General features: G+C 40.7%; 4 protein-coding genes and 1 pseudogene across 8 annotated transcripts; 4 read left to right on the top strand and 1 right to left on the bottom strand.

Moving 5' to 3' along the window:
* Positions 1 to 5,915: 5,915 nt before the first annotated feature.
* Positions 5,916 to 8,968, top strand: LOC146542351 (uncharacterized; annotated as a pseudogene). Its single transcript, XR_014880663.1, has 2 exons — positions 5,916 to 6,048; positions 7,419 to 8,968. The product of XR_014880663.1 is annotated as an uncharacterized LOC146542351 (transcript).
* Positions 8,969 to 14,511: 5,543 nt separating this feature from the next.
* SMC2 (structural maintenance of chromosomes 2) lies at positions 14,512 to 36,583 on the top strand. Its single transcript, XM_085214258.1, is given in 26 exon segments — positions 14,512 to 14,663; positions 15,186 to 15,433; positions 16,356 to 16,505; positions 17,161 to 17,283; positions 18,204 to 18,242; positions 18,387 to 18,497; positions 18,702 to 18,746; positions 19,214 to 19,447; positions 20,212 to 20,361; positions 20,981 to 21,214; positions 23,707 to 23,866; positions 24,400 to 24,517; positions 25,260 to 25,398; positions 25,583 to 25,702; positions 25,980 to 26,184; positions 26,719 to 26,854; positions 28,862 to 28,986; positions 29,793 to 29,986; positions 30,259 to 30,402; positions 30,658 to 30,852; positions 31,415 to 31,615; positions 32,378 to 32,494; positions 33,512 to 33,672; positions 35,006 to 35,153; positions 36,024 to 36,128; positions 36,130 to 36,583. Coding segments are annotated over 25 exon segments (3,570 nt in total). The 5' UTR covers positions 14,512 to 14,663; positions 15,186 to 15,265; the 3' UTR covers positions 36,178 to 36,583.
* A 1,179-nt stretch (positions 36,584 to 37,762) lies between these two features.
* On the bottom strand, positions 37,763 to 97,530 carry ECPAS (Ecm29 proteasome adaptor and scaffold). Of its 4 annotated transcripts, none has more exons than XM_085214254.1 (49): positions 97,377 to 97,530; positions 88,351 to 88,481; positions 84,467 to 84,583; positions 82,001 to 82,119; positions 81,001 to 81,153; positions 78,672 to 78,840; positions 78,001 to 78,140; positions 75,793 to 75,874; positions 75,414 to 75,533; positions 75,195 to 75,280; positions 74,828 to 74,906; positions 73,737 to 73,786; positions 73,123 to 73,189; positions 72,894 to 73,016; positions 71,863 to 71,966; positions 70,482 to 70,605; positions 68,967 to 69,047; positions 68,038 to 68,266; positions 67,460 to 67,551; positions 65,546 to 65,680; positions 63,822 to 63,987; positions 63,259 to 63,431; positions 62,661 to 62,762; positions 61,098 to 61,221; positions 60,281 to 60,426; positions 59,239 to 59,293; positions 58,394 to 58,508; positions 57,348 to 57,413; positions 57,111 to 57,228; positions 55,211 to 55,378; positions 54,264 to 54,343; positions 53,402 to 53,507; positions 52,379 to 52,426; positions 51,264 to 51,385; positions 49,881 to 50,031; positions 48,919 to 48,984; positions 47,075 to 47,164; positions 46,905 to 46,971; positions 46,069 to 46,160; positions 45,902 to 45,968; positions 45,486 to 45,677; positions 44,382 to 44,590; positions 43,794 to 43,837; positions 43,076 to 43,268; positions 42,332 to 42,476; positions 41,838 to 41,943; positions 41,601 to 41,689; positions 40,932 to 41,003; positions 37,763 to 40,576 (listed from the first exon to the last, which is right to left on the bottom strand). In XM_085214254.1, exons 1-49 carry the CDS (start codon positions 97,396 to 97,398, stop codon positions 40,437 to 40,439), a joined length of 5,535 nt encoding a protein of 1,844 aa, XP_085070380.1. In that variant the 5' UTR covers positions 97,399 to 97,530; the 3' UTR covers positions 37,763 to 40,436. The 4 variants fall into 4 exon arrangements, with proteins under 4 accessions (XP_085070380.1, XP_085070382.1, XP_085070383.1 ...); XM_085214256.1 differs by lacking the exon at positions 97,377 to 97,530 and adding an exon at positions 97,071 to 97,271; XM_085214257.1 differs by lacking the exon at positions 97,377 to 97,530 and adding an exon at positions 96,663 to 96,684.
* A 641-nt stretch (positions 97,531 to 98,171) lies between these two features.
* On the top strand, positions 98,172 to 105,767 carry DNAJC25 (DnaJ heat shock protein family (Hsp40) member C25). The gene is made up of 4 exons (XM_085214259.1): positions 98,172 to 98,527; positions 99,675 to 99,827; positions 101,798 to 102,268; positions 104,805 to 105,767. Exons 1-4 carry the CDS (start codon positions 98,234 to 98,236, stop codon positions 104,925 to 104,927), a joined length of 1,041 nt encoding a protein of 346 aa, XP_085070385.1. The 5' UTR covers positions 98,172 to 98,233; the 3' UTR covers positions 104,928 to 105,767.
* A 3,447-nt stretch (positions 105,768 to 109,214) lies between these two features.
* On the top strand, positions 109,215 to 115,067 carry GNG10 (G protein subunit gamma 10). Its single transcript, XM_085214263.1, has 3 exons — positions 109,215 to 109,413; positions 112,405 to 112,536; positions 114,199 to 115,067. The coding sequence occupies exons 1-2, from the start codon at positions 109,333 to 109,335 to the stop codon at positions 112,528 to 112,530; spliced, it is 207 nt and encodes a 68-aa protein (XP_085070389.1). The 5' UTR covers positions 109,215 to 109,332; the 3' UTR covers positions 112,531 to 112,536; positions 114,199 to 115,067.
* The last annotated feature ends 3,353 nt before the right edge of the window (positions 115,068 to 118,420 follow it).

The raw sequence follows: 118,420 nt of genomic DNA, 5'->3' as shown, positions 1-118,420 counted from the left end.
CTCCTGGAAGCTAAGTCAAATAATAAAACAAAGCTACAGTAAAGCTAACTAATTTTCTTTAAGTAATCTCAAATAATATTTGTATCTTGCATGTTACAGTATGTTTTTCCAGCCTGGGTTTGCCCATGTCTAATGTTGGGTACCCCATTTTTAAGAAGCCTGTCAGAAAGAAGTAAATTCAATGCAAATTTGGGGTTAAGCTAGCAGTCTTGCTGCAGTCACAAATAGTTTGCAGACAGGGCTGTGGTAGTTATTTCCTTTTATTTCCACTTTTAAGTAGGGATAGCTACATTACAGTTTCAGCTGAGACAGAATTGTCCTCTTTAGAATGTCAGTGTTTTGGTTCTAGCAGAAGAAGAGTGTTAAGACTAGACTGTTTCTATTTGCCTCCTAAGCAATGTTAAACTGAGCCAAGACCATTTGCAGTGAAGAGCTAGGAGGTGGGAGGGAACAGAATTGGGACAACAGACTTAAATTGGACAGAGAGATCTTCTATACTATACCACATGTCATCAATCAGTAGAGAGTGGGAGTTCATCTGGCTCTCAGTTGCGCAGAAGTGAGCTGGGCATTTGTGGAGGAGTGGTGAGCAGTTCCTTCTGCATCACTTGTTATATTCCTGTATGTATATGTTTTTATTCTTTTCCTTTTCTCTGTCTTAGTAAACCATTCTGTCCCAACTCATGAGTTCTACTTTGTGTTTTGTTGTTTTTTCGATTCCCTTCTCCATCCCACTGGGAAGCTGGGAAGCTAGGAAGCAAGTGAATGACACTGTAGTGCTGAGCCACCTGCAGGGTTAAATCACAGCAGCTACACTGCAAGACAAGGATATGCTAAAAAGCTGAGTAGACTACCTCCCTTAGAAACACTGCCTAGGTAAATGCTGAAAAGAAAGCACCAAATCACCACCACAGTAGAGTTATTAGGGAAAACAGGATCTGATCCAGTCCCCTTTCCAGATCCAATTTAGGCAGTTTTCTGCAGCATTTCAAAGGCACTGATATAAAAAGCTTCCTAAATATTTGAATATATATTTCTCCTCAGAAGGACTTACTGGCAGTAAATTCTTGCAAGTAGAGACTGCCAAGTTAGTTATGTATCAGAAGTTACCTCAGCATACCCTACATGTTACAGGACTTCCAATTACCTGGAATTGAATATAGACTGATGTTGTAAGTGCCAACAGGTCATATCTTGCCTGTTCTTTTTCTCTGGCCTAGCTATTACAATGCTTTCTTAGAAAATACATTTGTTTGTTTTTTCTGTGGTAAAAAAAAAAAAGGTAAAGGCAAGCCACTCCCATGCTACATTTGACAGATATTGCACTGCAATTATCTGAGTAAGCATGACGCTGCATTATGAAACAATAAAGCTTTGGCTTCACTTCTTCATGCAAAGCTGTCGAACCCCAGAAGAAGGTAAAAGGTTGAATATGAGAAGTCATTTCACAGTAAAAAGACAATGTCACATGCACTTTGTTGTCATTCTGAGGTGTTCAGCTGCTCTGCTGAAGAAGCGTGCACAGGAATGGGTAAAGGGAACTAAAAACCTGCAGAGAAATACTTCAGCTGCCCTTCACTTTTCAGAAATCAAACATAAAATTAAAATCCTAATAACTGTTTATGTTAAGAAAGAATAATTTTAAGCCTATAGATTAGAATCAAACTTGGACAATGAAAAGCTACGCCAAAATTTCTTGAAGGACATGTTGTGATTTCTTGGTACACAGAAGACACTCTAGAGCTTTTGATCACATTTTCTACTCTCCTTACTTAAAAATTGAAACAGTCCAAACACATGCTGCAGCATCATGAATTGCAAAATTTCATCAGAGCTGTTGAGACATACTGCAGCACAAGTCCATCAGTAGTTTCACTTCCTTCACTTGCAGGAACATGTTTGTTACTGCCTCACAAAGAAGTATTTCCTTTGCTTTATTTTACAGTTGTCAAAATATATATATATTTTAAGATACATTAAGCTTAGTTTTCAGCATGACTCCACTTAATTTAAACCCTAAACTTGACGACATCAAGCAAGTTACTCTGTTTCAGAGGAAAGTGAGGCTAGCACCTGATGTTGTAAAACTACTACTGAAGCAAGAACTTCAGGGCTTACTAAGCCTGCCAGTTGGCTGTTCCTTCCCTTATTTCTATTGCTCATTATCTACTTCTACAAAAAATAAGCACCCTAGTCCACTGTAGAACTATGTGGAGGATTGGCTGAAGAATGGTGGTCATGTTTTCCTGTCCTTGGACTGCTGCGAGCAAAACAGCGCGTGGGCTCAAGGACGGAGCCTCTGATCAAGCCAAACTGAGGAAGTCGACCACCAGGGCAGGAACATGGTAGTGTTTGTTCCGGAATGGCATCTGGAAAACCTCTTGTGAGTGTAACCATGGGAACGCGTCCACAAGCACCGCTACTGCTAGCGTGTATAAAAACACACTGACCTAACAATAAACGAATCATTCTGCATGTTAACCATATTGGTGTATGGCATGATTTCTAAGTGCGCCGGGAAACTCCAGAGAAACTCTCCACAATTGGTGCCCAATGTGGGGCCCTCGTGGGACTGCTAGGAGAGCAGAGAGGACCCGGCAGTCACTACAGATGGTTGGCACCAAGCACCGGAGTCGTAAGTGTTGAGGTAGCTGGAAGCGGGGTCGCAACCCGCCCTCTGTGACCACCATGGAGTGGAAGCTGGGGAGAAGTTGCTGCTTAGTATCCTCTCTAAGAGAGAGCAGCAATCATCTCCAAAAGGCCTGACGGAGCTCATAAGATGGGCTCGGAAAAATGGACACCTATCAGAGGTGGCACTAATATTTAGCGTAGCAGAATGGCGGGACATTGGTGATCATATGTGGGAAGCAATGATCACTGATAAGAGGGAGGAGAAGGTGGTGAAGCCCCTAGGTGTATTATGGTGAACAATTACAAATGCGCTAAAAACTATGCAAGCCGAGCACCAAGTGGCTGCAGCCGCTGTGCAGGCTTGTCCGGAGTTAGTGCTCCATCACCGGAATTTAATATGCCACCTCGGGGGGAATCTTACCCTGTGTGCACCTCGGCGGAGCAGCTACGAGCTTCTGTGGCAGCTCGCGCGAATGGTTCAGTGTCTCAACCGAACCAGAGCCCAAGCGATGACAATAACGAGGGCAGAAGTGCCTCGGACAATGAGGAAGAGTCACCAGAGGAGAGTAAGTTGGAGTCTGACATCCAGGCATTAACAGAGAAGTTGCAGAGCTTAGAAGTTCAGAGAAAGAAATCCCCGAGTGCTCCAGTGTCCTTAACCCCAGCGCGCTGCCTATGCCTGTGCCTTCACATCTAGTCAGACTTTGCAGGGCCGTCCCTCTCGCTGGTCCGGAGTTATCCGTGATGCTATTTTGGATGGGCAGTGGGAGGCGGCAGCACAATTAACTTGTCCAGTGGTATATAACCAACAAAATGGGGCCCATCAGGAGGCGCATGACTGGAAGCTTTTGCAGCAGGTGCGGAAAACGGTGTCAGACTACGGGCTGAAAGCAGAAGCTTCAAAGCAGATAATTCAGTGGATATTCACTGCAGATGTCAACATGCCCGTAGATATCCGTAATTTAGCACACTTGTTATTAACACCCTTAGAAAATTTGTTGTTTTTGCAAGAATGGTCTGATCATGTCCACAGAGAAACGTCAATAACACGACAACAAAACGACCCATTCTGCAGGGTCACGCACAGATGCTGCTGGGCACAGGCCCCTATACGGCTTCTGATGTTCAGATTACATTCCTGCTGCTATCCATAAACTCTCTGCACAACGAGCTTTGGAAGCCTTATTCGCGATTCCGGCTGGTAAAAAGGAGCCAGCCTTCGCCACAGGGAGGCAGGGTGTCACGGAACCTTTCACACATTTTGTCAATCATATGTGGGTGGCCATTTGGGACAGTGACCTCCCAGAAGAGACTAAACAACAGCTTTTTTGCGTTATGGTTCATGACAATGCCAATCAAGCTACAAGGTTAATTCTGGCAACCCTGCCACAGGGGTCTTCAGTAGAAATCATGTTACAATGGGTAGCTAGAGCAGAACAGGGGCGGCAAGCGTCTCAGATAGCTGCTGCTGTTCAGGCAGCCACTGGGAAATCTAATCACATGAATGACAAAAAAGGAGAATCCCCCCGATGTTATTGATGTGGGTTAACAGGACATTTGCACCGTAATTGCATGGAGAAGGCGTGGTGTGATTCTTGTCAACAATCTACACACACCAATTGGGCTTGTCGAAAGTTGGGAAACAGTCAGTGGAACATGAAGGACCAGCGCACCCCAATACAAGTACCGGCCAAGGCTACCTTGACTGTTACCAACCCCAAGCCCAAGGAAGCCTTGGAATGGATGTGGCAAAGCAGTAGATATTCATCTTACTGTTTCAAAAATTGTAAAAGTGCAGTTGGCGGCAGAAGATCCCCTATCACAGTAGGGAAAATGCATGCTGTGCTCATGGGTCGATCATCGCTTGGATTAGCGAATATAATTATGATTCCGGGAGTAATTGATTCTGATTATGTTGGACCTATTTATGCCATGCTTTATGCAGTCAATCCACCAGTATTCATATGTAAAGGTACCCAGATCGGCCAACTTATACCTATACCGGACTCCAACAATTTGTCAGCAGGTGCAATCCGGCAGGGTGGGTTTGGCTCTACAGGATCACTTACTTGTCTGGTGACCAACCTTGGTGATTGGCCCATGATAACAGTATCCTTATACTTACAACATAAACAAATCACGGTTACTGCACTCCTTGATTCTGGGGCAGACCTTAGTGGTCCCTGAGGCGCCGCCACCAATACCTATTACTTGGAAAACAGATGAGCCTATTTGGGTGGAGCAGTGGCCACTAACGAAGGGTTGCCTCGAAGTAGCACACACCTTGGTTAAGGAGCAACTTGAAGCTGGTCACATTCGTCCCTCAACTAGCCCTTGGGATACTTCTATTTTTGTAATCCCCAAAATCAGGAAAGTGGCGTTTATTGCATGACTTGCAAAGGATTAATGAACAAATGGAACCAATGGGGATATTACTACCAGGAATGCCCTCACCTGCTATGTTGCCACGACACTGGCATCTCTTGGTAGTAGATCTTAAGGATTGTTTTTTCACAATTCCTATAGCTGAACAGGATTATAAACATTTTGCCTTTTTCGTACCCTTGATAAACAAGGCTGAGCTGACTAGTAGGTATGAACGGGTGGTGTTGCCTCAAGGCATGAAAAACTCACCCACAATGTGCCAACTTTTTGTGGCAGCTGCGTTAAGTCCAATACGTCGAGCATGGCCGAACGTAATTATTTACCATTACATGGACGAAATCTTATTCTGTCAAAAGGAACCATTTGCTCAAAATTGGGAAAAGAATTTGACTACTCATTTTTCCTTGTATGGTTTGAAGGTAGCTCCAGAAAAGGTACAGCGTGTTAGTCCTTATTTGTATTTAGGATGGAAACTGTCAGATGCCACGATCCAGCCACAGAAGGTGGAAATACCAAATAAAATAGAGACAGTAACGGATGTCCAGACACTACTAGGTCATATTCAGTGGCTTAGACCTATGGTGGGTATTACAAATGAACAGCTGGAGCCTCTGACCCAGCTGTTGCGAGCGGTCAAGGCAGAACAAAGAATAAACCCTACACACGAAGCTGTTATTGCATTACGAGAAATTGGTAACTGCAAACACATGGCGGTGAATTATCGGAGATCTTTGGATCTTGGCATCTCCTTAATTGTGTATGTACAAACTCAGCATGCGTTTACCCTCATTTGTCAGTGGCAAAAGAAAAAGGAGGAGGGAGAACGGGGAAGTGATTGGCTCCCACGCAGAATGCCACTGACAAATGAGGAGAAACAGAGCATGATTTCCAAATTCCTTTCTCCCTCTAAGTCCCATAATCCACAGCAATTTTTCTTTTGGAATGGCTTTTCCCGTCTGTGCAACCACACTCTTCGGTCCTCACCGTACAGACGATGCCGCGGAGCTTGTAAAGATGGGAAGAGATCGCATCGTGAGTATATCCCGATTGGAACCAGAGGACATCAGCCTTCCTTTTACAGCTGTTTGGTTAGAGTGGACATTGCGGCATTCAGATTCTCTACAGGCCGCACTGGAAGGTTATTCTGGGGTTGTACACAATACGCGACCGACACATAAACTGGCACAGTTCATAGAACGAACGGAGTGGGTTGCAGTGCCTATGCACTCGACACCACCAGTAGTAGGGAGAAATGTATGTACAGCCACCGGGAAAAGGACACGCAAAGCTGTGTGTGTCTGTGGCAGGATGGCAGCATGAGTTTGTCACAGTAACAGCTAAGGACTCTTTGCAAACGCTGGAACTTGGAGCTGTTTTGTGGGCCTTTATGAGGTGGGCTAATGAGCCCTTGAATGTCACTACAGATTCCTTGTATGTCGTCGGAATTTGCAATAGAATTGAAGATGCTTATATACGATCTAGTAAGAATGAATTACTAACAGAGTATTTCTAGGGTTAAGAGAACTGCTGAGAAGTCAGAACCATCCCTATTGTGTCATCCATATTAGAAGTCATGTATCTACTCTGGGCCTAGGAGAAGGGAGCGATATTGCAGATAAGTTGGTAACCGCAGTGCCCATTAATATGTTTGAAGCGGCTGGGGCATCCCATGAGATATCTCATCAAAATGCCAGAGGTTTGCAGCATCAGTTTAAAATAAGTGCCAATGATGCAGAACTCCTTGTTCAAACGTGTCCTCAGTGCAGTCATCATGGCCAGGGTTTAGGTCTGGGTACTAACCCACGTGGGCTACAACTGTTGGAACTATGGCAAACAGATGTCACTCATATTCCAGAATTAGGGCGTCTAAAATATGTGCATGTCAGCATTGATACATTTTCTGGGTTTATATGGGCAATCCCGCTAGCAGGAGAAACTGCCAGGCATGCAGTGAAACACTGGCGGGCGAGTTTTGCCGTAATGGGGTGCCAAAGCAAATCAAAACTGATAATGGATCAGGATATCGCTCACAAGTGGTGAACAAGAGTTTGTTCAGCAATGGGTGTGCAACACATATCCCACAGGCTATAATAGAACGGCACATTCAACCCATCAGGCTATAATAAAACGGGCACATTCAACACTTAAAAATCAATTACAAAGGATGGGGTGTGAATTAACTGATGTTCAGGATAGAATGAATCAAGCCTTATTCGTTCTTAACTTCCTCTGTGTTCGCAGTAATGCCACGATGCCTGCTGTTGTGTTACACCATGCAGGGCTGAGTTTGAGATCCATCTCAGAACCAGTGCAAATGATGTATAAAGATCCACAAACAAGGGAGTGGAAAGGTCCTGGACTTCTTGTGTTTGCAGGCCGAGGTTACTTTTGTCTTTCCACAGATCATGGTCCGTTATGGGTGTTTGTTCTCAGTGTGCGTCCTTGGCATGACCAGTGTCCTCGTGCTACACTGCATCGAGCCTCGACAGAACCTGGCGAATATCATGGGAAGGACTGATTTCTGCCTGGCGCTTGCATCTGCTACCAACCCTTTTCAGATGTGCCTAATAGGACTGCCACATTTGAATTTGGCGGACTTTAATGAGTATTCTACTGATTCGTGTAATGTCAGCAATATCCTAGTGAAATGTTCACAGAAATTAATTGCAGCATTGAATTTTACCTTACCTTACCATGGGATCCCCAAGAGCTAAATTTGTTGGGAGCCCAGGGAATTGGCAGCCTACCTGAGGGAGGGAGGCATACTTGTTTCATGTTAGGTAATTTTACTGGCAGCGTATGGATGACAGCAATAGTTCATCACTTTCTAAAGACACCGCTCCAAGGAAATCCCACGAATAATCAAACGTGGATACAGCTTACCTCAGATGGCCTCAACTATTCGGTCCAAGCTTGTTGTAGCTCTAGAGCCTTAGGTTTTCGTACTGCAGGAGTAATCGTCAGTACGAGCCACAAACCAAAAGCCCTTCTCACCAACTATTTTCTAATTTGTGGTGACAAGGCATGGCAGGGCATTCCCAGCAACGCTTATGGGGAGCCATGCTATTTGGGGAAACTAACCTTGTTCTCTCCAAACTTTCAACAGCTAAGTAATCTTACGGTTTCAGGATGCCACAAGCGATGTGCCCTATTCACTCCTGATTGTAACGATAATGTAGAACTGTTAAGTGTAGCTGCGTGAGTAGCATTATCAATTTTTATACCAGGAGCTGCTGCTGCTGCTGCTTTATGCAACCTCGAGCACTTTGCATGCTGGAGCGAAAAGCAAGCTAATGTGACTACACAGATTTTGGAAGAACTTTTATTTGACCAGAATAGCTTGCGCCACGCTTTGCTACAGGATCTTCTGCTTGCCCAGGGTCATGGGTGTGAGGATTTTGAAGGAATGTGTTGCTTTAACCTTAGTGATCATAGTGAAACCAACCATAAATCCATTAGGTACTTAAAGGATCATATGAGCAAAATTTAACATGACATCAGCCCTCTGGACAAATGGCTACAAGGGCTGGGGTTGACTGGGTGGCTGAGAGACCTCACTAAGGAAGGAATACACATTTGTTTCATGATTGTCTTTGGGATTGTAATCCTAAGTATTATGTCAGCAATAGTGAAACGCTTGCTTGCAAAATTATCTAATGCTGTTTTGCTTGTGCAAAAAGAAAAAGGGGGAATTGTGGAGGATTGGCTCAAGGATGGTGGTCATGTTTTCCTGTCCTTGGACTGCTGCGAGCAAAACAGTGGGTGGGCTCAAGGACAGTGCCTCTGATCAAGCCAAACTGAGGAAGTCGACCACCAGGGCAGGAACATGGTAGTGTTTGTTCCGGAATGGCATCTGGAAAACCTCTTGTGAGTGTAACCATGGGAACGCGTCCACAAGCACCGCTACTGCTAGCGTGTATAAAAACACACTGACCTAACAATAAACGAATCATTCTGCATGTTAACCATATTGGTGTATGGCATGATTTCTAAGAGCATCAGGAAACTCCAGAGAAACTCTCACAGAACTATAAAGAGATAACTTTGCCCCTTTCTGCTATAGAGCTTTAAGTACATGTAAGGGAATTTATACACATACTTATGTGCCTGTAACTCCTCCGAGGCCACTTCCTGAATTTATGTAATTCTATAACCGCACATTCATTGCTGAGTAAATTCTTGTTCAGGAATAAGTTCTCAAGAAGAAAACTCACTGCTCCAGGCTACGTGTGGTGCTTGAGACACATCTGCTATCTGCAGGTCTGCATATCAGAACAATTAATTAGCACTGCCAAACATGTGTAATAATTAGACTGAAGCAGATAAATGGAAAGATGAAAGGAGACAGGATAAAATAAAGGAGGGGTTATAAATGAGATTCTAAGGAATTACAATAGAACCTGTAAAAGTATAAAACAGTAACCAGTATCTGTTGTATCATTATTTACTGCACACAGCTTTAGACTGCAGACAGTACTTGACACCAAAAAAGGTTCACCCACTCTCTCAGTATACACTGAGCAGTGCAGTACATTAGTTTACTACTGTATTTTAAACAGTGAAAACAGGTGCATCCATGGTGTCGTGGTTCAACGCTGGCAGGCAGTTCAGCATCAAAGCCAATCACTTACTGTCCCAGGTAGGATGAAGAGAGTGAGAAAGGTCAAGGGGTAAGACCTTGTGGGTTGAAATTTGGACAGTTTGCTAGGTAAAGCAAAAACTGCATACACAAGCAAAGCAAACCAAGAAACCCTGAGTAACCTGTGTACAAAAAGTCTTGGGGAATTGAACCACTGCCTTCACTAGTGGATCTCAGATGCTCATGATTGGTGCAAGACAATCTATACCTGCTTTAGACTGAGAATCTTTTTTTCTTTTCATTAAGAATATTGAATCATATCAACCTATATAAGAGCAGCAAAGAATAAGAGTTAAACAGGACATTAATGCAATCTCCTGCAATATCCTAATAGCCAAATGATGAGATAAATTGGTACAAAAATGAGGTAAGGTAGAGTACCAGCTGGACTGACATACCTGAAGCACTAAGGTCAGTGGCACAAGGTCAAAAGATTCCTTACAGATCATATTTCTGGGTGTGCTGGTCAACAGCTAGCTAAACATAAGCCACCAGTGTGCTCAGGTGGCCAGTACCAATGGAATCCTATCAGAAATAGCAAAGCCAACAGGAGCAGGGAGGAGATCCCCTCTGTACTCAGTACTGGTGAGGCATCTTTATTAATGATCTGGATTGTGGAATACAGTATGCCATCAGGCAGTCTGCCTACTTAATTTCTTTGGGAGGAATAGTCAACATACCTGAGAAGAAGCATGCTACCCTGAAGGAACTTAAGAGGCTGGAAAAATAGATTAACTAGAACTTCAAGAAGGTAAAAGAAACATGAAGATGCCCTTGCAAATTACGTAGAGACTTGCAAATGAGATGCCCTTGATCACAAGTTGTTATACAGAAGCTTGCAAATTACCTTCCACTTGGTCTGTACACTCTTATCAAATAAGATTTTAGTTTCAAATGTCTATAGACAACTTGAACTTATGGACTTTGTACTTACTGCATAGGTGGAATAGGTCACATATAAGGAGGAACACATATTAGGCGGACCAGGAAGTCTGTAATCTCCTAGTATTTCAGCCAGTAAGGAAAGGAGGAATGATAATGCATTGGGAAGAAGGGTTAAGGGAAAGCTGTGATTTCTGAAGGGTTGAGAGACCTTACAGGGATATGTCCTAGTGCACTCTCTCCCTTTCTTCGAATAAAGAAAGCTAAAGACTCTCCTCTATCTCTTTTGGGGTTAAAGATAATTGAACAAGCCTATTGGAGCAGAAATTTTTTCCAGAGTTCAAAAATTATTGCAAGTTCTACACATGGGACAGAGTAACCCCAGGGAGCAATACAGGTCAGACACTGGTTGGCTAGTGAGCATGAAGGTGAGCAGCATGCCATTCAGCAAAGAAGGCTTACCACATCCTGGGACGTGTTCAGAGGTGTGCAGCCAGCAGGTCCAGGGGACAGCCCAGGCCCACCACACTGAACTTAAACTCAACTGCATCTGGAGCACACTAAGCTCAGCTTTCAGTTCCGCACTGCAATAGTCCCTAACATATTCCAGCAAGTTCATTGTAGGATCATGTGGAAAATAAAACTGATGAGGAAAAACTTGAGAAGTGATTTTGTCCACCAGAAACAAAAGTTACTGGAGTGTGGGATTTGCACATAAGGGACTAAAAAATGCAGGTCTCCTCTTACCTCAGCTTTGGGGACAGAGACCCAAAAGATCTGCATGAAAAGCAGACAAAAGGGGAGTCTTGTGGCAGGATGTTCCTGTTTTGGTTGAAGGATAAAGCAGAGAATTGTTTCAACATAGAATCTTGAAGGCTGCGGTGTCCAGAATGAGAATGTTTCATTATCTGCAAAATTAATATTGAAGTTAATTCTTTATAAATATGAATATGAGCTCTAAGGAGAACCTGACTATAATATCTGACTCTCCACCCAAGTATTGCTAAGATTAGGAAAGTATTTTAGGGAGGCACAGGGATAGGAAAGAGGAAGGGAAAAGAGAAAAGAGACTAAATGGCAGAAGCAAGAGAGACTGAAGACATGGGAAACTGTGCTCTCCCTCTTCCACCACAACAGAAATTGCCTTCCTGGTAAGCACTGTACCCTCACCTCTTGGTGAAGAACACACAGAATAGCATTTATTTCGCTAACACTGTTATCATATATAAGCACAATTGCACCTACTATATTTATCAGTGGCAGTCCTCTATCTGTGGTATCTGTCAGTTCAGCAAATTGTCTATGTTTTTTTTTAAGGTTTGTGAAACTGTCCCAGTGGGTGCTTGAGGGTGCTCTGCTCTGGCAGACAAAGTCAAAATACTCAGTGCCAAAAAGGGAGGTTTACAGCTTTCCACAGCTGCTTAGTAATGAGAGTACAGAGAAAATGGAAACCAACCCATTTGAGGGGAATGCGTAGCAGTGGAGTAAGTCTGCAAAACAGGAATTTCTAGTGAGATGCAGAAAGTTTTGTCTTTTATCCCTCAAACCACGAAGTGATTAGATATTGGAACAGATTGCCTGAAGAGATTGTACAATCTGTCTTCTGAAATGTTCGTAACTTGACAGGCTTGTGAAAAATTTGCCTTATTTGGCTTGGTTTTGACCTTGTGCTGAGGCTAGAAGACTTCCAGAAATGCCTATCAACTTAAATTATTCTATAACTGTGACATAATGGAAATTTGTACTCACAACTCGTAATTATCTCCCTGTATAACAAAGAATGCTTGCTTGGTATAAGCAACAGCAAACATTAACACAATGTGAACTAAAACAAGTCTTAGGAGCAGGAAAAGTTGTGACTTCATATTTATTTTTATTGTTTTTACTTATTAAGAGTTTCTACGGGACACTTCTCAAGTCAGCTGAAGAAACAGAAAAACTCCATGGGAGATTTACTCTAGTGGCACACAATTTAATATCTTTCATCAGAACCAAGTCCTGAAAGAAAAAGGAATAATTATCTCTTCTATTAAAACAACAGCATTATAGCACAATTTTCAAAGAAACCCCAAACCATTAAAATTACAACATTTGTCTACTGAAAAGGTTTTGTTCCATTGCACAAAAAAAAGTGTTGCAGTACCAAAATAGAACATTTTCTTCTCTGTATCTACTGTAACATGTCTTCAATTCTTACAAGATTCAACAGTGAAAAAAAAAAAAAGGAAAAGAAAAAACAGGAATCTTTCTGAATTTATCATATCACAAACTTGTGCTTTATTATCATGCATTAATTAAAATCAACTCCATTCTAAATTCCTAAAATACTCTTTTCATAAAGCAATGAAGCTACATTATGTGTTTATCTTGGCAGAATATCTACTCACATTAGTATCTGATAAAAAAAATTTTGTATAATGCACATTATGGTGTAATAAAACAAAATATGTGCCAAAATAAACAGTTTCTTTTCCTTCCTCTAACACATGCTATATTCATTTCAGCATACTAACTAGATGTTAAGTAGCTGCAATATTTTCTCCTTAAGACAGAGCGCTGTCATTAAAAGAGTACATTTTATCATGACATCAAACAAAGTACCCAAACTTTTAGGGCATATGAGATTATAAAGGTATTACAAGAACACTTAAGTAAGGATGAAGTTATCTCTCCTGCACATGTCATATGCAAATAACAAAATACATGTTTATCTTTATGGTGGAAAGCCTCTCATGCTGTTGTTTGAAATATGGATTTGTCATCTGGAGTGCAGTAAGTCTCACATTTGGAACAGACACTGCTTCTTTATTTCAGGACTGCGCAAGCCTGGGTGCTCAGTGGTTTCCACAGATTAAGCACAAGCAGGAAATTATCCGCAAAATATTTATACACAAAAGTTACAAAACCAGTAGTTTTCCAGTCTGTTCTCCTCATGATGACTTATTAGAAATTTTCATACATTTTTAACACCACTGACTCCGTGCATGCTCAGGGGAACCCCTCTGGGCAGGGGTCCTTCCGACCTATGGGCATTGGTTTCAGTATTGTAATAAAGACAGTTCAACTCAGGATTCATGGATCTTCGGTTTTCTTGCCAAGCTGGCCATCTCCCCAAAGCATACTACTGTCTCTGGGAAGTCCCTGTATAAGGACAGAAAGTACTTATTTCTCTGATGCGTAATAAAACTCAGCTTGTTTGGAATGAGCCTTCAGCAATACCAGAACTAACTGTTCCTTATTTGCATTTTTTTTTCTCCCTCTAGGTAGGATTTTCAGATCACCAAGTAAGTGCAGTAGTAAGTGTGAAAGCACAGTTGCATAATCAGTCAAATTTTTCGTGATACTTCGAAATAGTTTCTCTCAGTGTGGTGGTCAGATGTCATCAGCTGACAGGACGTGGTTCAGCACTCCCTGATTACAGGAGTGCCAGAAACAGTACCGTCAAAATAATGCTTTAAACAGACACAATGACAAAGCTAATCTACTTCCTGAAGTGATGCAAAGAGGTTTTCCTTTAAAACAGATCCGTAAGGGAGATTATTTCAAATGGTTAAAAAAACGCCCGAATAGGTAACTCAATAAATTATTTGACTACTGCAGCTCCCTCGACCTCATTAGTAATATTAAAGCCCATCAGCAACATACCAATCAACTTTTACAGCGTAACACCAGCCTCAATGAAACGCCCGGACCTAAAGAACACAGCCTAAGGCGAACACTGAAACTCCCAATTATACCCACCGCACCACCCTCAGGGGGCGGGGATCCGCCATTTTTGTGCTTTCCCGCCCAGACCTGGGAGGACCCCGCCGCGCCTTTCCGCCAGCAGGATCTCAGGGGTCCTTCTGCCTCTGGGGCTGCCCGCCACACTCGCCTGACTTTATGGAGCCTCCCGCCCAGCCAAACAGAATCTCTGCTTTCTCACTATGCTCTACTTTTATTTGGAAAGAATAAATGTGTGAATAGAATGTCTCTCTTCCCTTTACGGGGGAAGTAGGCCAGACAATCCGAGACCTCTAAATCAGGCAGAGGATTAGCAGCCATAGGCGGGCACGTCCTCCAATGTCCTTGGCTTTCTCTCGGCGCCAAAATTCAAACGTTTGTTACTGCCGCAGCACTGCTTACGGTGAGTGTGCGAGAGGGGCTCGGCGGCTGCCGGCGGATCAGCGAGGGCTCCCTTCGCTTGGTACCTGAGGGACTGCGGGGGGTTCGGTGGAGGCAAAGGGCAGTCGCGGAGCTGTGTTGGCCGAGATGCATGACAGTTTCTCCTTGGGCTGCAGTGCGGTAGGCGCAAATCTGCGGTGGCTGAGTGGGGAGACCCCGTCCTTTTGGCCCCCAAATTGTCCTGGAGTCACAGAATAACCCGAACTGGAAGGGGGATCATCGAGTCCAACTCCCGGCCCCCCACACGGGATAACAGCCGTAACGACCAGTGTCATGACAAAAGTGGGCTGTAGCCATAGCGATGAACAGTGTGTGAAGTCACGTTATTTAATAACGTACATAGGGTTCTTGGGATGCCTACTGGATCTGCGGACCTTCATGATTTTCTGTTTAAAAATGCATGCTGTTTTTGTTCTGCGTAGCTGTGCTAGGCATATAATGCAGCTTGTTTCTTTTGTATGTGTTTTTTTGTTTTTCCTTCAAGGCATGAAGAGTTAACAGTTCAATCCTTTCATTGTACTCTTTGGGGAAGCACCAACCTGGCCCCTTGACAGCTTAAAGAAGATGTACATCAAATCAATTGTACTTGAAGGATTTAAATCCTATGCTCAGAGGACAGAAATCCGTGATTTTGATCCATTATTCAATGCCATTACTGGCTTGAATGGTAGTGGCAAGTCCAACATCTTGGACTCAATCTGCTTCCTCCTGGGTATCTCCAATCTATCTCAGGTAAAGAGAGAAGGCGAATTTAAGAAACGTCTTCCTTACATCATCAACCTTTTATTTTAGTCTGATGAGAAATCTCTGGTGGAAGACCCAAAAAATGTTATTTCTGTCAAAAAATGGTTTTATTTTCTTGAATTCTTCAGTAAGTGAAACTGTGTTTCTATCGTTTTTGCTTGTTCTTATTAAGTTTAAATTAATTTAATAATCAGTACTCTGCGGTAATGCAAAGTATACCACTTAATTGAAAAATACCCACTTAACGGCAGCAGCCTGAAGCTGAAATTCTTTTGAAGCTGAAGGTTCCAATTTGTGTTCTTGTAACAAAATTCTGCACTTCTACATTGAGTCTTTGAAATTTCACCAAGGTGTTCTTCAGAGCGGGAAAAAAAAAAAAAAGAAAAAAAAAGAAAAAATCTGGTTTCTTGTAACGACTTATTATTTAAAAGATGTGCCTCATTTGCTACTTAAGAAAATAAAATAAAATTGCACGTGCTGAGACCAATTTGAACCTTTGCCTTCAGGTGATTTTCTCTCCCCTCTTCCCCCATTCTAACTCTAGGTTAATCCAACAGACCTCCAAGGAACACTTTTTAAGTGTGCTGCATTAGGAATGATAAATATTCTGTATGTGAAGATACTAGTGACTGAACTAATTATCTAACTTTTTATTTTTTTTAAACACCCACTCTGTATTTTTATCAGAAATATCGTGTGGAAACAAATGGCAAGTTCTAGCTCACTAAAACTTGAGCATTCTGCTATTGAAAGATGCACTAGTGTCTTGCAGCTCTGGTATCTCTCATTCCCCTGAATCTTCAGCATTGTAAATAAACCTCTACAGTATCCATTCTTTTTGGCAAAACAAAAGAACACAGTGGCAGTTTGATTTCTTTCAAAAGTTTATTGATCTGTTCCACACATTTAGGTGCGAGCTTCAAGCCTCCATGATTTAGTTTATAAAAATGGGCAAGCTGGAGTGAATAAGGCAACTGTGTCTATCACATTTGATAATTCTGACAAGAAACATAGTCCACTGGGATTTGAAAATAATGATGAGATCACCATCACCAGGCAGGTGAGCACTAAAATACATATTTATTTGCTCAGAAAACTACATTGATTTTTACTATACTCAACAGAGTGACTTTTCAACAGGAAAATAGAGTTTTAAAAATCTTTAAGTTTTTGCAACTGAGGCAATGATTCTTCAGTATTATTAACAAAAAGTGTAGAAGTGAAACCACTGTACTAGATTAAAAGTTGTAATTATTTGGGAAATAAGATGCAGAAATATTTAGATGCAGTATACCACTAATTTTTTCTACAGAGTTGCACAAAAGCATACTACCAGTAAAATGATGTTCCTAAATAAGTTCTAACTTTCTATCTTGTGACTTCTTCATTTCGGAGCTTCATGTTAAATTCTGTTTCCAAAACATGTAAATTTTATAAGAAAGCCTGCATAGTTTGGGAATTTCTTGTCAGTCTTGAACAAATCTTTACCCTCTGTAACTGATCTTATTTAAAGCCTCAGTTAGGACTGAAAAGATGTCTGAAATATCTGTAAGATCTATTGTTATGTTCTGTATGGTATGTGCACACAAAGCAGGAGTGTATATAATTTGCTCTGATTTTTTTTAATGTATTTAATTATTTATTTTGTCTTCTTGCATTATTTCAAGCCACTTTTAAATCATTTGAAGGTTCTTCTGTTTCTTTTCCTTGTCTAGGTTGTTGTTGGAGGTAGAAATAAGTATCTTATCAATGGTATGAATGCTTCCAACAATCGTGTTCAGGATCTCTTTTGTTCTGTTGGACTCAATGTCAATAACCCTCACTTCCTTATTATGCAGGTATTATGCATACCTTTCTAAAATTCAGAAAGCATACAAGTAGCACTAAATTTGTGGAATAACATTTTTTTCCTTATTAATTAAAAGCAACTTTCAAGTGAAAATCAAATATCTATTCAGTAGCTAAGATTTTTAGAGAAGCACAGCATAACCCCGACTGAATTTTCAGCCCTTACTTTCTTTCATCTCCTCATTTGTCTTACAGCAGGCTTTTTCTAAAACATATGCCAATTTTGTTTCCCTTTTGGTCTCCTTTATTATGTTTCCTTTATTATTATATTATGAAAAAGAGTATTTTTTCCTTATTTGCTGTATTCTTTGTTAGACAATATTTTGTATGAGTTAATATACTTGCTTTCTTAAATCCCAGTTACAAAAAGATGAGCTGACCAAATGAAAAGATCCTTGTAACCCTTAGTAGAGGGACTAAATCAACCCTTAATAGATTTGCATGGAATAGCAAAACAGTAGAATTTACTTGCTTCAAATGGAGTTGTCCTAATTATTATTATTTTTTTTAAAAAGGTCAGTTTTGCAGCCTTATTCCCTTCCTTCCCCTCTCCCTTTACAAATGAGCCAGATTACCAAGCAGCCAATCTATAATTAAGAAGTTATTTGAGCTCAGGGAGTCAGTAAGACTGCGAGAACAAAATAAACACAGTACCACTTTACTTGGATGTGAGCAAAAATGTGGAGAACGCATTTCAAGCTTGCTGCTTGAAGAAGGGACTTATTATTTGTTTGAAATGTTGAGAAGAAAGCAATTAATAAAACTAAACTATCTTTTACCAATAATAATAAAAAAAGCAGGTTAGCACTTGTAATATAGTGTATAAATAGAGCATGTGGGTTTTAATTTATTTTTTACTACAATAGCATGCTGTACAATCATAATTCTCCTTTTATCTTTCTCTAACCAGGGGCAAATTACGAAAGTTCTAAATATGAAGCCAGCAGAGGTGAGAAAACTGTGAATTTTTTTCTTTTTTTTTTTTTCTGGATAAGGAAGTGGTACAGAGAGATAATTTGTTAAACTTGCTTTGAGTTGAACCAACTTGATGTGATAAAAATCATTAACATTCTGTCAAATTATTTTATTTTAGATTCTAGCTATGATTGAAGAAGCAGCTGGTACCAGGATGTATGAATGCAAGAAAATAACTGCCCATAAAACCATAGAGAAGAAGGAAGCCAAACTGGATGAAATTCGAAGGGTTGGTACTATATGTGGGAATGGAATGTAGGCTTTATTTGCTGAAGATGCTGAATAACTGGCGCAGCGTGTTGTGTTTTGTTTTTTATTAGTAAACTATTTCATTTCTTTATGTGTTTCTGCATGTGTAGGTATTAATTGATTTAGGTATTTTAAAACATGAGTTTTAAAAATCTGAATACAAATGTTGTGGTTTGTGTTTCAGGTCATAACTGAAGAGATCAGTCCAACTATAGAGAAACTGAAAGAGGTATGGAATACTTAGAAAAGTGGTTAGAGGCCTTAAAGCACTGAAGAAATATTTTCAACTACCTTGAATTAGTATATGAAAAATAAGACATGGTATTTTCAGCCTTTTTAGAATCTTTTAGGTGATGAAAAGTTTATCATCTATCCAAATATAGATGATGTGGTTTGCAGGAATTATGAGAAATCTGGGAGAGGAATATAGGGAGAAAGAAGCAAATGAGAGAAGCAGAAAACGTAGAAGTTAAATACTTGTCTTAGTTCTTAAACTTGCCTCAAGTGGAGTTTCTGTTACACAATCAACTGCACTAGTATAGCTTTATCTAAGATTTTCTTTAGTAGGTTTGCAGTGTACAATACTGAATATTATAATCTATATATTATATGAATATTATATCCTATAACAGTACTACTTCAATTTTTTTCCACCCTATTTTAATTCATATTTTCTTTTAATCTGTATCTTTTCAGGCACGTGCATCATATCTAGAGTACCAGAAAATAACACGAGAAGTAGAGAATTTAAGACGCATCCATGTGGCTTTTCAGTATGTCCGTGCTGAAGAGACAAAGAATCTCTCTGCTAATGCTTTAAAAGAAGCACAGACAAATAAGAAGAAGATTTTGGAATCAATGGCTAAGAATGAGGAGAAGGTAAAGGAACTTGCTCAACAAATAGAAGAAACAGAGAAGAAAAACAATAAGGTAAGTGAGAACACAGATACGCTCACCTGAAGATGTTAATAGAAGGAAGTATATGAGAAGAAAATTATTTTTGTATATGATATGCACTTAAATTTTACTTTTCCAATGATGGATATTTTAGATTATACACTGCTTACTCATTCTTAGCCATTTCCTAAATGGGGTCTCTATAGTGTCTGAAATACTATATTTTCAATTGCTGTAAATCGTTAAATATCCCAAGGTGAGAGAAACTGCAAGGATCAGAGTCCTATTCAGTAAATTCCCAAATAATCTCGATAATTTTGTCAGGCACTGAAGTGAGACTGAGTAATTGAAGATGATAAAATATTTCCACTCTGTGTATTCAGTGGAAAACTTTATCTGATTTTTTTTTTTTTTTTTTTTCATTTTTTGTCTGTGTTTCAGACAAAGCCCACTTGAAGTGGGAAATACAAAAATCACTAGTGACCTCAGTTACAGAGGTAGAAAAACTGGTTGGCTATGTACGAAGTACCTCACAGCATCTTTTCGTGCACAAGCACAACTCCTACACTTCCTCTAACAGGGACAATGTCTCTCAGTAACTACAATTGGGCTCTAGCAGTGGCTTCAAATTGGTTTGAATTTCTGTGGGAAGAGATGTTCTAGCACATTTGTTTTAGAGTCTTAGAGTCTAACCATGCAATCAGACATGCATCTCCTCTAGATAGCTACAAACAGAAGATGAAAACTTAAATATTGGATAACGGTATACATTGAATTTCCATTGTTTCTGATTGTAGGAATTTGGTGCTAAGTTACATTCGCTGGAAGCTGCTTTATCAGAACTCCAAAGAATTGATACTAAAGTTCGCAGTGATCTTGATCACAGGAAGCAAAGCTTAAACAGTGAAGAGAAAAAGCATAAAGAATTGATTAAAATCATGCAGGAGGTAAACCCTTTGTTTATGATTTTCTTTCTAAGCACTGATGTAATTCAGAGTGAGTGGGGACAGCAGATTTTTATTACGTCCTCAAAGTTGATTGGAAAAAATGGCAACAGGAGGACAGAAACAAATGATAAGGATGTTACTTGATTTGCATGGCACAGGTAGTAGACTCCCACTAAAAACAAATATGATGTATTTATGAAGAAAGTCCAGCTCTACTGTTGACAACTTTGTTTTAATTTTGGGAGGAGATCCCATCTGCGTTCAGAAAACCTGCTAATCTCAAACGAAAAAAACATCTGCTTCATATTCTTGACATTTAATTAATTTCTCTTAAAATACAAACACTAAATACTTTATAGAGATCTGTTTTTCCTTGTTATGCAGTTATCATTTCTTCGTCTATGTCATTTTTCTCTGTAGATGTTGTTTTGAGTGTCCTCACTGAGCAAGTGCACACCTGAAATACATAAAAACAGATTGTGAAATCAAAAAAGCTGACAAGTTTTTCAAAACTTGGTTGGTGAAAATAATAATAGCTGTACATCATCTGATTTACTAACAAAATTTAAAGTTAATAGGACTTATTGTTTTGGTGTCTTGTTATTGTCTTTTGATAAAGGAATTTAAAGCATTCACATCAAAGGAGAAGGAACTAAAAAAGATAAAAGAAGAACTAAATAGTTTACAGGAGGAAAGTAAAAAAGATACAGAAGCTTTAGCCACAGCACAACAGCATTTTAATGCTGTATCTGCTGGCCTGTCTAGCAATGACAGTGGTCAAGGAACTTCTCTTGCTGACCAGATGATGACCTGCAAAAATGAGATTAGCAAAGCAACAACAGAGGCTAAACAGGTAAGAGTCGGAGCTCTCCTGATGCACTATTGGAAAAATTTGTAAAATATCTATGCAAAGTATTTTTGCATAGGCATTAAGGTAAGTCTTTTTTATTAAGCAGGCTCTTTAAAATAAGGAAGTCCTTGGGCCAATAAAAGGAAATGTTACAACATTGCCTTGAGGAAGTACAGAAATCAGTATGAGCCATAATACAGGTGACCGACAGTGTAGATTAAGAAGCTTAGAAAAGAAAATTAAAGTATTTCTGTATTTAATCTAGAATAATCAAATGTGTCTGAATAGAGAGTTTGGGAGGAATTTCTCTTATGGGAAAAGTAACAAAGGTGGTTCTGTCCCACAATATTTTAGTTTGTTTCTTTCTTTGATACTATGTATGTGATAATACAGTTTATTGTATCCAAGTACGTTCAGTACGTACATCTCTAAGATGCTGAAGAGCACTGGTCCCAAGATGGACTGATTGCTGAGGGCTAGGTTAGTTGGAAGGGACCTTCAAAGACCATCAAGTCCAACCTGCTCTTGGGGTTAACCATAAGTTAAAGCACAGTACTGAGCATTATAAAGCATTCTCCAAGTGCCCCTTGGCTACTGACTGGCTGGAGGAACTAAGCACCTCTCTAGAAAGTCTGTTCCAGTGTGTTCACTCATAGTAAATAAATGCTTCCAATGTCCTGTCTGAACCTCCCCTAGTGCAGCCTTGTATCATTCCTACATATCCTGTCCGTGGATGCCATGGAAAGAGACTCACTTCCCTCTCCACTTCACTTCCTCAGGGAGTTGTGGAAAGCAATGAAATAGCTTCTGAGCTTTCTCCTTCCCAGACCAGATTTCCCAAGCCTTCACTCACATACCTTCCAGCAATTTTATCAGCTTTGTTGCCCTGCTATGGACAGTTTCAAGTACTGTAACATCCTTCTTGTATGATGCAGCCCAGAACCACGCACAGTGCCTCACGGTGAGGCTGCATTACATCTAGTGAGAGAACCATGTTTTTGACTGGCTGTGGTTAAAGCATCCCACGGTGCAGTTTGCCCTCCTGGCTGCCAGGCAGATCATTGGCTGATGCTGAGCCCACTGTCTCTTTTTTCAGAGCTGCTTCCAGTTTGTGCCTGTGTTCAGCATTGCTTCATTCCAGCACCCAACATTTTCCTTAGAATGTGTGCTGTTGCTGGTTGTCCAGTGTATGTAGATTTCCCTGCAAGGCCATTTGTCCCAGTCTGCAGCTCCTCTAGTTCAGCATCACCAGCAGACTTGCTGAGACGCCTTCTGCTCTGCATGCTGATCATCGATAAAAATGCTGAACAGCACTTGCATCTTATCATTGAGCACTTTGTCCAGAAGAATACTGTGAGGAACAGTATCAAAGGCCTCACTGAAATCCAGAGAGATTACATCCACTGCCTTTCCTTTGCCCACCAAGCAGGCGATCTTATCACAGAACAAGACAGTGATAGAATATCCCAAGTGGATGGGAGCCACAAGTACTGTTGCATCCAGCTCCCTGGCTCCATGCTTTTTCTTGGTGAGCCCATGTTGACTATACATCTAGGAGGGCATCTTTCCTAGTTGGCTCACTCAGAACTTGCAAGGGGAAGTTATCTTCATCCTGCTTCCAAGCTTGCTTGTTGTGCTAGCATGATATTCCTGGATTGTGTGGGAATTTAAAGTCTCCTGTGAGGGGGTGACTGATCCTGAAGTTTCAACCAATTCTCTATAGATTAGCTGGACTAAGAGTGATCTACAGTAGACAGCTACCATGACATCTGCTTTATTGCCTGCTGCCTTAATCCTCACCTGAAAGTTCTCTGCTGTGTCATCTCTGACAGCAATGGCTGTACGGTCTAATCACTCCCATATGTAAAGCACATCATCTCCACCTTGCTGGTCCTGAACAGTCAATGGCCCTTCGTTTCAACACTCCAGTATTGGGACTCATCCCATCAAATTTCACAGATACCTATGATATCATGGATCTGGGCAAAGGTCACATATTTCCCCCTGTTTATTCCACATGCTGCCTGCATTGGTATATAGGCATTTCTTCTGTGTTCCAGAACCCACAGTGCTACTTGGAGCAGCATAGGTGTTTCCATTGGCCTTGCCACCCTCAGGTAGTGCTGCACCATCCCTTGGTGTGCCTCAGTGTTCCTAATGCAGTTTCCCTCCCTGATGTATCTTAGTTTGAAGCTCTCTCGATCAGTCACACCAGGTTAGGAGCCAAATATTTCCTCTATTGAGATAGGTGCGTCTCATCAGCACGCACAGACCAAGAGTGCAGGCACCCAGAAAAACCCCCCTCTGACACATTTTATGCTTTTGTCACCCACGTCTTTAGTTTTTAAGGGCCAAGGCTGCTGGTTTGCCATTCTTGAAAACAGAGGGAATTTTTACAAATTAAGGGAGAACCTGGTTAGTGCATATGTTCTAAATCTGTATTCAAAGATTCTCCCTTAAATACCTTCTGGCTCATGCTTTCTTATTCCTTACAGGCCCAAATGAAGTTGAAATATGCTCAGCAGGAGCTAAAAACAAAACAAGCTGAAGTTAAAAAGATGGATGGAAACTACAAGGAAGACCAGGAGGCATTTGAAGCTATCAGAAAAACAAAAGAAAAACTACAAGATCAAATGGAAAAGTTGAAATATGAAGGTTTTTGTATAGACTTTTGGTGCATAATTTTTTGGGGATGTGGAAAGGAATATAGAAGGAACAGAAAAAACAAGTATATTGTTTTCAGGCATGAATAAATTTATCTGGTGAAAGTTGCAGAAGAAGTACTTTAAAATGATTCAGTTTTAAATATTGTGAGCCAACACTTATAAAGCTCAAACTTAAACTTGAAACTTGAAAGAATGTTTCTTCCTGTTCTTCCCAGTTTAAAACTTCTTAAAGATTGTTTCCTGTTGCAGGTAATAACTGTTGCAGAAGATGCACAAAAGTGTAAATTGACAATCCTGAATTCACTTCAACCCATATTTAGGGAGTAACATTTTACTTTTTGCTCTGTGTATTTGATTTTGTTAAAGTGTTAATTTGTCTAAAATTGAAATTTTAAAATAATTTTAGAAGCTTTTCAAATAGCTGCTCCCCATGCATGTGCATAAACAGAGCACAATACTGTTTTTTAAATTACTACGTTTCTATACTCTGTATGTTTTTATGCTGTTTGTGTTCGAGTCCAGAAGCTGAACAAGAAGCCCATCTAGCAAAAAAGAAGGAATTGAGTTCTGAAATCAGTCATCTGACAGAATTGTGTGAAAGTATAACAGCACAGCATCCTCATCTACGGTTTGAATACAAGTAAGATCTCAGTGTCATCTTGAAATACATTTTAAAGTGCTGTTTGGTGCATTTTATGCATGAATTATGAGACTATAAAATTATTCCATCTATTCCTTGGCCATTGTTTTTCTTATACTGTCAGTGAATAATGATGGTCTTATCTGAGGCAAGTGAATGTGGGTTAGTGAAGTCAAGAAATACTAGCTGAATTAGTGGGCAGTCATTCTTAAAATACAACCTTATCAATGTAACGTGAATTTAGAAGTTTTGTAACATGGTGCTGCAAGCTGTAAGTCAACTTCAGTAGCTGAAACAATAGTAATCCAACAGTCTAACCTGCAAAAATGTTATTAATTTTCAGTCCTGTCTGAGGTCTGCGAGAAAACTTGCTCTGTGGAAGTCAATGTTGTGTCCATCTCCACCAAATACGTGTATCCTCAGATTTATTATGCAAAATCAACCTGAGCATATTCATGTAGCTGTGCTAGTAATAGGAAACAGACTGTAATCAACTGAGAACTGTGTGAACAAATCATACAAAAGTCAGGAAGGACACTCTTCTATTAGCTTTGTAACTGACTTTTTCCTGGAAAGTCTCTTGCCGTGAAGTAGTTAAACTAATAATTTCCTGTTTATTTTGTCCAATAGAATTAGAATTTCTTCTACCATTTTAAACAGTAGTGATTTCTAAGATAGTCTTTAAAGATGTCAGGAAAAGAACCAAACATGTAGTTATCATAACTGATTTTGTTTTTCTAAGAAATCCAGAAAAAAATTGGAATCCGAACTATGTGAAAGGCCTTGTTGTAACTCTTATCACCGTGAAAGACATAACCACATCAAAAGCCCTAGAAGCAGTAGCTGGGGGAAAACTCTATAACATTGTTGTGGACACAGAGGTAAGTGTGTCACTAAGCAAGCATGTGCTTAGTGACTTGATGCCTAAGAGGTGATTTGGTCCCGGGTACCTACTTAAATTAAGTCAGAAGTCATACGTAGATACTGTTGATGAAATGATGCTATTGAGATGCCATATTGTCTTAATATTGAATATACTCTAAAAAGTAGCTTTTCTCATTCTAGGCTACTGGCAAAAAGATTTTAGAAAAGGGTCAACTAAAGCATCGGTACACCATCATTCCACTAAGCAAAATTTCAGCCAAGTGTATTGGAGATGAGATTATCTCACTGGCCAAAAATCTGGTATGTAAATAAATACTATATTTTTACTGTATGCCTTTTTTTTTTTTTTTTTTTTTTTTAGCATAATGTCACAGCCATACTATTTCTGTAGGGTATGAGAATTTCTTAATTTTTTTCCTCTCTCTATCCCTGAGCTATCCAATATGCAGATGGATTTTAATTGCCTTTCTTTTAACTGAAATTATGTTTTAAAATGCAATGATGACTTTAAAAATTATTATTGAGATAAGATTCTTGTAACTTAAGGCATACTAATTGCATTTCACTTTATTTCCAGGTTGGTCATCATGAAGTAAATATAGCCATTTCTCTTATTGATTATAACTGTAAACTACAGAAGGCAATGGAATATGTCTTTGGGACAGCACTGGTCTGTAGCAATATGGATAATGCTAAGAAAGTGTCCTTTGACAGAAGGATAATGAGGAGAACTGTTACACTTCAAGGAGACATATTTGACCCCCAGGGAACCCTTACTGGAGGCAATTACTGTTTTTTATTCATATAATAATTGTGTTCTGGTTGATTTGTTTACTGCTTTGCATATTTTTAAAAACGGAAAGAGACATTTTTGTTTAAACTTGTGCTTGAGATAACATCATCTTTGAGAAAAGGTTTGGTGGTTGTACACTGAAGTAAGACTACAATTAGACTAGGAAAAAAACAACAAAATATTAGCATAATATAGTTCATATATTAGATACTTAAACCTTATTTGGCTATTGAATACTCTTGAAGAGGTTGGAAAGAATGCTTTAAATTCTAGCATTTTTTGGAGTATTTCATAATTAATTTGAGGTAAATTAATACATGATGTCATGTGAAGTTGGTTGATTTCACAAAATCTCTCCATTGAGAATGATTGCTTAGCTGTTTCTGCAATGAAAACAAATCATGAACTAAAACTGCATCGTAGCCAACATTTACAATTCACCATTTGCCAGAGTTGAATATAATTCCAATTAGATTGAATGTAATTCCAATTCCAACTTTGCTCTTTTTTTTTCTCTGAACAGGTGCAAGCTCAAATATTACACCTATTTTATCTAAACTTAAAACAATGAGAGAAGCTGAAGACAAAATCAAAATAAAGAAGTCTCAGCTTGAAGAAGTAGAGAAAGAGCTAGCAAACTTAAAGAATGTGGCTGAAAAGTAAGGTTTGCATTGTAAAAATCTCTTGTTATTTCTTTTATGTCACTATTAGCAGTTAGACAGATCAATACAATGGGAAAGATGTTACAACAAAGGTAACAAAGGCAATGACAGGAGGACCTGCATGGTAACCTAGGACCTAGATGTTCAGGCATGTGAGAGACATGGGAAGCCAGACTGGTAGTGAGGACTAAGGCAAAGCACTCATTGAGTACCTCAGCTTTCTCCGTGTATCTTGTTGCCAATTCTCCCTTATCATTTATTAAAAGGGGTACGCTCTCTTTGGCCTATCTCTTCTGATCAGTGTATATGTAGAATCTCTTCATGATATTTTTCACGTCCCTTGCCAGGTTTAATTTCCTCCGGATCCCATCTCTATATGTCCAGATGACATTTCTGTATTCTTCTCAGGCCACACATCCCTGCTTTCCTTTTTTTCCCTCAGTTTGACCAGCAAGCCTTTCCTCAGCCATGCTGCTTTCCTTCCTCTTCAGCTTGATCAGTTATGCTTGCAAATGGAGAGCTCTTGTTCTCTAAGAAAGTAAACCTTAAAGAGCTGCCCACTCTGATCTGTTCCTATGTCCCTAAGAACAGTTCCTCGGGTGATCTCATCCCATACTTCCTTAAACTGCTGGAAGTTAATTCTCCTGAACTTGAGTTCCAACTCTACTCTTTGCTAGATCCATACTCCTCAAGATCACAGACTTGTCTAGCAATGGTCAGCATAGCCCAGACTGGCTTTGATCTTAATCTCTCTAATGAGCTCCTCTGTGCTGATGAACCAGGTTGAGTAACTTCACCTCTGGTTGGTCTATCCAATGCCTGAAGCAGGAAGTTATTCTCAATGGATTTGAGGAATCTCCTGGGTTGTTTGCAGTCCACTGTATTTCTTTCCCAGCAGATATCTGGATGGTTAAGATCCCCATCAAAATAAGAGCCTGGGAGCACACCACTTGTGACTGAAGCAGGAAGGCTTCATTGACAGGCTCCCCTTGATCAGAGGGCTGTAATAGACCCTGACCACCAGCTGTACCTTACTGGTCTGCTCTGTAATTTTAACCCACAAGCTCTCAATCTGGTCATGGATGTTTCTTAGGCAGCTAACAGTCTATCCACTTCTTAATGTGGAGGGCAACTTTTGTCCTACCTGTCTCTCCTAAAAAGCTTGTAGCCTTCAGTTGCAATATTCCAGTTGTCGCACTATCTTTCTCTGACAGCAATTAGGTCATAGTTTTCTAACTGCACTGTGACTTCCATCTCTTCCTGTTTATTTCCCTTGTTTTGTAACACCCATCAAGAATTTCAGTTCGTGGTAGTTCTTATTATTCTCCCAAGGAAATATAAAGATCCTAAAGGAGAATGAATATTCAAGTTGATACTGCTGTAAGAATTTAAGTTAAATAATCTTAAAAGTATGTTTGAATTTTCAGCTATTTCTTCTTACTGGTTGTGCTTTTAAAAATAGAACTTTAAAGATATATTTAGTTCTAAAAAAAATCCTATGAGAAGGTAGTGTTGGGGAGTATGGTATCTGGCAGCTGGAATTATTTTTCAGATTGTTTTAAGTCATAACAGCTTTCTAAAAATATAATCAAAAGGAAGAAATGGGTTTTGCTTGTTAATGCTTAATGATTTTCTTATTTTACTGTCTGGAAAAACATGAGCTTCGATTTGTTTCCAAGCTTTGTGTTGCATTTGTTTGTTTTTAGTATATATTCTCAGGGCTTCATAACAATGAGTTAAATGCATAAGCTACTTTTCTACAGACTTCACAATTACTTTTAAGCATATTTCAATTTATATATTTACTTACCTCTGTTTTTGTAAAGCTCTATTAGTCTCCTATAAAATGTAAGCTTATTTGTTTTATAGTTGGTCATTGTTGTCTCTTATAGTTATCACTTTGGAATGGGAATATAAGCATTTCTGTATCTGCTTATTTCAACTTGAAATTGAAATGCTGGGTACCCTTCATTATATCAGTATATATCATTACTGCCTTCAAAGGTACCAGCAGCTGAAGCAGCAGTGGGAGATGAAGTCTGAAGAGGCAGAGCTACTGCAAACTAAGATTCATCAAAGTGCTTATCACAAACAACAGGAAGACCTGCTTGCTCTGAAGAAAACTATTGGTGAGACAAATGTGTTTTTTATCTTGCAGTTAAAAGCTAATTGCAGAGAAAGATATTTGACAGTTGAGAAGCAAACAGCCAAGAGAAAAAATAGCTTTGAAAATATTTGCTTTATATTTTGGAGTATGTCCTAGAATCACAGCTGGCAAACACCGGTATGGGGCTCAGATAAGGTTTTTTGTGCCCTTTTTAAGATTTTGTCCTTGTTAAGGATTCCACATACGTACTTCAGAGTAAAAGGAAAAATGGCTTTGTAGCAACATTATAAAATGCATTTAGTCCTGTATTTGTGTGATTTTTATTATTATTTTTTTCAACCAACTGTTTCAGGAGACAATGTAGGCTAGCGGTATAAATAATCTGAATGATAAAACAGTAGAAATAAGTACTATTTATGTCACTAGGGAAAAGTGTAAAAGAAATCAAATGCAGTGGTAAGGAAAACAGCGAAAGAAAAGAATGGACTGAAATAATAATGTATATTGTATATGAAGGATGAAGTTTGTCTGACTAGATAGCTGTTCCATGGTTTACTTCTTGTTCCAAAGAAGTACTACTTGTTCATCTATTTGCCCTTTTTTAATGTTAATTTTAATGATTGGTTTTCTGTTTGGTGCCCTGCAAATAACTGGTAACAGTATCTCAGCAATTACTGAAATAGCTGACTTCAGTAACTGGCAAAAAACAGCCAGCTGTTTTCTGGTTTTTTTTTGTAGTAGAGTCTGATTTTTATTCCAGAGAGAGGCCAGGATTTAAGCTTAAGGATAAGAGCACTGTTCAATCTTAGTACTGTACTTTTGATGCAGTGGAGTGTGAAGAGACATTAAAGAAAGCTGAAGAGAGCCAAAAGAAAGCTGAAGAAGATTATAAAGCATTAGAGAATAAAATGAAAAATGCAGAAGGAGAACGTGAAAAGGAAATAAAAAATGCCCAGCAGAAACTAGATAGCGCCAAGAAGAAAGCAGATGATTCAAACAGAAAAATGAAAGAAAAGCAGCAGGTAAATCTCAGCTCTATTTCTATTTTCTCAATGCTACAAGTGTTTCCAGAAGTCAGTTTTATTCTCCTGAAGTTTCAATCCCGTCAACTTCACAACTTAAATATTTCTTTGTAGTTACTGACATGTAGAAATTTGTGACACTTTTGTGGTTTTGCTCCATTCAACAGAAGAGCAAGTGTTGTATTATCTTCTACAATATTTACTCTATCAAATTAAATGTCAATTCTTTCCACTGAGCTATAACCTTAATAAATCTTAAAACATCTTTCTAGGAAGTTGAAGCATTAGTTCTGGAACTTGAACAGCTGAAACAAGAACAAGCCTCGTATAAGCAACAGATTGAGGCGGCACAACAAGCAATCGTGTCCTTCAAGGAGCAAATTGATGCTTTGGCAACTGAAGCATTTCAGACAAGGGTAAAAGGGAATAATATACTATCAGTTTTGATGTTACTGAGGATCCCTTAAAGCTTAAATTGCATTGTGTATTTTTTTTTTGCTATTTGGATTTTCTTGGCAGCGCTAAATTGTTTAGCCTTAGCCTTAGCAGGAGTTGGTTGTTTTTTTTTTTTTTGCTTTATTTTTGTGTTATGTGTTAATTTTTTCTGCTACTCCCAACTCCGTAACATCTGCTTTTGTAAGAAGTTACTAGCTGTCTGATTTTCTTAACAGGAATCTCTAAAGAACGCAGAGAATGAACTGATGAAGCAGAAGGGATTAATGGCAGAGCAAACTAAAGATATTAAAACCAAATCTGCAGAGATAGAGAAATACAGAGAGCAAAATAATGAATTGCAACTTAACATGAATGCACTAGAACATGACATCAGCAAGTATCAACAAGAGACTGCTGATGCTTCTTCCACGGTATTTCATAATTGTGTTTTTCTTTGCATCTTGTGGCCAAGTGATTATTTCCTTCACTTTGTGCAAAGGAAATGGCCTTTTTTTATTTTTATTTTTTAAATAATAAGCACTGTTTTATTTGCAACTCTTTATGTGAAAGAGGAGGAGTGGAAGCTATGAATTGTAACATATCATTATGGATTCATAGAAAATATGTCAAAGAAGGTGATCAATGGAAAAAAAAAAAAAACACAAAAAATATTCTGATGTTATGGATAATCTGGGTAACCAATTAGAGAATCTAATCCAGATACTCAGCAACAATGGCTTAGTCCAGATACAGAAAAATATGTTCCAAGTAACACGGAAGAGCATACAAGAAACTTCTCCCAAAATCTTGATCCCCCTGTAGTCTTGGATATAGCATGAAGCATGATGGAGGGATCCGCCTGCGTTATACTGGAATGAAATAACTGATGCTTTAGAGTGATTTTAGGACAGTAGCAGGTTAGGTTTTGTTGTTCTATTTTAATTCAGAATTTTAAAAATAAACTAAAACATCAGCATGTCTTCTTGTGAACAGTTGGACAAACTGCTGAAAGAGTATAAGTGGATAGCTTCAGAAAAAGAGCATTTTGGCCAGCCAGACACAAGTTATGATTTTGAAGCCAGCAATCCTAAAGAAGCAGGTCAGAAGCTGCAGAAACTGCTGACAAAAAAGGAGAAGCTGGAGAAGTCCTTGAACATGAGAGCTATGAATTTGCTTTCTGAGGCAGAGGAGAAGGTAAGCATTCCAAATTTTAACCTTTAGAAATTGAGCAGCTTTGGGTATATTGTATTTGTGATGTGACTTAATATATATTTTCATATATTCTGTTCCTAAATACACCAAAAATGAAATATAATCTTCTTGATATAGCTGCTTTTTGTTAGATCATATTAGTTTTATATTTTGAACTTCTTATTGTGTGCTAGTAAACTAAATTATATGTAACAAAGCTACAGATAATTTCATCACTTCCTACCACAGCCCTTGCTAAGCTGGCAGCAGTAGCACTGGGCAGGCTTTGTATCTGTTAGCATATCTGACTAAGTATCACATACTTTGCCAAAGGCTGCAGATCAAGAAAAAGAAGCAAAATAGCTTGAAGTTGTTCCGGGGTTGCCTTAGATTCGTGTGTATCCTGAGGATGTTCCAGTTTTGTCTTAGGACTGATTCACTGACCTAATGTTTCAAATACTGGTCTTAATTAGAATTGTCCTGTTCTTCCTGTGTGCCTTCATAAGAATCCTTTCCTGCACAGAAAGATAAATAGAGCATGATTAACTTTTAATCAAAATGCAACTTCTGGAGTAGTGCTGATTTTCACCTTTGCCAAAGGCTGAAAATTCTAATGCTTTAATTTGCAAACAACAAGATTTAAATCCAGCATATTGCTGAACAAATGCTTTGGATTTCAATCTTGTGACTAATTTTGCTGTTTCTTAATTACAATCCCACTGTTTTGTGCTTTGTTCGCTGAAATCACTTTTCATCTTACATAAGTATAACGACTTAATGAAGAAAAGGAGAATTGTGGAGAATGACAAAATAAAAATTCTTGCAACTATTGAAGAGCTTGACCGAAAGAAAAATAAAGCTTTACACATTGCTTGGGAAAAGGTATGTCACTTGAAATCTAATTTTAACACTTCAGCGTGTATTTTTTTTCTTGAGGATCAGATTCACTTTAGTTCACTGTTTGCATATTTGTATGAAAAAAACTTGTTTCTTTCTAGAATTTATCTCCTATGCCTTCTTATATATTTAAAGTATGGAGCAGAAACTTCCATTTCTTCCACTGAAGCTTACTTTTGATGGTAGGGCATGAATTCTCTGAGAACTGTGGAGACAGACTCAAATTTGCAGAACTACATTTTTCTTTTAGTGCCCACAAAAATAAAAGCTAAGCTACTGGCATGCAGATGCTGTTGCCTGGTCTCGTGTTGAATGGGGAGATTGGTGGCCCTGCATGTGGCAGGGGAGTTGGAGATTCATGATCCTTGAGGTCCCTTCCAACCCTGGCCATTCTGTGATTCTGTGATTGCCTCTTATATAGACTATATTGCACAGAATCACAGAATGGTTTGGGTCAGAATGGACCTTAAAGATCATCTAATTTCACACCATCCTGCTGTGGGTAGGGACACCCCTAGATCAGGTTGCTCAAAATCCCACCCAACCTGGCCTTGAGCACTTCCAGAGAGGAAGCATTCACAGCTTCTCTAGGCCACCTGTTCCAGTGCCTCACCAGCCTTGCTGTAAAGAACCTAACCTAATTTAAATCTCCCCTCTTTCAGTTAAAAATAAGAACTACAAAATCTATCACTCTTACTACTTTGCCCCCTGATAAAGATTCCCCTTCTACCTTTCTTGTAGGCTTCCCTGAGGTAATGAAAGGAATCACAGTTTTGTCCAACTAACTTTGTCTAAACTGTCCTATGTACTTTCCTAGACTTGCTTTGTTTTCAGTATAGCTGAAATAACTACTCACTCTATGTTCTAAGCTTTAAGACATGAGAATTTGTTGAATGAAGTTAATGAAGAAGCCTAGAGCATTGTGTTGCCCATCACTAAGTTTTTATAACTGTGCTTCTGACTCAAATCACGCTCATAGACCTTTCCTGGTGCCACTTCTAGGTGAACAAAGACTTTGGTTCCATCTTCTCGATGCTTCTACCAGGAGCCAAAGCCATGTTAGTTCCATCTAAAAAGCAAAATATCCTGGATGGTCTGGAGTTCAGGGTTGGCTTAGGAAACATCTGGAAGGAAAACTTAACAGAACTTAGTGGAGGTCAAAGGTTGGTAAACTGTGGATGTTTTTTTTGATTGTTGTCTTTTTGCCATTGCAGTTGTGGATGTAGTTGGTATGTCTAACCAATTATAACTTTATGTATAACCAGTTATACTTTAGAGCTTTTTCCACAGTCAAGTCGTAGACAGTCTTCTTCCATAGAAGATCTGGCTTCATATCTAAAAAACGATCAATTCACTTTCCCTGAAAGAGGAACCTGACATCAAAGTAGGCAGTGCTTAGCATATAGTAACAAAATTTTGTAACGCAGAGAAGTGACAAAAACGTATGATGGAAAAACTGCAGTTGCTAGGTAGTACTGAGGTACTGCTGACACAGAGTGCTCCAGCCTTTGAGTTGCAGTCAGTGGGGGAAAGTAGTAGAATACTATTGTAGGGAAGCGACGGAGCCAAATAGAGCCCGCACTTGCAGCTACACCTGGGAGAAGTGGCAAATGACTGTCATGGGTGACTCCCAACCTGATGTAATCCCGTTTACTATATAACATTTTGAAACAGATTCAAGAACTCTTAGATCCTTTGTATGATGCAGCCCAGAAATGCACACAGTGCCTTGAAGTCAGGCCACAGTACCGCTGCATCTAGTGAGAGAGCCAGTTCTGTGACTGGCTGTCACCCTACAATGCAGTTTGCCCTTGTGGCTGTCAGGCAGGATCACTGGCTGATGCTGAGCCAGTGATCACCAGCAGACTTGTTGAGATGCCTTCTGCCCCTACATCCAGATCGCTGACAAAAGTGCTGAACAGCAATTGCCTTCAAACTGAGCCATGGGGAATCTTGGCCCATGGACTTAAGAACACTGAGCTGATATAATCCCTCCTTTACAACTTCAGTCACCACAAATGGAATGTAACTGTTCCCTGAGTCATGGTCCTCCAGTTCAGAGGACAAGACAGCCCAAGATCCTTTGTTAATATTAAAAAAATGAGGCAGAAAACAAACAATAAAAAAAATCAAATGCCTCTGCCTTTTCATCTTTTCTTGGGTGACCTACTTCATCCAGTATCAGACCAATGCTTTCCTTAGAGCAACTCTTGCTGTAGAAGAGCAAAAAATGTCCTTCAGAAGAGAGATTAATTATAACCCAGCCAACTTGATCTGCCAGTTAAATAATTAATTAACAATACTGTTTCTAGCAAAAGGCTTCACATTTCTTAGTGAAAAGTTGTGGCAGCAGCTGTTCTTGTTTCTCTCTCCCCAAAACTCACAGCCTGAATCTGCTTCTCAGAGAACATTTTAAAACTACCAGATGATTGCTGTAATAAGTGGAAGTCTCTCAAACAAGAGCATAAAATATAACTTCCTTATTCCTTGTATTAGATCACTGGTGGCCTTGTCCTTGATCTTAGCCATCCTTCTCTTCAAACCTGCTCCAATTTACATCTTGGATGAAGTGGATGCTGCTCTTGACCTTTCTCATACCCAGAATATTGGACAGATGCTTGATGCTCATTTCAAACAATCCCAGGTACTCTCTTGAAACTACTGTGACTTATTTATTCAGCTTTGTTGAACTGTTTTATTTCTGAGTCATTTCAGCTGGATTTGGCTTATGGCTTGGCATATGAAACTTCTAAGTATTGCCTCTTCATATAAGCAGTTGCTGCACTGGCTAAAAAAAAACAGGTACTGATGAGGAGGATGGTCTGTGTACAGCCAATTAGAGACATAGCCCACGTACTGGGGTTTGTTTGTTTATTTTTGTTTTCTTGATAGAGTTCTTCAGTTGAAAATGAAAAATGTTGTAAAATAGTATGGATGCTTGTGGAAAGGATCTTGGGGTTACTGTGGCCTATCCACCCACAGAACTGAAGGAACATATTCTTCTGAATGAAAAGTAGTATGTTTACTTGCTGGTAAATGTGACCTTTCCAAATTATGGTAGAGAAGAGAGGAACACCTGTTGCTCATGGTACTGTAAAGCAATTTGAATTGCAGCATTAGTGCATGAATAATCCTGCATTCTTAGAAAAATTCATGGCAACATTTTCCCAATGGTCAATGGTCAAGAAAGGTCATATTTTATTGTGGTGCTACAGCAGGACAGGATGTGCCAGCCATCCTGGATTGAGTAGACCAAGCATGTAATTTATAAACATAAAAAATGATGGTGTGTATTAACCCAGCATGTTCTATGAGGCTTTCAGTGGAAAAAAAAAAATATATGTGTGTGTGTGTGTGTGTGTATATATATATACACACATATATTTATAAGAAGTATTAGTAAGATAACACCTAAGTGAATTAAAAGTAATCCTCTTTTTTGAAGTGTTTCCTATTTTTTTTTAATCTTTATTTGGACAGTAACATTTATTTCACATTTTCTGTTTCATTGTAGTTCCTTGTGGTGTCCTTGAAGGATGGAATGTTTAACAATGCCAATGTCCTCTACAGAACCAAGTTTGTTGATGGTATAAGCACAATTTCAAGACACTGTCAGTTAAAAAAAAAAGCAGCCACTGAATGAAACTAGTAATAACAAAGTTGAGTAACAAACAACACAGTAATGGTGACTCAAGCATTCTGTGCTCCTTGGTAGTAGGAAGCCTGAGAATCACCTTTTTAAAAAAAAATCATTATTTTTATCTTGATTCTATTGAATAAGTCATAGTTTTTAGCTTTTTAAATAACTCCCATTCATGGCAGCTTACTGGAGTCTTTCTGTCAGAAAGGTGTGATGAATGAAGCTTGCAGCATATATAGTTTTCAGGAAACCTACTGCAAACTAAGATACTGCATTCAGCTTTTGCTGTAAATTAAAGTGATGTATGAATATGTAAGTTAGTGTAAGCTTTAAGCTGCTTAACCTAATTATTTGTGAGAAGTACGGTGGGCAACTTTTTTAACTGCCAATTTTTAGTTGCTTGCTAATGGATTTAATAAATTTTAAACAGAAAACTTTTCCTTTCTTTTCTTCCTTATTGTTTTTCATCCAGTAAGGCACAGTTAGTTATTTAGAATTACAGTTTTAACATGCCCCATCCCTCAGTTATAGGGACAGACTCAACACATACCAACATTTTATAGTGGTCTTCCCTCTGGTGTAAAATCCCAAGACACACATCTTTGCTCACAGCACCCAGAAACAGCAGCCACTCATCACAACTCACAGACAGCAGGGATGGAAGCCGACCCTCACAAAGCAGCAAGGCTTCCTTTCTTCTTGGTGTGGGCATGCTGTCGGAAAGTAAGTTAGGATGAGGTGTTGAATTGACAGCTGCAGATTTGACCTTGCTAAGCCAGGTTCTCGCTGGTGTAAGCAGATGCTTTTCTACAGACTTAGACAATTAGTGCAGACAGCACATCACCTGTATTTTCGAAGAACAGGGTTAGCTTCCCATCTCTGGAATGTGAGACAGTAGACTAAAATGGCAAACCGTATTAACGAAGCAGCAGATTGGTGAATGGAGGCTTGGCTGATGAGATGACCAACCAGAGCCAAGCCTCCATCCTAACCCAAGTCCAAGAAAATAAGAACAACCTTCATTGGAAAGACTGCTGAGAGATAGGTGTGTGTAAAAGAGCTGAGACGGGATGAGGGAGGGGATGTCAACCATTGTGGGGACTCATTGTAATAACCCAGCCTTCTCTTGGACATCTAATGCATATGTAAGCATTTTGCTCTTTAAATATGTGTCTTTCTTGCTCTCCAGTATGCAGGCTAGGTGGAAATATCACCCCTGCATCCGGCATGTGTGCAGCACTGATTAGACATACCTGCTCTATACTATTCTGTGGTTAGAGTTTGATTTCTGCATGTCACTGTGTACATGTGGCAGAAGCTGCTTTAATCAGTTACTTGGTAGAGAAGTAGCCAGCATCCCAAAATACTGGATTTGCTCTCCTGTAGCCATCTCATGACCTGCCGTATATACATATGTAAAACACACACCCATCAGATATTAAAAAAAAAAAAAATACACATCTTTACATATGATAAACACATACACATGTGATAAACACGCTCACAGATGTAATTCATTCCAGTCCCAACCCTAAAAACTTATTTGTTTTGCATCTGGAAAAATACTGAAAAATCTCATCGGGAGAGGGGAAAAATTACCAGTTACTGCCAAGAACAGGTCATGCATCTTTTATTTAGTTTTACCTTTTTGGTAAGCAACAGGGTTTTCTTTCAGTCAGTCCCTTTACACACTTCGACAGTACAGACTGCAGTGAGTTTGATGGAGATCTTGCAACATTAGAAAACTTCTCAATATACATCCATTTAAGCAACAGCTTGTAGGTCAGAATGAGTGCTAGTGTCAAATCTGCGCACTGCACCCCAGTATACAAAGCAGCATTGCAGCAGCACAAGGATGCCCAGGCTGGGCAAAGTACAGTGTGTTTTACATAGTGCAATCACTTTTAGAGGAAAAACTCTAGGAAGGCCACATCTACATATTTTTTTAATCCTGTCACGTTTACAAATGAGGGGGGTAGAAATCAAGCCTCTGACTGAATTAACTGTTGTACAGGTAGGTTCTGTGTATAGGCACGTGCTTTAGAGAGGAGCTCTGAATCTCTTCTGTAACCACGAGAAAGACATATTGCTTTGTGATTCAGACAGTAGTAAACCATCTCTAACCTTCCTAACACTCGGCCAGAGCTGTCAAGCCAGCTGTTTTTAGAGTTCCTAGAATATGCTCTTCCCTCTAGTGTAAATCCCCAATAAACAAAGTCAGGCTGCTACTGACAATTAGTACAGTTCTCCTTACAGCCTTTCGACTACATGAGGCATTGCCTCCACATACTCCAGTCTGTAGTGAAAAAAATCAGATTACCAGAGACCTGGAGACTCTTGTTTTCTGTAACTGTCACTCCAACCAAATACGAAAAAACCCAAGTTAGACAATGAACTGCTACAGCAAAGCATCACTGGTAATTCATCTAATACAAAATAAATGAGCGCTCATGACAATACACGTCATGACAAGCAAATCTGTAAAGATACTGTAAAGTGATTTGCCCAGTAAAGTTTTAAAATATACACTGTGCTCAACAGTTCAAGCTACACGTAAACAAAGAGCAGCTCCTTGCAACAAGGTGTAAATCAAAGTGTTATAGCACCAGCTCCCAGCACCAAGAAGTTGCTTGCTGACCAGCCCTAGTGTACAATGCATTAGTGCTCGCTGAGGGTTCTGCTACACAAGAGCCACAGTGGGACAGCTCTGCCCATTTTTGCAGACATTTTCTTACCAGATGTGTAAAAACTACATACCTCCCTTCCCATGGACAAAGCCAGACAACTGGATGTTACAGCACCAGGAAATACTGAATGGGAAATGGCACCTGAGGGAAAATTAGGTACTGTACACCTGATTATGAATAAATGGACGTGGAGGAAAGGTGATGTTATCTGAACAATTTTCGTCCTAACAGATCCTCTCTGAAAGGAGCTCCACACCTTGTAAGAGAAGGAACGAGCTTTCCTGTGCTGGAAACCATAGACATGGTGGTACCCACAACAATGATTTTATTTCACCATCAGCAAAGCATTTATCCCCAAAAAACTGTACACATGCGGCTGGCCAGGTTGTGGTGCAGCGCTAACTTTATGCTATGAAAAGTCTGTTACTGTAGTGGTCAGGTTTGTCTTTCATCTGAGGAGGGCAACAAGGGACAGGCAGCATGGCCACATCATCAAATAGCAACTTTACTCCACGTTAATGCAGATATAATCTTTCTTCTTAAGTGCAAATTAAAAAGTATTTGCTAGAAACCAGCATCACTTGGGCTGCTGAGAAACAACATACAACTCAGTTCCTTACAAATACTGATAATTCTAAATCAGTACAGGTTTCCAAAGCAAGAACAGAGTTACGAACATGAAGGGGAAAAAATATTACCGCTATTTAAAAATATCATTGCAAACTTTGAACACTCTTCAAAAACACATCTAGAAAAGATTGTTTTCCCTTTTTTTTTTTTTTTCCTGCAGCTGAGGAGTGTCCATGCAAAACAATTTTGAGAAGAGCAGTGTTCTACCTGGGCACCAAAGAGGCCCAATTTTGTCCCACACAGCTCAGTAAAGTGCTCTCTTGTGCATCCTTTGAGAAAAAAAGTTCTCATTTAAAGTTTGGGAGGCCAAGGTTACAGCTGGGGAAGGCAAAGCCTCGGTCAATCCATTCTGAGGTCAGAGAAGGAGAGAAACTAACAGTACTCTGCCTTTCGTAGCTCATGGACAAGAGGCTGCAAGGGAGGAGCAAATAGGGGAAGCAGAGGTGGGTGCCAGATGAAATGCTGCCCCTGGAAGCCACAGGAGTTTAACGCAGACTTCAGGGGCAGCATTTCACTCTTTACAGGTAATGAACACTAGCCCTACTGTAGAGTCTCAACGACACCAGGTAACAGATCTCCACACATGACATAAGTGAAGCTTTTCACTTCCTGTGCTGGTGGTTTTTCAGTAATTGCTTTGAAGGACAATGGGGATCTGAGTAACATTCTTTTGCTGACTGAAAGGGAAATAAAAGCATCTTGCCCTCAACTTTTTTTTTTTTATGTTTATGCACACTTAGAAACATTCTAGGGCAGATCATTAAGAGGTATTTACTGACAAAATAGTAACTAATAATAAGCTCAAAAGAGTAAAAGTAACATTAATGGGGAACAGAACTTAAGGCATTCTTTATTTTGGCCAGGAATGATGCATGCTACAGAGTAATCTTCATCTTCCCTCTTGGTTTTCAGACCACTGCACTTTTTTTTTTTGTTTTACATGGCACTTCGTAGTTGATGTTTTTACAATTTAGTTTAGATTTTCAAGTGTTTTCTTCAATACAAATGCCTTCTCCTGTAGCTCAGGTCTGCTGTCTGATGCCATTGTAGATAACGAGTGGATGAGGTGCTCTCTGCTTTCTGGTTTCAGACTTTCCCACTGTTTAGACTCTGTATAGAAAGAGAACGACACCAGACATGAATACTGGCTGCCAAAAGTCCACACCAACAAACAGTCCACACCCCCACACAGGCTGAAGGAGCACTTGCTTACATGTCACTCATAGTGACCATGCTTGGTCCAGCCTGAACAGTCTATTTTAGATCCAAATTTATCCATAATTGCTTCAAATTGCCTTCAAGTTTTCCCAGTCAGCATTTTGCTGACTGGGAAAAATCTAAGTCCTAATACATTGCTAAATATCCCGGAACAGAAGGTAATTCTCTCTCTCCTTTTCCAGGTCACATGGCCACATGCTTTTCTTTACCCAACAGCAATTCTCCCATGTGGCAAGAACAGTCTCACCTTGCAGTCTGGTGAGCAGTAGCTGTATCACAGACAAAGCTTCTGTTCTGACGGACGTGTAGCTTTTGTTTTCTAAGGGATTTAAAAAGCAGAAACAACAACAAGACAAAAACAAGTGAACTCATAGCCAAAGGAACACCAGCTGTACACAAAGCAGTCACCACCACAGTTTGAAGACTGCTCATAGCACAGCTCATTCACGCTGCCAGACTGCAATGCTACCCTGTCAGACACCTCTGAATGGCAGAAAGTGACCAGGGAGAGGCTAACAGGTCCCCTAAGCCCTGTGTATCACCCTCCCATTAACACTGGTCTACTGCTCCTTGCACACGTTTAACAGCAGCAAGGTTCAAATATCTGCAATTTGATGATAAACAACCTCTGTGCATCACAGACTTTTCCTTTGCTAAATTTTAAGGGCTATAAATCACCCAGATTTTAACAAACAGTATTTAGTGATGGTACACAAGCACAAGAGGAACTAACTTCCCTGAGAACAGCATCTTGTATTACACCATTTTCAGCAGCTACCATAGAGCAAGGCAGGATGAGGTGCTATCTCTGGCAGCCTATGCTTATTCTGCATTTCCTCTGCTAGCCAGCGACCAAAGGAGAAATACATTAACATGCAATTCATTATCAACCTTAAGCTGTGCAACATCCACTTACCTAAAGAATGGGTGATAGATGAACAGGTTTCCAACAGTATTTCTGTCAATGCTCCAGGGTCTGCATGCTCCTCCTCAAACAGCACCAACCTGTCCAATGCAGAAGCAGTCACTCTGTATCACTAGGACAGAGATCTGCTCTACCTTCCTCTGAAAATCACTGCATGTCTTTGATAATGTAACAGTTTGAAGCAGTAAAGAAATGTAACTGAAGTGAATGGGCAGAAATGAGAATTACCTTTGAAAGTAGGCGTTCATGGCTTGCAGCACTCCAAGCTGCACTTTCCATGTGCTGAGTTTCAGATGGTCACACATTAACTTGCAAAACTCTTGGCGATAGCAGCCTACAGAAAAGTTAAGGAATTATGTTACTTTTGGTCACAACAGGGAAAGGAGAAGGAATCACTTCCTGCCCTGTCTCCTACGTATTCCTTATCCTGTACTCAAGTTACATCACCCTAGATTTGTAGCATAGGATCAAGTCAACACTGCAACAAATGGTTCCAGAAACCTTCATCCACCAAGGCAGGGCACTACATTCATTACGAAACACTGAAGAAAAGCAGCTTCTTTCTACCTCACTAACAAAAGCACCCAGTTTTTTTTTCCCCCAACATATCCACAAATCTTCTCAAAAGCTTCCCCACACCAAATACAATTTTTAGGTTCCTCACTCCTCCCCCTCTTCCTTTGAAGGAGAGGGATTTCAGAGCTCAGTGTCAGATGACTCACGCTGTGTCTCCGGGCTCCTTGGCCAGGCTTTGCCCAGGGTCTCGAAGGCACAGAGCAGGGACTCCATCTGCACCTCCCTCTCTCTTGCATCCTCATCTTCTTCGTCAAGCTTTGGTACACTTGCACTCACATTCTCAACGGAGTTCTGCAGAGGTGAGGAAGGCATGAGAGACAGGGAACAACGACAGGCTGACCACATACTTCAGTTCAACCAATTTTTTCTTACAGCCAGTGCAGCCAGTCCCTACACCCAGCCAGAATCCCCATATGACCTCCTCAGCTACTAGCGGCTCTAGAATTGCTGGCAATCTGCAGAAGTGCATGGAAAGCCTTCATGGCCTTATACCCAAACAACTCCCGGTGCTGAGAGTCTGAATCACAGGGCTGTAAAGCACTGCAAAAGCTCAAAAGAAGCACTTACAGCTTCCTAGGAGTGCCCTGCTACCTGTAGAGCAGCCAGGAAATTAATTTTTTAATGCAGTACTGATACAACGCTGGATGCCACAGGGTAGATTATGCCTAGGGGATTACTGGGCTAATTTAGAGTTTGGGGAGCACAGCTACAACCTTCTCTGGCCTCACAAACAGTCTGGTAGTCAGCCCTAACAAGGATCTAGCTGAGTGCAGTGTCCTCCTCGTACTCCATTCTCTGTAGAAATTTGGCATGCCTTTAACCTCAGCCGCCTGACCATTTGCTACTTGGTTGTTTTGAAAGACAGAAAACCCAAGAAGTTGAACCATCACCTTCTTTATCATGGGGAAGATAATATCCGCCAGCTCCTGGAACCGGTCTTCCTTCGTTGCCTGCAGCACTGCAGCCATGCAGCTTAGTGCCACCATCTTGTACTTCAGGTTCTCTTTCCGACACTCTTTCAGGACAGCCTGGACAACATCACTGACACTGGGCTGACCAGGCACTGACTTCTGCAGCTCTGCACTGCAACACCAGTGCACACAGAGATGCATATTAGCCCCAAACACAACTTTTCCCAGAGATCACAAGCAATTCCCACATTAAGGCATTGGGCATTTAGTTACCAACAGTAACTAAAACTACATTCCCACATTCTTCTTCACTGTTACCCTGCCTGAATTTCCTTCCTGCTTTTCCATACACATTTTCAATGCACTCTTCTTCCCCCTTCTTCTTCCTCTTTTTCTCTTTTCCCCTTTAAGGTGCTAATCCTTCCCTTTAGTCTCTTTTTTCTTTTTAGCAATTCTGGCCTTTCAACATCCTCCTCTTTGCCCTAAATCAACTGTGAGCTCCTTGTGAAGCACCATTTGTGCCTTTCAGCCCTCACCAGTGACAACCTACAGACAGAAACTCCCCAGATACTCATGCTGTTCAGAACTCGCAGAAGAGCAAGGAGACACAGAGTCTTCCATGAACCGCAACCCTATGTGGGAACCACCTTTTTGACATCCCAGATTCCAAAGGTACCACTTTTTTCAAGATACTCACTTGCAGGCAGAGACGACACTGGTGATAGCCTTTAACAGCTCCTCCTGCAGTGAAAAAACAGATATCACTGAGAAATACTTCACAGCCAAACAGTGCGGTCCTGCTGTGCAAGAACATCCTTTGCACTTTGCCAGAGGTACGGGGGACACACATCTGTGATTCCAGCCTAAAGAAGCAACATCTTGCACCTTACACTTCTCCTACACTGCTGTAGAGACCGCAGAGGCCCTGCACTGAACAGCAGTGTAAATGGGCCTTTCTGTACCTCTGAGCATAAGCTAGTCCCGCTTAAAAGTAGAATATGGTGCAGCAGAACTCTAAAGTCGCAAACAACAGTAAACTGGAGGAGCTGCTGACTCCCCCCACAGCTGAGAGATGTTGCAGAGATATTGATAAATGGGGGGTGCTGAGCAATCACCAACCACACGAGGATTAATAAGCGCTGGATTCTGCACTAAGTGCAGAGCAAACACTAGTCTCCCTAAACGTGATTTCCTGTATGTTGTCCTCTGTAACAAAGAACAATGAACTTCCTGCTTCAAGACCGAGTCCTGGACTAACACTTGCAAGGTGACAGTTCCTTTTTACCTTTCCAATCCATGTTCTTCCTGGCAGGCCCTGCAGCAGTGCAGACAGCACTATTCCTAGATGTGGAGGTACAAGGGAGCCGGTCTGTTTGGCAATCGATGCCATGGCAGCTGCTCCCTGAGCTTTCATCTTCCAGGACTGGGACTGCAAAGCCTTCTGTGTAATGGCTATCAGCTCCTGCATATACAGCCTGATGCCACCCTGAGTGCCTGCATAACAAAATAAAACCATAATTTAGTCAAAGAATGAACAAATATCTCACCTTAAAAAAAAAAATAAAAATAAAAATAGGGGAGTAGGCAATTAAAGATTCCTGTAGGTTTTTTCTTGTTTTGTTTTACAGAAACAGTATACTGGTACTTCAGGCAGTGCAGCAAAGAATTCTTCCCAAGGTTATTGAAGACTGGTTCCGTCTTCTCAATAAATCTTCTTGCAAACAAAATCTTTAGACTTTTGTACCTAGATAAAAATCCACGTGGCAGACACTATGCACTTGTCAGTTCATTCCACTTTATAAGAAAGGTAACTGGAAAACATTTCAACCCTTTCTTTTACTGACTAGATCTGAAATCAAGTCAGAGAAGGAACGAGCAAAAACAATTTCACCATGCATCCAGATCTTCCTCAAAAAGCATGGCAAAACAGCCATTGTGATTCTGTGGTTACATTCACTGAAGTACAACCACAGACAGCACCAGAGGACCAGACAAGATCTCCAGCACCAGAGGAAGGCTGAAGTTCACTCAAATTCAGAGTGTGCAGCAATCCCTAAAGACCATCATGGAAAGTTCCAAAGGTGTTCAGTTACTCGTAATATAAGGGCTGCATTACAGCAGCATTACGTGCCTCACGACCATAAAACGGTTCTCCTGATTGTCTCTGTGCATCATCAGCTATTGACAATACCAATTATTTCAAATAGCCACAGAGAAGTTAACCTGCCCAAGTTCTTACAGAACATCTTCAGGACAGTAGGAAACGAAAATAAGATTCCCACATATCTTACCACAAGAATTTCCTATAACCAAAATGGATTTCCAAGAAGCATAGTATTTCATGCCCCAAATCCACTAGAAAGCTTTTGTCTCTTCTAATGCAACTTACCAGGTACATTTTCCTGCCAAACTTCCGCCCACAGAGTAGAATCATCTTTTTCTCCTTTTTCTTCATCAGGAACTTCATGCATGCCAAGAAAAGCCAATGGCAACACCTGTTTGGCATGGATCTTCACTACATCCGGACTGTAGCGTCCCACAGCATGTACAGTTAAAGCACAGCCTGTTCTGTACACTGGCTCTGAAAGAGCAAAATAAGCATGTTACAACCGGGAGGCAAGTTTTTTTCAGTTTGACAGCTTGGTCAGCCTCTCAGTAAAGAGAGGAATGCAGATCACAATGCATGGAAATTATTCAAATAGTGAAGGCAAACATCACAACATAGAAATATTTATTGCTGTTTCTGTCAGCATCAAGAACTTTTTTCTATATATTCTGTAACTGAATATCCAAGAAGAAACAAACCTTCCTTTTCCATGTACCAGCTGCTGAGCTTGTGCAGTAACTTCTCCGTGCTGCTGTCCCGAGAAGTCTGTAACAGAAAAGAGACCACTCAAACAGTTGAAAAAAAAAAAAACCAAAACAATAACAAGTAAGTAAAAAGCCTAAGACTATCTCAAACCCCTACTCACCCGGACTAGATGCCCCATAGCAAAAGCAAAAGACTTCTGTATCACACTGTTGCGATCAGTCAGGCCAGCAAGTAAAGCACTCATAAGTTTGCCTGTTGGAAGAGTTCGCTTTGTTAGATGTATCATGTTTTTATTGCTTGACAAGAATTAGAACTGCCTATGTTTCATTAAATCATGTGCATTTACACATTGTCACTCTTCATGTTTGCTGAGTTATGCATCTGTTTCTTCAATGTTTACTCAAGTGCACAGTGTAATGCAGCTCTTGGTAGCAGCAAAGCTCAGCCAATGCTGATGTTTTGCGACCCTTAGCCTGCAAATCTTGACTGATAATGCTTCTCTGACACGAGCACCCTAGCTTATCAACTATTGAGTTCTTTTTCTACTTTGCAGCAAAAAGGAGTCCTTCTTCGTATTGCTAAATCACAATATATTTTCTCTTTACCTTGAGAATTAAGATCCACAGGACCTAAGTCCTTTACGGTTCTCCTGTAGCTCAAAGTGAAAAAACAAGTGCTTACTTACAGCACTACACTAACACAAACATCATTACTACGCTCCAAGAAGGCATAGAGACAAATTTCCATCTGTTCCTCCTGGGCACTGGAGAACTCTTAGCTTTTCTCTCAGCCTCCTCCTTGTTGGTGATGAATCCAACACCCCATTGATCTAATCCAGTATCCCTATCTCACACATGACAACTTCAAACAACTCTGAGGAAAATACAAAAAATGGATCCTTCTTGTGATAAAAATCAAAGGTGAATAGGGAAGAAAAGCTACCTACAAAGTAGCAATCAAAAACACTTAAAACTTGAGACTAGAAACAAACCCTACCTGAATAAGGTGTTAGGTCTTGGGGACACTGCGTAGTTAGTGAGACAATTACACTGGCACAGCCTCCCTAGAAGATTGCAGGAGAAAACAAAAGATAAGAAACTATATTAGCACCTGGTTATCGCTGTTCATACTTGCTGAGGTACATGTCTATTAAAATCCCAAAGTACCTTTGTGCCTAGGCCTACTCCACTTTTTATTAGTTCACACAGTCGAGGAATCAGCTCACCCAGGACAGAAACATCCAAGTACTGCAAGCTCTAGAAAAAGGGAAGAGAAAAAAAAAATAAAATAATGAATGTGACAGACTTCAGCTGATCTGAAGAAATCATTCTGTACCACACAGAGGATGTATTATCCTGAGCCTTTGGAGAGGTGACCCTGCTGAAATTACTGGTTACTGGAATCAATATATTCCTGCACTCAGGCTTTTTCAAAAGCTGAAAGTATTACACAAGTAAGAATTCTTTTTGGACTGGAAAAGAAGAGCAAAGGGGTGCCTATCTTAGCACAAAACCAAACATTTGTCTTGATTGCCTGAAAGCCTGAAGCAGTAACATGGCCTGACTAGACAATAAAATGGCAAAAGTCAAGCTTTTAAACAGGAGAAGGCAAACAGGTGGAAAAAGCCACAAAAGTTTGAGAGATATAATTGGTATAACTTCTAATCACTTGTACACATGATGCTTGTGAGCAAACAAGTCTCATGTTACCAGCACTGTGCAGTACTATCTGTAGAGGGGAGATTCACCCCCTAGCAAATTCAAAGATCATGCATTAACTGGAGTTAACCTTCTCTGAGCTTCTGAGTCAGGTATCCTAACAATTTTCCCTACTGTCCAGTATGCTGAAGGGAGAAAGGAATAACCCCCTATGTCACTTACAAGGAGAGAGTTCACCATCTCCCAGTGTGCCCCAGAACATACAGCAATAGAGAAGGCTGCTCACAAACCAGAACATTTTTATGGTACTCCAGGGAAGATGCACTATCCCATCCTTTCACTAACAAATCTCAAGCACCGACAAAACAATCACAACTATCCTGAAGGGGCAGAGGCATAGCCAGGAAGAGAGACAGCAGCAGCTGTTCCAGCCTGCAAGGCATCCATAAGTACACTTTTACATGGAACCTTTCATCCCCAACTACTTCACATACTATTTATAGAGAGCACTCCACCTGACACCAAAATGCAATTCCCCCTGGCACAGAGGCCCAACAGTTCCAAATGCTACATGCAGAACTGCTGTTGTTATTTTTCCACAAGTGAAGAGAACAGCTCTGCAGGTTGCACTTGTCTTAAAACTTGCTCAGTGCTTATACAACCTTGCCTGCTCTCATGTCCCAGTCTGCATGAAGTGTCCAAGCAGAAAACTTTTCTTTAGAAACAGACAGGTTGGTACCTGGAGACCAGAAAGGTCTATCAAACCCTACAGCACAGTGCCTCAGCATCAGGAACTCCTCCAGCAGCAAACTACAGCAACAAACACCAGCTACAGACAGTGCTTTCATTGACAATGGCATTATTTTAAAAATCTGCACCATCTAAAGCCCAGCCAATGTCCAGGTGAGCTTATCTAAGGCAACGACTAGACAGCATTTGTATCTGAAGAACAATGACTATTGTCAGCCTGAGGCTATATGTGCAGCTTTTTTGTTGAACTGCAGGCCAGAGATGAAAAGAAATGGCAAAAAGCAAAATGCAGAATCAGCTGAGCTCCCATCCAAGTAAAAGCATTTGTAGGAAACCCTCTTCATCAAAGAGGGCAGGTTCTCAGGTAGAAAAACATTCTCTCTGATTCCAAGTGAGAACCACAACCATTTACAACTGATGGGAAGAGCAAGCTGTGACTATAGGATAAGACAAATCAGTGTGTGAAAAAGATGAACAGACATCCACACAAGGATATAATAAAACAAAGCCTAACGTGAAATTCCATAAATGCTTCTACTTCCATTTCCAGTCTTCTTCTATCATATATCTTAAACTGGAAACTTCTCGAATCAAACAATTACCATGTTAATTGTTTCCATCATGGGAGATGACTTGACAGCACTAAGTCTGGCACTATCCATTGCAGTCTAAAGAAAAGAAAAGAACAAGAAAATGTTAATTCAACCTGAAAGGCCAACATTAGGTGTAACTCACTACCTCTTAAACTCAAGCCAAAAATCCATTTTTATGGATATGGATACATCCAGGCAAAAAATGATTACTTGTACAAACTGTGAATGTTTTCTCCTTCAGAGACAGCTGGATGTTGTAGTGGAGTACAGGAGGTGCACCATATAAGTCTGATACAATGGACAGACAAAAATGGGAAAAAAAACAGAAAAGATTTGCTCTGTCCTATTATTCACTACCTTCTAATTGACAGAAGAGCAGAATTTGTTCCCTTCCTCTTCCCACAATAAAAGTAGCTGAATTTGCTCTTGAACAGTAGGGTTCCAGTTATTTCCCCAGAAGGCTGTGACTGATTAACATGGTTCTTTGAGATAGATTAAAAGGACACTACTGAAACACCCAGCTCCAGCCTGTATTGCTACAGCATGCCTTCTAATTTACGTTACAAGAAGTCATCACACAATTAAACCCCTAGGAAAAGGAGTAGCAAAGTCTGACAGTACAGGTGCATTATTAGACTCTCTGCCTGTTTCACAGCTGTACATGGTGCTGAAGTGATGTTTAATTGCTTCTTACCAAGGTTGTTCTTCACTTTCTGAAATACATGGAAATCTAGGAACTAAAAAAATCCTAACACTTCCTTGTCCCACCAAAAACAACAACAACAACAACAAAACAACCCAAACTTGTCCATCCAGATTCCAACGATTAAATTCTTTTAGTAACCCTTTACCCATTCTGCTTCACCTCTACCTCTCAAATCTGCTACTTTCTGGTCACAAACAGAATAAATGCAATTTTTATCTTTGCTATTTCTGCTCTGTTGATAATTCCCTTTAATATTTGTACTTACTTTCTCCTGATCTGTTGCACAGAGGCTTAAGTAATTGAGGACCTGAGGCTCCAGTGCACTCAAGGCCTCCAGCAAGGCTGGGATAAGTTTTGGTGCATGAGGTTTCAGCATAGATCCAGCACTTTTACTGATCTTCACAAGAGTGTTAATGCTAGAAGAAGCAGCAAGGGAAAAAAATCAACACAGAAACAGTTTTGGTTGAAAAAAAAAAAAAAAAATCTCTGGTATACTTCAATACAATATCAAAAAATGGCCAATTAATGGTCAATTCAGATAACAGGTATGCCAACATACCTGCATCTATACATTGTTCTGATTAGGTGGTAGCACATCTTAGCCCTGAGCCTCTAAGCCATTCTATGCTCTGCATGGAGATTGTTTAGATTAGCCAGGGCATGAAAAAGGGCAAGGAGTACTACTGACAATTGTAGGAACAAATAACATGTTTCAAAAAAGGTTCTGAGAAAAGCCAGTCAAGAGAAATCAATTGCTTCTTCCTAAGAAAAGCACAATTACAATGTGTTCAGATCCCTCTGTACAGATACCATTTGTCAGTCTGAAACCTTTAGATCTCTCAGGGTGCATTTTGACAGCGTTTTCAAACCTTAAAAAGGATGAAAAAAAAATTCACTGTTTGTTTAGAGCTTTCTAACCTTCCTAGGTAATCATGATCAATAAAAGAAAATTGTTTCTCAGGAGACCAGCAATGCTGAAGTAAATGAAGAAATAAATAAGGTTCCAAAGTGACAAGCATAATAATTCCCTACATATCAAGGGACATCAAACCATTAAAATGCATAACACATATCTGAGCAATGTGAACAGATGCAGTTGCCTCTGCAATATGTGTTGTCATTACTCACATCTAGACATGAAATAAGACCTGTCTTTTCCAGGAACTATCATGGGATTTTTTTGTTTGTTTACAAGTAGATGAGATGCCACTTCTGAATAATCTTGAGCAGGAAAAAAAAACCCATGAAGATCAGCTTGCCACTTGTACCTGGACAAAAGAACTCTCTCCTAAGCAATGAATCTGCACATCTGTAGAAAGGTGAGACATTTCAAGGTCAAAGTGTATAACTCATTAATATTGTTGTCTCCATTTGTTTAAATAAGATGCTTCCAAAATACAAATATAGCTTCCTGTTAGAATTCAGTGGGTTCAATATAAAGGCTGTTTTGGGCAGAAATTTGTGACTTCAAACACAAAGAATGTTCTGCAAGTGAGGTGAATAAGCTGAGTCTGTTTGGCACAAATCATAGAATTATCAAGGCTGGTAAAGACTACTAAAATCATCTAGTCCGACCATCAATCCACTCCTACTATGCCCAAATCATGCATACCCTCAACCCAGCAAGTTTGTAGGCTGCAAAACTAACCTGAGAGACCGGACTTCAGCAACTGTGCTGACTATTCCTTTATCTAGGAGACAAGGGAGCAATACAGCTACTGTCTTCTGACCAGCAACTCCTTTGGAGGGATCACACATTTTCACACAAACCTGGAGACAGATGAGAAATGCTCTTACAAGTATGTAGAAATTTCCTGCTTGGATTTAGTCAAAGCACCTTTTGAGTCAAACAGAAGCCAAATGCAACTACACAAACTGCTTACAGTGAATCCAAAGCTCTGCCACATATTCATTCTTCTCTCCAGAAAGTACTCAGACCCTAAACCATGTTCTTAAAAGATGCTTCAGCTCCAGTCAGCTTCCAGAAAGGGCAAGTTCAAAGCCACATCTAAGAGGTGCTGATCTGCACCTGAAGGGAGATGTACTACATGATCTCTCAGCTGAGGGACAGCCCTTCTCAGCCACACAGAGTCAACCATTCCACAAAATCAGACTGCAAATCCCATGTCAGAAAAAACTCTGCAATTGTAACAGATCTGTGTTTGGACCAGATCACCACTTTTGCCATAGAAATTGCGTGCTGCATACATCACAAAAGTTATGATTTCAAACAGTTCTTATCATCTGTTACCATTTCCACTGATTTGACCTCTTAGAAGAATATCAAACAGAGCATTGATATGTGGAGTATCCCCAGCATATTTTTTCAGCAATTGCATCAAACAGTAAAGTTCAGATTGGACTATTTTGTTTCACAACAGGTTTTACTAGGCTTGGTCGGCTACATCTTGCTGCAGTTACAGAATGTTTCTTTAGACCTCGCCACGTGGGAAAAGACGACTAGGAGAAAGAACTACAGTTCAGTATCTCCCTCTTGTGGCTGTACAGAACTCAGCATTGCATTAGATTCAAACTCCAGAATTCCACCAACGTCAACAAAACTAAGTAGGAGTATGTGGCCAAGCTTATTACAATTGCCTTTTAAGATACTGTTCTGTTTATCACTCTGTCTTATACTAGACAACTATCCAAGATGACAACCTGTTGTAAAAGGCCATTTCTTGAGAGATTAAAAGGAATGATTATCGTAGACATCCAGAACATACATGCACCTGTGTACAAGTGACAAAATAAGATTTTTACCTTGCTTAAGGTTTTTAAGGCTAGTTCTGCTGCTTTTCGCACAGACTCCTAAAAAAAAGAAAACAAATAACATTTTTACTAGTTTTACAGCTTCTATATAATGATGCACACTCACTGATAAGTATAACAATAGTTCTGTTAAGAAAGTATTCATGGCTGACACTTAAACTTTCAAAGAAATTTCATAGCAGCAAGTAAACAGTCAAATCAGCACTGACCTGGTGCCACATGATACCACTAGCAGTCAGACTCTCACTTTACCTGCACTGATGAATTAACAAGTACTGAGCAAAACTCCTGCGTACTGAAACACAGTTACTGGCATTGCTAACTTCTTCAGATGTTCTCAGAATAATTCTGGCCTGTCACAAACGGACTTTCTCAAAGTTTATTTTCCAGGTAAAATTTAGGAATTGGTGTCCCATGGACCCATTCCAAAAGGCAGCATGCAGGTAGCTGATCTGTTTTGGAGGCTAGTATTTTTTATCAGCAATCAGGTAGAACATTCTGTGCCAGTTGGTTTGAGTGCCCCAGAACATTTCTGAACACAGTGAATTTACTAGTATAAGGGCAACTTCCTTGTTCACAGCACAGTTTGGGAAACAACCCAGCCCTGGTTTATCTGGAAAATCTGGATGCACAGAAAACACAGGCTCTAGCATGGGAGGACTCGAGGACTCCAACTTCCTATCTGCAAGGCATTTAAGCACACAAGCAGACCAAAAAAAAATGTTTCTATACTTTAGAATATACTTAGGAATTCTTTCATATCCAGGAAAAAATGCTGAACCTTCAAGAATAGCAGCAGGAATGAAAGCTAACACTTAAAAACATGAGGAAAAACATACATAATTCATTAGAGAGCATGGAAGTTTTAACTGCAAAGGGTCTGAACCTTTAGTCTGCTTAACACATAGCTACCATTAGCTTTAACTCAATTTCTCAAAGAATCTCTTCTAAATACCTCAAAGTTTGATCACTACTTTCCATAGAAGATTCCTGTTCAAATAACAGTTCCATTACCTTAATGTCATCTTGCACTCTAAACAGAATTTCCCAGATTTCTGGAAGCTTATCTATGATGTCATCCAAAGGCCTTCCTCTTAGTAGGTCATTCAGTGCAAGACAGCTGCAAACAAAGAATTTCATTTCCATCACATGGTATTTCTTTGATACAAGTATACACACATTTGTAAACACAAGTAAATGATTAAAAAAAAAAAAAAAAAAGAACTGTTTTACATTTCTTATTTTCCACAAAACCTAAATCTATTATAAGAATGTCTCCTTTAGCAAAAGAGACAAACACCCAGCTAGGCAGGTGAAATGTGACAGTTGACAGCAGTAAAAAAGGCTGCTGCGGTAAAAATTGCTATTGAGAACATTCTAGTTAGGATATTGTTTCAATTTTTTTTTTCTCCAAGTACAGGATAAAAAAAAGCCTCAGAACAGTCTTAAGACTGGAAATGAAATAAAATGGAAGTTTTCAAAACAGTGTAATCATAGACTGCTATAAATAAAAAACATCTATTAAAAATGCTCTTCCAAGCAGCATGCTGCTGTCAAGTATGTATATATAGACAGACTACCAATATTTTCTAGTGTTAAGCAATACTTCAGGCCCACAGATAGCCAAAAGCTTTGTATGGAAAAAGCTCCTCCTTTGTGGAATGTTGTCTAGCATTATGGCAAATTATATGCAATAAAAATTTTCAGGCTCAAAGAAGCAAATTGCTTTAAGATTTTATCACTCTTCTAGGGTGAACTCCAAGACTAGGACCTATCCTGATAGAAGGACATGCCGTCCTCCCACACAGACCTCTTCAGGTTAGCAGGTTTATTGTAAAGAAGAGTTCAAAGAAAACTGTTACTTCCCCAGCATTACCTGGATTCCCTGATTCTCCACAGACTGCTGGTTAGGTTACTGATCAAATCGTCAAGAATTTCCTTCATATACTTATCAACCTATAATTAATAAGAAAGGAATATACTTGAGACAAGCCTAGAGCATGCATCTGTCGTGCATTCTGAAGAAAGATCCTAATAGACAGAATTACATGACTTCAGTCACAGCAGATGAACCAACGCTTGCCAGAGCTGGCTCTGTGCAAGTTCATTTTGACTTTGCTTTAGAAGTGCCCTTCTTTGCACTGCTTCAGGGCTTAGAGCTGTAACAGAGACCACAACGAAAAATGAAAGTTCTTAGTCCTTTTCAACAGAACTGTTTAGATGCAGCACTAAACATGCATTGTGGCAGAAACAGCTGTATGCTACCCAAGGATCAGTCAATGATTTCACACTGAAATTAGCCATGATATGAGAAAGAATTTGCAAACCCAGCTCCAGTTCTTTCAGATCTAGAGTAAAGGCAACTTAAGAAGTTACTTATGCCTGAAACATGCCTGGGAGGAGTTAACCTCAAATTGATGGAATAATCTCTTCCCATGGGTTTTTTTCCACTCTAGAACTGAGGAACCACATTTAGATGTTCTTGCTCTAAGGGATGCATCTTCAATTATAATGACTTCTCAAGAACTTCTCGTATGCAATATTAAAGCAATATCACAGTGAGGAAAGACCCCACGTGCAGTATAAAGTCAGCTTTAACACTGGCCACACAAAGGCTATGGTGTCCTTTCACGAACAAGAGGAAGCACAAAGCCTTTGTGCATTCCTCACCTCATCCTGAGGTTCAACCATATCTTTCTTTAGGACAGTGTCTAATCCCTTTCTACACATTTCCTCATTTCTTAAGATACAGCTTTCCCATAAGGATCTTTGAAACACTCCCAGGTTAGCAGGAACCCACCACTGTTGTTTACAGCAACTCACCATTGATTTATCAGTGACCAAGGCATTCCAAATGCTGGTCATTGCTTGCCGAATGCCCACGTTGGGGTCAAACTGGTAACGGTAAAGCCGAGGAAGAAGCTGGGGCAAAAATGGAGCCAGCTGCTCTCCAGCCTTGGCAGCTATCACATTGAAACCAAAAGCTGCTCCCTGAAATGATGACAGAAGAACATTTGGTGAAACCATTTACTCACCACTCAGTTATCGCTCCTAGGCACACCATAGTCAGTGGCACAGCTGACTGACAGTCCAGATAACAAGAGAAGAAGAACAAGAGTAGTACCAGTACAAGCTCTTGCCAAAGCTACAATATCAGAAATACATCAAGCAGACAGTCACCATCAGGAGATGAGAAGATACTTCTTCTTCAGCCCTATCCACAGCACACCCTCCAACTTTTATTTCAAGGTATCATTTGACATCCTATGGCAAAGTTCTGGTGGAAGATTAGAGCTGCAAGGATTTGACTACAGTTTTCCAAAATAAGCTCTTTTTGAATGAAGGCCACTGCTTCCCTTCAACACTGCTGCATTCAGAAGACCTAGAATAATTTATGAACTGAAAAATTAACCAACACTATCTTAACCACGCAACTTACATTTCTGGGGATTACTGGTTTGCACACGGCCTTAATTATTTCAAACTCAAGCATTCTTTCATACTCTTTCTTTTTTTCCCCAATGTCAATTACGACACAGTGGAACTGATGCCCATCCATAAAGTGTCATGGAATTTCGTAAGACAGCTTGAAAAGAAACTACCCAAAGGCAGCAATGGCAGCCTCTGTGACTGCACTCAGTGACTTCCTCTACATTTCCTGATTTGATATGTCAAAAACTGCCACTTAAAACCTAAGTTGTAGAACTACTTCACAGGATAGAAAGTACTTTCTAGACTGTGACCCAGACAAGACAAACTCACAGACAGGACCACAGCTGTGATGGTGCAAGAAACCATCAAGCAAGGTCCTGCAAAGCTTGCTCCACTTCACTCTTCAGTAGAGGTGCCCCAGCATTGAGAGAGGGAAGTCTTGAAAGATGTGCTGACTTGCCAAACATTGGATGGAAGCTAATGCTGGTGCTTGATTTTTGCACTAAGTAGTATTTCTCAGAGACTCAAAACCTCAGGTGAGGAGCACAAAAGAGCATGGAAGATGAAATACAGATGTGGCCAACTTTGTATTTTCCACATAAAAGAGCATCAAAGGTGCTCTGCATACTCCCAGGGACTGAACAGCTTCCTCCTATCTTTAGGAAAAAACAGTGAAAAAGACAGTTGCCAAGCTAGAACTCTAAAAAATGTACTTAAAATTTATTATTCTACTGTCTTGCCCTACCCCCAAGAAATGGCTCCAGTGGTCTTCTGACTTTGCTAGGAGTCCCAGTAGTTTTTAAAATATTGAGGCTTTATTTTTGTTAAGTTAAAAAATGACGTTATTTTGGCAACATCGGTTAAACAGCATATTTTCAACTGAGATTCTAGTAACCAGCTGCTGACCAATTTTTGTTCTGCTTTCTTACGTAATAAAGTTCACTTCCTTTAGCATGTGAAAATTCACCCAGTTTTGAAAATATTATCATACTGTCCAAACACATCAAGATCTTGCTTCTGAAATGCAAAAATGCAAAAAAGAAAGGATCACAGCTAGTTCATAGTGGAATGCAGAATGATAAAACCTGTGATACCAACATTACGTTGTAAGAACTTTAATCTAAGTTTGTTTCTCATGCCTCTTAATTTGCGTTGAACGAGACACCAAAGCACCAACACATGGCCTTCACATGCAGTTATCTATGGATCACAGAACTGCTGTGAGAAAAATGCAGTCACTGTTTCTAGTGCTCAAAAAAGGAATGGGAGGGTTACAAAAGAAGGAAATTACCTTCCGAGAATTCCACATGGCATGATGGTTGGCCAGATTCATGAATTTATACACCAGATCAGGCTGATTGAGATCACTAGCAAGTGAACAAAGCTCCTTGTAGGTAGAAAGACCTTGACTTCGAAAAGCAAAAGAGAAATCCAGTTATTTTTAGGGAAATCATTACTTATAGCAGAAGAAATACCATAATAGTTAACAGTATATTCTGTGCTTATTGACCACTGTCAATTAACTTACCCATCTGGGGTTTTGCTCAAGCCACCCTGAAACACCACAGTTTCTCCAGTCATCTCATGTTTGGCTCTATTGGAAAAGAGGTCCAGTATTAGCTATACCAAACTCTGACCTTGAATGTACTGTTCACTACTGAGCAAGTGAATTTGTTTTTCCCTATTATTCAGTAACTTCCTATCCTCTCAATTACAGACCCACAAATAAAAATAAATAAATAAATATTAAAAAATAAAATAAAATCAACCAACCAAAGGAAAAAAAAAACAACATACAGAAGTGCAAAGCGACACTGCAAGAAATCTCATCAGCCTATGTCATGTGTAAAGTTAATGAGACATGGCAGAAAGCTAGGGCTTTGCTGTGTAGTCAGAAGCCAAGTCAAAACACTGACTGATGGCTTATTTCAGACCAGATGCAAGCTACATCAGTGGAAAGCACATCCACTTCAGAATGAAAGAAAAAACAACAAAACATTTCCACACATCTGATCTTTTCCTGTTCACCACTACTGAAACCCCCACACTTGTAGGTTAGGTTTTCGTCACCAAGTTAGAAAGAAGGCTGTAAGAGCACTTCCAACACAGATTCAACATGATTAACAGCTAGTAGGTCTGCAACACCGCTTTTTTTTTTTTGTGCTAAAGTAAACATGTGATTATTAACAATTCTCCTCAGCAAAGCGTATGCTTCAGACACAAGTAAGATTCTACTTCTACAACATTGATACTGTTCAGAATCACTGCAGGAGCTCACTGTCCTTTGCAATTACACAGTGCAGCAAGGAGGAAACCAAACCCAAACTGATTTGAACTGCTTGAATCAGGACTGAATCATTATTTGGTAGCTTTGTTAAATTCAGAACAGAACAAAACTGGAATAGCCTCACTCACAATAAACCCAGGCTGAATTAAGAAATATCCCAGTTTGACTTCCTGGCAGTTTGTGGATAGTGGTTTCCTCCAGGCACAAGGCATCTCTCTCATACAAAAGAGGCACATTTTTGTTCCCATCAGACTGCAGCTTAGAGTACTTTTTAAGACACATCGTACCTTTTCCCAGTCATAAGGGTATCAACAAGTGTGGTGACTAGCTCTTGCTGATCCTGTTCACTTCCTAGTTCATATATCAGCCCAAGACCTTTTGAAGCAACATCCTGACTAAGCTCTGCAAGAGATTGCACAAAGTGAAATTAAAGATAAGCATGTGAGTAGTAAAAAACAAATTTAAATTACAAGATCCAGCAGAAAAAATCATGATTAAGAAACAAAAGCTATGTGTTGCAGTCCACAGTTCTCCATTTCAGAGCAGATATAGTCTGGCAATGCAAGCTTTGGATTCTGAAGCAGCAACTTGCTCCTGCTCCATAAATTAAGTGACATCTTCATATTAACGTTGTCACTGCTGGCTTTGAAATAGCTGAGATCATTCAAAGAGCTGCCATTATTCAGACATGCTACAGGCCCCTGTAGTTCAGCAAATAGTCCCTTTAACTTTGGTGAGCTCTGATTAGTCCACTGGATGCCATCCTTTTCACTAGTTGCCATCGCTAGACATAAAAGTCAAACATTTTTTGTTTAAAGATAGCTTAGAGTTACTGTCCGTATAGAACTCTGTGATACTTCTGCCCAGAGCAAAGCAGAAGCAGCAGACTGAACAGATTCTGTTATTACAGCCTGCAGAAGGAAAAGCAGAAGTATATTTATACTCTCATTTCTACAAGATCTAGGAAAGAAAATTTCTGAAGAAGAAATGGTAATTTTTATTTTATTTTTTTTTACACAGACATATTTTAATGCACACTGATAGAGAGGGTGAAGGTGACTTTCTGTTTGTTGTAGATTCCCTAACTTCTTAAGGCCTCACTAAAAGACAAGACTGTTGTGGTAGTACTTACCATCATTATCTGACAGAATTGAAACGAATGCACTTTGAATATCCTTGAGGTGAGACTGAAAGATGAGAAAAAAGGATATTATTTGTATGATCTCAAGACAGTCCCTAACAGATAGACAGAGGTAAACATATGAGTATGGTCGTCTATTTGAGCTACAACTATGACACAAAAAGTGTCATTCTTTCAGACTGGTAAGCAGCTGCTCGACCTTCATTCACAGAATGTAAGTCATTTGCCCAGCACCTTTTTATAGCTACTGTGTTATTAGTAAACCACAGTTTCTTCTCCTTGTTTAATACATATCAGTAATGTGGCATAAGTGAGGCATCCTCTAGGCAAGGGACATCAAACTAGAGGATTTTGCTACTCCCACAATATGCACTGTTAGAACAGCGTAATATCATACTAGCTCTATGTAGGGAAAGGATGGTTGAGAATGCTTTTTTTTTTTTCTTTTTTCCGTTGGGAATGTTTTAAGTGCCTTCTTGTATAGCAACCTCCACACCGTGTGATTCTCATCAGAGACAAGCACTCTAAGCGCAAGATTTTTCAAACCACAACCAAAAATACCAAGTACACGAAACATAACTTCTGCTCAGTAACAAAGTTGTGATGAATTCTGTAGAACAAGGTCATGAAATTACACCTCGCTCTTCACTTTCTTCACCTCTTAAATTGCCTTTTAGTGTTTTCCAAAAATAAATCCTAATAACTATACTGATACCCATCTCTTCTTCCTAAGGAAATATGTACTGGCACTTCATCTTATAAAATGGATTTACACTGTGCATACTCTGACTTGAGTGCAAGTCAGATGTTTGGAAAGATGCTAAACAGCTTTGTTCATCTGACAGACATGATGTTCCTCCACTACAGGAAGATAAGTCATGACTCACAAGTCAGAAAGGACTGCAGCAGCCCTGGGGATAAAAAGGCAATAGAAGTGAAATAGAATTAAAGAGTAAAAAAGCGGACAGAATGGAGGCAAGCCTGCAAAAACAGGGATAAGGAGCCAGTGTCAAGAAAGGGACATATTCCTTACCTTAATTGCTTTGTGTGTACTCAGCTTCTTCACCATTGACAGAAGCCAGATGCAAGCTGCTTGCCTAACATGTGGGTTGGAGCTGATAATGTGCTTGTTCAAAATTAGGTCTAGGACCCAGGGAACCAAATCATTTACCTTCAGATCTAAATGAAAGAAAGGTAGACAGGAAGGAAGGAATTTTCAGAGTCAGACACGCATTTTTTATTTCCATACAACACGTAGCAGCAATGCAAGAGCTACTCACAAGTGAGTAAGGAGGTGAGGCCTTATCCTTTGCTTATTCAAAAAAGATGTACAGTGTAGCTTCTGGGAAACTGTTTCTCTTAAAAGAAACTCTGAAGAGAGCTCTCCTAAGCATACAATGATAGTGCTTATGGCCCAGAGAGTATGAGTACAGAAATATTCATGCTGTGTACAGTTCATTGCGCTTTTTTTTTTGTAGCGTGTGTTCAGATTCAAAAATCCTGGAGCAAATGCAGGGTTTGGTTCTGCCCCATCCTGAACATGTTCAGCTTTGTGTTCACTTGAGATCTAACACCATCTCTATCAAGAGGCAATGAATTAAATTTCATAAAAAAGCTACTTAAAAATCACATGAAATAATGTTTTCTATCTACTCTTTCATATCAACCCTTTGAGTAGTTGGATTTGAAATGGTGAAACAACTTGTTTACAACTCAGTATTGCAGAACAGAGCGAAGTGCAGCGTAAAATGTCTGTTACTTCTACTATTAATCAAACACAACAGATAATAAAGCCACAGCTGTGAGATTTCACATTTCTCAACCTACACCTTTGTATAAAGAAGACATACCTGGGGCAGGGATATATTCCTCCTCTGTGACTGTCCACACATCACGTGCAGCCACCGAGCTGGTTCCTATGGCAGCACTGGTAATAGCTTCACCCACAGTGAACTGCAGTTCTATTTGTTTGGCCTAGGAAACATAGAAGAGCCTCACTGAGTACTGACTGAATGAACACCAAAAGTTTTGGCACTTAATGCAAAAACCCACAGCCCATTACTTAGTCCCAATACTCAGCACTAATTTACAATATCACACTTTTGGTAAGCTTCTAAGTCTACCTGGTGACTTAGATCCCTTGGAGCTGATGAAAGCAGTGCTGATGTCAAGCACTCCAAAATGAATAGTAAGAGCTAAAGCAAGAATTTGCCAGTCTCTATGTAACATAAAGAACAGAAAAAAAAAAAAAAAAAAAAAAAAAAAAAAAAAAAAGGGATAGGATCAAAACAAAGTTTAAACAAGATCACCTGTCATTAACAAAAGTTACCGTGACTCTAAGAAATGAACAATCTTTTTCCCACATGAAAACATCTGAAATTTTGCTTTACTTCTCTGTCTTCCTTCCATTATTTCTTTAAGCCCTGAGGAACAGAATATGTAGAATTCTGCTAATTTTTTTATCCGTCTTTGTGGTGAATCTTTATCTCTTAAGGACTGACTACTATATCTGCTAATACCACTGCTCTCCTTACTCTCCGTAAGAACAAAACACTCATATAATCTGGACAAGCAAGCCTTTAGCTTCCTGCAATCTAAAATAAGCTGTTTTTCAGTTGTTTTTTTTCCCCCTTCAAGTAGATATTTTATAAAGGAAGTTGTAATGTCCCTGAGCAGTTCCAGGTCAGAAACACAGCACTCAAAAACATGATTTTGTAGATGTGTACACAATGTTCTTGCTATTCTTGCTTGTTTAATCACATTGGACAAAAACTCTGCAAATTCTGTCTGTTTCATACTCAATAAATGATTCTACAATGCTGAATTCTATGCCAGTATGAACAAGGAAGAAAGATAAAAACAAGCTGTAAAGAAAGATACTAAAAATCTCCCCGAGTTTTAATTTTGCAGCCTGCAGTGTGGAAATACGTATAGCAGCTCTGCAGTACCGCAAAAGAATGCGGTGCACTACTGGTGGACTTAGGCTGACAACAGATCTTCCTATAAATAAAGCTTCTAATTCAAGTGAGTTACACCAGCAGATGTACTTCTGATGAAAAAGAACATGTATTTATATTACCACCTCGTAGGATATACTGAATGCCAAAATACAGACTTATGGATTCACTACTAAAAGCTGTTAATATTTACTGTGTAAAGGTAGTCCCCTTGAACTAGGGACACATACTTCATCTCAAAGACTGGGGCACAGATCTCAGCAGGCAAGCTTTTAAACTGCGGCATAAAACATTTTAGAATTTTACATGCCCCAAACCCATCTTAGCTCTCTACTTCATTCCAGCTTTAACAAAGTTAGAAGCACTACAGATGACAGCTTCTTCGTAAAGCTGTCTCCAGAATACACAGAAAAACACTCAAACAGAAATACTGATGAAAATACGCTAGTTTCTCACCTCCACAGAATCCATTAAACCTTGCAACAGTAGCTTTTGGTGGGGAAAATCTCCATCTCCCACAGGAAAGTAACCCAATGTTTGTATTGCTCGTTCCTTCATCTTAAATACAAAGAAAACCAACAACAATTGTATTATCTTCCTGTAAGTTCAGAAAATACACTTTCAAACCTCTACTCACCTTCTTACTAAAGTTTCACTTACAGTACCTGAAGTTAGATATGCAATAGACTTATTAGCTAATTGCTGCTCCTCTCTTCCAAAACACAGTTTTCCATATGACACAGAGCAAAATAAATGTCATTGTTACGTTTGACAATTATTCTCCGGAAGACATTCCCATTTTCCCTGAATTAAAATTATCCGTTTTTATAATTTTCATTCCATAAGCTTCTGCTTGGGTATATAGAAAGCACACACAAACAACTGCTGGACAACACTAGATATTCTGAAAACACTTATTCCAAATCTAACTTGCTAAAGCCAACAACTAGTCCAAACAGGTTCAGTAGTGAATTCTTTAAAAAGCAAGGCTGAGTTGGACAGGTAATACATTCCAGAAATGAACAAGAACCATAACAATGTTATAAAATCTTGCCTTATTTGTTTCCTTGCTGGAAGGGATTCGGGCCAGTAAACTTTCAACAAGTTGCAGCTTTGTAAAGCCTGTGCCTTCACTGGGGATTGGCAAGGGGCCATTTCTGCCAATCTCTCCGAGAGCAGTGCAAGCAGCCACCACAAGGAAGGGAGAGGTGCTGTCCAGGAAAGAACCTACAGGAGAAAAACAGGATGACTTGGATCATGTTTTATTATCTAACAGAGAATAAACAAGTAGCAAGGTGCTTATTTCCTTTACAACTGGTAGGAAGCATTACGCTCCAACAAAATCAAAAGGTGAGGAGACAGTGGGAGGAATCTTGGCAGTAGCACCACTCCTCATTGGGCTTTGTTGGTCAGTGAGCAAAGAGTCCATCTAACTCATGCTGAAAAGGGTTATATCCATACACTCATCACATAGTAGTTTCATAGAATGTAAATTCTATCATACAAAGTGAACTCAGGATTAACAGCATCTACGGACCGAACATCTCAGAGAAGTCCTCAGTCTGGGGAAGTTTACAAACAACTGTTACATGCAGCAAAGTGTCAGGTGGAAGTTACCTATTGTCTCTGTTGTTGACTTTATGAGCTGCTCTTGTTCCGGCATGACTGCAGTGTTTGGCTGTTCTATGTCATGTAGCTCCATTGCTCTGATTTTCCCCTTGGCCAAGTACCTTCCTATTGTAAATCCCAAAGCCAACAAGGATCCATGTTGGACCTCCGGGCTCTACAGACAACACCAACAGTGCAAAAAATCTCATTTTCAAAGTAAGTAACACTTTCCACAAAGCGCTGATTTAAGAACACACATAGATGAGCCAGCTGGGAAGAAAGCTGAGATCTTACATACAATACAACAAGAGTTTGATATTGCTAGTGCTCTCTGATGGAGTCCTTTAGGATAAATTAACAAAACTACTAGAGACTCAGGAGGACAGACTTAGAATTTAGCATCAGAACTCACAGTCCTAAAGTCTTCCCATTGGAGGCTAGGCCAGGAAAAAAATAAAAATTAAACAAACAAACAAACAAAAAAAAAACACCATGATTTTTAAGTACAGACTTATCTAGATGGGTGCTTCTCCCCTTTATACATATACTATATATATGTAGCAAGCCACCTACACTGCAGTTCTTATTGAACCACTGAAGATCTCTGCCACTCTTACCAGCACAGATTGAACTGTTTTTGTACGTTCACAAGAAACCAGCAAAAATCTGTGCTAACATTTTGTTGTTCTAAGATTACAGTGCTCTTAATTGTAAACCACAGTCTACAGAAAATCAGCCATGGCTTCACAGCCTACTGGTAAGCAGACCACTGGGACAGAAAGGAGCCGGCTTCACTACTCCAGAACCTGCACCCTTTTACAGCTATGCAGTGATGTGGCCTTGCATCATGGCCAGACTCAAACCAGGTCTGTTAATTAATACACAAAATAACCAAAATTTCTTGTCAGCATTGGTCTGTTTCCTGAAATGTAAAATGAAGCCTCACTAACTTCTGCAGAGAAAATGAGATTAAAAGGTTTTGGGAAAATGCGACTTAGACATACTGATACTTTCCTTCACTTTCAGAATTCAAGATATGTTGGCAAAGAAATATGCCCCTTATTCATCTCTCCAGATAAGAAATTTTCTCAGCTCCTTCCCCACTCTGTAAGTGGCAAAAAAAATGGAGAAAGATATGGACAAGTGGAGAGAGATGGACAAACAGTGAAAAAAAACCCACCATGTGGATGGGAGACAGTGCTAGGGGAGGAGGAGGGCTGCTGAGCAGTCTCCTATGGGGTGAGAAGAAGCTGGGCTTCAACCAAGCTCCAAGGCAACGAGATGGTGTAGGGCCAGTGGTTAGCTAGGGAAGGGGAATGAGTAAGAAGACGAGATCTTCCTCCGTCTGTGGGTGCCTTAAATTGCCCAGAAATATGGAATTAGGAAGGTGTTGGTGATAAGAAGTTTGCTCTATTAGCAATCAGTGAGACAAGGTATATCTGAGGGAGTAAAACTCATAAGTGTGTGACTAAACTGGTTCTACTTTATGAGAAGTGTCTCAAGAAACCCTCTTATTAAACTTAACAACAGCTTCAGGTATTAATTTATTTAGAAATCTGTTCCACTCATCTACAGCAAAATTCCCTTCCAAAACCCAGCTAGAAGCCAGCTAGTTAATTTTTCACTCAGATTAAGGCTAATACATCCAGAACACACTGTAAGGGGTTCAGATTTCCCACCAGTTACATGACACTGAAAAGCCCAGCAGGAAGCAAACAAAGGAAGGTAGTTACATGATTGTCTTTTGTCATCTTGATCAGCTGCTCCACAGAGGCCCTAAGCTCATTTCCAGACATTGTAGACAGCACTACAGAATAGAACAGGGCAGCGAGCTCACGCATTTCTTCTTTGTTTGTGTTCATCAGGCCCTGCAAGAGATTTTTAGTAAGAAACAAAACATGGAATCAACTAGTGTTCATGCAGAGTTCCAACCTTACAGCTACAACAGCCGTGCACTGGCATAAACAGCATTTAATTCTTTAAACTCAGAGTATTATTATTTAGTAAGAAACAAAGCACTCACTACAAAGCATGGATTGCACATTAAACTTTAGCAGGGATATTACCAGTAGCCCCAGAAGGGGTACTCACTAACTCTCAGATAAATAGCTGATTGAATGCTTTGCTGAATTTTGTTTTCAGAGAAAAGCTTCCATATTTCACATCCACATGAAACTTAAAAAGAAATAAACAAGAAAACCCACCAAACTTGCAGAACTGCAAAAACACTTTTCCCCCCCCAGTCTACCACAGGCTTCAGTTTCTTTTTTTATTAATCAAATGGAAAAATCTGTAGAGGTCAAATCACTTAAACACAACACACAAAAAAAAAAAAAAAAAAGCACAGCATTGAGGAAATCACAGTGTAAATTTATCCATTTTGTATTAGAGATCATCTGACATTTAAAATTGTTAAAAGGTTGAATTTTTGAAGCCTCGGACCATTTGATAAGATGGAACTAATGGCAAAGGTTAGATTATGTGTATAATGCAACACACTCACATGAAAAATTCATACTTTAAGCTTTCAATGATTTAGTTCATCAGAAGTAATACAGATGTGAGCCAAGTGAAAAAAAAAAAAAACACAACAAACAAGATATGAGATCTGTCAAGCTCTTGAAATATAACTCCAATTTCAGCTGAAAACATGTATCAGATCATGTTGCTGACTTCTAACAAGCTCCTGGAACTGTTCTCTCCACTTGGCACAGTGAAATTACAAAGGATGATTTACAACTGGAAACTTGGTCATATCAGTTACCATCCCTAGAAGTTTGCAAATGGACGTGAGATCAAAGAAAGAGGTTTTCCTGCAAATGAGAAACAATAATGAAGAGGATAATGCTTTTAATCCTGTTCTTTGAGGGTGATATTTGGACTTAAATGAGGTGAAGTAAACTGCATTCAATGCAGTGCAGGTTTCAGCATGACAAGTAATTAGAACACGTTTTAAGCTTTTCTGCTGACAGATTCCCCAAAAAGAAGAAGTGGCAATCTGTAATAGTTTAGCAAATCATGGATGCTTAAACAGGATGAAAAGAAAAGAATTCAAACAAAGGTGAGTTCTCTTTGGCTTAATATGTCCGTAGGCTTCAGTTTATCAACTCTTTGTACAGAGCTAATAAAATAGCAAACAACATAAAAACAACATTCCATAGGACAGGCTCTAAAAAAATTACAGACCTACTAATCTCATTTTCTGATAAGTCTTTTGCATCTTCTAACTGGAACATTCCCATTTATATACAGTTCCTTCAAAAATTTGCAGAATTATGTTCTTGGTTTTCTTTTGCTGTTCAGCAGATTTCTGATCAAGGGAAATACTGACTGACTGTTCCAGAAGGATCACTAATATATGTTACACAGATTGCATAAGTAAATGAACAAAAACAATAACATCAAAGAATCAAAAAATACTTCTTCCTACTCTGCCCTCTATAACACTGAATGAGGTGGTGTTCAGTCCAGGTAAAAGTAACAGATTTGAAATTAAGTGTATACTTGACAAATTAAGCTCCATTTCACCATGGGAAAATGCTTGATTTTGCTAATGCCAAATGTCTCTAACATGCTCCCTCCTCACTCCCCGTGCCTTCCCCCAAAAAAGTTACAGAAAAAAATAAAATCAGCAGGTTTCAACACACCCTTATCCAATCCATTTTGTCTACAAATCTGGTGGCTAGCTTCTCTGGATACACTGAAACAACTTCCAGAAGGCAATACATGACTGGCAAACCTAAACAGGAATTAAAGAATCAGGTTATTTACAAGAATCAAACAATCCTCAATAAAAAAATGTAAAAAGTATCAGGTATTTTGAAGTACCTGCTTACAATTCACTAGGGATAACAAAAAATACATAATGTTAGGGTACTGTATTTCTTAGGGATATTAGATAAATTAATAGTAGCAAACACTGTGGTAGAAACTTCTTCTGAAGGCATTCAAATGCTTTAAGATTACAATTGTCATAGATTTTTGTTATCGGGAGGAGGAAGACAATATTCACAGGCAAGGAAACTGCTGTAGACAGTGGGTTCACAGCTTTATAACACTATGTCAGCTGCTGCTGAGACTTTACTGTCCTACTACCTCACCTACTCAGAAGCATAGAAGGGAGCATGTTTACAATGAAGAGTAGATAGTCTGTGTTGCAACTCTGCAATTCAAAGCAATGGGCACTCATTTCTAATGAATGATTTCATAAAGATGGTGCTCTTACCTCCAACACCACCTAACAGCTGCTGTAGTAGGCCAATATATATCTGTACAGGATTGGTTTCTGCACTTTTGGAAGAAGAAGTGGAAGAGGAAGATATGTGGTTGCCAGACATGAGGTTTCGTATGTAACGTCCAATGGCTGGGGCATGGTCTTGCATATCTGCCAAGCTCTGTGAGGTTGGTACCACACCTGCACTGTGAGCAAGACACATCCGCAGGTACAGGACTATCTAAGTAGAGCAGAGAAAAACAAAAGATCCTTACGAATGAATGCAAGAGCACTTTGGAAACTAAGAAGGAGACAAAAAAAGAGCAAGGAATAGACTATATTCAACATAACTGAAATAAGACAGTTAATAATTAATGAACTTAAGACAGAATAGCTAGCAATGATACAGGTGCATATACAAGGTGCAAGAAATCTTCAGATCACTTCCTTTTTTTAATTTATTTTTGTTTTTTACAAGCTGTTGCAACCTGCCTGGAGGAAGGTCAGCTTGCACCCAATACCAATCAGACAGGCATCCAAATGCAACTCAGCACATTACTAACATAGATATTGCATCACATCTGAACTTGTCTCCAGTTGAGAAGCCAGGAAATCTACTATGAAATGAATGGCCCCAAAGAACATAAAAGGGCTTAAGCAGAGGATTGCCAGTTTCTTCCTCTGAGAAGGTGCAACACTAAATATGCTTCAGAAAGCAGTCGGACAGCCCTCCTAGAAACACTTCTCCCAACCCCTTGTGACAATTCAGTTCAGACCTCTCTATTTAAGGACAGAGGGATAAGATAAAGAGAAGTTAATTGCAACAACTGATTATATGTGGAAATTTTGGAATGTGAGATTACTTTCTAACTACTAGCTTCTTATATTATTCTCTAAATAAATAACAGTAAACGTATCCAAGGAAGTAAATGCAGAATTACCTCTCCAAACATGGCAGGATTGAAAGGCAATGCTGCAGTTCCCGTCATATATTTAGCTGGAGTTTTCATTCGGTGAGAGGCCTACACAACAGAGTATATTAAGAGTGAAACATTCAGACCCAGGTACAGCAAAGATGTTGGAAAGGTCAATGAAGTTTTGCTGATGCAACTGTTTATCCTCCACTTAGCAAGTGAAAATGTACAAGAGAACAATAATGGCAGAGGAAACTTGAAAAGATGACCTGAAGTGTACTGCAGGTCCATCACTTTTACCTTCCTGACAAAACTCAAAAGTGGAAATTCTCAATTCATGAGCTGCAGGGGAGACCAGAGGAGGAACAGTACTCTTTTTTGCCCATAGAGAAGGGAGAAAAAAGAAAAAAAAAAAAAAAAAGAAAAAGCTTTAAAATTCAGAAATAGAATACCTCAAACTTCCAACCAGAAGATTACTGTGAGAAGTGTTTGTTTGTTTGTTTTTTTAAAACCAAACTCGGCAGATAAAGTCCTACTCTTTAAAATACAAAAATGCAATTTGTGAAGAGGGAGAAGAGGACAGCAACTTATGCAGGAAAGGCATTTTGCATTTTGGCCTGCTGTGCTAAGCAATTCATATAAACTCCTCAAACACCTCTAACACTCACACAGTTAATGATATGTGAAAAATTAACACTTAAAAGCCCTAACCAAAGGAATGGACCTCAAAGATATTTTTATCGTATCTTCAGGACATTGAAGGAAGACCTGAGAAGTGCTTGAAATTATTAGTTTTAAATATGCCTAGGAAAGAGGGAATCTTGTTTTCCTCTGTAGTGATTAAACTAGGTTAATCGTTAATGTCACTTAGTGACAATACAAAAGTCAAAGAAGTTAAAATAACTACATGAAACAGGCACTTATTAGTGCTAAAACTCATTTTTTGTTTCCTTTTTTAAAAATCTATTTGAACAAGAAGTGGTTTGGATATAAGTATTTACCTAAACCTTCATATACCTCTAATACCAACAAAGTATAATACTAGCAAAGCACAAAATTTCACAAAAAAGTACCTCATCTACGAGAGTTTTGTTGTCACGGATCTCATGCAAAATTATACTTCTTACATTTAGAAAAAACAATTTAAAATCTGAACCATAGATAGATAAAAAAAGAAGGTACTGTTAGAGAACTTTCACAACATTTCTACATTATTTAAGCTTATCAGAGGTACTATCCACAGAATTGTGTAACACAAACTAGATTGTCAACACCACCACAGGCAATTTCTCACGGCCAACAGTTAGGGCTAACTTATTGATGCTGTTTTTGGAGTATCATTCTGCTGGAGTTCCGAGAGGCCACAAAATAATGCTTGTATGGCCTCTGGTTTTCGTAATAGCAGTGAAGATGAACAGCTTGACCTGAACTAATTCTGACCCTTGCAGAAGATAGAGGAAATGGAGATAGGGATGGAAAAATTCACCCTTATTACATGCTTAAGTATCAGTCTTGCCATTTAGTAGAACAGGAGCACTTTACCTTCTCTTGAATATAATGAACCATTTCAGGGAAGGAAGGCATCTGCTTCGCAGAACTCTCCTTTTCATTTTTACCAGGAAACGTTCTCAGCACTCGCTGGGCTTCTCCGTGTACCTCCTCCCGCCTTTCAGGAGAAAAGATGAGAAACAGATGCTATTTGCACAGAACAAATGAACAACAGTCTTTAATGAACAATGAGATCTCAAAACTGAGCAAGAGCAATCAGTTTTAAAATAGAAATGCCTTTCTGAAATGAAGTGGAAAGAAAGTATGCACTGGAACTTTATACTGTTTATTATACAGAGGGAGAAGAAAAAATGCACTGATGAGTAGCTGCCATTAAAAAGTCTGGATCAGACAAGCTCTGCATGTCTTAGATCCTACTGATGATCACACTCAGATTCCAGTTCCCATGTCCTTGTTTGCCTATCTTCCTACTTGGACTCTAAGTGGGGGACAGGATGGAAGTCCTCATCACTTCCTATCTATAAGCTTTGGATGACACCAACCAGGTTTATTGCTCCCTATGTAGCTGAAGGTCAACACCTAAAACAGCACTGACACTGCAACAAACTGCTCTGTCGCTTTCTCTGTTGCTAAACTTTCCTTAGTTATACAACAGCTGCACGAATTAAAAAAAAAATGGAGCAATTAAGTATGCTGGAGAAAAAAAGACATTTAAGTGACAAGAACAGATAGCTGTGAATGAAATGATTACTATAATTTAACAGTTCACCTGCTCTTCAGCAGCAAATGGCAACCTGTATGAAAGCAGACTCTGTTTCAGACTCTCTACAAATCCAAGATAAAAAAATAGGTTGCCACAATTTACAAGGTAAAAAAATAATGGCAACTGTAAAGGTAACCAGAAGCACTATTACACATTTGACTTTGTGACTGCAGTTGATCATTAGCATAGAATCACAGAATGGCTTGGGTTGGGGAAGATACCTTTAAAGCCCACCCTGCTCAACCCCTGCTGTGGGCTGGTAGCTACCCACTAGATCAGCCTGCTCAGGACCCCATTCAACCTGGCTTTGAATGCTGCAGTTCACCAGAAACAAGAAAAAGAATTCAAGCCAAATACAGCATAGGAAACATAAACAGTTGTCCACAGGACTACTAAGAATGCCACTGTGTTAGAGGACAATTTTCAAGTAACTGTATTTGATTTTTAGTACATTAGTTCTCAGGCATTTATATTATCTATCTATATACACAAATACACATTTAATCCAAATACATACTTCTTTTATATATATATACATACATCTTTTATATATATATAGATTATATATATATATATATATATATTTATGGATGAATTGGATGAAAATAATTTAAACTGAAAAAAATAAGGTTAATAAGAAAAAGAACTTACGGGTCTCCTGCTGCTAACAGCAGTAAGTATCTGGAAGGGATATGATCTGGAGGAAACACTGTGCTAGCAAATTTCACAGCCACTTGACGTACTTGAACTTCAGGCTTAAAGAGAACAGATAAACATATGGCCAAGTTGTAAATGAACACCAGTGATCTGCACTCACCACTGTGTTTATCAGCAATCATCCACTCTGTCCTCTTGCACCAACTTAACACGAAAGGGTCTGTAAGTTTTTGAGACATTGCTCTTGCTAACTCTTCATATGGCAGGAAATGGAGAAAAGCTAGCTTCCCACATATGCCCAAGTGGGAAATTAAATGGTAAATTAAACACACACACAATTTTGGGAATTACAAATCAGAGTTATCACTAATTCTAACATATCTGAATCGTCTCACCAAAGCAGTTTAGAACTGAAGAATGATACATATAATCTATCCTTGAAAAAGAGAACTCTGCTCAGGAGCAACACAATCAGAAACACTGATTCAAGAAGACCACTGTCTCTGCTAGCTTCAGATTTAAAACAGATTTAAGAATGGTATTGCCTGGAGACCTAGATTGCTGGAGTACATAGGCAATCACCATGAAAACAGTCCCTTACACAGCTATTAGTGCAACAGCTGGAAATATACATACCTCAACAGTAACCCTAAGTACCCATGAACATGCAATATACAAAAGCCACTCACTAAAAATTCAGGCCCAGACCTCTGCAGAATCCTGAGGAAAATCAAGACACTTAGTGAAGTCTGGATTAGTGTCTCAAATCTCTTTAGGAGGAGACTATGAGAGAGGTACACCACAGTTGTAGATACTGTTTCTTTGTGAAACAGAACACAAACAGAAAACTGCATTAACTTTCCTCCAGCCACCACTGCAACATATTACAAACATTTCATGGCAGAATATTACATTCAGCAAGAAAACAAGGTACGTTGCAAAAGAAGTCAAGGCACAGGGTCAGGAAAAAGAAGACTGCACAGCTCTTATTTTAAGGTACTTAATTTTGACATGAATGGAAATACCTTTATTAGATAAGAAGCTACAAGAGCTTCCATCAGAGTACGCTGGGCTCCTTCCAAGTTACTGTATGCTCCAACCATCATAGACAAGGCCTCCTGAATGGCAAGCCTTGTGTCAGCATCTTCCTACAGTAGAAAACATACTTCTGTTACTTTACAGTGTACAGTGACAAGAACTAAGCAAAACCAGCATGAAATACTGATGATTTCACAAAACCCCGTCAGCACCCACCTTGCACAAAGCTTCAAAAAACTGCTGTACCAGTGCTATATCCTTGGTAAAGAGTTGAGGCATTCGGCTGAAACAAGATATTTTCATTCATGAAGGTTTGGGCTTTTTAAACTGAGTTGTTTCACTTTTTATTGATCTTTCCCTCACTCTGTATTTTAACTGTCAAACAAAACACAGCCAGTACAGATAGTCTGCTCTATCTTATCCATTTCCACCACATAGCAGAACACCCCTCATCACAGTTGGAAATCAAAATATTGTAGGGAAAAGGAACTAGATCACCAGCAAAGCACTGAACATACCACTTGTCCAGTCACATGCCTTCTAATCTTTGCTGTACATTCCTTAAATTTATGTTTCTGACAAGCCACAAAGTGGAACCATTTTATAAATTCTATACATTATTCATGAGCTGCCATTAATCACTTCTAAAGAAGCTATCAGCCAAATGCATATTTTATTTTACACCTCCATAGTTACCAAGAATGCTTTTCTCTGTGCTGTACACTCAATTGCAAAACTGGCAGGAGGTTCAGGGCTTGCTGTTGATAAAATAACACATTTCTGTAAAAAAGCTATTCAATGACCCACTACTTAAATGGCACTTCTGTTACCTGGAGAGTTTTCCAACTGCTGAATAAGCCATTGACAGCAATTTTGAATCCTTAAATGATAAAAAAAACATATATGTAACTCAGCAAAACTAGAAATACATAAAGGCATAAAATGTTCTTTAATTAAACATTTATTTTCTATCCTGTCTCCAAAGTGCTCAAGCAGGCACTTCATGGACAATGAATCCTGGAATGTAATGACATCAAAGGATAAAAACATCAGATAGGAACCAAGAGAACATGTTTTTCCAAAAGAAACAGAAAATTAGAAACAGTGACAAAATGCAAATCTTTCTTCTGGTCTCAGTTAATTGGGTTTTACTTTGAGGCTGGTAACTAAGAAGATCTGGCAAAAGTACGAAAAGTACCTGAGGAAGACTGAAACTTTCCACAGACCCTGAACACTAGCTTTATAGAAGGGAAGCTGTCTGAGCAATGAGTCTTGCACATGACCAATTCCATGTATTAAAACATGCCTTTACTCCCTCCTAATCGGTCCTTTTTCATGTCTTTCACAATGGCAGAGGAGATTCACACCTTCAAACACCAATTCAAGCCAGAGGATCACAGCCAATGGTTCAAAGGTACCAGCGAAAGGAGGAATGTTGCACAACAGAGGTCTGGGCCAGAGCAGCACTTGCAATTCTGTTTTTAACATGATTTCCATAGCAATACTCTCACTGGATAAACAGGAAAGTATTACCAGCAGTTTCACACTATAAATGCTTGGCAAAATGGAACGCGTACCTGAACTTGAGGTCTGTTTGCTTCAAAGTAACGACTAATAGGAAATGGATGCTACTCTGTTTCACTCTTTAGATTACCAACACTATTATTTCCCAAGATCTAGGAAATAGTGATCAAGCACCTATCCAGAGCAGTTAAATAAATAAAACAGTTATCTCATAATATATAACCTTTTAAAATATTTCCTTCTTCCCTTACAACTTAAGAAGTGTCCATGGAAAGCCACCTCAGGCAACTACATACAAATAAAAAGATTTATCTGTTACCACCATAAAGATATTTGTCTTTTGCTTGTATGTATATGAAGATTCGCAGTTCTATAAGAAAATAACCTTTCAGCTTACCTCTTTGTATTCATTGATCAGCTTTGTAAGTCCATTTAGAAGCATTGGGCCTAATGGCTTTATTTTACTTTCTGGACAACTGAAATTACAAATATCAAAGAACATGAAATTTTCTGCATCCCTTAAAAATATACTGGTCAATATCACTTTTATTTCCCCTCAATTTTGCAAAATCACAGCTTAACATGGGCAAGCACACATAAAACCCCTGTGCCCCATTATTCTTAAGATTAAAGGAAAAAAAACCATCCTAATTTCTATGAGTTATAGTAGTATTCTTCGACCTTAGTTAGGTTATATATTTAATAAATACGGTGGCTTCTAGGCAAAATGTTAGAACACTTTATGTGCACTCCTGATTACTTACATGATACAAATATGATGCACAAACTGCAGGGACAGACTTCTCAGTTTTGCATTTGTGTTTGCACCAAAGAGTCCATCATAAACCACCTGGACAGACCAAATATGGAACAGATCAGAAAGTGTCCAGTCTCATTTCAAAGATTTTCTAACTCCCCAGCTTCAAGCACCGCTATTATCAAGAAGCTCATTCGAAAGAGCAGCTTAGGAACATACATGTTACCTGAATGTTGGCTGGGAATGTTTCTGCAGCTTGTCTGGATCGTAGAAGATGAGGAACAATCTTTAATTTAACACGAGTGCTGACTGATTCTCGTTTCATTTCTGGTTTCAGAACAGACCCCTGTCATAAAAAGAGCTGAAATAAGACAGGGCATTGTTGCACAGCAGTACTTTCAAGTTTGCTAAATTATCTTCTGCAACTCAGATGAATTGGGACATTTCTTTGAGAAAAAATAATCAACAGCACAAACATTCATTGAAAGCAGAGATCAAAGGAAGCGACAGATCTAAGAAACACGTGTGCGTAGTTTAACAAATAAAATAAGGCAACTACAACTCCAGAAATTAAGTACGTATACAACTCTGTACATAAATCGTACCTCCTTGGTTTTCAATGGTATATCCCCAAGATACACCTTATACATTTTGTTGATGATAGCAGGATTGTTCCAGTCAATTAAACTAAAGAAGAAAACACATAAAACATCAACTTAGGATTCTGAACATTAATTACTTAAAAAAAAAAAAATCATCTTACATTTCACATCACATTTCTATTCTTAGTTGAGTTTAATTAGATTTGACTTCTACCCACTCCTCCCACATAGCATATAATAAGGAAGAACGCGATTACATATCCCAATTATAAATTGCAGTAATGTGACTAAATAAGACATCAGAAATGTACACTTCTTGTCCAATAAAGAAATCTACTGACTGAATATGAAATGGTCATCTATTAAGAAATGCCTCCATATTCATAAGCTGCAGTGTTCTGGTGTTTTGTTGAAGAGGTTGTTTGTAATCCTAGGATTATTTAATCACAGTCTACAAGACCCATCTATTTGCCTACATGATAACTACAGCCATACAATCATAGAATGGTTTTGGCTGCAGAAGACCTTTAAGACCACATCTAGTACAACTCCTTTACCATGGGCAGGGACAACTTTTACTACACCAAGTTCCTCAAAGCCCTATCCAACCTGCCTTTCAGCACCTCCACGGACATGACATCCACTGTTTCTCAGTGGCCTCACCACTCTCTGATTGAGGAATTTCTTCCTAACACCTAATGTAAATCTCCCCTCTTTTCTGTTTAAAACCATTCCCTTTTGTCCTCTCGCTACATTCCCTGATAGGGTCCCTGTCCATCATTCCAACAGATCTGCTTCAACATTTCACATCTTTCCTGAGATGGGGGCCCTAGACATGGATGCAGTAATCCATATGGAACCTCACGAGGGCAGAGCAGAGGACAACCACCTCCCTCTCTCAGATGAAGTCAGCCCTCTTTTGATACAGTTGGCCTTTCAGGTTGCAAGTGCACACTGTGGGCTTACGTACAGCTTTTCATACACCATGGATCTATCAGCAGAATTCTACGCATGTGAGGAAACTGATTAAGTCTATATCCATTCTACACACAGAACACAGTAGTAAGAAAAATCACAATACAGTCCCTTCAGATCTGAAAGAATCTAAATCTCTGTCTGGTGACTTTTCTCAGAATATCTCAATTTAGCTGGTGCTATCTATTGGAGAGACTGTTTCAAACACATATGAATATACAAAATAAGCAAAGGAAACAAATTTAGACATCTATACTTCAAATATTTGAGGAAGACAACTGTCTCCTTCTTTCAGGAAAGCAGCTGATTTCTAAACAAGCGAATTGTGAAATATGCTCTGTTTCTCATAAAAGACTCAACATTGCATATTAATACGTGTTTTGTTCAAATACTTTGCTTTCCAGATATAGAATACCAACACCAAAGGAAAGATGAGACAATCAGTAAAAGAACAGAATTCACCAGACTGTCCTACCTCTCTCCAGACAGTAGAACCATCTCCCCTGCAGCTTCTGAGGCGCATGAACAGACTTGAATGGAGACAGTTTCACATTACATAACTGACTCCAAGTTAAGTAGCTCTCAGCTTCTAGTAATAGAGAAGCTACCCACACTTTCCAAAGACAAATCTATCTCACTCTACATCTTGGAACATGAGCCAACATACTTCACATGGTCAGTGACTCAGCAAACACTATCAACAGCAATTTTCCTAGCCTCATGAACAGTTAATGACAGAAGCATTATCCACAGATGATGAAAGCTGAACTGCAGACAAGCAAAAATGCAAACAATGGTGGCTGCCAAGCTTTCTAGACTACAGTTCACTTCACACTTACAGTCGCTTTACCTCCTATCTAAATCAAATGAAAGTTTTCTTTTCCAAGAAAGGCAGTATCTGTATATATTGACTAGCAGTGATTCACTTACCAAGACCTTACAGGTCAATAGTAAACCACACGGGACAATGTGGAAACCAAGGAGTAAGAAAACGGCTAAAATGTAATACCAAGGATGACTGCAGTTAGAGCTTCAGCTCCAGAGTCTACTGATTTTCCCAGTTGTGAGACTGAGCTACACTGCTACAAATCCCCGCCCATGGGAATAGGCAGTAGCTGTGTGTGGGACAGTGCCCCTCTTTTCCTCAGAGCACAGCCTCTCTGGAGCACTACGTTAGCTGTACTGAGCATTATTAGAAACAATAGCATCATCTTTTCTAAATATCCAGATCTGTACCTTTGTTTGCTCTTCAGTTCAAGGTCTGCTGCAGTGGCCACGCTGTGTCTTGTATCACTGGAAGCTACAACCAGATGTACAACAGCTTCAAGTTCCGGCACCTGCTCCGCTTCAATGAACTTCACTATTCCCAGCTTACACTATTAAACAAAGTGGAAGGTAAATGCAGTTTTACGACATGAAAGCATATGTAAAAATAACCACAGCAATCCAACCGTCTGAAATGCCAGCTTTTGCCTGTTACATTCAAGTTCATATGCTCTCAACAGCATTATTCTCTTGCACCCCTTCAAGCAACTACTTGCTGCTCACTACCTGCATACTGATCAGGGAAACTCTGCTGACACCTGCTAAAAGGGCATAAGTTTCAAAGCATAAGTTTTTTACCTTACTATCTCAAGAATAAGATGCAACAGTATGCTGTGGTCATGCCTGCTTCCCAACGAGCTCAGAGAACTGCTGGCAGAGTGAGGGGGGCACCACCTGTCTCTAACCCACTGTTGGAATGTTTGTTAAGGCACCACATCCAAATTACTCACTACGTTTGCTCAAGCAAATGAAAACCTGACCAGAATTAGCTTAAAAATTTTTCCTTCCTTCTCTTGCTCTGCATGTAGCTGTCCTGGTTGCCACCCCTCAGTTCCCCAGTCAGTTTCTGTGACTGTAAGTACCTGCTCCAGCAGCTCTGGTGTCCATGGGCTATCTCCAATTACTCTCTTAGCTGCATAAAAGCTCATCCCTGGAGGCGGCTGAGGGATTCCAGGACCTCCCATAGTACCTGATGAAGAGCCCTGGCCTGAGGGCATGTTTTGCCGACTCTGAGATTCATTCAGTACGTACCTAAATATGGAATGGAGTTTCATTAGAGGCTTTACCACTTCACATTGCTGATTGAATTGGAGGCTGGAATGGGTGGAATACAAATAACCTATTCAACTTCATGTATTCCTCTTTAATTAATCCACAACTCTAACACAAGACAGAATTTTAATCATTTGAGACACACTATCTTATTACACTTGTTTGGAGAAAAGAAACGAAATCATGAACAAAACAACAAATAACTTGGTTAAGAAAGAGAAGTGTCCACCTGCATTTCTGGGGAAAGCACCTTAGGTTACAAACCAAAATGAATTCTCTCTGCAATATTAAGTCAATACACAAAGTACCAGACTTGGCAAAGTTATATTAGAAGCTTTTGCAACATTTGTATGATTTCTGTGAAAAACCTCAAACTTCTTAAGGGAAATAATGACATGGGCAACACAGCAAAGTATCAGGAAGCAATTTCTGACAACAAAAACACACATATAGGGAAAGTCAGTTTTAGTGCTGGGACAAGAAAAGTTACGTTTACAGAGCTCGGTCATTTTGCAGACTGGCAAATTTAGCAACTCTATGAATATTTGCATATCTTGGCAAAAATCAACCTGCCTCTCCCTGTACACTTGGAAACTAGCTCAGTACAAGCAGTACAAGAAAGCATCAAAACTGTAGAAGAGACCAACAATAACTGTATTGCTCCAGACGGCCACTCTTTGTTCTGCATTTAGTACACAGACAACAAACAGAAGCAAGCAGTCTCAACAGCAAGGACAGATGTTCATCCTAAATCTGCAAGAAGAAATTTTGATGTCATAATTGTAAACAGTTCATTTTAAGCCTTAAAGCCCTGAAGTTAGGCTTTCTGGCTGTTTTACCACATGTAAACTGGCAAAGCTAATTCACAAACAGGTAATGACTGAGCAAGTTCTACCATGCATAAATTAGCAGTCAGCAATTGCAACATCTTGCCCCAGGGAGTAAGACTTAAAAAGAGGGTCAACCAGAGCCACAGGCTAGATGAAGACACTCTTTGAGCACTTTTCTTCCTGAAAAGAAAATGAAAGAAAATGATGCCTACTTTCCCCTAACATCATGGTCTCTCTGAGTATTTAAAAATTATTTGGCATGCTTGGCCAAAGTACAAAAGCATAAGGAACTGAAGTCACATTAAAATGCCTCAGGACTTCACCTCCTGAAGTTACAGACACATCAGTGTGGGAAATGAAGCTAGCAGCATAAACCTGGGCAAACTGACGAAAGCAAGCTGAGAGCAGAGAATTAGACTGGGCATTCAGAACTCTCATCTGCCACACTCAACACTCTCAAATGGCAAAGATGTGGCCTCAAACTGCTGACAGGAACATGCCTTCCAATAGTGCTGCATGGAGAAACATCATATGATCACAATTTAAAAAGTCACTCTGGTAGGTTATTCCACTTGCATATAAGATAGTAAGGTGCCCAAAAGATCCTCCCAGCATCCATGATCTATCAGAAAAAGAAATCTGCTCCAGTGATAGACTTATTTCTATTTTACTTCAAAAGTTTTTCAAGCAATAAAAAGACATTTTAAAATTGGTAGAAAATAACTTCTGAGGAAGTATTGATTTTAGATACCAGAAGATTCCTAACTAATAGTAAGCACTAAATTCAAGTTGTTCTGTAAATTATTCTTGCTCTCAGAAACATGGCACACCATTACAGTTCCATTTCAGATCCAAGAAAATCTTCTCATTAAAAGTTATGTTCTGAAAAGTAGAAGTATTAGACTATGCTTACTTATGACCTTGGAGGATTGAGACTCAAAACTCAACTGCACAAGTTCAAACATTTTGATTTGGTTTCTATTTCAAAGATGTAGTTATTTAAAAGGTAGCGTGTATGCCACATAACTTCACTTTTATCCCAAAAGAGGTCAAAGACAGAGCAGTATAATATCTAATTAACCAGAAAAAACATGTTTTTTTAAGTAAGGAAAGTGTTGATCTCATTCTTAAAATAAAGACTCTGCTTTATATATAAAAATATATATATCCTGAAATATGTAGTCAATTTCATTTGAGGTAGGAAATAACAGTGCATTTTAAATTAAGCTTCCAAGGGTACAGTTTGTGATGTTTCACACATCAAGACAACAACGTTACTTGGACAGCATTGACATTAACTCTTACTTACCCATAAGGCATAAGAAGAACATCCAACATAAAGTCCAAAAGCAGCTGTACAGTCTTTGGTTTTTCAGCAAGATTAAATGGAGAAGCTGCTGCTTTCAGTGGTTCAGCAGGATATTTCATGTGAAAAAGGGTTGGTATTAGAAGATGCATTAGGCTGAAAAACAATTACATTTACTGCAACTATTTAAAAAAAACAACAACACAACAGTTTATTCTTAGCATCAGAGAGATATGTCTTTAAGAAGAGATACTATCCTTAGTAGCAAAAAAAGGTCTTAACAAAACTTAAAATGATTCAATCCAGCGGCCTCTGATACTCAGCCTACTAATCAATGTAAGACAGGATATAAATCAGGATTTGTGTTTAAATTAGACCATGAAGTATGCAAGTATAAACACACACACACACACCTGGAAAGACAGAGTCACTACCTTTCTTCAGCCTTCAGTGTTTTGCCATTATGCCACAAAGCACACCCTATAGCAACGTCATCCATAAGACATGTAAAGATGTAAGTTTGACCAGCCTACAGCAGACGTTGATTGATGCTGTTCAGCTTCAATAAAGCGCCTACACAAAGTAGTTCTGGTATTTATGCACTGGTATACCCAAATTTCCCAAAGGCCCTTTTACTCATGTACTTGCCTGTTGACCAGGGTAAAGCCATGCTCCCAAAGAAAACAAATATCACGACACTTATCTCAGGAACACCAGCAAGATTTTACTGCAAGACCTTTCAGCAAGACTATTTTTAAAATACCTCTATACTGCAACAGTGCTGTAGAATAAATGAAGGAATGATTTTTATGTCTTTTTCCATGGACACCTCAACCTAAGTTGCAGGTCTATAATTAGCAGTTTTCTAGAAACATTTAGCACACAGCAATTCACATTTTCTGTTGTGAAGACACCACCACAGAAGAAGAAATCTAGGAAAAGATACAGATGACTTTATTAAAACAATACAAACAGAATTTACTCCAAGCATACGCATTTATACCTGTCTTGCTGTGGTTGGGGTTTCCCTTCCATTGCAGTGAGAAGAGTTGGAGCCAATTCACATTGTCTTTCCACAGGCAAACGAGGGTATCCCATCTTAACATAAATAATCGTAAAATTCTAAAGAAATTATAAAAAAGAAAACAACACAAAACATAGTAATGCGTAATAATGCAAAATATCCATTCTTTAAACTCTTCTGGAGTGCAGTATTAAAATTTGGCTGCTGGAAACAGATTATGTTTTGGAAGACCAATTTCTTAATTACAAGGCTGAATGGAATCAAAGTTTTTTGAGGGCTGGAAAACCCTTCTAGTGAAGAAAGGTAGGGGAGTTGGGCTTGTTTAGTTCAGAAAAGAGAACACTGCAGGGAGACCTACACTGCAGCCTTCCAGTACTTGAAGGGAGTTTACAAGCTAGAGGGGGAAGAACTTTTTACACAGTCTGATAGTGAGAAGACAAGGGGAAGTGGCTTTAACCTAAAGAGGGGGGAAATTACATTAGATATTAGGAAGAAATTCTTCATTCAAATGCCCTGGCACAGCTGCCCAGGGAATCTGTGGAGGTGCTCCAGGCCAGGTTGGATGGGGCCCTGGGCAGCCTTACCCAGTGGGTAGCAACCAGCCCCCAGCAGAGAGTCTGGAACTCAGCTTTACCTAAGTCACAACTTCAATGAAATCAAACAGTGTTTCCACTTACCTATTTTTCTGAAAGAAAAATGCTACCCATTACTGAATAAACAGAGTCAGCTGCATAGGTAAATTTTCTCTTGAGATGTGTTCCTGAATCATCATATTTAAGAGCTGCAAATGCAATCCAAACAGAGTCCAGAGACAAGACAGCACAGCAGTACTGAGTACTGGACAATCTTTAATTGCTACCATTGATCCAAATCTAGCTTCTAACTGGAGAGAAAGAGCTGTGTGCTCAACAGCCTGCTTGAAATAATGCAAATTCAGTTGTCAAATTCTGTATAAAACAAACCAAAAAAACCCCACAAATCACTTAAAAAACTAACAACAAACTGCTACTATGAGGTTAAAGACTAATAAAGATGAAGGGCTGAAAACACAGGGACTTTTCGGTCTTTAATTCATTCTGGTAGTCCCTCTGAATGAAAATACATTGAGGAAAAAAACAGTAACAGAGATAATTCCAGAATGGTGCTGACAGTTGTGTAAGCTCCTTTTTCCAGCTAGCTCAATAAAATGTGAGACCTAGTTATGACCTACTGGATCTAGTCACAATCTGCTCATCCCAACTACCACTGTGATCAAAATAAATGCTAAGTTCAGCTTGTCAAAGGATCCAGTGAAGAGGAAGAACTCATGGAACACCTACACACAGGGAGAAGGCTGGCAGCCATAGTACACCACTGCAGTCCAATGCAGTGCAGATCTCAGCTGTGTACCTCATTTGTGGCAGTTATTTGGCAAGAAGTACAAGCAACAATTCATAACAGGAACACTTAAAACACTGAAACAGACCTACGCAGCACTGAAGTGGGAAGCATTACATTTCTTCATAGATGGTACTTGCTAAATTTTTTTAGAGCCCACTACCTCACTGCACATAACAACATGCATCACTCATACATCAGTGAACACAGACTTCTGACGCATGCTGCCAAAAGCAGTTTGTCTTCAGATACAGTGGTTCTTTTGCTGCCCTCAGAAGACATGCAGGCTAGAAAACAGCACCTACTTTGCAAACTTTGGATAATCACACTTGTTTGCAGATAATCTGAGATTACTTCCATGTGACCGCAGTTTTAAAGTGGAAATATTTTCCTTTCTGTTTTTGAGGCATTACGTTTTCCATTAACACGTATGACTCAGCAGCCAAACGAGATGAGCAGAAAGCTTCCCTCCGATTTTATCCCTTGTTCATGATTGGTATTTGCAATAGATTTACCACATCTCAAATGACAATTATCTTCTTTAGTCTTTCAAGACATCTAAAACCCTTTTTCCCTTTCTCAACTACATCTAATGAAGCTATTTAGCATGTAGTTTTAAAATCTATAAAATATTCTTAATCTTTTCTTGCTCAACAAGGGTCCTGACCTTAAAAACATAATTTAAAAAAAAAAAAAAAAGTGTTATCATGTGGTCAGAGAAATGCAGATGCTTTAAGTAAGACCCCATTTCTTCGTACATCATGATGAGGATTGGCAGCAATTTGCAGAATGGGGCTGCTGCAATAAGCAGGCGCTATACAACAGGAGCAACAACAATGATTCGTGAAAGATCAAGAGTAATTTTAACAAAATTAGCACCTTAGCTATTTTATGAAACCAAGTTTCACCCCTACCAGGATATATAGTTTAAAAAATGCTTAAGAAGTCAACATCCTTTCAATAACATGCTTGTTAGGAGAACAGACTGAACTAAACGCAGAAGCTTTAAGGAATATTCTGCTTATTTCAAGTAAACCAGCAGCTATTATTAGAAGAACAGATACTTACAGTGACAAAAGACACTGCAGAAGGATCTTGATACTGAACTAGCAATGTCTCCACAGGAAGCTGGATTTTTGGACGACTTTTTATTCGCTTATTCAGATGAACCAGCAGCTCCATGACCTGAGAGGAAGAAAAAATAAAAATAAAAATAAAAAAAATGAAAGAACCCCCACTGCTCATCCACCTGCACTGCCTGGGTGGAAACTAGAAGAATGGAGAAGGAAGAGCCTGGAAAGAAGGGGGCTGGAGGAAGGTGTTTTCACTTTGATTTAGTTCTCACTGTCTTACTCCATTATTAACAGAAAATAAATTAAATTCATCCTCCACAAACCAATTTTGCCTGTGTTGGTAACTGGTTAGCAATCTCTCAGTTGTTATCTTCACCCACAAGTTGTTTCACCTTGTTTTCCTGCTGTGGAGAAGAAGTAAGAGTGACTGGGTGGGCAATCAGCCACGTCACCCCAGCACATAAACAAAGTGCCCTGAAGTACAGTGAAGGCAAGTCCTGAAACTCCTTATTGGTCTATACTTCAGCAGCATACTGGCAACAGACTGACGTTATTTTTTTGCTCATTTATTAATTGAAGGAAAGCTACGTTTACAAAACAATTAAAACAGTATAAGATTTCAAACCACAGTTAAGTTGCATGTGGCTTTTTAAAATAACTTAATCTCCTTTTATGACAAGGTTGCCTATCTAATAATCAAGGAAAGCGAGTAGACATGATCCTTTTTGAATTTCAAAGCTGTCTCTCACATCCTGCTGCACAAGATATCCACCAAACCACTAGAAAAAAAAAAAAAATCACAGTAGTGATGGGTGACAGCTAAAGCTCAAAGGGTTACATCAGTCATCAGGGCCCCAAGCTGCTGTAATTCAAGGACTGTATTTTTTTGGGTGGTACTATGTGGAGCCAGGCATTGGACTTGTTGATCCTTGTGGGTCACTTTCAACTCAGGGTATTTTATGATTCTACTGTAAAAGCAGTACATAGAATTAATACAACATTAACTGCAAGAGAGTCATGATACAGTACCTCAGCTTTGCCACTTTGTCTACAGTCAGTAACTTGGTGAACAAAGACTGTCCTTGTCCTTCCTTTCAACTCTATCTACTTTTTAAGCCTTTCCAATGGTATGAGCACTTGTAGCAAATATTAATTCCATTGCCTTAACATGTTTTTGAGGCTAGTGTTCAACACCAGGTACATTTTTGCTGATGTTCACAAGTCAAAAGCCTTTCTCTCTGCTCAGGGCAGGGGGATGGTGGAACTAGAAAATCATTAAGGTGCCTTCAGACATAAACCATTCTGTGATCCTATGAAAAATACAATATAAAAATATTCTAAGAAATTGCATTAGCTAATTGAGTGCCTTTCTTCATAGTTTCAAGAGTACATGATAACTACACAGTCAAAAGAACCCTCCTTCTGAGTCTGAATATGTCCATCAGCACAGTGAAATGGCTTCACATCTATCAAACCCCCCTCATGCCATCACTGTTAGGTCCATGTTTTGCGCAGAACCTTTTAATTGCTCGGACCTCTTATATTCAGCTGCCTCTCTGGTCAAATCCTCCTGGCAGAACAGCAAACACGAGCAGGTGTCCCTCTGTCAGAATCCATGTCTGGTCACTCTTGCCTTTAACACAAGGTTTAACAACGCTTTCACACAAATGCTATTTCACAATACTTGAGAGCACTGCAGCAGCTCAAGATACAGGTCTGATAGCAGGAAGATGTACACACTCGTGTACAATATGGGTCCTTCCTGAAGCTTGGCTCTGCCCAGAAGCTGGCACCTGGCCATATAAGCCATCAAGGGTGCAGCAACAGACCATCTCACAAACACACACACAGCATAGGCGCACACACATAGAGCATAGGCCAGGTCTTCCCTGGTCCCTCCAGCAGGGGACTCCTCATGATCTCAGCCCCAGAGATAAAGTCACCACACACTCGGCTCCAGGAGACCCTCCTGGTGTACATTAGTAAATCCACCAAGGTCTTACCCTTAAGGGGGCCACAACATTAAATGGATTTCACCCCCAGAGATCCCCATATCCTCTCATCCAAATCCCTTGGTCCCACCAAGAGCCAGCTTTCCCATAGCCTCATTCTTAGAGACCCTGTCTCTCCACCTGCTGAAATACAGACAAGTTCCCTCTGACACCAAAATAAAAATGCCCCACTCAAAAACCAGCTAGAAATGAAATTTAACAAGAATACAGGACAGACTGTGCTGATCAGGTGCAGGACAAGGCCAGACAAGCATAATGATCATGAACTATTTATACATCACTGTCCTTTTTTATCCATTCATCCCTTCTGGGCTCCCCAGTACAAAAAAGACAGGGATCTCTTGGAAAGAGTCCAGCAGAGGGCCACAAAAATGGTGAAGGGCCTGGAGCATCTCCACTATGAAGAAAGGTTGAGTGAACTGGGTCTGTTTAGCCTTGAGAAAAGATGACTGAGAGGGGACCTGATCCAGGTCTATAAATATCTGAGGTGTGGGGGCAGGCTGGACTCTTTTCAGCAGTGTGTGGAGACAGGACGAGGGGAAACAGACATAAGCTGTAGCATAGGAAGTTTGGCACGAATGTGCGTAAGAACTTCTTCACGGTGAGGGTGACAGAGCACTGGAACAGGCTGCCCAGGGAGGTTGTGGAGTCTCCTTCTCTGGAGATATTCAAGACATGTCTGGACACCTACTTGTGTGACCTGGTGTAGGGAACCTGCTTTGGCAGCGGGGCTGGAGTCGATGATCTATGGAGGTTCCTTTCAACCCCTACAATTCTGTGATTCTTTTTCTCACAATTACTCCTTCCTAAATCACCTAGGTCCATCCTTTTCTCCACCTTTGGTTCCTCCATTAAACATCACAAAGTTAGGCTTCAGCAATCCCAGAATGCTCTTCCTCTGCATCCCCTTGTGTGCACTACCCCTAGGCAGTAATATCTCATTTTAAATAGTGCTTTGACATTGGCCCATTTTGGAAGGTTTCATCTCTTAACAGCAAAGTTGAGATTCTTTTACAGCAGCCATGAGAATGATCTGCAATGTCCCTTCTTCTGAGTCCATAATTTGGGTTTCCACCTGCCAGTATATCTCTGTGCTCATGGACAACACAGCTCCACATGCTGAAAGACCAATGACTGCTACAATGGGTCTGCAATTAGGTGAGACAAAGTGTCACACAGGTTCCTCCCTTTTCTATTGTGCTCCAGAGCTGTTTCATGGATGTGGAGATGAGTTTTTATTACATAAGCTAATGCAGGGAACTGAATTCCTTAGGTACATATTCAATTCTAACAGCAAAACATTTGTTCTTCTCTCTAATTCACATCCAAGTAAGAAAGGGCTAAACCATTTTGCAGATAGTACTGAATGCGTATCTGAATGAATTCTGCAAAAAAGCAGTCTTCTGTATTAGGGAAATGAATTCCTTCAGACAGACATTAAATTAGATCTTCAAAATTATTTGGTCTTTGCTTTTACTCCTGCTATCAAGTACTGAAAAACAATCATGAGGTATTCTGCACAGAGAAGGAGGCTTACTCCACACACACTGTTAGCCAGGTGGATGTACAACAACTCTGTCCTGGAAGCTGTGGCAGATGACTCCGAGGGAATAAGTCTCTGTTTCAGGCTAACTCACAGTAAGCTGGCTTCAAGCAAAAACAAATACAGTCTGTAAGTGCAAAAATCACACATAAACAAAACACCTTGTTTACGCAGACGACGACTATTTTCTTCCTCCCTACCAGGCTCACAGTACCATTTCCTGAAAGAGTAGATCTGTCCACAAAGAACACCAAAGAGTATTTTAGTGCCATTTTCTTCTGCCTGACAAGAACAATGTACCAGTAGAGTAGACTGCACGCTTACCTTTTTACGAACTCCTTCCTGCGTGCTGGACAGCTTGAGGAGAACAGGGGGTAGGAATTTGGAAATAATATTCTGCAACTGCTCATCTGTTTCTGCATGGCCGAGACGCAAAAACACACGTTCAAGCTGGTCTGCAGTTTAAAGAAAATGAGAGGAAAAATAAATCACAAGACTCAAAATTGCAACACCATGATTTTTTTTTCTTCCTAAACATCCGTTAATGGGCTCATAAGAGATGCTACACACAAAGAATATCTTTGTCTCAGCAACACTAAGAACAGACCCACCTTCTGTTTTTAACACTAACTGAGTAAACCAGCCCCATGGCTCTCAGTACTGGCCTCCACAAGTGTGTACAAAGGACTCCTATTACAGACAGAAGCAGTTAAAATCTCAATGATATTGCTTTATATTTTGTTTTAAATAAAAACCAAAACATGTCCAAAAGTGGTATGAAAGGTTAGCATCTCTAATTCACCTTTTGCACTTCTTGCTTTCACAGCAAAGCTGTGTGGCTGCAGAGCTGCCAACTTCTGGAAGTATGTTGTGATCTGCATTCAGACCATGACATCCATATCTCTACTAAATAATTACAGAGCACAAAAGATTCAGCAGCCACTTCTTATTCTTCTTCTTGTTAAATTTATGGTTCTTGTTATGCCTGGGGACCTCACTGTTGTAGATGCTGTGCAAACAGAACAAAACAACCACATAGAGCAGAACCCAACAGAGATTACAGCTAGTGCCACAGCAATAAAAAAAAAAGTCCAGGCAAAGCATGTGATACAAGCTTTGGGACGAGTCACACCACAGCAGCTGTGAATTAACTAGCAGGCTGTAAACCTAAGAAGCATGAAGAATAAGTTATAAGTGAAAAAATCCTTAAAAAGCTTAAGACTGCTTCTCAAAATTTGATACCAGCGGGAGACTTCATAGGACATCTCAACACAGATCCACTCATTCTGTCCATAACCATTATTTTTTTTTTAAAGCCACAAAGATTCAGAATATCTCTGTATTCTGAATATCTCTGTATAAAAGTTGTACAAATTTTGTCTCAATTAGCTTCTGACTTGTTACAATTTTTAGCTACCCCTTCCCCTCCCCCCCCAAAAAAAGACAACATTATCATCAATAGGAAAAAGTCTGCAACTACAAAACACAGGTACGTTACTGCAACTTAACAGTACTATCCTACTACCGCACTGCGAAGCTGCTGGAGTTTTGTAACAAACCTCAAATAGCAGGTCTCCTGACCAAAACAAAGAAGGAAAATAACAAGAAAATTAACTTCCACAAGAAGAAAGAAGTTGCAAAACCCTCAAGGCCAAGAGAAGACAAAAAAAAAAAAAAAAAAAAAGAAAGCACAAAACATCTATTTTCTCATTGAGGTAGTAAAAGACCATTTCAAGGGAACACATGAGACTAAGTTCTTCTGTCAGCAGCTCAAATACACGGGCTGAAAACCATCTGTCTTTGTATAGAGGATGGAGGAGCTAATATTGAAGGCATCTGCAGCTGGCCCGACAGCTATACCTGCAGCAAAGCCAGACCTGCCCAGCACTGCACTGCTCTGACTGCCAGGCTGGGTGCTGGCACACAGCACTGGGAGCCTCCCTGAAGGCAGCAAGGAAACGTCTGATATGTTAAGGGACCGCAGGCCTTAGTGCATCCTGCAGGAGGAAACTGCTTCCCTAAAGACTAACCTGGAATGATCTGTCAGAAGCCAAGATTAGAGGGTGATAAGGAGAACTCTCCTTCAGAGGAAAAGGATCACTGGGAAGGCTGAGAGGTAAAAAAGAAAGTGTATCTGCTGGGAAGAGGTAAAAGACTGGGTAAATATGTACTGCTAGAGGTGAGTGAACATAAAGGATGCTCAAATACAAAAGCTCTGGTCAGGAAGTCCCCCATGATGTAGCTGCAGAACAGCTTCACTGTCCCATTTTTTTTTTTTTTTTTAATCTGTCCTATCCATGTGCTGAGTCCTTATAGCGTCATCCCTCCTCTGCCAGCTGTGGATTAAACACCTCCAACACATCACCTCCAACATTTTATTTCTGCTCAGTAAGTGACTAGCAGCTGAAAAGACAGAAATGTGAAATTTTAGCATCAGGAAAATTACAAGCCAAAACTCTGCAGCGCTCACAATGCAGACTTGCAAGTTGATCTCTTGTTTCAGACAGATTTCACAGAACACTTAGGCTGCCAGCTAGTCAACAATCTTAATATATTTATCTCTTTTTATTTTTAAATCCCAAATCCCTTTTCACCTTCCTTTTTTGTACTGTATTTCACTTCCTGAAATACCTCCTGCTTATGTCTAATGATCCAGAGAGTGCTCAGAAGCTACCTGGGACATCCTATGCATCCTTAAGCAGTGGAATAGGCTCCCCAGGGAGGTGGTTAAACACAACCATCCCTGCATGTGTTTAAAAACCATTTGGATGTGGTGGTCAGGGACATGATTTAGCAGAGGGTTGTTAGGGTAGTATGGTTAGGTTATGGTTGGACTCGATGATCTTTAAGGTCTTTTCCATCCTGAGTGATTCTGTGATTCTATGCAGAAGGAACAGCTCAAGCAATCAATGGAATCATCAGATTTTTTCCCTTGGAACTAAAATTCGAGGACACTGCTACAAATCCACTGTTCTCATGGCAGCTGACTCAGGAACCTCCCCAGCTCTGCATTCCTTCACACCCCATGATCATGCTCAACCTTAAAGAAATATAAGTGAAGTTGTTTCCTCAGGCCATTTGCTTCAGCCACCAGGCCATTGGCATCTTCCAAAAAGCAAAGAAGTACTGAACTACCGTGAGCCAGCTCTGAGTCCTGAGGCCATGAAGGCCAGTGATATCCAGGGATTTAGAAGCAGCACGAAGGAAGTTCTCCTCCACCTCTGTTCTGCCCTGCTGTGGCCACATCTAGAGTACTGTCTCCAGTTCTAGGCTCACCAGTTGAAGAACAGGGAACTGCTGGAGGGAGTCCAGTGGAGGGCTGCAAAGACAAGCAGGGAGCTGGACCATCCTCTATATGAGGAAAAGCTGAAAAACCTGGAGCTGTTCAGCCTGGAGAAGAGAAGGTTGAGAGGGGATCCTATCACTGCCACTAAATATCTAAAATGGGGCTGTCAAGAGGTTTGGGCCAGGCTCTTTTTGGTGGTACTCAGTAACATGATGAGAGGCAGTGGGCACAAACATAAGAAGTTCCTTCTGAACATGAGGAAGAACTTCTTTACAGTGATGGTGACGGAACACTGGCACAGGCTGCCCAGAGGAGCTGTGGATTCTTCAACTCTGGAGATATTCATAGACATGCCCAGATGTCTTCTTCTGCAACTGCAGAGAATCTGTTTTAGCAGGGGGCTGAACCAAGGGATCTCCATTAGTCTTCTCCAATTTCTACGATCCTGTGATTGCTACGACTCCTGTGAACTACAAGCATTTACACAATTTCCAGCTTCTCATATTACTCAGTTGGTATAAGGAGCAACCAGAACTGCAGTAACAAAACAGAAGAAGTTGGGTGGGAGGAAAGCAGGGGGCAGAAAGAAAAAAAAAAAAAAAAAAAAAGCTACCACACTGCTTATCTTTTCCATGAAACAAGTTTATTACTTTTCTCACTCTCTTCACTCTCTTCTGTCTAGTTGGTTAAGCCCTAATGCTGCAATCACATTTACTTGCCTCAGATGCTGGGATAGCAAGACCATTCAGGGAGCCTGGCTGCAGGTAGGAAACCAAGGAGATTGTCAGCTTGCAAGCAAGTCACACTCCTGTGCTCCATTGCAGGCTGTATCCATAGCAGCAGCACAGGGAAACAAAGGATCATGCCCATAGAGCTATAAATCTCACACACATCAATCATTCAATTCCCAGCTTTCATTCTACTGAGCAGGCCCACCTCTCATGCTGTTGGTGCTGACAGCAGAGCAGAAGTTCTAGTGAACAAATGGCTCCATGCTGGATGGGGCAAGGGGAAAACAGCAGATGGAGTTGGATTGCAATCTACCTATCATAGACCTGTCTGGTGTTATGGCCCCTATCAAGTACTGTAAATCTGCAGGGTTGTAGTTTCAAGGAGGGAGACTATGTGGTTTTATTGCAATAAAAATAATTAAAGCAAGGAGGTCTAACTTGCTTTGCTACCTAGCACAGAAGAAAAGATGGCACAATTACACTTTGACTAACCCAAAGCAATTAAAACTAACTGCTGCAGCAATCTTACTGCAATTTGACAGTAACAGCACTACATTTAACATCAGAGAACCTCTAGCATCTCAGCCTTCACCACTGCTATCCAAACCAAGCAAAGAATGCAGTCCATCTGACACCCTTCCTGCAATTTCTCCCTTCCCAAGTTAATTAGAATGGTTAACAAAGATAATCTGCAAGTTGTTAGAAGCAGTGAAAGGAGCAAGTAGCAAAGATGACATTTGATAAAGTAGAGCAATAATCCCATCTAAGAAGTTGGTATTTCAGCTGCCTGGGATTGTGCAATGGCATCTCCTTCCTAAATGTCACAAAGTTATCATCTCAAAGTCAGGACGGCAGTACTACCTTGCAATTCGCTGCCACCTCTAACATCACCTGTATTAGCTAATTATTATACCTGTATAAATTACTTGCATTGTCAAGCCACCATGAGTCTGCTGAATATGATGATGGGGGAAGAACTCACTGCCAAAGACCATGGACCAACCAATAACAGACCAGAGAATTTACGGAAGAAAAAAAAAAAAATGCTGAGAAAGTCCAAATGAAAGAAAGAAAGAAGCATAAGAAGCAGGCATCTGTGGAAACACAACTGGAAACCCCAGTGCCCAGACACGCCAGGTTCTAAATAAATCACTCCAAGAACAAGCTTACACTTCAGCACCTTCATGCCAATGGAAAAGAGTAGAGCATGCACAGTCCACTGTGAGCTTTGGAAGGAAAAATCCAATTAAGATGAATTCATTACTGTCATTCTGCACAGCTCTGATTCCATTGTTTTTGGAATGCTCTTTTAAGTTTCCCTTTAGATATGTACATGAAAACTAGCAGATCTTTCTTTAAAGATGATCACCACATTGCCCACAGTCTGGTTATGGTGGTGGTGCCAACCATGGTCCTGGTCAGACTTGCCCACAGAATTAGCAAGCACATGAGAAATCACGCCTAGTTAAATGGGAAGTCTTCAAAATATTACGCATGCCACAGCTATGACAATGACCTTTCACTAAGGATTAAAATAAACAGCGAAGAATGAACTAACTGCATAAGTAGAAGGATGAATACCAGAGTTTTATTTTTAAAGCTCATACCATTAAGTTCATGCAAAATTTGTAATAGCTATTCATGTATTTTGGCATTGTCACAACTTATTTCCTAAAGGCTCTGCAGTATTCTCACAAAGCATTCAATTTTCTCATGAGGCTTTTCTTGAAGAAAACACGTCTCCAGAAAGAAGAACACAAGGAGAATTTAGCAATAGGTGCTCTGTAGGAAGAGACCTTCTCTTTCACCATACACAAGAAACAAAGTGGCAGGACAACAAGATAAATCTTAGTATTCCTGCTTCCAGCAACAGTGTCCAATTTGCTCCCACTGACACAGTGTACTTGGAATTTGAAATCCTCAAGTTACCATGGCAATACAGTTACCTATTCGTGAGAAAATGTATGTTTTGCTTGTTTTTTTTTTTTCTTCCTCCAGTCTCTATTTAAAATTACAAGAAAGAATACAAGATTCAGTGCTCAAGACCACACCTCTTGCAAAAAGCAAACAACAAAAAATAAATAAATACAAAATAGCACGCAGCATACAAGTTTGACAAAGAAGTCAAATGACTCCAACTTGTGTGCTATAAGCTTCCAAGACCCTGTGACACTGGCTGTAGCATAGTCAGCATTATTTCTCGGCCTTCTTACTTCAGAACTAATGCTGCAGTCAACAGCAAGCCCACAATCTGCTCACTGAGACAACATGCCCCTTCTTCCAGTCTGCTCTGTGGTAGTTTGCCAAACAGAACAACAGAAAGACACGGAAAGGATAAAGCCAAGAAATAAATAGTTCAGTGTTTTCTACTCTTTAAAAGAAAGTAAGCAAACACCTTTGGTTTTTTTCCAGCTAAAATCAAGCACTTGAATTCTTTGGATGCTTGGTCTTGCTAAGAGAGCTGGCCTATCAATTCTGCATTGCCAAGACATCACCTCTCACTTCTGCTGAGCTCAGCTCCACTTCTTGTGCCCAGGCCCTCCTTCCTGTCCTCACAAAGACAAAGTCTTATCTCCTTCAAGCATTCATAGGCATTATGTGCAGCAGGTTGGCCATCTCAGCAACATGTACTGGTATAACTGAGGATCAAACAAGATACCCTCTCCTTTTCATGAAAACAGACTTCAGAAACTACCAAGACTAGGACATGACTTGGTATTTAACTATCCTAGGAATAATTTAACTATCTAGGAACCTAGGAGAGAGTCTTAGGTCCTCTGCAAAACAAAGAAGAGTATAAAACCAAAGTTCTGCGCATAAAGCTGGAACTTATCTTCACATACCTGGAAAAAAGTCTGTTTGATGTATTAGTAGGACTGCCACAGTAAAGCACTTCCTGAAGCATGCCTCGGTACAGCAAACAAAAAGCCTGTTACTGGGCTCCATAGAACCAACACACTGCATTGGGAGTCCCCAGCACCTTCCCCAGAGGGAACACAGGGGTGTCTCTGCCTGGATGGCACGCAGGCTTAGGGACAAACATCTGCTTCTGCAAAAGCTCCAACATCTTTCAGTCCTTCCAGAGCAAAGTAATTGTTTCTGTGCTATTCTGCATGCAGAAGGATTGCATTAGGGAATCAAACTGGTTCTTGTCCACTGTGCCGCTGCTAGAAAAGATGTCAAGTTCTTGTTGAAACAGTATTAGACTCTGGGAGAAAATACACCCTGTACGATTATAGCAGCAAACAGTGAGTCAGGATTTGCTGGTGCTATTCCTGGCTCTACCAGTAACCCATTATGCACTCAAAGGCAAACCACGTATGGGAGCATTTGCAGAATTGGGCTATACTGCGTTGTTCTAAAGGCTCTGACTGGAAAGGAGTGGGAACACCTTGTGGGGATTATATCCTTTTTTCCATCCTGCTCTTCCATATTATGGATTTTTTTTTTTTTTTTCTCTCTAAATGGAAGCTTGAACAGCATTCCAAGTTCCACATATCTGCAATATGCCAGGCTCAGGCATCCCATCCAATTGGCTGGCGATTACTCAAAATTAAATGCTTGCTCTTACATCTGAACTCTTACAGTTTCAGGATCAGTTTAATGGCTTTGCACTGATTGTTAACCTTCACTCTGATGCTGCTTTCAATTAAGTTGATCTCTCGAACAGTCAGTACCCACCTATGTAGCCTAAGCAAAGATTTTTGTGTTTTACTGGTGCTACAGATCTAAGTACGTATAAAAGGAAAACTGATTCTCAAATCTAAAACTAGCAATAATTATGCCTGTTATTTTGGGACATACCATCATTCTAAAAAGAAACAGATTTCTTTCCACTTATCCTAATGTTATACTCTTTAAGTATAACATTAAAAGGGGGTGGTTGAGTTTCCTGCTTCTCCTATGCCTTGAGGATAAAACTTAATGGAGAAAGAGGAATTTAAGTAAGATGACAGTGGCAGGTGAGGTACCATGGAAAAAACCAACAAACCAGTCAAAAAAAACAACACACTCTCCTTCTCCACTGGACCAAACAATTTCTCACAAGGCTTAAAATTCAGTAAAATTTGCTCTGTTCTGAGGATGCAGCAGAGCAGCAATGACAACACCAGGCAGTTTTTGACACAAGTCTCGCTCTGAAGATGTTCAGAGCAGTTTAACACAAAGGACTGCGGAGGAGCTGATCCGCAGCTCAGGATCGGTTTGTGCAGGGTCAGCTCCGGGGCTGGTGAAGATAGAAACGCTGCACGGACAGAACATGCGGAGCTGCGGGCAGGAACCGCACCGACTGCTGCGCCAAGCGGCGGAGGGACCTCCTGGAAAACAGCAGTACCAGGCCTGCTGCGATCACAGCTTCTCCCAGTTGTCAATGGAATAAATAGCCTGGCATTCGTGCCCTCCAACCCAAGGCTCGGTGTAACCCGAAGATCCGCACCTCGCCACGAGGCCCCGTGGTTACATAAAGCACATCCCCGGCGCTCCGTGTGCCACCCAGCCCCGCTCCGGAACAGAACAAAGAGCAGAACAAAGACAGCACCTCCACAGAAGCCAGCTGAGAGAACGAAAACCACCACGAGAAAAATCGCAACGGCATCAACAGCACCCATACGCTGCCATACCTATCATTCCAGAGCAACCTTTCGCTCAGCTGAGTCACACGCTGCCCATTAATTAATCCTAACCGGGAAGAGCTCTACGTATCGCGGGAAAGCCAGGAAAATAGGACCGCGCTCCTAAAGTCGCGTGTGCCTCAGCGGAGACGAGCAGGGCGCTTCCCCCACACACGGGGCCGATGAGCGCCGTCCGCACCCCGAGCCCCTCAGCCCCCCCCGCAGCCGCTCCCCGAGCGCCGCAGCCCCGCAAGGTCACACACGCTGCGGGGCAGGCCAGGCCGGGCCGGGCCGCCGTCCCGGACTACATTTCCCAGCCGGCCGCACGGCCTTCCTCCCCGGCCCCCGATCCCCGCAGCCCTGGTAGCGCTGTGACCGCGCGTGGCCAGGCCCGGCCCACGGCCCGCCGCCACTCACTGAGCTCGTCCTGCGCGGCCGCGGCGGCCGCAGCCATGTTGCCGGCCGGGGAGAGAAGGCAGACGGGAAGACGGAGGGCGGGCGGGGAGACGCGCGGCGCTCAGCCCGGCCGCCGCGAGGCCGCTCCCGCCCCTCTCTCTCTCCGCAGCTCCGGGCGGCACTGGGCCGCTCCCGCCTCCTCCCCCGCCCCGACGCAACCACCACGAGGGACGGACGGGCGGACGGGCCCCGCGCCGCCCTCCCTTTATATTTAGAAAGAGCTGAGCCATCGCCCCGCCGCCCCGCCCGCTCCGCCATCACGCTGACCCGAGTCCAGGCTGCTCTCCATGCCGGCCCGCGCCCGTCTGCGCGCACCGCAGGGGCGGGGGAGGAAAGGGCTCCGGGGCGGCGCGGGCGGCGCGGGCGGTGGAGCCTCTCCCCCTGGCGGCTCCCCGCGGCCCCGCCCAGAGCCGGCGCCCCGGCCGCGGTCCGAGACGTGACCCCGCCGCAGGGCTCGGGGACCGGCCCGTCGCGCGGCTCGTCGCGCTCGTGACTTTTCGGTCTCCCCTCCCCGGACGCGTGCGATGGTGGATGCGGCTGGGAGGGTTCCCTGAGGCCGGGAACCTGAAACGGGGATGGGGTCCGCACTCATGAAGGACGCTTTGGGCAGGTGGCAGCTGCCTTGAACAGCAAAGCTCCTCGGGTGGAACTGCCATGTCTGTGCCCGTTGCCCGTCGTCCCTTTGACACCCGCCCTCCAGATATCTAGGAGCACTGCTGAGATCCCGTCTCGGTCTTTCCCAGGCCAAATAGCCCCGGCTCTCTCAGCCACTCCTCGCGCTCCTCCTCAGATGGATGAACGAGCGGGGATAAGCTGGAAGGAGTCGGAAAGAGCGCTGGGATTTGCGAGTCACGGGGCGCGAGGAGCCTCGGAGACGGGGCGGCCGGCAGACGTGGCACGGGCAGGAAGAGCAGCCGTGCAGAAAGCCCGTCTCAGAGGGTGGCGAGGCGCCGCACGGCCGCCCAGAGAGCTGCGTGTGCCCCGACCGGCGGCTATGGCGGCGGCAGCCCCCTGCCGGCGGCTGGGGCAGGGCGGGTTTTACGCCCGGCTTTACGCCCCACTCCCCGCCCCTCCCGGCTCGGCGGCAGCGCGCAGGCGCGGCGGCAGCGGCGGGGCGCACCGAGATGGCGGCGGCCGGCGGCCGGCGTTGGCTGCTGTGCCTGTGGCTGTCGGCTGCGCTGCTGCTGCCGCGCCCGGCCTGGGGCCTGATCGAGGGGCTGTACTGCGGGCGGCGCGTGTGCTACGATGTGCTGGGCGTCGGCCGGCAGGCTAGCAAGGCGGAGATCGCCCGCGCCTACCGGCAGCTGGCTCGCCAGTACCATCCCGACCGCTACCGCGGGGAGCCGGCCGCGGAGGGCGGCTCGCAGGCAGCGCACGAGAAGTTCCTGCTCATCGCCACCGCCTACGAGACCCTCAAGGTGAGAGAGCGGGACCGCCGCCGCGGCCGGAGCCGCTCCGGTAAGAGACAGCGCGGGGCCCGGGCGGGAGCGGGGCCCTCGGGCGGGCGGCGGCGGCCCCGCGCGCCCTGGAGGCATCGTGCCGAGCGGCGCGGGCTGCCCGCAGCGCACGGGCGGCGGCGGCTCGGGCTCCGCGTGCGTAGCGCTGACCCGCGGTCGTCCCAGCGGCTCCGCTCGCGGAGGTCGGACCTCGGGATGGGGCGGGTCTGTGTCGCGCGGCGGATCGCGAGGAGTCCGTCGGCTTTGCGTTTCTTTGTGTGGGTTCAGCCGAGGGAGGAAAACGCCGCCGGTGTTTTGCGATAGCCCGAGAGCGTGGGGGAGGACGGGCTGCCCTTGGAAGCCGCTCTGAAATTAGGCTTCTTGTACAGCCGTATCTTTAAGTGAAAAAGCGTCACTAAGCAGCAAATTAACAGCGTGTGAGACCTGTAAGCAAATCCAGGCAGGGTGAAAATGTGTGGTCTGGCCACGATGGGGCCAAAGGATAGGGAGATGGAAGCCTGCAAGTGTTTGAGGGTCCATAGAGAAAATAAATTGGAACTTCTTAGAGTAGAAAAGGAACACAGTTAGGGCTGACGAAGTTAAATTTCTCATCTTGTAACTGTGTGGGTCAAAATGAGAAATAGCTCAAGAAAATGGGAACAGTGAGGTTTTGAAACATCCTTACACCAGAGAGATTCCTTGGTCCCATAAGCAAATCCTGAAAGATTTGAAAAACAGTGTTTTGCTATTTGGTTCGTCTGGAAATCTTTTCCTGAACAATATCTATCAGCTCCAGCTCCCCCAATATCTGATTCAGAAAATAGATTTGCTGATTACATGAATTTCAGTTGCCTGTCTATATTTCAGTATTAAATCAAGTCTTCTTATAGTCTGTGCTCTAGGTATTTAAGCCTGCATATTTGTAAGGTGTGCGTGGGCTTATGAGGGTAAGAATAAATTAATTTAGTGTATAGGAAAATGACCAAAGAATTTCCTCAGTGCTTCATGGCTGTCCTTCTGCAAATTTTGTAACAGTGCAGTCGTTCATGAGATGTAAAACTCAAAGGTAACAGAGTAAGTGAAAACAGCTATCTGAACCTACACATGCTTGTCATCTCTGATTCTACAGGATGAAGAAACACGTAAAGATTATGATTACATGTTGGATCATCCTGAAGAGTATTACAGACACTACTATCACTACTACAGCAGGAGATTGGCACCTAAAGTGGATGTCCGAATAGTGATTCTCGTTACAGTGTGTGCCATCTCCGTGTTTCAGGTAAGATCTCACCTTCATGTGGCAATGCTCAGTGAATTTCTGAAATGGAAGAGATGTATTTGCAGGTCTTCTAGCATGCCAGCCTTCAAACAGTGCCAGCAAGGAGGTTCTTTTATGGCTGCCGTGGCAAACTTGCCTGTGGCATCTGTAACAAATCTGAAGTTAGGGTGTGCCGAGCGGATTTTGTGTGCACTTGGTAGCTTGGACAAAGACGCACAGTGCAATTAGTGATTGGCTTATTTACACAGTGAAGTATTTCGTATAGACTAATGCAGCTCTCCTAGAGAAGATACTTAGTTTGAAATATTACATTCCAGTGGCATACTCAGCCAAATATGTAATTTTCCATCAGACTTACTTCTAATTACAGTTTTACATTTCACCTTTTATTTTGGCTATAAGTGGGAACACTCACTTTGCCTTTTGGTTACCTCCTATATGATTAAATACAAGTTTACACTGAATTACAGGATGACAGAACCACTAAGGTTGGAAAAGACCTACAAGATCATCCAGTCCAACCATCCACCTATCACCAGTAGTTCTCACTAAACCATATCCCTCAACGCAAAATCCAAACGTTCCTTGAACACCTCCAGGGTCAGTGACTCTACTACCTCCCTGGCAGCCCATTCCAGTGCCTGACCATTCTCAGAAAAGTAGTATTTGCTAATGTCCAGCCTGAATCTCCCCTGGCGCAGCTTGAAGCCATTCCCTCTAGTTCTATCACCAGTTACATGAGAGCAGAGGCCGACCCCAGCTCACTACAACCTCCCTTCAGGCAGTTATGGAGAGCAATAAGGTCTCCCCCAAGCCTCCTCTTCTTCAGACTGAACAATCCCAGCTCCTTCAGCCGCTCCTCATAAGGCCTGAGCTCCAGACCCCTCACCGGCTTCGCTGCCCTTCTCTGAACCCACTCCAGGGCCTCAATGTCTTCCTTGCAGGGAGGGACCCAAAACTGGACACAGTACTGGAGGTGCAGCCTCACCAGAGCTGAGTACAGGGGGACAATCATTTCCCTGTTGCAAGCCAGGATGCCACTGGCCTTCTTGGCCACCTGGGCACACTGCTGGCTCATGTTCAGCCGAGCATCAACCAATAGTCCCAGGTCCATTTCCTCTACACAGTCTTCCAGCCACTCTACCCCAAACCTGTTTCTGAATTAGCAAAATTAGCTGTTTTGAATTAGCAAAACTGATTTGTTTTTCTCTCGCTTATTGGTGTTTCTGCTTCTTTTGTTAAGAATATAAAGAGTGTACCTGTCTGCTCTGTTGTTTTCACAAATGGGCATGCTGCCTGTTAAAAAAAAAAAAAAAGGCACAAAGAGGCATGTTCATCTCAAATGTTATTTTTATTGTTGTTTTTTTTTCTCCCACTTGAAATTCAGAGGGTAGCTCAAGATTAGAGTGAGGTATTGAATCTTGTAAAGTCAATCCTATCCAACTAACAAGATTGTCATGTACGTAAGCTGTGGTTAATTAACTATGTAAAGTGGGTAATAATTTTATGATGAGATGTTCATATGCTGGACTTCTGATCATGGCCACCACACCTGGTGTAAGCTTCGTTTGAAGCGGTGGGAGATGACCATCTTCTCATGAGCAAACCCAGTGTGAGCAGTGTCTTTCTTTACACTCTGCTTGACCTTCTTTGTCACTTTTATTGCTGTGTGATAAATATGCATCACGCATACATGATCTGTACATATCACGCAGCAATATACATAGTTATGGCTGTTTCCCAGGTGCCTTATCAGGTTTGGAGGAATAATTACAGGTTCTACAGAAATTATGCTGTTACCTTTAGTTTTCTTTAGTTTTCACCCTCACTGTAATATAATTGTGGCTAAAGGTGTAGGGCAGCATATTTTATTCTGGCAAAGCTCTTAATAGGAACGTATCCATATCAAAACATGGCTTTTATTGCCTTTTTTTTTTTTTCTTTTTTTTTTCACTGTTCTTAAATTACAGTTCTTCAGCTGGTGGAGTAGTTACAATGAAGCTATCAACTATCTAGCTACAGTACCAAAATACCGTATACAAGCTACTGAGATTGCCAAGCAACAAGGTTTACTCAACAAGACCAGAGAAAAAGGCAAGAACAGGAGGTCTAAAGAAGAAATTCGTGAAGAAGAGGAAGAAATCATCAAAGACATTATTAAAAATAAAATAGATATAAAAGGCGGTTATCAAAAGCCCAAGATATATGATATCCTTCTGTTTCAGATCCTTCTAGCTCCCTTCTACTTGTGCAAGTATGTAATTTGGTACTGTTGGTGGATTTATTGTTTCACTATTAAAGGGCAAGAATATGGTGTAGAAGAGAAGCTGTATATCATACGGAGATACATGAAAATGTCTCAGTCTCAGTTTGACAGCCTAGAAGATCATCAAAAAGAGACCTTTCTTGAACGGCAGCTGTGGATACGAGAAAACTATGAGGTGAGTGGCCGGGGAGGAAAAGATAATGTTAGTTATGCTCCATTCCCAGAGTAAGAACAGGTACCTTGCAAAGTTCTTTGGAACAGTGATGTGGGAAGCACTGCTTCAATTCTAGCTATTGCTGTCTACATTTGAAATGGTTAGAGAAGCACTTGGTTTGTTTTCTTCAGCATCTTATGTTCACTTGCTGATAGGCAGCAGCTCTTGAATGTGCCCATTGATCAAAGAAGGGATTCGCTTGCTTAGGCATCGCATCCACCTGTGATAGTCAGCCAATCTGTGAATACAAGATTAATTGGATTTGATGACAGGCTGTCCTGTGACAATGTGATATAATAAAGTTCTTGCAGTACATTAAAGAGCATGGTTCTCCAAACAATGATAATTTTGTAACGAAGACTACCTGGATCTCCTGAAACTCCTGTTTTATTAGTCTCCTGAGCCATGAATTCCTAGCTTGTTTTTGATAACTACCCTTTTATAACTATTCTTTTGCTTCCACTAAGTCTGAGGCTGTTTTTTCTGTGCTGTGTTCCAGCTTAACTAAAAACTGTATATGAAATATCACAAGGCACAACTGCTGCTTCTTTCCTGGGATAGCCAGTTACTAAACAGCAAATACATAATTTTTCTCAAGCTTTCTGTGAGAGCAATGAAAGAGAATGAGCCTCAGCATGAAATTTGCATTCCAGACAACTTGGGGTGCCAGGAGGTGGCAGATTGACAAAACACTCTTATTGTTGTATTGAAGCTCATCTGTGGGCCATCTGGGTAGGAGATTTCCAGAAGTGAAACTGAGGAGGAGGATTTGGCCTGCCCAAAAGATGTTGCTGCAGCTTGCTTTCCCCAAGAAAAGATGGCAGAACTGCTTTTGCTTCTGATGAGGGGCACCAAAGGGAATATCTCCTTGGAAACAGTCAGAACTGGATTAGTTTAGAATCTTGAAGAGAAAAATGTTAGAATTGATGCTAATATAAGGAAAGGAATAGCCATCAGATTAGCCATACGTGTTGAATTAGGTTAGGTTTTCTTGAAAACAATCTGAAAGCTCAAAGATCTAGTAATGTTAATAGTCAAAGCAGATGTCCTAAGGAAAAGGTAGAATGGGTATTCTGTTGTAGAGAAAACATTTCATGATTTGAGTTGCTGCTTCTAACTGCTGTTTTGTTCACTGAGTGTAAGAGAGCTGTATTTATAAGAGGGAAGTCTCTTTAGCCCAAAGTTATCTGTGGTGGCCAGCAGGTGATTTTTAGTAAAGAATACAAGAAGTTTGCACCCATGCAGCAATATTTCCCCCTTGCAATCTGCAGTTTGGAACTTACTGAACAGGAAATTGTGCCTTTGTAGTTTACATCGTTAATTCGTTTTTCTTCAATAATCGTATCTGGATATTTCTTGATTGCATTAAAAAATTCAGTGTTTTCATTGCTATCTGGTTGTGAGTTCAGCATTAGCTGCAGAGAATAGATTTTTTTTTTTTTTTAAGGCCCCAGGCACCTGCTGATTGTTCCATATATGGAGAATAAATTGTAGGGAGAAATAATCATTCTTTGTTCCATTTTTCTCACACTACCAGTTTCTTTTCTGTACCACTACTATAGACTTACTAAAAACTCAGTCTTGTCTTTTCAAGGCTGAAAATAGCTTATATGTTGCTTTTATTATAGCAGCTGACTGTCTGTGTATTTAGTTTTTTCCAATGTTCTTTTAGGGAATTCAATATTGGTGCATTGTGGAGCCCAATAAAAACATTTCTTTTTCTTCTGTTGCTTTCCTAGTAATTTTTAAAATCTGTATGATCACTGAACCTTGAGCTTGTGTATTTATACAGTCTTCAGATATCTTTAAAAAAAAAAAAAACAACAACAAACCTCTTTCAAAATCTTTCCTTACAGGTAGACTTCAGATGACATAAACATAGTATGTTGGAATATAGTGGCTGTATCTACATGAACTGCTGTTCAACATACTGTTGCCTCTTTTAGGTACATAACTGCTATTGAAATCTATAGATATCAGCAGTGACACTCTTTCTTGCCATATTTTATTTACTTGTCATCCCTACCATCAGTACTTACTGTAGTGATTCTAACTTAAACTGAATTAGGAAAAAGAAGGTTTATTTCTGTCTAACTGGAGGTGAAAAATAAAAAGCAAAGTGAGAAGCTAAACTGTGTTGAATGGTGGACTGAGATTCAAACCAGTTCTTTACTGGCAAATTTCATTTTGTTGACTGCATGGGCATTTAGTTCTTTGGCAAAACAAGCAAACAGTAAAAGTACTAGCCATTTACAGCACAGTCTTGCAACAAAGTAGTTTTGCTGCCAGCAAAAATCCAAAGTATCTCAACTACAGTTTCTAGGCTCCTTGCTGAGGCTCTTACACCACATATAGGTCGTGGTCTTTTGCTATGTCACTTTTCAGCTTTCTTTGACATCAAGGTGACAGATGATTGAAGTATTAATGTTTACATCCCTCTTCAGATTCACTTAAGATTTTTCTTCAGCTTTATTAAAAACTTCTGTCTGTCTTTCAGGTCTATAAACAAGAACAAGAGGAGGAGTTAAAGAAGAAGATGGCCTTGGATCCCCGATGGAAGAGGTATCGGAGGTGGATGAGAAATGAAGGACCTGGAAGACTGACTTTCATTGATGACTGAAAGTTGCTGAACACAGTGCGTGCTAATGTCGGCAGTGATCTGCAAAACTTTTTGCTACATCATTCAGAGTTTTATCTGCTGGTTTGGCAGTGATCTAAAACTCAGGAATTATTAAATCAGGCCGAAAAATAGTACAGGTTTACGGTTTTTATAGATCAGAATTATTAAACAGGCATAACTCAATGTGTATATCTTACATACATGGGGATCTTAATGTGGAATTCATTATTTCAAATAATGTATTTCCTCTACATGTTTCATACTCATGATCAATGGAATCATAATTTCAATCTTTCTGAAACTGTTTCTTGATCAGTCCTTGGAAGTCTTGGTTCTCATTTCTAACCTGAAGGGTTCATGCGAGTGAACACTGGAAATTGAAAGTGTTAGTAAGGACTCTGAAGCAAGGGCCATTTCTTACTTTCCTCTTCTCTTTCACCTACTTTTCAACTTACTTTTTAAAATGCCAAATTGTTTTTTGATGTAGACAATATGGGGATTATACCAGACTACTTCTTTTGCTATTCCCTCTCCAATTGGAAATGAATTTTATTCTTTGTGGGAATAAATGATGCATGATTGATCACCGTTATGGTGCAAACAAGCCTTAATTCTTTGTTCTGCAGAGTGGTTCATGAAATAGCATACTTAAGTCACTTATGTTTGGTTTTTAATCTTGTACATTAGATTGTACCTACTTGTTCAGAACAAGCGTACCAGTGAATATCAATCTACTAAATGTGAAACTTCTTTCACCAAAGTATTGGTAAAGGGAAAATGACCCTTTTGTTTAAAAGGGCAATCTTGATGCCTTATGTAAATAAAAGTTTATATAATATACATCCTGGATTTGTTTTAAATTTAAACCTGAAGTATTCTTTATCCATTCTGATTCATCTGATCAGACATCAGCATAATTAGAACACAACAGTTCCCTTTGCTTTCTTCTGTAACTCAAGCCAGGTCAGAGTTTCCACAGTTTATGATTTCCATATGTCTACTTGAAAACTTTATTGGGGAAAAAGTACTCAGGGTTTGTAGCCAGATTGGGCTGCTTCTGTTGCTTCTCACATCTGTAAAGATCTGTATCTGTGTAGGTTGGTTCTGGGAGAAGCTCTCTTAAACTTGCTGCTTCCAAAGCTTGTAATAGCTAGAAGTTTTGAAGTGCTTATAGACTAATTTTTGAAGTAAGACAATTCTGATTCTACAAAGATGAGCAACAAATCATAGAATCATCTAATTTGAAAAAAAACTTTAAGGTCTCTAAGCCCAACCATCAACCTGATTTACTGAATCCCATAAGTAAACCATTCTCCTCAGTGTTCACTTGTCAGTTCCACCACCTTCCTGTGTAGCCAGACTAAAGAAATTCTTTCCGATATCCAGAAAGATCTAAACCTCTCCTAGTGCAGCTTCAGGCCACTACCTTACATCCTATTGCTTGTCACCTGAGAAAAGAGGCTGTCTTCCACCTTGCAGCAATCACATTTTCAAGTATCTGTAGAGAGAGATGAGGTCTTCCTTCAGCTCCTCCAAACTAGACAAGCCTCACATAAACAACCCACTCTTCATACATCTTCTTTTCCAGTCCCTTTACCAGCTTAGTTGCTTGCCTCAAGCAACTTAACGTCCTTCTTACAGTGAGAGTTATAGTTGAGCCAAACAACACAATATTCAAGATGTGGTTTCACCAATGCCATATACAAGGAGGCAATCCCTTCCTTAGTCCTCCTGGTGATGCTATTTCTGATTCAAGCCAAGATGTGATCAGCCATGGTGGCCACCTGGGTGCATTGCTCACACATTTCAGCTGAGCATCGATTGGCACCCTCAGGTCCTTTTCTATTGGGCAGCTTTCCAGATACTCTGCCCCAAGCCTGTACTTTTGCATGGAGCTGTTGTGAGTCAGGTGCAGAGCCCAGCACTGAGCCTTGTTGAGAGTCATGTGGCTGGTCTCAGCCCATCAATCCAGCCTCTCCAATGCAGATCCCTCCTACCCTCCATCAGGTCAACAGTTCAGTCCAATTTGCTGTCTTCTGCAAACTTCCTGAGGGTAGACTCAATCTCCTTGTCTAGACTGCTAATAGAAATGTTAAACAAAACTGTCCCTTACACTTAATCCTGGGGAACACCGCTGGTGACTGACCACCAGCTGGGCTGAACTCCATGATCTCTAATTGTTCTCTATGATTCACTACGGCTCTTTGAGACCTGCCAGCCAGCCAGAACCTCACCCAGTGAACTGTGCACCTGTCCAAGCTGGGAGCAGCCAATTTTCCATGAGGATGCTGTGGGAGATGAGATGGTGTCAGATGCTTTACTGAAATCTAGGTAGACAGCATCCACAGCCTTTCCATCATCTGCTAAGTTGAGTCACCTTGTCATAGAAGGAGATCAGGTCCTAGTCAGGCAAGATCTGCCTTTCACTAAACCTATGCCAGCTAATTTCCAATCACTTCATTGTCCCACATCCTTTCAGGAGGATCTTCACTTCTTGGTGCCTCTTCTGCTAATTCAGCTCTCCCTAGTTTTGGAATGTTATCTCAGGTTTGTGTTTGAAATAACATATATCCAAAAATATGTCAGAAGCACTATCCTGAATGGCTAACTTCCATCTGCATTTCCAAAATTCAAAGGAAGTTTCTAGGTTTGTCCTTAATATCTGCTGCCATATAGTGCTGCTGTAAGCTTAGTTCACTCTGTTCTTAAAGGTCAAGTCAAGTCTTAAGTTTGTTAAAGAAAATGTTCAGAATAAGTCATGCTTATTCTCAGGAAATAATCTTATTGGCCTTGTAGTGACGTTCCAGGGACACCACAAAGATGTTTGTCGAGTAGGACACCTTCACAGCTTGGATGTAGTACTTCTTTTTCCACCAGAACATATTCAGACTCCTGCAAGAGTGGAGAAGAAAAAAAAAAATGCAGTTTCTGTGGCAAATACAAAGTGAAAATGAGTACAAATGAGTGAAACGGTGCTGCTTATCCAGTAAGGTAAGGCAGTTATCTCTGCAAAAGAAGCCAGCAGTGTACCTCTACGTAGACACAATTTCACAGGTAAAGAGCTGACAGCTCAGCTGTTTTCACACTAGTTTCTACCCTTCGTACCATAGAAAAGTGTTTGTGTGATAAGATGGGTCACAGAAATAAGCAGACAAGACCCAAATCCCACATCTGTCTTCCCCCTTTTTAGGTTAGTTCTGACCAAGATTAATTTTCTGACCCGTGCAATGGCAGGGCATTCCCAGGGAGGACAGAACCGTGTCTTTCAGCAGTAGTGGCACCTTGTTTTTGTAAAACAATGGCCCAAAATCAAGCGCAGAAGGGAAAATCAGCAGGTATTCTGCTTTGGGTGGAAAAGAGCCATCGCTCTTTTGCGGTGTTGATTCTGAATTTCTAATTTTCTCTGCACATGAGCCCATTGAAAATACCTACACAGAGGCATAAGCTCATAGGTTGCAGGCAGAATTTGCTGGGCTGTGCCATTTACATTTCTGTGATGGAGGCCAGAAGAGACAAGTGTCTGTCACAGAGCTGTCAGGTTGCAGTGACACCTTTTAGCTGGGGTCACTAATCATTTATAGCCTGAAGTCTTATTCTGGTTCTAAATACACGCATCTTAGTCACATATTTGAGGCCCTCTTTTATCTTGAAATTGAGTCCACAAAGCAATATCATACACAGATTGAGAAAAGTGCAGTGATAACACTGACAGTTGTGTTAATATGCCTTGTGAATCCAGCCTAAGTGGACTTTGAAGGGAGCTGCTTGCATGAATGGGAACTGACTGTGTCTTCTTGTGAAAGTGTGTGGCTAACAAGGGAACAGAACAGAATGGAATGGAACAGAATAGTTCTGTCGGAAGGGACCTTCAAAGGCCATCAAGTCCAATTGCCTGAGCACTTCGGGGCTAACCAAAAGTTAAAGGATGCTACTGAGAGCATTCCCCAAATGCCTTTTGGCCACTGATAGCTGTTGGGCAGTAGCCACCTCTCTTGTGTTTGACCACCCTCGTGGTGAAGAAATTTAGAAATTTAGTGAGAACTGTTGGTGATAGGTGGATGGTTGGACCGGATGATCTTGTAGGTCTTTTCCAGCCTTGGTGTTTCAGTGATTCTGTGAAATGCTTCCTTATGTTCAGTCTGAACCTCCCCAGTGCAGCTCCTCGCCGTTCCCACGCGTCCTCCTATCGGTTCTTAGAAAGAAGAGACCGGTATAACGGCATCTCGGAGGAAAAAAGTCGGACTCGCGGATGGAAGATGGAGATCATCACCCGAGGATCGCTTCTGGGGGCGGGGCGGCGGCGGTCCCTCCCCCGGGCGGCTCCCGCGGTGCCGGCAGAGCCGAGCCGTGCCGTGCCGAGTCGTGCCGTGCCGATCCGCGCCGTCCCGTTCCTGCCCGCACCGTCATGTCGTCGGCCGGCAGCCTGAGCACCATGCAGCGCCTGGTGGAGCAGCTGAAGCTGGAGGCCGCCGTGGAGAGGATCAAGGTGAGCCGGGCCGCCCGAGGGAGCAGGGGAAGCGGAGCTGCGGGGTCTCGGGGCGCCGGGCGCGAGTGGCGGTGCGCGGAGAGCTCTCTGTCTGGGGCTCGAAGGGGGCTCCGAGCCCGTTGCCGGGGCCGCCGCCCCTCCCGGACCCGCAGGGTAAGCGCCGCTCCCCGGCGGGAGGCCGTGGTGAATAATGGAGTAGCTCCGCGTTAATTCTGCTCCGACGGGCGCGCTGCGCTGCGGCCGCGCCCACAGCTCCCCGCTGCCCCGCGCGGGGTGTTTTCGTACCGGCTGACAGCTCGGGGACACAGGCGATTTTCTACGCATGCATGAGCCTTCTGTGTATTTCCAGACAAAGACAGGCCAGTGAGACAACACTGTTATCTCCGATATTATTTCTTTCCTTTTCCTTTTTTTTTTTTCCCCTATGTCAATCCAAATGCAGCCCTGCAGTCCTGCCTTGGTTCCCAGCAGGTGCAGGGTCCACAAGTTCTTCAGGGAAATTACTTATTTTTCACGCATAAAAATCCATCGAAGGCTACAAGGTGATAAAAGTCTAGTTAATCTGCATCCTGTACTTCGCCCTGCCCTCACCACCTCTGCACATTCTCCATTTTTCTCTGGCCAGGTGCAAAACAATGGCTTGCGTAGCACTGGACTAAGTTTATGGGCTTACAAATGATTTTGGATGCCTTTTCTCACTGCTCCTGCCCTGGGCTGCTGAAAAGTCAAAGTGTCCGTTGCACCACACTGAGCATTGAACAATGTTGCCTCAACTGATTTATTAATGGTACTAAATGTTATTAGTGACCAATGAGCTTGCAAGTATGCTGAAAGTGGCCACAGTTCCTCCTGGCTGTGCGTGGGAATCTGTGAGAAATGACACAGTGCAGAACAGAAATGCTCTGTGGCAAGGGGTCGCAAAGACAAATGGCAGACTCATCACTGCTGTCATTTTAGACCACCAGCAGTCGCCTACATCTCTCTGTTATGCCTCATCTTGAGGCATATTATACCCCTCCACACCCAACTCCTTGTTCGGGTGGCTACAGCCAATACAGTTTGTTGTTTATCTGGGATTGCTTTGTGGAGGTAGCAGATACTCAGCTGGACTTCCCAAGGCTGTTGTGTTATACATGAGTTTGGGAGGTTACAGAGGCTGGACCTTAATGAAGCTTTGGTCTCCTCTTTCTCCCAGCGTTGCTACTGCAATCTCATTCCAGGTCTGTTTTAGGAATCTCTTGGTGTCTTTTCACAGCAACAAACCAAGCAATGCATGAAAAAAGCGGGTCGTCTAGGCTTCTTGATACAGAGTCTAAAAACAGCAAGGGACATCTGGCTGGCAGAAACCGCATGAATCAGCTTTAGCTTTAGCTAAAGGTTGGATAGGAGTAAACATTGTTTTGGCTACTTTGAATACACAATGTATTTTCAGGAGGAAGCTGAATATGAAAGGAGTTTTATAAATACATCCCGCACTACAAGATCCAGTGATTTTGTTTACCCCAACAGCTAAAAAAGTAGACAGGAACAATATTTTCAGAAAGAGGAAACCATGAAGGAAAGAAGTACCCCCACGTGTCTTGCATGCAGCAGGCTGCTGTTCACAGCATGTTTGTGCTGGGATGAAATACAGAAGAAATCCTTCTACTGTCCACATCAGCTGGAGGAGTGGAGTGCTCTGGGGGCTTGTGCAGGGCAAAGATTGGGAAGATCTGTCCTGAAACTCAGCGTGTTGAGGGCTCAAGCGTCAGCGTTGTGATTAAGGCAAGAACATTAATATTTCAGAGAGCCAACAGAGCTAGGCAGGGTGGAGGCTGCATTGTTCTTTGCAGCATCCATAAAGAGATTGTCCCCAAGAGAGGGACAAGTGGCAAAGCCTGCTGAGCAGGAGGGAATCCTTGCTGCGGATGTTCCTCCTTGTGCTCCTCCCAAGAGGATCTGGCAGGCTATGGGAAAATGTTTCTCTGAACAATTCCCTGCAGTGCTAACCTCTGCTGGAAAGTTAGGCAGTTACCAGGACGAGTGTTCTGAAGCAGAGCTGGCAGGCAGGGAATGGGGCAGCAGCAAAACAGCGAACAAGTGCACCCACCAAGCCAGATTTACTGATGCATTTCCAGGTGTTGTCAGACTGGGGATGGCCCAAAATGAAAAGCCCACCAGGGCTCCAGGGTGGCTCCTTCAGATTAGAGTCTGGGGAGTGCGGATGGTCATTCTGGCTCATCCCTCACCTGGCAACACTGCAACACTGTATAGAAGAAAAAGCAATACTTTAGAAATTCTGTGGTGATGCTGGGCTCAGAGGAGAACTAGTATTCCAGCAATATGCTCAGGATACCAAAATATGGCAGACAGCATGAGCATCAGCGTTTCCCTGCAGCTGTTATCAATGCACATCCCAAAAACTGGGAATTCCTCAACATTTCCCTTCAAAAATACAGACAGATGACAGTCCACAGGGAGAACACCCAGCTTGCTTTTGGGCTCCTGGGCTTGTTCTGCACCTCTGGGCTATCCTCTCCACGGCCAGAGCATGGGTGTGACTTCACTGCCAGGGTAAGGTACAATTCGGACAAAGGGTTTACATTCTTGTCCTCTTGCTTTCTTTCCTTATTAAGCTTTGTGTTGTTGAACAGTTTGGAAGTAAAAGTCCTTTTTGTAAATTATCTGAGAATATAAGAGTTCAAACACAAAACTGTACAACAGAATGGAAAATGCTGTGGTCACAGCCTTGTCTCTTTCAGTAAGGATGAGTTCTATGGCACTCATACTTCAATCCTGTATGTGCACTCGTCACCAGTGTAGCAGGACGTATGTCTCATCAGAGCTCTGCAGATGAGTGCTTGTGCTGATTTACTTGATGTTTTAGAATTCAAGAGCTGACTTGGCTTCTCCCCAACTTTTTGATAGTGTTTCTTCCAGAGGAAATGCTCAATAGATGCTTGTGAATGAATTAGTTTCCTCTATATTTGTTTTTCCTTTTTCTTTACTCAGGTGTCCCAGGCAGCTGCAGAGCTCCAGCAATACTGTATACAAAATGCCTGCAAAGATGCCTTGCTGGTTGGGGTCCCTGCAGGGAGCAATCCCTTCCGTGAGCCCAGATCCTGCACTCTGCTCTGAAATCAGGTAACAAAATCACAGATACCACCACTGCTGCTCTCATTTGGAAGCTCTAGCAACGACAAAGGGGCACTGTAATAGCTGCTTGAGTTTTGAAATCTTTGTAGCAAATTGTTTGCCACTTTCCTGCTGGCTCTAGAAACTATTTTCAGCTTCTTTTAGGTATGGGAAGTGAACTGCACCTCTTTTTTACTGTCCTTTCTTATGTTTCTACTTATTTGTTTTTGCATTTCAGCAGCTCTGTGCTCACTATCAGCATCTAAAATAATAAAAACTTCCCATGTATAATTGACAAAGCCAGAAACAAAAACAGTCATGTACCTAGTTTGGGGAAATGAGATAAAACCATGATACTTGCATGTGTCAAGATCATAGCTTAGGCAAGAGTCTTGTTAAAAATTTTGTCTTCAACATCCTACTGCAGTTCATTTGGCTGTATCAGTCTTCTTAGGGTTTTTCTTGCTATAGTTGATACAGCATCAAAATTCTTGGAAGCAGAGCAGAGCTGGGAGAATCTCTAAGCACATTCTTTTAACAGTTTTCAGCTCAGGGCTAGAAGATAATGTACTAGTAGAACTCTGTCTACCTTAGTGCTCTGCTGTGCTTGTACCTCCATAACAACTTCAGGTGACCATTCAGCACATGCAAATCTTTCCTTTGCAGTTCTACAGTTCTCACTCTTGTCTCTTCAGTTTGCCACAGAGATGTCGGTGATCGCAGAAAGAGGAAGAAATGCCATTATATGCCAGTAGACTTTGGCAGAATCACACCATTACTTTTGTCGAGAAACGTTATTTCTTCTGCAGGATTAACAAATATGGAAGTAGGATAATTAGAAGAAGCTATTCTTATGTAAAATAAAAATAGGTACTACTGAAGAATTGAGAAAGCTACAGGGAGGGAAAGAAACATTGAATTACCTTATTTATTGGAGAATGCTATCAAAGTGAAATGGAATTGTTTTTTGTAACAGCAGAATTTAAACTACAGTGCATAATATTTGTAGGATCTTCCCCTTCTCACTGCTGGGGTTCCTGAGCGTACAGTCACTTTTTGCCTCATTAATAGCATGGTTTTGATTATTCCTGCACGGGTCTGAGAAACAGAATTGGACAGGAAGAGAGAATGCAGCTAAGCATGAAATGTTCTTGTGGAAAAATGGGCGGAAGAATGCATGAGCAAAAGACTTTCTTAATTTAGATGCTATCCCTTAATTCTCCCTGCATCAAATAAAGTTGATAGTGACTTTTGCACATGTTTACATGTTCTTCTGTTATTAAAGCGGCCCTTTTTTGTGTGTGTTTTATTTCTAGAGTTCAATTTTGATTGCATCATCAAGGCAGGATATGAAGTACTTTCCCAAGCCAGTGTTTGATGGTTGATTTATGATAGTTTTATAGAAGCGTAGCTGGAATCAAGATGTCTGTCATTTTTTGCCAATATTTTTCTAGTTATTAGTTTAGTTACCTTAGCACCATAAAAAAAAGAGAGCAAAATTGAAAAAGCCAGTATAGAAATTTTCCAATATTCAAGAATGTCAACATCCAACAGAGGAAAGTGGCTATTCAGATTTTCCCTGTTCAAAAGCAGTTTTTTGTGCTATAAGTTATAGAAGAAATGTATCAGAATAGGAAGAAAGCATTTAATAAACTCTTTTTCCTTTAACAGGGAAGGTCAGCAGAGAGGTATCTTCAAGCATGGCATGACTAACAATGGCCTTTTCCTCAAGAAAAGATCTCTGTGCCCTTACTTCTGTGTGGCTGAAACTTGGATATTTGTCTATTCATTCTTGCGCGTTCATACCTCACTGTTTTACTAATGTTTTTATAGTTTTTTAATGTAAGTAGTTCTTTTTGTAAAAGTCACCACTGTTGTTACACTATACTATCTATACAAATACTACTTGCGAAGTTTACATTTTTGAAAACAAAAACATGATTATTTTTACCAAATTACCTATTTCTAACTTGGACAGTTGTTAGGCTGGAGTGATGGTGATAACTGTTTGTGTTTTCTGAAACTGAACATCTGAAAAATGAACTGTTAAAACCTAAAAGCAAATGCGATAGTATTACGAGAACGGTTCTCTGAAGGGTTTTCTTTAAATAGCAAGACCTGAAACCAGCAACACTGTTTTTTTTTCAAGTGCTTGTAAATCCACAAATGACACCTGTTAGAAACTGCTTGACGTGATGTGTAGCACAGTCTTGTTTCATAAGGGACCTTACTTAAAAAAGCCCTGTATTGTTTAATGCTTCTCTTAATTCGTATTCATAAACATTCCTTGGTGGAATCTCATGTTCAAATGTTTAAAATATAACCAAACTCACTCTAAAAACACTTAAATGTCCAAGGACAGTTGCGTGCATGATTTTCGAGTTTTGAAGTACAAAAAATTACACTTGGTCATTTGCCTTCACTTTTCTATAGAACACTTTTACAAGGACAAATTTTTTTTACTAAGTTTTTCATTTTGTTTACTTTCTATTGTTTGTATTAATCTTCTAGAAGTTTGGAAATAAAATTCCTTTCCTTTACTGGCTTTGATTCCATTGTTTAATTGTAAGAGAGAGCAAATTCATTCATGTCCTTCGAAGGTGATATTTAGATTTTGCAGTGGGAGGGAAGGTGGGAGAGAAGGCTTCAAGCTTTTTTTTTTTTAAGGATAAGGTTACTGTTCGAATTTTATAAAACATCTTATTGTTAGAAAGATCTAATGTATAGTTATATAAATATTTATGCTAAATCGTAACTATTAGGCCCACTTAAAGATTTTGAAGTCTGCAGTGGGGCCTTCAGTGATCTGAATATATGATTTTCATTAATGCCAACTAAAATGGTACAGTGAATGTCCTCTAAACTGTTCAGTTTTAACAAAAGATTTTCACACTTGCTGCCCTGCTGGGAGACACTGAAATGACAGTAATGATATTGCCAATATAAACTGTACTTCTAAGTACAGAAGTGAATGTCCTTCCTTAAGTGCCATTCTTTGCTCCTGCTTCCTTTTCGTTGTAGGCTATGAGAGTATGGCTGTCAGCTTTTCCTTGATACTTGACACATGCACATAATGTGGAAATCCGGAGGAAATACTGTTGTTCATATTTGCAGAGAGGTGCTTAGAAGTTTGGGCTGAGGTCAAAATGTTCATCTCAGGAAGGGAGGGAGAGAGATGAGAGTTTGCCTCAAACATCTTTGAACATCTGGCAATTGGCAGACACTCCCTCCCAAATAAACCCTTTGTATTTCTTTTTCTCACAGAATAAAACTTACCAGTAGCAGCAACATTTGTTATTCTCCCTGATGCCTGGTTTCTGGAGTCACTGCTGAACTGGCAGTGGGAGCAGCCAAACTGCCATGTGCAGGGACGGGTGGCTGCTGCAAGCTGGTCAGTCTTGGCTCTTGCCTCTTGATTGCCCTGCCCTGCTCTCTCTGGCATCTTTCAGCTGGCATCATGTGTGGTGAGCATGTACACTGTGGGTGTCTACAAAATAGAGAAAATATCTTAAGTTACAAGCAGCTGCCTCTCAGAGGCCTCAGGGGCCCCAACCCCATGCTCCACTGAATGGCACATAATCCAGACCTGAGTCTCTGTGGAATCCCAGCTGTGTCCATACCTAACAACAGCAGCCCTGTCCAGCAGATATGAGATGGGCTGGCAGCATGCTGGTTATGCTGAAGTCCCATAAAAAGGGAAAGGAAGATACAGATTCAGATACCTGCAGAGGCATGTGCCTGCTGCACTGCTTGGCTTTCTGGGTACATACTGTATGAAGTCCTTCGTTCCAATCTCCAGGTTCCACAGGATGCCTATGATAAAACTAATTAAATGACCGCACAAATCTGTACACATATGTGCCTAACATGAGCCACAGGTCACCTTTTTTCTGTTGTCCCTCACAGTGAGAAGTACAGTGAGTTTACCAGCAGGCTTTTTTTTTACTTCTAAAGCTGTAACCTGCCAGGTCACCTAGCATTTCACAAACTTGATTGAAGAAATGAGTCTACCTCCTACTGATGGAAGTCTGGTGATTAGGAAACCTCTCATTCTTACACAAAACATGCAATACAATATCTGCATACAGATCTCCCCAAATGTGAAATTCTAATATATGGCTGCTTTTTTCTCTTTTTGAGGGAAGGGCGAGGGAGGATTCGCATAGCACTGATCTTCCTCTACATTAAACAGAAAGGAATTAGGGAAAGAGTATCACATGTGATAAAGTTGTCATTAGGTATGTAAACTGTCAAAGATTGAGAGTCACAAATAGAGTGAAAATTAAATGGTCATTGCAAGCTCTTTTCCTACATTGCTACTATCTAAGTGTTTACTGACATTTTTCTACCTATTAGAAACTGGCTGCAGATGACACTTGAATTTCCTTCACTAACTGAATGTAGGCAACATATGGTTTGCCTTTGTTTTTGGAGGAATCAATAGATGAGTTTAACTAGCCTTTAGTGAATGTGTACATAAAGTTCTGATGCCAGCCTCTGTGAAAGGATATAGCCTCTGTGAAAGGATATAAATACATAGTTAGGGAGTGGCACCTGTAATTTTCTCCACTGTGGTCATCTGTGAATAAGTTTTTGCAGAGCTGCACTCTTAAAAGAATAAATTCCTGAGCCTGGCAAGCTGGGAGACTGTTCCGAAAAACAAGCCATATCTGTGTTGTAAAGAGATGGAAAATGGTTAGGTCAAGCAACCACAAAAATGGGCCAGAAATAGTGAGCAAAATGCAACTTTTATTTTAGTAACTATTTTGTACTGGTCAAACATGGGAACACTGGCAAATTTACAATCCTACAAAAGATTTTATTAATATTACAAATGAAAAGTATTTTTGGAAATCCTGCTAACAGTTTGGATACAAATGACCTGCAGATATTACTGTGAACTACGATTACTCTTGGAACTGACACTGTACTTCTAGGAGTTCTCAGTTAACCATCAGAGAAGCCAAAGCTGCTCCTTTAAGAACTGGCTGTATTTATTCAGATAATAAGTATGTGCTTAATGAAGACTCAATATCAACAAATTATTTTATTGCAGACCTCAACCATAAATATGTCTTTTTTCTGTTACTGCATTAAACTTAAGAAACAAAAAAAGCGAGTTTGAAAACTGACTCATCTGAATGGAAAGTCACCGAACAGACACTAATTTTCTGAAGCTGGCAGAGTGTGCATGCCAGCAGCAGCATGCAGTTACCCTCTACCACTGCCTCCACAAATATTTCTAGCTCTGTTGTCAAATCTTTTGATGGAGAGTGGGGAGTTGGACACATCCTCTCTTCTGCAGCTTGCAAATGAGATGATTTTTTTTGTTGTCCAATCTCCTATGCTTTCTTGCTGTAGCCTAGAATTTCTGGTGTTGTCTCCTACATGATTCTCATCTTCTTTCACACAGAAGCAGTGTAGCAGGCTGAAAAATGGGTACATCAACAGCCTCCACTAGATTATGTGGAAAGCTAGAGTCACAGCATTATCTTCTGAATCAAATCTATGAGAATCATAAACTTCAGCTGTCTTTCATGTGCTGTCCACATAATAAGTGTGTTGTTTCTGAAGGTTGATTATGACTAAAACTACACTCAAGCCATGAAGGAACTTATAACATCACAGGCTCCCAGAGGAGCTGTCAGAAGGAATGAAGTGGAATTGAACCCAAAGGACAAACAGAAAGATCTCTTGCTCTATACACAAGGAATTTCTAAGACTTCATCATCAGTTTTGAGATAAAGGCAAATCCAGTCCTGCTATAAAATGTGGAAGCCTGCACGCTCAGGGAGGAAACATAGGTTGTTTGAAAACTCAACATGCTTTAGCATGTTATTTCTTTTTTCTTTTTTAAATAAAAAAACCACAAGGTAACTTTATACAATGTATA

This window comes from Meleagris gallopavo, chromosome Z, assembly GCF_905368555.1.
Source record: "Meleagris gallopavo chromosome Z, MGAL_WU_HG_1.1, whole genome shotgun sequence".
Taxonomy (NCBI): Eukaryota; Metazoa; Chordata; class Aves; order Galliformes; family Phasianidae; genus Meleagris; species Meleagris gallopavo.
The sequence above is the reverse complement of the archived record's forward strand: the minus strand, read 5'-3'. Positions and strand labels throughout refer to the sequence as shown.

Excerpts from the sequence above, each read along its gene's own strand:
- ECPAS (XM_085214255.1), bottom strand. The coding sequence starts at position 88,907 with ATGCAGATCACAACATACTTCCAGAAGTTGGCAGCTCTGCAGCCACAC. Across the intron at positions 54,344-55,210 it reads TGGTCACTGATAAATCAATG|GTTGATAAGTATATGAAGGA; the intron begins GTGAGTTGCTGT and ends TATTAATTATAG. Across the intron at positions 43,269-43,793 it reads AGTGTCGTCTCTGCCTGCAA|TGCAGAGCTGCAGAAGTCAG; the intron begins GTGAGTATCTTG and ends CTGGTGTTGCAG.
- DNAJC25 (XM_085214259.1), top strand. The coding sequence starts at position 98,234 with ATGGCGGCGGCCGGCGGCCGGCGTTGGCTGCTGTGCCTGTGGCTGTCG. Across the intron at positions 98,528-99,674 it reads CCGCCTACGAGACCCTCAAG|GATGAAGAAACACGTAAAGA; the intron begins GTGAGAGAGCGG and ends CTGATTCTACAG. Across the intron at positions 99,828-101,797 it reads GTGCCATCTCCGTGTTTCAG|TTCTTCAGCTGGTGGAGTAG; the intron begins GTAAGATCTCAC and ends CTTAAATTACAG.
- GNG10 (XM_085214263.1), top strand. The coding sequence starts at position 109,333 with ATGTCGTCGGCCGGCAGCCTGAGCACCATGCAGCGCCTGGTGGAGCAG. Across the intron at positions 109,414-112,404 it reads CCGCCGTGGAGAGGATCAAG|GTGTCCCAGGCAGCTGCAGA; the intron begins GTGAGCCGGGCC and ends TTCTTTACTCAG.